The following is a 110,788-nucleotide window of genomic DNA, read 5'->3' as shown; positions in this document are numbered from 1 at the left end:
TTCTCACCCAACTGAAGGCACAGATACACAGGAGACTGCAAGAGAGAGTGAGATTTTCAAAGTTTGAGCTCAGTTGGCCTTTCTCTGGCTTTTATCGTTCGTGTGATAAAGACTGAGGTCTGGGGAGGAGTTAGGTTGGTGTAATCACTGTTGAGGATGGTGTGCAAATTTCAGTTGGCTCAGAGTCAAGAATCGTGGAAATTTCAACGAGGGTGAAATGGAGCATGTGTTAATGCTCCCGCGGCCATTTTACTCCCAGTTAGCCACTTGGTTATATTTACCCCCAATGCTAACATTTCAAATTAGTTTATGAAGTGAAGACAGCTCGTTTTCCCTTCCACTCCGTAAATCACGCAAATCTACAGATATTCTAGTAAGATGAATTTAGAGATTCTTTACCATAGCTACTGGCTGTGTTTTATTATGAAAATTCCTCCGTCACTTTAGTCAATAAATTGAGAAGCCATCTTTCAGACTTCACCTTTTCAGTGTACTAGAAGATTCATCGTCAACTGTTGTTTATGAGTTTGTTTGTCCCTTTTGCGTTTTCCTCTTTTTCTCCCAACTAAATTTGGAAATGTTTTTCAACGTTACCTTACTGTATATATATTGTCTAATTATTTTATTTATTTATTTTTCTTATTTGGTGACACAATCAACAATGGACGGTTGGGTCGTCGTAGTCGATCGTTCTAGATGACACATTGCCGCTGTGCAATAATGGCTTTCTCGACACGAAGAACTACCTCAATCCACCATGCCGTGCAAAATCGTTTGCGATTAGAAGACACCACTCGATGCCTTGATAGACTTTCTCTATGGTGATCATTCACATCCAAATCAAACAGAGCTTCAACAGCTTTGACCTACTAGTCAAACACCTGAGGTGGGCGAACTACTTCGGAGGAATAGAACTTGTGCATTTTATTTTCGTTAGGGATTCCACAATACGACAAAATTTTTACAACTTGCTTAAGGTAAATTTTGTAAAAAGAAAATGGCAATTACTAATTACTGTCCTACTTACGTGAGTTTTGTTAACACTTATTGTAGTTCTTGGCCGGACTACGATCTCGAATTCGGATTCACCGATCGTTTCGAAACAAGGAAAACTTCACATGGACGCGAATGTAACGAGCCGTTTATTAAATTTCCATGCCTCGTTTCATTAGGGACCGAGATTTTCAAACAGGACGAATGACATCTTTCCAAAATGGACTTCCAAAAACGATGTCGTCCGAGTGATAGTTCTCGGTAATTGTATATCCTTGCTAATTTTGTTCAGGTGATTTTCTGTTTGCATGGAAGTTATTTTCTTGTATCTTGCCTTTTTTTCTTTGCTATAGGTATGTCCTTACATCAAAATCATGCATCTGCAAGAAGACAGTTCCTCAATATTCAGAGTTTGAGAGAGGACTGACTGAGCTTTTGCCAATTCTCCAGCGTGTCGCTAAACATAACAAAGTTGTTTAGGGAAGCAGCAATACCGTCATCGACAATCTTTCTTTCATATCCAGCATCTTTTACAATCACATGAACAACTTGATTCAGATCAGGCCATCCATTTATCAGTTCAATTTATTGGTTACTCATCACAATTAAGGTATATGCTACACAGTATTTCTGTTGGCGTTGAACATCACGTGACCAAGAGGATTTCATTTTCGTTACTTAGGGACAGCGGGATCATCCTCTGGAACACAGGTGATTTGATCGTTGAAGGATAGATCCGTAGTTGTTTGTGTTCTGCCTCGTAACGATCTTGAATTTACCGGAAAGGCTTACTTCAGTTGTCCCGGATTTAGTTCATCCGGGTTTCGTGGCGCAGGTTTATGCGACGCATCTTTTCCTCAATGAGGCGTGTCATATTCTCCAATGGCGATGTCTGACTATAGCCGTAGCATTAAGTGGTAGACGTGTAATCTTTCATATAGAATTTATTGAGGCCCAAGTTTACGTTGTTATATAATACACTGACGATTTTTACCTGGTGAAATACGGCCTCACATTGTTGTGGCCTTGCACTGAAATATTCTGGAGATTTTAGAGTAGTCCAGGCTGTCATCTTATACGCTGTTGTTTGCATTCTAGTCTGGCCTTAATAGGACGATATGGGAATCCGACCATTTATGTGGTGCTGGAGAGACTGAGAAATTTCAAGCTGACGCTCGCAGAATAATTGGAGCCATTGTCAACTAACGCAGGCTAAAGGGAACGCTTGAAAGTTCATATTCAAATCATAGCACACTGCGAGACCTAGGAATCCTGTTTCTAAGTTAAAAAATCGATTTCATGATGACATTAAGCAATTGTTTTCCCCAATTTTATTTCAGTGTGTTACTGCAAAGAGATGAGATAAAATGCCTAGTAGATGCAGAAGAGGTGTATTCATCAAGTAACTACAATATAATAGTCTACCACATGCTTTCGTCTTAATTAGTCATTACCAGCCGAAATTGTTAGCCTATATAGAAGAAGTGTTCGTTGGTTATAAACAGGAGTGACGTCAAGTGATGGTATTGAATTAGCAAAGGGTGAAATCCCGATGGCGAGGCAAGACAGGGCACTTGCTGGAGCGATATTCGTTACAAATCCTGGAACTGGTTGAATAAGACACCGTATATGAAGTCAATGTTGATGTGACGATGGACCGATTTTTACGAAAGAAACCATCAACTGACGATTCGGTTTGTTTGTGGGGAGCAACATCAATGACATGAAGATCACTTTCAGTTTTGGAGGATGCGATTAAACGGGCTGGATCTACGTCCCTTTTTCCTCTCGGCAAGGCTCCAACTCACTATCCCATTCGCGCAAACACCGTAAGACAAGAATTAATCAAAGTATAACACAACAATTACAATAAAATTACTTTTCATCGCCGAGCGGTTCCTCTTGATCGTCATCTGTCGCCAATCAACACTCCGGAAATCATCAGCAGAGCATCTCGCTTTCTCCGGCAAGCTGTGGTCGCAGTGAACATCGGTCTTGGTAAAACGCGTGATCACTGTTCCAGCTGGTGATGGTGGACGTGGTGGTCGTGTATGTCGTGCTCGTGCTGGAGACTGTCAGCGAACTAAAGATAACGCTAACCAAGTAATTTAGGCCGAATGTTCTGGATTCCGCTTTTTCGGCTTCAGTCTTTCATAGAGATTAGATCGTTCAAGGGTCCGCTGTTCCATTCCATCCGGCGCTTGTCGACCGTAGTTCTATTTTTTTTTTTGCAATAATAAAAATAAAAGATTTTCCTGATTACTGCATTCACTAGCCAAGGTTCGTTGATCTAAGGTTAGAGGTAAAATATGTGACAAGATAACGATTTCAAGACGTTTGCCTAGCAATGAAATGTTGGCTTCAATTAAGCTGTGAAGATTAAAAGGCTCTGGGGTACATTTGGATATAGTTGATGTCCGGCAGGATCGAGGGCAGCCACAATGGGCAGATCGTCTTGAGCATTATGACTGAACATGGAATAATAAGGATCGCGTCTTCCTGGGAAGGACCAGAAGACGTTCTGTTGCAAAGTCAGGGGAGACGAAGCACGCAAAAGTACCAATGCAATCTTCATTCTGGCTATATAAATTTTTCTGAGGAAGAAAAAAAAAAAGGCAGAAACCTGGTGGCGTTAATTAAATTGAGTAGATTTATAATGTCGAATAGACTACTAGAAGATTTGGTACATACAATGCTGTAATCAAACGAGACTCGGTGTAGTCACAACTTACCAAAGGATGTTGTTGAGTGAAACTGCTGCGTGCCGCGTCTGACATTCACCGTGACTTTTGCGTCTTTTAGACAAATGCACCCGGAAGAACTGCTGGGCCTCTAGTGGTACGAAATGGTTATCTTGGGTGTAAGATCAAGGGAATGCGAAGGGTTTGCTGCCCCAGCTCGTGAATTTCAAAAAATTGATAACCAAAATGATTGTATTTTAAGGAAATACTAGACATTTCCCGATCACTATGTTTTCGTGAAATGAACCTTAACATTTACTGTACGGGAGACTGTCATAATTCATAAAATATGCGCTGAAATCAGTAGCAGTGAAATTCTAATCCTATATTCGAACGCTCTTTGGGGTAAAAATACATCCCGGAAATTGCTTTCCAATAGGATGGAACACCATGTGGCTTTAACACATTTTATAGCGAATGCGTCCGAATGTTGGATACGCCCTAGGAATGGTTCAACAACATTTTTGAGTTTTCACAGGCAAAATACGAAAATGTGAATCATTTGATACACTTGATCTATAAAGCGTCTGGTTTTAAAAATTCTTTTACAAGGCACGGTTGATGTAAAGAAATGGCGCGTTGACGAGACATTATTACTAAATATTTTCAATAACATTTTCCTCGTCTGTATTTAATGTGTTGGTATCAAAGTAATACGGTTAATAATGTCAATATAGTGAAATGAAAATAGGGGACAAAAACAAGTGATGTGATTAGCGCTCCGACAGGCCTACGGACGTTGGCAGTAGCCACAGCAGCAAAGGAGAACACGGTAAAATGGAGGTCCTTAATATGGTTGATTTGAAGCTTAAGATGTTGAGATTGAGTGCTGAGTTCTTGCGATATTTGCTCGGATCTTCGTGTACGACGACCGCAGGTAACGCATTCCGTTAATTGTCCCATTCATGGTCCAACATACTCTCAATGAAAATTTGCTTTTTTTTTTAAATTGCTTTTCAATGCTAATATTAAAGTGTCGAATAAGATGCCGATAGATGCAGGAAATGTTGTATTAATCAAGTAACTACAAGCAGAATAGCCTACCACATGTTTTCATATTAATTAAAAGGAATCATTATTCAGCCAAAATTCTTAGCCTAGAAGTGGTTTGTTGGTTGTATAAGTAACGTGTCGTCATGATGGTATTGAAACTAGCAAAGGGTAAATCCCGATGGCAGGCAAGACAGGGCACTTTCTGAAGCGACGATATTCGTTACAATCCTGGAACTGGTTGAATAAGACACCGCCTATGAAGTCAATGTTGATGTGACGATGGCTCGATTTTGACGAGAAATAGCCATCAACTGACGATTCAGGTTTGTTTGGGAGCAACATCATTGACATGAAGATCACTTTCAGTTTTGGAGGACGCGATTAAACGGGCTAGATCTACGTCCCTTTTTTCTCTCGGCAAAGGCTCCAACTCACCATCCCATTCGCTGAAAAACCGTAAGACAAAAGTTAATCAAAGAATAACACAACAATTACAATAAAATTACTTGTCGTATCGTCAAAGCGGGTTCTGTCTTGACCGGTCATAATCGCCAATCAACACCCCGGAAATCATCAGCAGAGCATCCGCTTTCTCCGGCAAGCTGTGGTCGCATTGAACATCGTCTTGGTAAAACACGTGATCACTGTTCCGGCTGTGATGGTGGACGTCGAATCGTTGTTATGTCGTGCACTACTGCTGGAGAGTGACAGCGAACTCAGAATAAGCTGGACTAAAGTGTTGAGGCCAAATGTTCTGGATTCCGCCTTTGGTTCTAGCGGTTGGTAGAGACCAGAATCTTCAAGCGTCCGCTCCGCCACTCCCACCTGCGCTACGGGCACCGTAGTTCTCTATTTATGTACAGAAATAATCTTTTGAAATGTTTGGTTACAATCCCAACAAGAAGAGGCTTCCAACTAATGTAGGATTCAAAAGCTACAATACGTTTGGATGGGCAGTTGGTGATGTCAAGCAGGATCGAGGGAAGCGAAGAATGAGCAGATCATCTGGAATATTATGGTTGTTCATGGAATAAGAAGGAACGCGTCTTCCTGGGTAGGACAAAAGACGTTCTCTTGCTGCAAAGTCAGGAGACGAAGTACACAAAAGTACCAATGCAATTTTGATTCTCTCTTTAATTTTCTGGAAAACCCAAAGAAGATGTGAATTTTGAAAAACAACTGCTACCTCAAGTAACTTACCAAAGGATGTTGTTGAATGAAATCACTGCTACGTCTGACATCCAATACGATTTTTCACGTCTTTTTATACTAAATGCAAGAAACAGCTGCTTGAGCTTCTAGTAGTGCCTAAATCGTTATCACAAATGCAACTCGATTGAATGCGAAGGCTTGACCAGTTGCAGTTCGTAAATTTACAAAATTCGATATGGAAATTTACCATAAATACTTGGCATTTTCCCAGGCAACGTTTGCCAAAGCCAAACGGATCGTAACATCAACTGGAAAGCAGACTGTCATAGATCCCCTATACGCTAAAGACGGGAGCAATGAAATTTATTTCAATTGGACATTCCCGCACTCATTGCGGTCAGACTATACATTCTCCAAATTTTTTCAGGCTATGGACAGATGCTTCAAAAAATACCTACAGGAAATACATCAATATTTGTTATATTTTGAATTGTTTTTCTTTTATAAGACACGGGTGATGTAAAGAAATGTCGATGCAATAAAGACAAATAATCAGACATAAATTTTATTGAAATCATGTATTCTGATAATCTCTAACTGATTATTACACACTACCATCGTAATCGGTTAATCATGTCGATATAAATTAAATGGAGCAAACAAATAATTACGGGGGAAAATCGCCTTGGTTTGGAAAGCAAAACGCAGCAAAAGTCGGTGGATCTTTATTCGAAAATTTTTTAGCAGACTAAAAATCCGGATGGAAGAGCATTGCAGCGCGCCATCAGCTGCGATACTGGCAGTGTTTTTCATAGTAGCGCCAACGAAAGAGAACACCGTAGTTACTGCGGTCACCGATATGGTTGTCGTGAGGCTCAGATTAAGCAAGCCCCTATCTTCTTTGTAGGATCATCTTGTACGACTTCAGGCGGTACAGATTCATCAATTGCGAAGATTCAATTTCAGGTTCGGTTGAAACTCGCTTCCTTCGCATCAGCCACCGGCAGCAGGTTCAACAGCAGACACTTCGAGGCTAACAAAATTTTAAGAAATCGTTTCAATTTTTACTTTTTTGAAAAAAACGAAATTTTCTAGAAAACACACGCGATTGGTTGAGCGGGTTCGATGGATGCCTTAGCTAAATCAGCGTCGGCTAAAAGATGTTCCAGATCACGACGACGACGGGCACAAGCTGACGTGGCGCGAACTTCAACCACTGGTGGATTCACACCCTGCATTAGCAGCAGTAGCAATCGAAAACTGGGTTGAAGGGATGCATTTGACGGTCGTTGGAGTTGACACAACGGAAAAGCGAAGTTGAGGTAAAAGTCTGAAAAAAACAAGAAGAAATACGCACGAGGTTCATCATCGATGAAATAATTATTGCGTCAACATCTTACGGTGGTCGTGGGTGAAGGGTCTAAAATTCAACACAGCGTTGCCTAAAAGACCTTCTCGTTGTCTTGCTGAATTTCGGGTTCGATTTTGGCTTGGTTATCGATTTCCTTGGTGCATAAAAATAAGGAAATAAATGAAAAGAGCGAATCACAAAACAAATGCTATTTCTGCTATGTGGACGAAGGAGAATTTAGAGATGAGTTATTCAGATCTTACCTTGATTTCAGGTAAGAATTTCAACGTCAGCTGCTGGTTGTCCGTCAGCGTAGAACAATGGCATCAAGTGAGCCCTTGGAGCGTAGGGCATTGGCCATACGTATCGCTGTTGGTACGACAGACTAACGAAGCAAGCAGTGAGGAAGATCAACGCCAATTTCATCTGAATTTACAATTACACGAAAAATAATCAAACTGATTGAACAATAACAAACAAAAGAATTAAAAGCGAATTAGTTTTTCATCCCCAAAATTTACCTTGTGCAGTTGTTGAGTGCTGGAGTGTTACTAAACTACCCTCTTTCAACCCTCTTGCTCTTTTATAGGCCTCAAAAGATATTCATTTTCTTTCCGTTCTTTAATGTGTTAATGTATGCTATACAGCCTTCCCGTGTTTCTCGAGAAACTTCTTATATGTTTGTTGATAGCATCAGACAAAGCAAGACGAAGAGATGCTTTCACCCTCTTTTTATTCAACCCCCAAACTGCTTTTCTGTCCAATGGTTACAGACCTGTTTTTTTTTGGTCTGTTGGACGTCCTTCACCCAAAGCTGGAAGTTCAAGTTCTTTAGTTCATTCCCTTCTTACGTTATAGGGCTGGGCTCCTATGGCTTATTTGACTGGATCGGTCGCTATTGACGATGGCTCTTAACAAAGTTTTAGAGATATAGCAACAACCACACGTGGCTGCATATATCAACTGGCTTTGTTTAGGTCACACGTGAAAAAAGCCTTTGTGGAAAGAGTCTAAAATGGTTTTTATGACAGCACAAAAGTCTGATTAAGATGACCAGCATGTTATTTTCCGAAAGAGTTTTTTTAATTTTTTAATGCACGACGAATTCATATCAGTTTTTCATATTTATGTATGGTCCTTATGATTGGATATTTGAAATTGCTATACAGTAAATTATTTAATGGCAATTCTTACAACGCTCTTAAAGGCTTATATTATCAGTTCATGTAAATTGAACGGCCTTTATCATATAGCGAATTGCTTTCTTATAGGAGACAAACATTTCATGGAGTAGATAACTTAAGCTTGTGTATTATTCATCATCACGGAATAAAAACAGGGAAAATGAAGTTGAAATGCATTTTGAGAAAAAGGCATAGAAAACTGGGAAGATTTCATATGCTTGTAAGAAAAGGTTTTAAATAAAATCGAAGAACATCCTGATCAGCAAACGGCGTATCCGGGTGGACGACAAAGCAGCCCCTCAGCTGCGGCCAATGTTGCAGTCGATGTAAGAGTTTTAGCGACGAATGTGAAACTTGTGGCGATAACAGTCACCAGTTTGGTGGCCGCGTTCGAATTGCTTCCTTGCCGGATCTCAGGATTTTCTACCAGTTCATCCGACTTGGATGATAACAGTTCCGTCTGGGCTGGCTGAATCTCTCTGCTTTCTGATGGGGTATCAATAACGGCACTGGTCTCAATCCTGAATTTGAATTTGCAACAAGAAATGTAATCAACCGCAAAGATGTTACGTATTTTATACCAGATAATACTACTCACGGTAGGGGTTCAGCAGGATGAATGTCGATTTCAGAATCGGCTTGTGCTAAAAATTCGGCAACATCTCGGCGACGGCGGGCGCAAGGTGCGGTGGAACGAACTTCAACGACGACCGGATCGGCATCTGGATCAGCAGCTGTCGCTATTTTGAACTGCGTGCTGGGTAGACAGTGGGTGTAGGTTGCCGTGGTTACCGTCGACACAAAAGTGTTAGTAATCGTAGATGTCCTCGTAATTAAATTAGAGATCGGATTCAGAATGTTGTTGAATAAACGACCCAAGGGCGTCTCGTTGATGTTGTTCCTAGGTAGAATTTCTTCAGCCTGTTGTATATAGTTAGAGCATGTAAGAATAATTAGCAAATGCAGCGAAATTGCTGGAAGATAATAGGGAAACAAAATGTGTATACCTTTTGTCGTCAATAAAGTCGTAGCCAGCTGGAACACCGTTAGCGTAAAAAAGAGGAACGTAACGAGCGCGGGATTGACGAGCGTATGGCACGGGAGGCCTAACGTTGTTTTCTTGATACGATACGCTCACGAAGCAAAAGAGGAGAATGGACAAGAAGAGTTTCATCTACGCAAAAATGTGTGGACATTTTTATTAAATTGATGTTTTATTATAACATTTGAGATTTGTTCAAATTAAATCAAGAATAGGGAAGAGCTTACCTTTGTTGTGCGCGTCAGAGGGATGAAGTTGAACTCTGTTTTCTTCGCCGTGTTACCCTATTTATACGTAACCTTCATCCCCGCTCAAGTTCTATTCTCCACCCCTTTTAGCCCCCCCGATTCTCCTCCTCCTTCCGCTCACCTGTTATGTTAAAGGGAAGTTTAAAGGGGGATGGCTGTAATTTTTTCTAATTGGGGTAAAAATTAAAGAAGAAAACAAAATGAGCTTTCTTCAAAACTAATTACAACATTATTTTTGAGTTTAACTATATACTTTCCGTCTTATAAGGGTTCTCGGTTTTCATTTAAAACTCCCGAATGAATTTTTTTGTTTTTGTTTTGAACCGAGTCAATGCCCTTGAAAAAGAAGTCGAGACCTTGTCCTCAGCCGGTTGCAGCTTTTAATGTAGAAGGGGAAACACGTGGGCCGTTACACAAAAACAAAGACTTCAAATAACAACAAAGGGATCGTGACATTTAAACCGACTCTGGTTTATCGGTGAATGAACTCGCTTGTCATCCATATCAACCCATATTAGGAAACTGCTATCAAATTCTTTGAAATTCGTATAAACAATGTCTCCGGTGGTCGAACGTCTTTCTTTTAGGAATCCATCGCAAAGCTATTTATAACTAAAAAGACAATTGTATTTCGGAATGGCTAAACGAAAGATGAGGTAGCAGTAAATAATATAGTAAAGCAAATTCAATTTTCGTGGGTTTTAAATTAAGCGCAAATGGTGAATCCTGATGGGAGGCAAAGTAAACCAGCGGAAATGCCCAGTGATGTGGTGGACGTGATGGACGTTGCCACAAATACGAACGTCGTTGTTAACGAAGTGACAGACACTGTCGTCGTGAACGCGGCTCGTTGTTGGTGATCTGCAAATTCACCTGTTTCCAATTCTCTCTGAGATGAAGCGATGTCAGGAAGCGCAACGGATGGCGCAGCTTCTGGAACATCATCAGACATGACGCTTGTTTCCAATCTAAAAATGCAAGTGCAAAGTGAGTTTCAATTCAACATTTTCCCTAATCAATTTTTTTTCCCGTACGGTTTAGGTGGATCAGGTTTAATGACGATATCATCGTTGCCAATCACCACTTTCTCTTCGGTGTCACGTCGACGTCGCGCGCAAGCGGTCGTAGCCGACAATTGAGTGGATGCTGATTTTAATTGCGTTAGCTGTAGGATAACAACATTGAAAAACACTGAACAAATTATAGTTACGGATGCATTTGACGACGGCTGCAGTTGTGGCTGTTGAGGTCACTGTTGATTTGATTGTCGTGGTCATTGTAAACAGATAAATGCTGTTTGCGTTAACGAAGAAACGATTCTGTTGGGGTAACAGCAACGCCCCAGGATTGCGAGGGATTACATCCTTATTCTGCAGTGTTCGTGAAAGATGTGTCAAGGTTAAACCTTTTTAAACAGACATTTAGATTTAAGAACCTGTTGGATTCCGTCGGATTTTTTGATGACGTCATAACCAGCTGGGAGGCCATCGCTGTAATACAAGGGTTTGTAAACGGCGTGATTGGGATCGATCGGGAATGGCCAAACGTAGCGTTCCTGTTTGGTAACGCAAACGAAACAACCCAAGACGAGCAATGCCAACTTCATCTAAATGTCCAAACGGACGATCAATGCAATAACAATTAAATTAAATAATACTTAGTTTCAGAGCGTGAATCAAAAGGGTCTTACCACGTTGTTGTCTGAGGTCATGGTATGCCCGTCTGCGAGTTTAAGGCCAGTTTTTATAATATTCGGTGGATTCAAGCCGAAAGAGGTAGTCAAATCTTATTGGCCCCTCTCCTAATCATTTATCATTTTGGAGGGGTGAGGGGGGAGGCTACTTTCTCTTTTCGGTTGTTGTTGTACTATACGTAAGAATGAACAAAGTTTGAATTGATGTTTTGAGGAAAACGATAAAGCCTTTATAAGAAAACAAGACAAAGAGAAAGTTCCCCCTTTTTTCCTACCCCTCAGACTTCTTTCGTTGCTACCCGGCAGGTCACGTGGACAAGGGATGTTTTTTTGTTTTTTTTAAAGGTCAACATGTTCCTCAAGGTCTGTATACAAACAAAGCGCCTACCTTTAAAAAGCTGGTCATACACGTGGATCTTTTTTTTTTCCCTCACCCCCAACTTCGTTCTACTCGGTATATACGTACCGTTTCAAGAGTTGAGACAAAACTGCCGTAAACTTCAACATTATCTTTTATTACGTTTGGCTTAAAGACGTTTGGCTATTGTTTACTTGCGTCATGGTCATGTTTAGAGAATAAAAGAAATGGAAACAAAAATAGCGAAATGCTGATTGAGAAATGTGTATCATGATTCAATAGGCCAATGCATATAACACTTAACTATGCTAAAACAGCTACAAATAGTTATTGCACGTTTGTTAAAATGAAACCCATAGTTCACATTTCTCCCTATTCTACGGATATATAATAAATACAACGCGAATCGGTTAGAACATTGTCTAACAGAGTTTGATACCTGAAGGTAAACACAACAAACTAGTTCCGAGGGTTACAGTTTTCCTAGATTCGGTAACACTGATTGTAGCGGTCGTCAACGTCGAAGTGGTGGTTAAAGTGAGGAGGGCATTCAAACCGATGAAACGAGCACCAGCAGCTCGGCTGTTATTCCCATCGTCTAACGAAGAAACAATAGTCACAGAATCCTGAGCTGCTTTGGCAGTGTTCACACCGCTGAGAGATTCAAGCTGAAGAACGGCCGATGGCTCCACTCTACACCAAAAAAAGAAAATGAAACGATGTAATAAAAATAATTCGAAAGATCGAACATGGGAATCTACCTTTCAACTGTGGATGGCGAGAGAACTTCATGTTCGTTCAAAAGTTCTCTCATGACAGACACGTCACGTCTGCGGCGACAGTCTGTGGTGGAAGAGAACGATGCTGAGGGAATGCATGAAATAACAGATGTGGAAATAATCGTTGTAGTTGCGATGCTGTATTTCGTGCTGGTTGCAACACTTCCGAAAAGCAAATTGGATAACAGGGCGTTGTCAAACAGTCGGCCTTCTGGAGCAACGCCTTTGGGATTGGCTATCCTTGCCTCGATCGATTCCTCTTCGTTATTGTGACGGACGAGAGGTTCATCATTTTCATCATCGCGGCGCTGTAACTAGATGGCCGTTTAGAAGCGAGAACATAACTGGATTATTGAAAATGAGACTCACCGATTGCGGGAAGGATTTGAGTAAGACCACACCTGGATTCTGTTTAGCCAGGAAGGGGAAATATTTCACGTACTGTGGCTGAGAGTATTGAGTCGGATAATAAGGATAAGATCCAGCGTAAACATTAGCCCATTGTCTTAGATTTTGAGTCGCAGGTGATGAATAATGATATTGAAAAGGTGTTTGTTGGTGGTATTGAGGCATCGACCACAACTTATTTTGCTGGCGTGAAACAGCGATGAGACAACTCAATACAAATAAGGCGATCTTCATTCTTTATCTAAGTTAACGTTTAAAATCAAAGAGTTAAGCTACAAGTCAAGCTACAAGAGGAACTCGTACTGTACCTGAATGTAGCGTCTAACGTTGTGATGACTTGTTGATCCTCTGACTAGCCTTTTATATTTGGCAAGATTTCAAAAGCCACACGACTGTACAACAGCAAAAAATGGTATTCGGACTATTGGCGTCACGGAAACGCTTTAGTTTTTTGTTTGTTTTCTTTTAGAACGACATAACTGAGATGGCCTTATGACATTCTCGATACGTTCAATTCAATGTGAAGTATTCCCATTTCTTTTTTTGGCCATGGCAGTTGAACAGTTCCCCGTTATATCACGAACTCTATGAAGAGTCTTCACTTGAAAAAGGTCGTGAACGCGGTGGAATTCGTTGATTCAAAAGGAAAAGGTCACATATCTGATCAATCAAAATGTCAAAGTGTCTTGCTCTTTAATTGACAATCGTTTTGAGAAATCAGATTTCTAGATCGAGAAACCGTTATACTCGAGCTATGCTGGCGGATTGAAATCCCGTTGAAATCCTAATGAAGGTAAAATGCCCACAACATATTGACAGGTTTCACCGCGATAAAAAAAAATGTTAGTGAACAGCGTCAGGTTTTTTGCTTTTTTTCTTGTTCATGTTGGAAAAACAAGTGTCAAACTTATCGCACTGGTTTAATCGAACAAAAAAAAAGAATCGGATTTCGGGAAACATGAATATTTTTCTCAGACAGGTTGTTTTTTTTTTTGTGGAGAAATGTAGGTATTACCTTTGGTTTAAATCTTTCCGCGTTCATCAAAAGTCGAATCGAAATTCCCTGTCGATGCGTTTTGAAGGAAATCAAGAAAACGATGCGCTTGAATAAATGCGATGGGAACGGACGATATAGCTTTACGATCAGGAATTTCACGTCGCAAATGGTTTTCTACAAGACATGCGGACCTATATAAGGAAATTGAATGCATTTTTAACAGGAATTTAAGAAATTCTTTGGGTATTTACTGCATTTTAGTCATAGTTACATTGGACTACTAAAGATGCAGATCAGATGTCATTGAAAAAAGACGCGATAGAAATTCCTATTAGTTTAAATCGCCCATGAACTGTGAATCAAAATCGTACATTTTTTAAATTTCCCGCCAGGAAATAATGGAATAATTTTGGTTGAGTTGTGCTCTATGCAACGTTCTTGACACTATATATAAGCGTCAACAATCGCATCGAGAAACTTGTAGATCCACAAGCGCTCGATCAATCGAAGCTATAGCGATTTTCTGTTGTCTCGTCTTAGTAAATTAACAAAAGCAAAATGAAATTGGCTCTTTTTTCCCTGATGTGTTTCTTTTCGGTTGCTTGGCAACAAAACGTCCAATGGGCATTGCCTACCTGGCGCCCACCGTTTTACAACCAACTGCCTATATATGGACCGATATTTGCATCCCAATCGAACCATTTGATGCGTTACCCAAATTTAATAGCGGTAACTATATACACAACACTTATAGAATAAATAAATAATATAAATAACACACATAGTATTAATCGATTTAATTGTTTTAAATTTTTGTTTGTTTGTCTAGAAGCATCACGAGGAGTCGCATCACATCAAGACAAGAACTAATGCGAATCAAAGAGCGTTTGGCCTAAGCGGCATCAATTATTTGGCCAGTCTCATCCTCAATTCACTGTCTTTAACTGCCACCAGCACGGCCTTTACGACTTCTACGTCGACCATTACCGGTGCAACTGTAGTCACCTGTTTGACCAGCACAATGTTCTCAGCGACTGCGGCTTGCCGACGCAAAAGAGCCGCCGTTTTCGATATGTTGACTGGTGATCACTACGATCAGCACAACGAGCCCTTTAGCAAGGAAAAGTATAGTAAAAGCAATTCAATTGAATGTCTTCTTCTATATTTAAAATTGTCTATATCATTTGTGTGCTAGTGCGTTCGATGATCTACCTAGAGAAGGCAGAGACATCAACCCAGCTGACATCTTAGCATCATCTTGGATCGAACGAGACCTCGATGTTTTTGGAACCGAGTCATCCATCAATGCCCGAAAACTAACATCGACGGTCACATCAACCTCGATGTTAACCGCATTTTCTGTGTCTGTGAAAACAAGTACAAGTACTGTTACAAATTTGGCTTCTAGTGCAGCTCTTAGCTGTCTGCCATCAGGATTTACCCTTTGCTAAACTTATTTTGAAGATAAGCTTTCGTCAGCACTTTTGATTCGACGAATTTCTATATTATAATATAATTAAAAGTGGTTTATTTATCTCTGTTGCGTTGCTTCAATTAATACACATAAATTCAATACATTCTAATTTTCTATTTCGGGTGATGGAGTTTAACGTATTATACATTTAGAGAAAACATACAATCACCTGGGTAAGAACAGACAGTTTGAGTAACGTTTTTGACACTATAGGTCTTTAAGGGAAACTGACTCTGTTAAGAGGCTGATATGTGTCGTATGCAAACATGACACCCTTCTTGAAAACGAGCAAACAAAAATGCCCTTGCTCCATGATGGCCACACGTGACGAAAAAGGCCAACACGGGTATAATTGAAGTGACCCTTGTATCGGGTCTATATAAACCAGAAAAAAGCCAACTCGTTTGACACATGTGAAGGAAACTCAACTATCCAAAGGTAACAACTTCACTGCTTTTGTATACTAGACGTCTACATGTAATTCATTTTTGCTTCATTTACAGATGAAATTGTCCCTGATGTTCATAGTGGGCTGCATTACTGCATCTCTCTCGTACGGACAGCCTCCATTTCAATGGCAGCAGATGCGTCCGGCATCCAGAAATCGCCAATTTATGACGCTGATCGATTTTCGGAACAGCGATGCTGATAATGTTATTGCCGATAACGACCGCTGGGACAGCGCGGATGAGCCTTTATGGCGTCAAGAGGATGGTGGCGTTCCGCATTTGCGTCAGTATCACCACAACGAGAATGTCAATCAATTTTATTACCCAATGTCACCGTCATTTCTTCCGACGCCTGTTAGAGATCACGGACGAATCAGCTCACGCCAGAAAACTCGTCCCTTCATTCGTCCATCAACTCCATCAGACAGCACCGACATGATGGCTAATAATGCTCGTTTTTTCGCATCGTTCCCTAACTTGTTCTTCCCGTCAATGTTCTACTCTTATTTGAGCAGTATTAGCACGTCTGCCTATTCAACGTCCACTTCGTATTTGATTTTGAATTCCACTTTGACGACGACGTTGATTACTTCGTGCATTCCAATCTCATCGTTCAGCGCTGCCACATTGGCTAATGTGGCCTGTCGTAGGAAAAGGCACCTGATGGACGAAGCTGTTGTGGCAGGTGATGATGAATTGGGCGTCTTACAAGGCCCTAATTATCTATCGAATGAAGAGGAACAGTAAGTTAACTTTCGTTTATTGCCGTCGTATAGTTGAGCTAATGTATCTTATTTAAATTGATTCCGCTCAGATGGATGGATTCATCACTGGTCAACAGTTTAGGAAGAACAGTGGACCCAGAGATTCTGTCATCGAAGGAGACGGAAGTAACCGGTACTCATTTACCGCAATATTTATTACGTCAGGCACGTTCAGCGCGTTATACCATTACGTCAACGTTTACTAGTTACTCTTTCTTTACGGTCAATTCAACTAAAACTGCTTTTCTGGGTTCTTCCCTTTTTTGCATGCCCGGTGGTTTCAAAACTTGCTAATAATTTTGACTCGTCCTATTTTAAAATCTTGGTTTATTCATCTTTAAATGTTTCTGTTGGAACGGCTTCCAGAAGAGCCACTAATAAATTTTTAAACTATTATTCATCAACCATTTTGTGGGGCCTGCACTGCCCTACTAAAGATTTAGTATACATGATATGGACAATAACGCAAATATTCCCAGTATATATAGGAGTCGTGTATGTCACAATGGCCATTGTGTCATTCGCAACCCCCATCGACCCGCATCCCAATCAGTCACGCAACTCACGCTTGGGTTTATAGAACCCCTAGAATGGTGTCAGACCACCAGGTTGGTATGTCCGACTTGCAAGCAGCCACTCACGTTCTTCTTGCATAACAGCCCATCTGCAGATGACAGCCACATATTTACATACGTTTTCCGTCCGCATTCCTTTCCGACCGTTAACTACACTCATTTTTTTTTTTTTTTACTGCAATGCTGGAAATTCCAAACGAAATTTTTATCTTTTTCAAGTATAAGTGCATGAATTCAATCGCTTCTTAGCATTCTTTTTAATAGGAACTAAACTTTTCAGACGTTTTTTTTTGCAAAATATTGGGTTAAGCGGAAGAACATTTAATTCAAAACAATCGAGCTAAAAATCACAAATATCGAATTTATCTTCCCATTAATTTATGACAGTTTTTGTTCTCAGAATTTTCAATCTATGTATGTTGAATTGAGTTTTGTCAATAAGGTAAAAAAAAAAAAAACAACACGCTGGGAACGGATGAAGTTCTTTCACACGTGTACAGTGATAGTCAATAAATAGAAGCTGGGAAATGTTATCTTTACATAAGTTACCTTGTATATCGCCCTGTCTTTTTCTCTCTCGTACGCTCCAAGTAGCTTCTTGAGTAAACAATGAACGGTGCACTGCCCTTTCGGTCAACCTGTTGGGGCGTTTTCCTCTGCTTTTTTCCGATGGCTTCTATTGACCGGAAGAGATAAATGTGAAGGTCAGAAGTACTGCGCAAACAGATTTAAACACGTTAACCTCTTTACTTATACTTAAATAGGCTACACTTTCATCATTTGGGAGACACTTTCATCATTTGGGAGACACTTGCAAGGAAAATGTTTAGTCTATTGTTTGGTTGTGTATGTAGGTCGGGATAAGCACGTCCGCTCGAGAAATCGGCGCATGATGAAAAACCGGATAGGGGAGTTTCTAGGATGTCATTGAGGAATTGCAACTTTCCTGTATGCGGAAGACATTCCTGGCTTATCGTAAAACCTGTTCTACAGCATGAGGTAATCAACATTAGCGGGTGAGTATATAAGGGCTGCTTATTCCATTGGATCTTCGTTAGTTCACCGCCAAGTTCAATCGTTTCAGGACGGAATTTGGCGTTGAATTGACACGAATGTACTCAAATATAAAACCCAGTAGAAGAATTGTCGGTTGTTAAATTCTTATGAAAAAATGGGTCAAAACCAAGAAACATTTAGACATGAATCGCCTAAACTATTTCAATATTGACATTTTTTCACGCCTTGCACGGATGAAAGGTCGTAAATGTATAGAAGTGGATTTAATACCCGATCAAACCTTTTAGCGTAGCTGAAAGTCGTCTGGGAGGGATGTACAGCCAGGTCAAAATTATCCATCAGAGACGACAGATAAATCATTTGGTTTTCATCATTTTATTTCATTTCCACTGAATGTAGCTGAATTTTGTCCGTTTCTTCACCCGGTTGATAGAGTACGACAATATTCCAAGGATGTGGACACGCCAGGCTATATTTGATTGCCCCTCGTCCGGATGAAAAATAGAAACTCGTAGACCTAACGTTACAATGCAAGAGGACCTGGGCCGTAGAGACCAAATAGGGAAGAGGCTTTTACAGCTATTATCACATGAACAAACAAACAAAATTCGACATCTGTTACAAGTATAACCGCCAGTCATACAGATGCTTATCAAATACGAGTTGATATTCAAACGTATAGGCTACCAAATATAAAGTATAATAAGTTCACTTTCAACTATAAAGGTGAAGCCAGAGGTGGGCAAAATAGTGGCATTTTAATTTCCCTCTTTTCAAAATAAATTGTATAGAGGAAATGTGTACATTGCAGGTTATACTGTCGACCAGGTGCAGGATCGCTGATCAGAATTTGAACTGCTGTCAAGGGACTTGATAATCATCGTGTTGTCCACCGTGGTGTACGCTTGATTTAAGGCGGGTGGATTTACGTGTAGAGTTTGAACGACACGGAACTAAACGTTAACAGTATGCTTCTAACAAAGTTAGCTACAGAGTACACCCGTCCCAGTATACGTAACATCCATCCATTGTCGAAGCAATTGCTATTGTTCTGCAAATACAGGAAGCAATAGGGACATTGCTTAAGCATACAGCATCTTCGGTGGAACTCTTTGACGACATAAAAATCGTACAGCATGCCTTGGCAGATCTCGTTGAGTTATTTGCTATCACTGTTGTTTTAAATTTGAAAATAACATAGGGCAACCAGCCGCACATAATATGCCTGCTTGAGTGCTCGCTGCTCGGTGGTTGGCGTTTCACAGCTTGATACTTCACAGTTGTTTCCTTTGATGTTTGCCTCATTGCTTAATCAGTTCCTCTTCAATCCTCAAAGTTAAAATCAATTTTAATTAAACCGATCAAAATTCAAAACTCAATTTTTTGTGCTTTTTTGTCTAGTATTCGGATATATTTGGCAATGGTGCATGTTTCCTACGTCAATGGCGACTTCCATACGAAACACAAAAATGTTATTGCGGCGAGCCTTTAGGTAATTTGAATGGGTTTGTGAGTTTAGAAATGCTTTTGTATGCCATGTAATTTTCCCATTCTGCAGCGTCAAAAGAAATGAAATACTAGCTAGGAATTTGTGCTTTACAAGAACACTGAACGCGAATGAAGACCAAGATAAGTCGAAAAAAGTCGTGGAAGAAAAAAAGAACAAAGCAGAATTGAAAGAAGCTAAACAAAAAGAGGCTAAAGCTAAATTAAACATGTTGCTGGAGTCGATGAGCAAGGTATTAGTTGAAATTATGTTTATGTGGTGGATTTCAGCTAATTCAAGTTACTCTTAGACTACACAAAAAGCATATCCTTCGAATCTAAATTGTCTTTAGCAACACCAAAAATTAGGGCTAAACCTGCCAAACCTGTTAAACAACCAGTCTTTAACACAAAAATAGGTATTCTTAATATTTGTAATTTATCTTATAATGATGCATGTTGTACACTAATCTAATTAATTTTCATAGAACCTGAAATGCTGCAGGCAGTGGAAGATGTTTCGAATATGTTAAGCAAAGAAAAGGAAGCATTGAAAAATAGTCTAATTGCAAAACTTGAGGATGTTGCAGATGAAAGTGAAAGGGCCAGATTAGAGCCATTCAAACCAAACAAACAGAAAACAGAAGACCTTAACAGTTTATTGAACACCTTAAAAGTAGATGGAAAGAAGCCTAAAAACAAATCTCCAGCACCCAAGTTAGCTCCAGTGTAAGTCTTCTTTGTTTTTAAAGGAAACCTTATTTTCACATAGACTAACACCAGCTTGGGGTTGCAGAAAAATTGAAGATATATATAGTGCCCAACCAAGTGGGATATTTAGTAAAGCGCATTTCATAGAAGAATCTTCTGCCGTTTCCGGGTTGGCGACTTGGGATATGCTATATGAGAAAGAACTTGAACTTGCTGTAACTCATCCGCCTGCCAATGGTTTCCAGCAAATGATCCAATGGACCAAGCAAGGAAAAGTGTGGCAGTTCCCTATTGATAACGAGCAAGGTATTCGATTTTGGCATACTATTGTTTAAAGACGTACTAACAGTTCATTGACGATCAGGTTTGGATGAAGAAGCTCAAGTCGGATTCCACGAGCATGTATTTTTGGAACCCCATTTGAAGCCTTGGTGTCCAAGGCGAGGACCAGTGCGCCATTTTATGGAACTTGTCGTCGTTGGTTTGAGTAAAAACCCTTACTTAACTGTGGAACAGAAAAAGGAACACATAAACTGGTTCCGAGACTTTTTCGAAGCCAAACGCAGCATCCTTATCGATACTGGAGCAATCCCTGATATAACGACGAAGTCCTCTCCTTCTTTATCAACCTAAGAGGATGTGGTTTCTTGGAATATATAGTCAACGTTTGTGTTACTTAAATGCTTTCCAACTTACCTTTTAGTGAAGCTGCGATAAAATGCGTGCGACTACTGCAGGGTGAAATTCAAGTTCTATTTCTCATTGGTTAAGTGCTATACTTGTTATGGCAAAATGGAAGTCTTAAGAAACAATTTGAAATGGAGCGACACCTCAGTTAAACTCAGCATCCTGTGCTGTTTTCTTTGAATTGGATTCGAGTCTTGGGTCAAGTTTGTGGTGAAAATTCTCATAATATTATAGCATTTAATATGCTAGTGGTAAAGTGCTATTTGTAGAGACTGAACTTTCATACCAGGTTAATTTCTAAACAAGTTCTAATGATTTGGAAATTGGTTTTAAATCGTGTGTGGTCCTTTACACACGAATAGACACATTTTCGGAAAGACTGCCGTTAATGAAAACCGGGGCCGTGGCGATGCTATAATACGTGGATATTTTTTCACACAACAAGTGATATCAGGATCCGAAATGTGCAACGCTTTCGCTTAAATTAAAAGGGAATATAAGACATTGCCCTCGATCGTATGGTAGGTACAGTAACAGTCCGAAGCTGATGCCGAGAAGTGCATGTGATCATGTATATCCGTTGAGGAAAATAGGAGAAGGAAACCTTGAAACATTTTATGGTGGTAATTGTGGCTATTGCCAGTAATCAATAGAGTGAACCCAAGGGTGCAGCGCTTTGCCGAAACTAATATTTACCACACTGCTTAATCGGATGTGCACCGAATTATCTCTCTTTAGTTGGAAGGCAGTCGGGGGAGGGAAACATGTTTAGTGAGATAAAGTCTTCAAAAGCCTGGGTTTCCTGATTCACTATTCGAGCGAGAATCGGTCTTTATATAAGATTATAATAATCGGAGACAAGTGTAAAGTGTTTTGCGAAAAATCTATATATACATTTTTCAAAGACAATTTGCAATTGCAAAGCATTTCCTCAAACAAAAATAGTTCTACTGCCACTGAACAGTGTTTTATAGTGCAGTAAACATAATAAAAATAGAAGAGCAGTCAGTTTTCCCCCATCCTGCTGTTTCAGTTAACCCCAGGCCACAGCAACCAAAAAGCTAAACCGAGAGAAGCGTCAGTCGGTCCTTTCTCCTTTCATCTCTAGTAGCGCTCTAGCTAAACCGGAAACAGAAGGAGAAGTGTCTTCATACACCCCGTATTCCAAAGAGGGGGCAGGGACATTTGGGATCGGCTGCTGGCTGGCCTGTTAGGGCGAGAAAACATTTTATTGCTATCCAGTTTTTGGTGAAGTACATATCTGAATTGTGATTGTGTGTGCCTGAGCTGATTAGGGGAAACTCGCAACATGAGCCGAGTTTAGTGCTTCGTTATCAAGCAGTTGATCGTTCTCCTCCTCAAGGTGTTTTTAAAGTCAGTAAAAAGGGGCCCTAACAAGGTAGACAATTTGATGTTCTCGCCTTCGCGTCTGGCCATCAGCCGAGAGCAAGTGTCGATTTGACACTTACTTCGCATAGGCTTTTGGATACACAGTGGCTTGGCTTTTTGCAAACTTCTCATCGTGCTTTAAAAATGAAGAAAAATTTTTTCCGCGTGAAGCAGCTGGTGGATCAGACTGTTTCCAGGTAAAAAGAAACCATAAGAAACAAAGAACATTTGTCTGCTTCTAAATTCGCTGTTGGTTAATGTTTGATCACTTTCTATGTCCCTCTACCATGTGTGTTTGAGTATGAATAAGCAATTCCGATAATCTTTCCCCTCTTTATTAAAGTCAATAACTTCTTAAAACTGTGCTACCTAACTTATGTTGCAACCAATTTTTATTCGTTGGTTTAAAAGCTTCTACTTAGTCAAACAACAGGAAATATCTTGTTGAAGACAATTTATTTAAAGGAAGTAGGGGACTATTAGCTAAGTTAAAATTGTTGTAGCAAAGAACCAAGTGTGCTCATAAAAATGATGAGTGTCTTTTGTGTCATAGAGCTGAGCAGTCAGAGGTCTTGACTGAAGATGTCCAATCAGCTGAGAAACATGTAGAACTGCTCAAACAAACATGTGGAACTATGTCAAGAAAAATCAATAGTGTACTTTCTAGTAAGTATGGGTTTAAATCAGACTACAATTGTCAATAGATTAATTTCTGGTTTTCTTAGAAAATGAAGGTACCCAAGTGGATAAAAGACTGAAGAAGATCCCTGAATCTGCAATTGGACACACAATGATTGAGTGTGGGGGGCTTTTAGGTATTCAGTTTTAAATTAAAAAGTGACTGATACAAAAATTTTATTTAAAAATTATCCATAGGTGAGAAGTCCATTCTTAGAGACCTGTTGACTGATTGTGGCCAAATAGGAAATAAGATTGGAACAGAGATGTTAGTCCATGAAGTTGATATTGAGAAAAATGTTGTGGAACCTCTGAGTCTAGTTGAGAATGAGGCTGCTAACATCGTCAAGGCGAGACGTAACCTAAATAAACTAATCTTAGATATGGATTCTGCAAGAACCAGGTTGATTACATCAGGGTATATAAAATGAATTACTGACAGTATGTTTAAATATGTTTTTTAAGGTACCGGAACGCACAAAAGCAAGCCATCAGTGGAGGAAGTGTTGCCAAGGTGGATGGAATTAAAGATGAACTAGAAGAGGCACAATTAAAAGTAGAAATGAATCGTGACGGATTGGCAGCAGATATTTACTCTCTTTTGGCCAAGGAATCTGACTTTGCTAAGGTTTCCATTTTCTTGTTTAATTTTACTTAATATAAATTTTGTAAAACCAGAAAAGTGTAATAATTATAATAATTTCAATCGCAGGTGATTCTGCACTTCGCCGAATCTCAACGTCAATACCATCTTGCTGCTTTGAAAGTATTAAATGAACACATTCCATTGCTAGAGAAGTAAGGAAGGAACATATTCAGAAACCAGTATTTGGATTTGACTTGGACGAACATCTACGCGTTTCCGGCCGTACGATTGCGCATCCCATAGAAATATGTGTTATCACATTATATGAAACCGGCGTTGATGAAGAGGGAATATTTCGCATTGCAGGAGGGGCGTCCAAAGTCAGAAAATTTAGGGTAAGCTAATGTATTTCAAAGTACTCGCACTTAGAAATTAGTTTAATGTTAAACGTGCAAATTTCTAGGCTGCCCTCGATGCTAATTTAGCAGATCTTGGGTTTGCGTTGGAACTTCACGATGTCCACATTGTTGCGGGTATTTTAAAATCCTACTTGCGCGAACTACCCGATCCATTATTTACCCTTGCATTGTATGATGATTGGGTCAATGCCGTCAAGAGCCCCGATCAAGAAACCCGTCTCAACGCTCTAGGCGAGGTTATAAACAAACCGTTTTTATTTTTATAGCTTTGAAATAAAGTACATATGTTTGTTTTTGTATTGTAGGTAGTTGATAAATTGCCGGAAAGTCGTTGGAACAACATTCGTTATTTGATCAAGTTCTTTCATGAACTTAGTCGTCGCCACGAGCATAATAAAATGACGTCGCAGAATTTAGCTATTGTTTTGGCCCCCAGTCTCCTCTGGTCACCGGTATTTGATTGTACATTTAATAATCTCTCATTCCTATGTTACTGTCCGTTGTTTGCAGAACAATAGCAGTGATACCCTAAGCTTAAACATGTCTTTGGCTAATACGCACGCGTCGGTGATTGAACATCTTATCATGTTCGCTGATCGTTTCTTTCCTGGAGAGGTAAATGTGCTATAAAAAAGTACAAATATCATTCTTTGCAACGATGCTTTTATTCTTTGCAGATTGACTTTTACATGACCTATTCGAAAGCCCTGTACTCTGGATTGCTTCAACCGCCTTCGCCCTCAAATGGAGGTTTCCTCGAGCGAGGTAACTTTCTAACTCAAGAAAATTGAAGCTATGTCATAGCCTTGGGCTTCTTTTTTCTTCACGACAGACGAGCACGATTCGAAGGAAGTGAGAAGAACTCATCAGCGTACGGGAAGCACTGAAGGATTAGTTGAAATGCGGCACCCTGCGCCCAGCAACTACGCGTATGATAAGTAAGATTATGGAATTCTAAAGCAAAACCATATTATGTTTACCTGTTACATCATACTATTGATTTCTAGCTTGGCGAAAGCTGAAAGTCCGAGACCCATTTCCCGGAGGAAGAAAATACCTGCACCAGAGCCGCCTAATCAGGCTAACTCGCCCCACACGAAAACTTTACCGCATGCAAAGACACCAGAAAAGGAAGAGAAAAAAAATATTAGTGACAGTACTCCAGTTCTGCCCGAACGTTCTGTGGCTTCAGATAAGCCCATGCTTCCGCCTACGGGGCCTGATACAAAACGTCTTTCCGCGTTGCCAGTATCTGAGAAGAAACCCGTTCTTGCACCACGACCATCGTTGAATCCGTCGGTTGAGCGCGTTAGTTTGTCTAGTCAATCCCAATCCAATGTACTTGCACCGATCGGATTCGAAGCAATTGAAAACGACTTGAAACGTCAGGGTTCCGTAAGACAAATACCTGCTTACGCTGGACCTGCCAAAAGCGATGAAGAGACCGTTGAACTGCGGAAGCCTTATGTCCCCTCGCATAAGAGACTTTCTTCCTTCGACAATGTCATCAATATAAACCCTACCCCACATCCGAATGCAGTTTCTATGTTCGGAGGATTCCAACCACCTATGCCACTGGATCGGACAAAATTTGATGTCGATAAACCCAGGCCTAGTATACCAGAACGACCGTCGATCATAAAATTACAAGGTAAACCATTTGCCGTATTTTACGAGTAAAAAAAAAGAAAGGCTTTGCAACTTAGTGGTACCATAAAACAGGCTCAGCTGGGAGTACTTCAGCTTCAGCCAATTTATCCCCGGAAGCTTGTAACCCGAACGAAATTAGAAGTCATGGGCCTGCAGTATTGGAGCGTGTTCATTCGTTTTCTGTTAACAAACAGCAAGTTTCGATTGTAGAAGTTACTAATAGCAACCCGGGTTTGACGCTCAATTCTTCCGACCATCCGGATATACAGTATGCGGACTCGGACGATGTAGCTCCTTCTGTACCCCATGGTAGACATGCATTTCCTCAATCTACCCTATCGCATCTAATTTTTTTAAATACGTCTAGGTGAAGTGATTAAACCAGAACGTCCCCCTAAACCGGAAAGGTTATCGCACCCTTCCGGAAACGGAAATGTGGAAAGTAACAATAATAATAATACATCGTCCTCCAAATCTGAAACATTAACTGGAGACGAGGAAGTTGTCGCTCAACCAGTCAACGTTGGAGGAACACTGCCCCGTCCGGCCCCACGCCCTCAGCCACCTGTCCCCCCTATCAAACCCCGGAGCAACGTTTCTGCAACATCTATAGGAGCGACGGGGGATAGTACCGATCTTTGAGAATGAACTCAAAACTCCATTATCCACATAAAGTATAATCTGCCTTTTTAATTTAAGGCCGAGCTTTTTTCCGATTTTCAAAATGTACGTTTTTTTTTTTTTTGTGATTACGGGCGGTATTTATAATGAAATCAAAGTTGATAGATAAAAGAGATGCGTTGGCAGATTGTGATGGATGCGTTGGTTGTGTTTCAATTTTATGGACGACGTCCGACGTAAATCAGTTATTTGTTTTCGACAGTGCATTTGAAAGACTGATTATTAAGGATTGTTGCTTGTCTTTTTTTGTTTGTGTATTTACTGTTGTCAAAATGTGGTTTGACCCAAACTGTTTACGAATCGAGAGTCGGTGATTGGCGTCCTTGCTTCGTCATCGAATGTGCCCGCTTCTCCCTTAGACGCTCCCGAGCTGCCCTTTCACGCCTAAAACATTCGATGCATTTTTAGCCGTTTCAATTGCGTTTGATAATACGATATAAATACAATAACATAAAATTTGAACTTAGATCTTATTCTATCTTCCTTCCACAGATGACTAAATGTGATTCTTAAAAGAAAAATTAGTTATGTTACATTGTGAGTACTACTTACAGCCTGCGTTGCTTTTCCAGTGTTTCCTGAGAGACTTCAGGGACTACAAGGCTTTGTGCTACAGAGTGGATCAAGTTTCTGAGCTTGTCAAGGGTGTCAGCCAAATTCAACTGCTGAGATCTGGTTCTTTCAGATTTTATAATGAAATAACCTTCTTTGGAAATTTGATTCTTCACTCTTTCTGCTAGCTTGACACGAATAGGCTCTGGAATCCAATCAGCACTGGCTAGATGAAAACGTATCTCAGTTTTGGTTGAGACACAATTGACATTTTGTCCACCAGGTCCACCACTGCGGACATAATTTACCTGAATTTTGTCTGTGAGAACAAAAAGACCAAGCTCAAAAATAATAATGTGAAAGTCAATGTATATAGTTATATAGCTACACATAACTAAATGCAGGATGGAGGGGAGAAAAATAAACCATATCTGAACAACAACTGGATCTGAAAGTGATATTAATACCGCAAGTAGTGAAAAAGAACAACACCCTATCTATCAAAACTTACCCATAGGTATGTAACCACTAAATTTTCCATCTTTGCTTTCTGGTGCCTATGGTTTTTAAAAGGAAAATGAGGAAATCAGTTTTGGATATCCTTAATGAATAGTTACAACAAGGGAGATTTTACATTTTTCTATGATTTACCTTAGGAGTAGTGGTTATGTCCAGCCGACTAGTAGGGTACAATTTTTCAAGAGATAGATTACTTTTAAAACCAGAGAGATATGCTCGACTACATGAAGTGGAATTTATTAAAAGCCGTCGAAGGCAGCAAAAATTACTGAAAGAGACTGCCATGTTTTCGTATCGACTCACGTAGCAGACAGCTTTGGTCCTGTGCCGTTCGAAATGTGCGTAACAAACAGAAATGTCAAGTTTCCGATTTTTACCTTTAAATTAGTGAAATACATAAGCGAACAGCGAAGATTCCTTTCAGGCAAAAAATTTTTGCTGTAGAAATAATAGGTTCTTCATGAGATCATGACTGCTTCTGCTTCCCCTCAAGCCTCAACCAGGCTAGTTTGATCCAAATGTGGCTTTTGCTTTTTGCACTGTTTAAGTGACAGAAAAATAAAATGAAAGAAGGAGACAATATAAAATAATTAGAAAGAGTCTGTATAGCAAAACACTTTTACCGATTTGACCTTCCTTTTGCTCAGGTGATGGGAAAAAGAAAGGGGATATGAAAACACTTTAAGTGTTCCAATCGTGTTCGGTGAACATGAACGGCATACAGTTTCAAGGCTCGTCATGCTCTGGTTCAAGACTGAGGGAAAGTGATTCGTTTCACGGCTATAGATTTACTAGATGTACCCGTGATGGGTGTGGATGGCTAAATATTACCTACTCATTAAACTGTTACAAGGGGATCGTTCAATGCAGAGCATCGAAAGACTTGCGCATTCATTGCGTTCTTTTTGTTATGGTTTTTATGAGACTAATTGCTCTGTATATAAAGAAGGGGACATACTGATCGAAAGTCACCAGTCTTCTACCAGGCAACTTCACCTCAACTACCCAACATGCAGGCAAGTAATTTTTTAATATACAGTATGATGTTCCGTAATTAAGCTTTATTCTTTAATTTAATTCTCTGCTTCGTATTTATATAGCTTGGCGTTTTTCTTTTTGCTATTTTCGTCGTGGCTACCGCCGTTCCATCCAAGTCTAGTGATTACAAAGACAATTACGAATACGTATGTCGATATTCTTTCATTTTGCATGAGACTAGCGACTGTGGTCAAACATTTCAGCTAAGACGGACTCTAATTTCTCGCAGGCTCCGGCTCAGTATGATTTTGGCTATGGAGTAAAGGACGACTACGCTTACGTCGACTTTGGCCATAGCGAGAATCGTAACGGTGACAAAACTAAAGGACAATACTACGTCGTTCTTCCTGATGGTCGTCGCCAAGTTGTCAATTACTACGTTGATGGCTATTCCGGATACGTTGCTGATATCAAGTACGAGGGAAACTACAAATCGGCCTACTCCGCTGATTACAAACCTACTTATAAGCCGGTGCCTAATCCCACATACTCTCCTTCCTACAAGCCGACATATTAAGAAAATTAAGATTTTATCGTGAGCAGTTATGTATCAATGCAATTTTTTTTAAAAACGAACAATAACTTAAACTGGTCTTCTTCTCTGGATTTCAATTTATTTGGGTAATTTTATGAATATCCTGCACCGCCATCAGTTTCACATGAAAATGTACGTAACTACGTAACGCCAAATTACCCCATTTTTTTAGCATCTCGGGTAGGGCCATAAATTTTTTTTTTTTGCTGAAAATACTCAATGACATATTTCGTGGCAATACCCAAATTTGCCTATTGCCACGAAAGGTTTTCTGTTCACTTTTGTCATGGAAAACGTTTCAACTTGGTGAAGTTTGAATCCACATACAACCCACAACGATAGAGATCATCGCCATCTAGTGGGAATCTAGTCTAGCCATGTTTTAAAATAGGTCACGCCTATTTCCCTCCTAGCAGGGAGGCGCTCCGCTAACTCGAAATGCGCTATTTCCCCCCGGCTGCAGAGGCGTTAAAGTCAAAATTGTCTATTGACTACCGGGCACCGGCTGACAGGGACAAGGTGTAATCCCACGAAGCTTTCAGGATGTCTAGGTAAATCTAGGATTGTAGTTAAATAGATAAAATCACTTGAAACTGCAAATTCTTCTATTCGGCCTAGGCGTGCTGGATAAGATACAACTGGTCTTACCTTCTTGATTAACGTAGGCAGAAGTCGAGTCAAATAAAAACGACATTTAGTTCCATCCCGGACAAACCAAGGTGTATTTCTACATTTCATAGAAGAGGTATAGAATATAAGATAATTTTATTATCGTGTTTCTTTTTCCTCTTAATCTAAAACAGATGCCATCACTTTTGATAAAGCAAGAGAAACCATAAACAGTAACTCTACCACAGGGTCACCTGGCTGCCGGGGAGAAATCGATTATTACCAAGTTTAAAACTGAAGTAGCAAAAAATTATTTTATCCTTTTCTATTAGTAAATTGCAATACAGATTGATAGTTTTTTTTTTGTTTTTGGCACTAATTAATCTTGTTCTTTATGGTATGTTAGGTGGAACTGTGTTGCTGATGAAACATCCCTGACAATTACTAAACTTTGTAGTTTGGACTGATGAGAATTTGAAGCAAATCCAGAGTTAATAAGAAGAGGTCTATGTTAAACATTGAATATTTTTAATGAACTTATGTAACTCTTTGTTTATTTAGCCCATGGAATGGGGTCAGCCCACAACACACACAATTTAACTGATAATTATTGTTTGAAGGAGACAATACACCAGGGACAGCGGAGGTGTAGCTCTTGAAAGCAGTATTTATATAGATAATTCAACTTGTAATTTTTTTGTTTTTATGTTTGAGCCTGCATTCATAAAAAAACTGAAGGATTTCCTTTTTAGATTGGGCAGTAGCACATGTCCGTTATCATGTTGATACCAAGTATTTGTTTATCTTCATTCAATTCGTTTTTTAAAATTTAGGTCCTGCCTGCATTTATTCTGATGTGGATGAATAGCTTATGTTTTTCAATGGCTATAAATGGATAGAGAGTAAAGCTAAAGAAATTTGATAAGCTTTACATTTGCTTTAAAATTTGGTTTCATGGTTTTTTTTTTTATACTTATGTTTTGACTCAAGAGCAGTTCGCTAGCTTCTTGCCGACCTCCTCTTTCAAGTAACGCCTGTCGACGATTTCACAACTACGCGCATATAAAGAACGTACTGGCAAAAAGTAAGATATCTAAGGCAATGCACCAGTTCCTTTCCACAGCCCTACAGTGTGAAAAAATACAGAGGTAAAAATCTGATCATATTGATCTGCACAATGCCGGCTTCATGTAAGCAATCTTGAAATGACCTATCAACAGTAATTTTGGTTTATATTTGGCTTTCACTTGTAAATCTATGACAAATATTTATATTAGCTAAACTGTTATTGAACGTACGACTAAGGAGTATTAAAAGATTCTTTCCTTAAGAAAATGGGCAGCTGTGGACTTTCTTTGGATGACTCCTGTAAAGAGTAAATATTTCCTGCTTCTTGGCACAAGGAACATAGCAGATATCTTGATGCCAACTAAGTGTCATTTGAAAGATTGTAAAAAGATGTTTAAGGTATCTGACAAATCTGTGGTCATGTTAATAAAGTAATTTTTTTGAATTTTAAATTAGCAGGAAAAACCTGAAGTTGGAGGAAGATACATTTGTCTCTCGTTACTAGTTTTGTAAAACAAATGGTAATTTTGTAAATTGAAACAACACATGATCTATTACTTTAGATCAATTTTTTCACAAGAGGAGGTTAATTCCACAATCTTCAGCTTCACAGGCAGACACCCATCCACAAAGCCGTGGGTGATAGATGACGTAAAATTTTTATTAATTTAAAAAAATTATATTTTAGGTTATTGATTGGAGAGTTAGAGAACAATGTGAGAAAACTGATATTCTAGCCCTCGAAATCCCAGCTGCCTTTCTACTTCAACAATGGTATAAAGCAATTATAATTTCAGGAGATAACCATTGAAACCAAAAGCAAATCAGACATTTTTTAATTGGCTTTTTTGCTTAATGATATTTTTACACTTAACTTTAGAAAACATGGAAGTGTATATATATGTTAAGGGTCAAGTTAATTAAATGGTCACGAAAATGAATTTTACATTACTTTAGAACAGGTCCCAACTCAGATTACGCAGCTGATGCCCCACAATACAACCCAGAAATCTTTACTTGCGGTCTTCCAGTGCCGGGAATTTGTTATGCTCTTATTCATGCAATTACCCAATAAAAAATTAGGTAACGAATTCTGTTTTTTATAATATTTTTAATATTCAAATTATTTCACAGCAGTATTTAATATGTTAGAAACCTACTTAACGAGTAACATTTTGGCGATTTTTAGGGAAGCGGATTATTTGGCAAATAAAATATGACGGGATTCGGGTTGTCATAAGAAGCTAGCCCAGATGCCAATCTTCTTGATCCCTCTCACTTCGATTGCGATTCCAGTCAACGCATTCCATCATGCCAGTGATCAGTCGTTTTTCAACCATTCTTTTCACAGGATTTTATGACTGGACTTCCTGGAATTCCTGATTTTTACCTAATTGCTGCATTTGCCGCAAGAGGTAGGTAAAAAGTGGTACATTATTTAAACTGATCTTGCTGTAAACATGGATACCGGTACCGCTTATAAGGTTATAGACAAGAAGGCTGAAGCCGTCTTAACTGCTCCAGGAATTTCAAGGGCTTGTATGACCTGACGGTGAAACCACCCGGGACAACGGAGTGGGAATGATTTGATTTTCGAACGTTGCTTAGGCAAGTGATCTCCGCACTCTTTATTGGACATGGATGCGGAATTGTATCATTGACCAGATTTAGATGGGAGATATTATAATAGTGTATTCAGTATAGACTTTTGAAATTGAAAAATTAATCAGCTTTGTCGTCTCGTGAAAATCTCTTAAACTCGTTTTTTAAGAAAAGTTCACGTGATGACTTGTTGAGTATTCCTTAATAACCATGCACACTTGTCGGAAATAATGGGTGCATTTGGTTTTCGTGGAACAAATTAAACATTGTTAATGTGCAGCTAGGTGGGTTGTTGTTGCTCTCCGAAGGCTATTCGAGGTGTTATGCTATTTCCTGAGATTAAACATTCAGGAAATGTGGTATGTGTTCGCAAATTGTTAAGCTCTATTCAGAGTGGTACCATAAAGTATGACTGTAGAAAAGGGTACGTCGGCTTCTAAAAGTGAAGAACAGCTCTGACGTCTTTGGTAAGCGGAAAAGGTACTGCTAATTGAAGCGTCAGATGACGGCTTTAAGAGTGGACTCTTTGCTTTGCTTTGCCTTGCCCAAAGAATCTGTGTTTGGAACTGGCAGGTGGCGTTTAGCAGTGGCACCCAATCTTAGTTCTTAAAACCCAGAGGTGTTCTTCACTTTTCAGGGGGATTGATTAATGATACTTGTTGGTTAATCCATGAAGAATACCAATACATGGATAAGTGGGGGGTAATAAAAGTATAAAAATGTGATTCCTCAAGTGCATTTGTGCAAAGCGCGTGTTTTTCCTCAATGTGCATTTTCATTCAAGCATACGCGGCAGTTCGTGAGCAGACGAACCATTGAAAGGGCCTTGCGCAGTCTAGATGCATCCAGCCAAATATTAGTAGAACCCAAAACATTGTTTTGACAAGTACTATCATGTTTCGGTTGCAGGTTTTCACTAAATATCAAGTAACTAATCGTGTTGAATGTATGATTTTTCTATTCAAGTCTATTTAGGTGTCAGAACGGAAATTGTGCTGTTAGAACTTTAAAAACACCGCATAGCTATTATTACCAATAGTTAACTTTTACAGCTATCAAAATCTTGTTAACCATTTAAAGGAGAACAAAGTTCATTTTTTAAATTTCTGGAATTTCGACTTCCGGTTTTACTTCCGGTTAAAAAATACCCAATAACTCCTTATTTGTTGGTCTGTCAGAAAAAAGATTCACGTCATTAATCCTCGTCAAATTTGGGGTCGACTCCATGTATCAACTCAAAATACCCAAAAATCGCAAATTTTCCTGAAGCATGCTATCTTCATGAAAAATCACGATTTTGGTCAAATCCGACTTTTGGCTAAAAACAAGTCATTCCCGACCCAAATTTAATAAGGATCACGAAAATTCTACTCGTTTTATTATGGGATCCCTATTTCCGGAGATACTGGCTACTTCCGGTTACTTCCAGAAAATTTCCGTGACAATCTGAAAAAAGTAAAAAAATGAGCTGTATTGTTCTAACAATTTAAAATACTTTTCTCGCATGAGTTAGGGTGTGGTAGTTATTATTCCGTGTTTTTCTTTCTTTCAACACTACAGGCTGATCCTACGAGCTACGACAGTTTTACCTACAAATGTTAGCGTTTCGTGCTGCAACTAGTAGTTGATATTCTAGGATGTTATACCTAAAATTGGAATTCAGCTATTAGAGATTAGCAAAATTAAAGTACTTAAAAGCAAGTATTGTACTTATTTAAACATTCAAAGTAAAATAGAATTTTTGTGTTCTAGGCGGAAACTCTAGATGGCGTTGATGTGCGTCTATGATGAATATTATGGGTGACAAGTTAAATGGGTGTTAGTTACTTTACCCTGTTATGTGTTTTAAAGTTTTTTTCGTCAAAAAATTTACGGTATGTTGTTATCTATTCAGTATTGCTATCGTTGGGTATGTATTGAAAAAGAAACCCTTGAAATAGATTGCTTTTTGTACGTGGTGTTGTTTCGCCTTGTCAGCTATGCCAGCTGCTGAACCAGCAGCCTGCATTCCTGCTATCAATGTACCACAAGGGATCCTGACACTTTAAGAAGGCCACTATTCCTTACATGAACATCACCATCCAGTTCAAGTACTGTGGATGGACCTCAGGTCTTTTGTTTGAGCTTAGTGATGTATTCTCTCGTCAGTGTAAGGAACGGCCAGTAACAGAGTCTTCATCTACTTTGTGTTGCCAACCATCAGCCCTCAGCATCCCAGGTATCCAGATTTACAAGTTTCTCTGCTTAGCCAACCATCATCCATACCCTTCAGCTCTTCATTGTGGTATTTCAGAACATTTCTTATTTTCCACTACACACATCCGTAACAATTTTCTTTACACAGGCTTCTCTTCCTGTCTTCTTAGTCTACTGAATGCCAACATTGAATAAGGTTCATCATCATTGCCTTTCAATGGTATTTTAATTTGGTGGATTATCTGGATTTCTCATTTTTAATAAATCTTTTTGTATAAACCGAAAATCTTCATTGTCAATCCTGCTGTTCTTCTCACCATTACTTAGCCAACTCACATGGATAGGCTTTAACTACATCTCCATTTTTTGGTATTTTAAGTTTCTACGTTATGGAGCATTGCTGTGTTGTAACAAAAATGTCTGTGATAGGACTGCAAATATTCATCTTCCTTCGGTACAGTTTTGACAATTTCGGTAGTTTCGCCCCCAGTGGACCACACGCGTAAGTTCTTTGTCTTTTTCATCGTTTTATCAGACAAATGCCTTTTTCCGCTCAAAATCACTTACTTCTTTTTTGCCTTATTTAATCTATTTAGAACTACATTTTCTTCGTCTTCCGTCGACTTCACATCATTGCTGTCTTTGTTGACGTATTCGGCTTCATCTCCGTCTTGTCGTCTTGGTCGTCTTCGCCTTCATCTCTGTCTCGTCGTCTTGGCCGTCTTCGCCTTCATCTCCGTCTCGTCGTCTTGGCCGTCTTCGCCTTCATCTCCGTCTTGTCGTCTTCGCCGTCTTCGCCTTTTTTTCTTCGCCTTCTTGGCCATCTTTCTCTACGCCATCACTTCATCGCCGGTTTCTCCTTCGCCCTTTACGTAGAGAGTTCACCGTGGATCGTCATCCTGGTATTGTTTTATTTCGCATTGTTATGTTTAAGTTAACCCGTTGGCTGCCACCCCGTTTGCGTCCCATTTTTTTTTTAGCTTGTAGGGACCGGCCGCAATGGCCTTCGCCGCAAGGCGCCTTAGGCAATGCACCAGTAGGGACTTCTCTTTGTCGATGCGGTGGCGGATTCCTGAGGGTGTGCATTCCCTGTAACGGATTCCGTCACCGTGTCAGCCCGGACTTGTCTTCGGACAAGTCCCACCTTGTTCGCGATCCTTATGACGCGATGCTTAGATACTGTAGTTTGAGCAACCTACGGGTTGCATGGCCTGGCAGCCAACGGGTTAACTTAGTTAAGTGTGGTTATATATATATTTGTGCATATTTATATATAAATCTGTGAATATTTATTGCCATGTAAAATAGTGGTGGAATTGTTGGGAGGAGGTGGGACAATAAAAACTATGTCAATTTTAATTTATTCTTCATGTTTATTTCAATTCACCTAATTCGATTTTATCCAAAACAAAGATAAACTTAGATTATTTGTTTTCCCAACCTAATTCACTCTAAGTCTAGCCATCTCAACTGTACTTATTTCAATATATTTCATTGTCGGTGAAACACCAGCGAATAAATTGTTTTCTTTGTACATTTGACTGTCAAATGCAATCACTTGGCCAAAAAAAAAAGGGAAAAAATGATTTTTAAGTAATTTCACATGGTGGCGCCACAAAGAGAATTAACTATTACCTTCTTTAACTTCTTTGTTTCCGTTGAATGAGGTAATAATTCAACAAACACAAGAATAATACTGGATATGTTTTATTTACACTGATAACTTTACTTAAGTGCCATTCTCTTCTGTCACCGAGTGACTCCAACACCAGTGCAACATATCAGGTTCCTCCAGGATCTCTGCAAATTAAAACTGTAAACCACTATTTAAAAAACCAAGTCGTGGATTGAACCAAGTCATTCAATGAATTTGCGGTCACCACAGTACATCAGGAACATCCCAAAGACCTGAAAGCACAATTTAAAAAACTTAAACTATTAACAATAAATTCTAACATCACCTTAAGACACCTGACAGATTTAGATAGAGAAAAAGATTATAATGAACTACTTTTTTTACATATCACCTTTGGTACAAAATGGGTATATTAGACTAACGGAGATGAAAAATATGATAGCAAAGCCAAGCCCTGTTAACCCTTTAAATTTAAAATATAAGTGGTATGATGTTTCTTTGACATGCATTTTTTTTATAATACCTTGAACAACTCTGCATTAATTGAATTCACAAGATGCAGCTCAAAACACAGGGAATCGATGGTAAAATTTCGAGAAGAGAGACGTTCGTTTTGGCATCCATCCTCAGTCCGAAACCACGCGAAATGGAGCAGCTGACGGAGCAGCTGACGTCCATAAAAATTCTGCGGGGTTAGTTATTTCTCCCCTAGATGTCTTGGAAATATACGGGAAATGTCGGCTGCCCATTTCCAGTGACACAATTGTGAACCTGCCCAATCTAAAAAAAAAAAAAAAAACATTCAGTTTTTTTAATGAATGCAGTCTCAAACCAAAATTATAAAAAAATACAAGTTGAATTATCTATAAAATATTGCTTTGAAGGGCTACACTTCTGTTGTCCCTGGTGTAGTGTCTCCTTCAAACAATAATTATCAGTTAAATAAATAAATTATTAATTTAAGTTAAGTTGTGGGCTGACCCTATTCCATGAGCTAAATAGACAAAGGGTTACATAAATTCATTCAAATATTCAATGTTAAACATAGACCTGCTCTTATTAACTCTGGATTTGCTTCAAATTCTCATCAGTCTTAACTACAAAGTTTAGTAATTGTCAGGGATGTTTCATCAGCAACACAGTTCCACCTAATGTAACATAAAGAACAAGATTAATTGGTGCCAAAAACCAAAAGAGCAATCAATTTGTATTGCAATTTACTAATAGAAAAGGATAAAATAATTTTGTGGTACTTCAGTTTTAAACTTTCAATACTGCCAGAAAATCCTATTTTTGTAAATCTATTAAAATTTTTGGTGAATTGATTTTGTAGTAGCCTCTTTCCATTTTACCTTAGTAACTTTTATGCAACAGTTTTTCTGTGTTTTCTCAGTCTCACGATATTTGAATCCTGTCAATTAGATTTCCTCCACAGATGAGTGCTCAACATTCTACAACACTAAAACCCAACAATGTGAGACTAGGACATCAATCAATTATATCGCTTTTAGATTAATAAAAAAATACCTTCCAGGCTTTGTGTTCACTTCCCGTCTAGGAGCAAGGGTTTTGGGTCGGGGACGGTCGGGGCACGGTCGGGCTGTACGAGTGATTTTCCGCCCGGTGGGAATGCCATCTGTCGACAAATGAGTTTCTGCGTGGAGTGAACAACAACAGGCGCTCCCACCGCGCGGATCTTTCGCCCCGACCCAAAACCCCCGCTTTTTTGTATAGCAATCCCCCCAAGAGAGTACTCCTTTTCTGAGAGGAAAAATAGCCATAGTGGACGAACCAGGGGTCTATGACTCTGCTTTTCCCTACATAGATTGATAGATAGAAGCAGAGTCATAACACGTTCTATGACTCTGATAGAAAACAGAATTAGCAAAAAGCAAAAGGCTGCAAATGATAAATTTCCATCATCAATTCCCATTACGTGGATTTGGATCAATTATATAAGCCATAATCCGCGGGGAAGAAATTCAGCCAACGCGTGACATTTGTCCCGGATAAAAAATGTGTAAGAAAACGCTTTAAATGGATGAATTCACGAAACGATCCCAAATGTTCGGTGACTCGAATACGCTCTTCATTTGTAAGTCAATACCTAAAGATTGTTAAAATGTTAGAAACTTGCAAACAAATTTCAAGAAAAAATAGTAACAGGCAACCCAAATTGTTTAATAAAGGTAAAAATAAAACTGAAAGATTTACCTTTTATCGTGACATAAGTTTCGGCATCGTACATTCGTACCTAACGTCCTTACGTATTTCGGAAAAATCACGGTTGTACAAATATTGTGCTACAATTTGAATATGGGCTAGTCATTGTATTTGCCGAGTCCTTGCTTACAGTTGTGTTAATCTATTACAAGAATTTAACATTTTATTGATGAGATGTAAAGCATGTCATCTAAAATTAACTAATAATATAGAAGGCTAATATAATACCAAATGCTGAGTTGCTGGAAATTCTGGCTGGAAAATCTTACACTGACATGTGATAGTTAGCTGTTCTGCTTTTGCCATTCAAAAGATCTGATAACTGTCAATCAATCCATGTTCACCAAGTTTTGTATAAATATTATTGTCCTTTGGTTGTTGCACAGGGATATGAAAACAAAGAAAATTCGATTTTGATTGTGGGTTTTGTCCTGTCTCTATAATGAAAGTCAAAATTATATGCACAAGTCTTACTTTTTGAGCCAAAGACGTCTTGCTAATTTTTACACTTCTTTGTAAAAAAAAAAGTCAGGCTTCTAGTAGCATCACTCGCTCCCACAGAATGACATCCTTGCCAACATACCATATTAGAAACTTCCCAAATGCCTGAAAAAAAAAATTAGCCAAATATACACATTTAATGGGAATGGTTGTAGTGCCTAATCATATTTGTAAAAGTTGCAAAAATTTCATTGTGGTAAATACTACAGGGAAGAACTGCCTTCTTTAGCTTAAATTTTTTAAGTGAAAACAAAGTGCAGGTTAGAAACCAAAATTAAATGTAACCTCCTAATCAAACCAAAAGCAACGCGATGCTCTCCATTAAATTATTTCCAAAGCGTGGTGCCTATCAGATTAGGTTTTTGCCAAGCTTCTTGCAAGACTTATGAAATATTTTAGGTAATAATGTAAACTTAGTATTGTATGAAGAAATTTACGGTGAATAACGAGGAAAGTTACTTCGAATACCAGGGAATCAGCTGTAAGAAATATCAATTTCTAAAGACCAAGACCCCCATTCTTAATCGCCGCCACGAAAAGTTGAAACAAAACAGCTGGTGAAACTGCTGGTTGCTGTCACGGTCTCACGGACGGCATAACCAAGGCATAACAATCGATTGACAAATACAATGTTTAGTAGGTTCCTCCTTCTTTGTGGGCGAGGTCAATTACAAATCCCTCCTACGCTCGTCAACTTTGACCGCTAGATGTCATTGTAAGCGATAAAATAGTTAACTTGCGAGCAAGTTATTGTTTAAGTCTATAACCAAACTGGGTCAAACGGTCTTCCGTATTTATCGCAAACAGTTTGCATCTGAATAACTCATAAACTATCAATCCTAAATCAGAACGAACTCAATTATCGACATCTTCTCTGAATTTCGAATCCAAAACATGTAGTCTTATAGCAATATGTAGGTTTTTGAATTTTTTTTTAGTTGAAAAAATCGGGCTTATTTTGTCGGGCTTAAAATTTTGACTTTCAATTAAAGTTAACCTGAGGCATCTGGTATTACAGTAACATGGTATCTTTTATTATTTGGTTGCGATAAATATGCCCGGTTAGCTCAGTTGGTAGAGCGCGGGACTTTTAATCCTGAGGTCAAGGGTTCAAGTCCCTTATCGGGCGTGCAATTTTTTTCATGTTATATACTAAAGGACATTAAATAAGATTACACATTTTGCAAAACCATCATGTTGTTTTTACTTCAGGCGTTTCTTCTAAACCTTCTACCGGTCTTAACATTCGCCACAGCATTCACTGTCTTCCACTCTTCCCGACCGAGTTTGAATCACACATTAAACTACCGAAATTCTTGAATAAAATAATGGTATTAAATCGCGGCGGGACACGAACCCGTAGTTTTCGGATGTCGTCATTATAGAAATCCGACGACCTATCCATTATGCCTCACAATGTTATTTAATTGTTAATGGTCAAACAATTTTCCCCAAAAATTTCTCCTGTAAATTATACCATTAACGACCTATACTGTATGCATTCTTGCCCATTCAGCTGAGAAGGAACAACTGGTTTAATATACTGTATTTATTTTTTTCGCAGCAAAAAATTTAAGGTAAGAAAATGGTCAAAAGAAGTTCATCCGTGTCAATATGTTTTAGGCAGCAGACAGTGTGTAGGTAAGGTCAATGCAGCCCAAGACGAGCTCGTTGGGTGCGCCAAGAGAGGAAACGATTTCCGTGCGAGTGGCATAGTCACCCTAGACGAACAAATGAAAAAAAACAAAACAAGGGCATTATTCAGAAGATACGCTCAACATTAGTATAATAGGTTTCGTATTTATTCGTTTCTTACAGCAACTCCTCCATCGATGGCGAGCCATGCGGCATCGAAGGTAACGAAAGCCTCGGGAGCGTAGTAGGTACCAGCATCGACAGGGCATGAGCATGGAACATCAGCTGGGAATATTGAGCACACGTATTCTGGGTAAGTTGCGATGGCGGTGCAGAAATCAAGGGTGCTTTAACATTTTTTTTAATAAGCAAAGAGAGTTAGAATGTTCATGATCTTATTCGCTAATTGTGTTGATTAGACCTACTTACCAAGTACCAGCGATGCCGTTCAAGCAGGGAACTTGGAAGTTGTCGGTTGTGCGTGTGGTGACTTTACGAAGCGTCAAACCATCGGCAGCAGTGGCTGCGACTGTGGTAACAGTCTGTGAAAAAATGTTGTGAACATGAACTTCGATTGTTATAAGGAGCAATGTTTTTCTTGAATCTAATTACCGTCAAATCCATATTCATAACGCCTGGGACGGAGACGGGATCAGTCAGGATTGCTCCAGAGAAAGTAATTGGTGCTCCAGCGCCTCCTGCATGATGTTAAGCCACGGTTTAAATTACCTCTTAATTTTCTACCTTTGACAAGTTCTCTAGTGTGAAATTGGGAAATAGACTTACCGCAGTTGTTGAGGCTGTTAATTCTTACGGATTTGGCCGAAACAGTGGCCACCAGTAGAGCTGCAACAATCAAGAATTTCATTTTTTCGGCGACGTTTGGAAAAACGAACTTAACAATAAGCTGTTGCAAAGTGAATAACTGACTGTAATATTCGTATTTTATACACCCAGAGCACTGACGTCAATATTATGCTAAAAAAACCCACTGTGTTTTCTTATCGCTTTATTGTTAGTTTGTTCTGATTTACCTGGAGGTTTGAAAAAGACGTTCGATTCAATGACATTGCTTCGGTAAACAAATGCCGAACGTCGAATTGTATAGACTACGTCTTGTTTACCAAAGCTTGTTAGCTTTTGTACTACTAGAATTACTTTATTTTATAGGATAACAAAATAAGAGACTACAGTATTTTTCTATAACAGTAATTCTTGAAGGCATAAAACTAGGTTCAAGATATCGAGTTGTACAGTTCGTTTTATGGTACGTGCATAGGTAAATGTGTACAAAGATAAGTCGCGTGAGTGGCATAGAGTTTGTTTTGAACAGTTCTATTTCCTCACGTCATTTTTTACTTTCACAAAGAGAAACGACGTCATAAAGATAAAATGATATCCACAAATCCTGGTTCTTGCTTTCAATCCATATAATTCTATAAGTATAGCGTACTCAGTGAACGCTTTGGGGAGTTGTAAAATTGCTTGTGATTTGTTGGATCTATATACGATTTCCGCGTGACACTATATGCACGCTGAACAGCGTATTTCAATGGGTCTGTCTATAGTACGGAAGAGATAAATTTTTGGATCGACAAACCAGTTCCGCACAACACACGTGCTTTTAGTGCTCCATACAGATTCGTTGGAAACAGAGAAAAAGAAGATGAACGGCTTAGGCTTGGTTTAAGTGTCACTTAGCTAAGTCTCAGCGTTAGGCATTAGAGGTAGCAACTGGGCGGTGAGACAACGTGACTGAAGAAAAAGATGCGGCAATCATGGATTCTTCTCCCCCCTTCTACCAGTTGGGATGCACTGACGGTCCCGAAAGTTCAACTGAAATTTAATCCATTGAAAATAGCAGATAACTTTGAACAGATAGAACAACTGTGTTATAATGATGGGGTTAGATTGTCTCGCTAAAATCTCTTTGAAAAATTGGTTGATTTGCAGCACACGTTCGGCTCATATGCAAAATACACTGAACAGGAAGAAAATAAACTGTTCTTTGCACGATTGAAATTTTAACTCTAATAGCGCAGAGTTCCAAAAGAAAAATGACCCGTTAGAGCCTGAGATAATGAGATCAGGATGGGTCAGAATCGGTTGGGTTTTACATTCAAAGAGGGGTTGAGTGATCTTATTGTTCCAATTTTCCGTTCCATGACTCTAAAATTCCACCTGCAGATATAACACAAGGACAGAGGTAGTCCAAGTGTGGAGGATAGGTGATCATTTTTTAGAATGGGTATAAGATTTAGAAAATCGCATACAACTAATATTTAAACTTTATTCATGAAAGAGATAGATTTTATGACTGAGGACTTGATGTAAACTGTGATCGTCGTATACGTGAACAACATAACGCTTCTCCAGCGTAACGCGCCTCATATTTTTCCCAATTTTAATGGCAATCTCGATGAGTGCAATGCATTTTTATGTATCCTTAACCAACAGGATGTAGTTGTTTTCGTTGTATACGATACAGCATGTTCTGTAAACGGTAGCCGGTGAAATAGGACCGAAATGAAATTGGACTGGAGAAATAGGACTGAAAATTTCCAGTCCTATTTCTCTAGTAAAAATAGGACTGGGAGAATTAGGACTGATTTTTAAATACATTTGAAACAGTCCTATTTCTCCTTTGACCAGTCCTATTTCTCCTTTGACCAGTCCTATTTCTCCTTAAGGTTAGGCCTATTTTTTTATTCCTACTCTTTCATATTTCAGGACAAAAAGCCTCCAAACCGGTAGGCAAGATGGGAGGGGAATTGTTGAAGACAAGCGGGTTGGCTTATATCCTTCAGTCCTTGAAAATTACCGTTGACAAAATTTCAGCGCTTAATTCACTTGCAGCTTAAGAACTCGTTATGATAAAATTTTTTTTTTCAGTACTTTAACCGAAATTTTTTACAATATATAGTTCATTTATCAAAAAATTAATCATTTCATAAATATGAGTGCAATTTTACTTTGGTTATTATTTATTCTTCTTACGACTTGCATCATAGAGGGGCTACGATGGGTGTGGTCCTCACCCTTCTAGGGAGGGGGATGATTCACCAAAGGGGCTGAGATTCCAAGGTACGAATATTCCCCCGCAACCCCCTCTGTGTTGCAAGATGTACAAAAAATTTACAATAGAAAAAGTTAAACAACATTTAGATTTATTTAATTTAATTATTTGTTAAATGAACTGTATTCAGTCAAAAATGACGATTAATATTCTGCAATAAAAGTTAAATAGGATAAGGAATTCTTAGCATGCAAGCGAAGTAAGCGTTGCCATTTTTTCAACGGTAATTTTCAAGGGCGTAGGCATATAAAGCCAACGCTCTTCTACTACAATTTCCCACCCCATTTCGCCTACCGGTTTGGAGGCTCATTGTCCCTTAAAGATGTAAGATAAAGGCAAGCGAAATAGCCTTATATCCAAGGAGAAATAGGACTGGTCAAAGGAGAAATAGGACTGTTCAAAATGTGTATAAAAAGCAGTCCTATTTCACCCAGTCCTATTCCTAGAGGAGAAATAGGACTGAAAATTTCCAGTCCTATTTCTCCAGTCCTATTTCGTTTCGGTCCTATTTCACCGCCAATCTCTGTAAACATTTGTTGGCGTTTGTTAGTCTCCGGTAAACCAAACAAACTTGCGTGAAATTTTGATAAGCTATATAATGCTGCACGCCGTATTCGTATCACCTTGGAAAAAAGACATGAATTGCCACAAGATAAAGGTGAATAGATGGCACTATATACTGGAACTTGAGCTGTACTCATTTATTTTCAGCTTTAAACTTTATTCACATGAAATTTAGTAACATTTCACAAAAAGTTAATATGTGGGACTATGGGCCCTGATTGCGCTTAGACAGCCGCCAAGGCGTACTCCAAAAGGAGACAACCCAAGATGGTTTCCTCGGGAGTGCCAATGTTGGAAACGATTTCAGTGCGAGTAATGTAGTCACCCTGTGCGAGAAAAAAAAATATGTTGGAAAGCAATATTAAAAAACGATATATGTTATGGAATTGATTTGTTTGAGCCTTACGTTAACGCCTCCTTCGATGGCGAGCCATTCGGAAGTGAAAGTGACGTAAGCGGAAGGATTGACGTAGACGTCGGCAAGGAAGGGGCACGAGCAGGGCACGTCAGCAGGGAAGAGGGTGCAGACGGAATCTGGGTAAGTGGTAAGGGCCGAGCAGAACTCAACAGTGCTACGTGATAATAGTAAACAATGAATGCATTAGAGTTAAATTCATGGTTGTCCATTTGACATGGTGGGCATTTTTGAGGCTCTGGCTCAAAATGACTTAAATTTCAATCTGTATTAACAGACTTACCAGGTGCCAGAAATGCCGTTCAGGCATGGAACTTGATAGTTGTCGGCAACTCGGGTAGTAACTTTGCGGATTTGCAAATTGTCTTCAACTGTGGCATTCAGTTGAGTAGTGGTCTAAATAAAAAACTGTTATGTTAGATAACTATAATGCCCTTTCGCCTGCATTATGGCTTACTGATTACATGGACATAAACAATTAAAAAACAAAGGGGTTATATTTTAATAATTACAGTTAAATCCATGAACATCCTGCCAACAACGGGAACCGTTTGAGTGAGCAGTACTCCTCCAAATCTAATGGGAGACCCACCAGCACCTATTTTTTTTATTACCAAAAGAAAAATATTTTTGATTACTTTCGTATTTAACAACTGTATAGTTAAAGTTTTGGTAAAAGTGTCGAAAAACTTACCACAGTCGCTAAGGCCCTGGGCCCTCAGGACGCTGGACGAAACGCCCGCCACCATAACAGCTGCGATAACAATCAAGAATTTCATTTTTTTAGTACTGGGTGTATGACGAGTTCAGAAGCAACAGTCGAATGAACACTGGAATTTTTTCTGCTTTTATACGGTTTCTTCGCCTTGATTTAATGCCAAGATTTGTTCCATAACTTAATCTCATGTTCACCGAGTACGTTTAATGCTTTTAGTTCACTCGGTATGATTGCGCCCATATCTTGTTGACTTTCCATATAGCTTTGTTTTCGTGTTTGTTTTACAACTCTTATGAGGCATAGAGGTATGGCGTTTAATAAGCCACCAACAAGTACTATTTACAAATCAATCAAGATGAATAGCCAACTGTTTGTTTAGCGTGCATTTGAACGTCATATGTTTGTGGTGCAAGATGTTGTTGATCTCGAACGATCTGTCTTAAGTGTCAAGCTTCCCTTACTTTGATTAGATATGGCGCTAGGCCTACCACAAGATACCGACATCCATTACTTCAATTATCGCTCGAAACAACCAACCCACAATCGACACTAAACAGAACACTTGAGCACCATCAATATTAATCTAGTCACGAGTTCACGACGATTCTTAACTGAATAATGAATTGAACTATATTAATATATCTTACCCAGTTTTATTGTCACATACTACAAGACCGATGCTTTAACTCGCAAATCTCACAGAGTGCATTGATAATTTTTAGATGTTTAGATCGGCTTTGCGGCCAAACTTCTACTGAACCTAATGGCAGGTATTTGTTTTCAGGGAAGGAAATTTTACTTAACCCTTCCCTTCCGAGTTCCTTCAGTTTCTGGCCTCTTTCTCTTTCCCATAAATTTGAATATTTTTGTTACCCATTCCAGTCCATATAGCTGCTGGCAGTGCAGTCAAATTATAGCAATGACATCTTGTAAGCACCATGGATATTAGATCAAGCAGAAACCTAAAATAGCCAGATTATTATGAAAATTCGGAAACAATTGAAAATATTCTTCTCTCCCTCACAGTATACTAAGTTTATAGAACCCTGTAAAGATTTACATTGTAACACGTTAAATTTGCATACGTAAAATTTGAAAAAATAATCGAATTTTCAACTTCGTTTAAATTAACTGCAAGAAAGTGGTGAATATTTCGGAATTAATATTCGCTAGATTTGAGACTTGGTCGGAGGCGACACGATGAATTTTCTGCATCAACAAGTCCAGAATCTTTTCCATTTGTCTTCCAAGTTCAGATTCCATGTTAGCCATCGTCTTTTTCTGGAAACGCTTAAATTCTCCAACTTCTATGTCTTTAGCTCTTGATGGATTGACATGATTTTCCAGGTCTAATAGAAATTCGCGAATACGTGTGACAAAGATGCGTATCAATCCCATTCGCACCTCGTAGTCTTTGAAAATCGGTTCCATCACGCGGATCCCTCTATCAGCTATTTCTTGTGTCAACGGAATTCCTGCCGCTCGTTGAAGGCTCTTATGAATCTCATTCAGTTTCAAATTCATGGCGACGACGATATCACAGACCCATCTTTCACCGTCTATTGTCCAATTAGAAATGAGTTGATTCACCTTCTCTCTGACGAAAGATTGGGGTATTTCGAGTCGGCGCCACTCGTTCAATTCGGTCAGCTTCTGTTGAATTTTTGTGGCGTATTTCTTTATTTTTCCAAGAAGAAAGATGCCCAAATCTTGTAGAAGATAATGTAGTTGGGCGTGAAAGTTAAACGCGGTCTGTTGGTTGCTCAATCCAATACGTTCAACAGTCTTAGCTACTTCACTTTCCCAATTTATTTGGACTCTGCCTTGTCGTTTCCACCTTTCCAAACCGACGGCCAATTTGATTGCCTCTCGGAACTCAGCGTTTTCAGATGAACTATATAATTTGAAAATAGCTTTAATCGTTTCAATTGGTTCCGTTTTTCCCATGGCACTCCTTAGCCTTTGACGAGTGTAATCAGACCACGTGAAGTTGCTGCGTGCCAGGATAATCGTGATGGCGTACAGAATGTCTGACACTCCTCCCATTAACAATAAGTCCTTGCAAAATCCACAGGATAGCATTTTTCCGTGAATCAGGAAAATTCCAACACCAATCGAAGCTAAACCAACAGCACCGACGAATGTTGCTCCCAAATATGACTTCCAGGACCTTTCTCGATCCTTAATGTCAATGACGTGATTGAATCCTACGAGGTCAAAGATGTGGAGCTCTGAGGAAATACTGTTAGTGTTTGGAATCCTTCGAATATCCATTTCGATCAGATCAAGATAAATGTCATATTTTTTCATCCGAGGAACATAAACAGGTTGGCGGCTTTTCAGAAACTTCAGAACACATTCGCGTTCGTCTTCGTCTTCAATTTCTTTAGTACTGTCTTCGATAAGTTTTGCATCCTCCGTCACTCGCGCACCAGAGATAACGTGGGCAGCCATCAAATCGCCAAGTAAATCTAGATAGGGTTTTAACGGCAATAAATTTATTGCTTTCAAGCAGTTGGGATCTTGTGCAGCCCTTAGCCATTGACGTTTAACTATTTCAGCGACGAAAATTCTACCAATGACACGCATGACAGGTTCCTCATAAGCAGGACACTCGGGATAGCTGAATTTTTGGAAATTGGACGAAAATTTGCCATTTGAATCAATGATTTGCTGATCAACTAGCGCATTCCAAACGCCATCCTGCTCGCCACTAGAATTTATGTTGATTCGCTCCAAATCATGCTTCCCCAACGGGTCAGAAAATTTCAAACTGACACTTTCAAGTTTGTCGAGGTTAAGCTGTGCAATTTGATTGGATTCAAATTTCTCCTTGCGGCATCGATACTCTTCTTTGCCAAGTTGTTCAATAACGTACTGTTTCCTGAACATGATTTTCTTTTGCTTTAACAAGTCCTTCATGTTGTCGTAAATTGGGTTGTACAGCACGTTTAGACAGTTGTGTTCGCGATCGAAGGAATCCAATCCAAACTGAAAGTCTTTTATTTTGATCCGCTTATCTCGATCAAGTTTTTTGCTATTTGGTTTACTTGGTTCGACATCGCACTCGGATTCCAACATGATGACGCATTTCATCTGAGAGCACAATCCACCTTTCACCGCTTCTAGTGCACCTTCATTCTTCAGTTTCGCCCAGAACGCCTTTCTCGTGCATGGGATCAAATTTTCGTTTTTGAGTTTTTTTTCAATCTCCTTCTCAGTCAAATTCTCCCCTAATGGAATGAACTCTAAATGTTTCATCAGGTTCTGGATTCCGTATTCGTTGGCTACCTGCTCAATGATAGCGTCCCTATTAGGGATTGCATCGATGTCATTGAGCCGACAGGAGATGCACTTTTTTTCTACCAATAATTGAAACAGTTTGTCCGCTCTTTCGGGAGAAATTTGAAGTTCTTGTTCAGGTTTACTCTCACGCCCAAAATCTTTTTTTTTAAAGAATATTTCAGCTTTTTTAAAAAAGTTTTTTTCTTTTTTTTCTTCTTTTCCAACTTCCTTTAGATTAGAAGCTGAGCAATAATGGTTGCCCAGTAGAGCTCGAACGGAACCGATGAAATATTCCAGAATTTTCACGATATTGTCTTTTTGTTGTTTGTAGACGTCGACGACGCAGAACGATGGGACTTGGTCAGGCCTTGCATTGCTGTTGACTTTGCGGTAAAAGGACAAGTGGATGTCTATGTCGTTGTTCAAAATAGTTTCGCATTTTCGTAAGGATTGAATGAATTTTGTTTTGTTTCCCTTGATATCTTCTTGAATTAAAATGAAAGCGAAGTAGTAATAAGCAGCCGGATAAAAATCGCCGTCCTTTGAATCAATGACTCGTTTCAGAATTTCACCTGCCTCCGAAAGCGATGATTTTTGCAGAGCCAGATGCTTTGCCATGGCGACAGATCGACCTGGAGTCATCCAACTAATGTTTGACGTGTTGATTTCTGGCAGGCCAATATCATCGTAAAAAGTGCGGAAGAAATCGACATTATAGGAATACAAAAATGATTTCAAATGGCTTTCGTCAAGCCATAAAACCCATTTGTCCAGTACACTGTCCCAGATTGTTTTCGTTTCCTGACCTCCACGTTTTTGGATTTTCAGTTCTTGCATCAGTTTAGTGTAATAATTCCACAGATTTTTAATTAACTTTTGTTCACGTTCCGTGGTCTCGAAATCTTCTTCCAAACAGGATATCCGTTGTTTCTCTTTCCACTGACGCTCCTCCTTCATGCTTAACCATTTTCCGACGCCCCATTTCTTTCCTGTTTTGGATTCTTCGTACAAGATGAAGATTCCGCTTCCTGGTGCTCCATTTCTAGCAGAACGTCCCATCGCCTGCTCTTCAACCCGCTCATTTTTCGGCAAAAAAGTCAGACAAATGTGTAGACCTCCGTTTACTTTCAATTGATCGCTTATTTTGATATCTGTGCCTCTGCCTGCCAAGTTAGTGGCGATGATCACGTGACCGACTTCAAGTGATTTACCTTCGAAAGCAAACTTTTCATAATCGCGTGTGTAGCAATGGATGTGGTTGTCATTGAGTTTCGATCCCAATGCTTTTTTCAGGTAACGATGAATAACATTCACATCTTTGATTGATTTACAAAAGATGACAAGAGAGCGAGCTTTAGATTCATCGTCAGGAAGAATAACGTGTTGTGTTTCTTTAACGATGGCCTGCAGCCATTGGTCTTCTGATTCAAGGATTTGCGTTAGCTTCAGGTAAAAACGTTTCTGGAAAGCTGTTGGTATGACAAACCGAAGACTATCGTATTCTTTATACATGAAATTTCCTTCTGATTTGGATCCCAACGTGCCCGAAACGCCTACCACCTTTTTATAAGCCATGATGTAAGCCGCATTAGAAACGAAAATGGCTTTTAGACTTTGTGACGTCAATTTGCAGCCTTCCTTTAGCTGAATGAATTGATGCAGTGCTCCGTCCCATTGCGAGGAGTTCTGGTCCATCCCCGTGTCTTGGTCGATGATTATCACCTGAGGATTAAGATCTGGGCTGGTGTTTGTTCGGTCTTGATCGACGACATAATCCTCGTCGCGTTTGAGTTCCAGTGCTTGCATGGCATTGTCCAACCACGTGTCAAGATTACGATCGACAAAGACCGTTAAATGTTCAGGTATTCGAATACTCCTCTCGCGGTTCGCCACACTATGGAGATAGAAGATAATTTTGGGATTCATTTCCGGTTCAAAGTCGATGTCTTTAACCTTGTCTTCCATCCACAGACGTCCTTGTGGGTCGATTACTTTTGTTTCAATTAAGTGATCCCAGAGCGCATTCTTTTCCGATGGTTGGTCCTTCAATGGGTTGTGAATCGATTCTAAATTGCCTTTGGTTATAGCACCGTAAAGGTCGTAGAGAACGGCTGATTTCACGGATTCCCTTATCGCCAATTTATCCAATCCGATGGAAGAACTGCGTATCTTTTCCCAAATGAAAACGTAAAGAGATTCGAGCATCTCCATGCCAGGGATATCGTGCGATAGGTAAAGCGTATCGTTACCGCGATCGAGCATCATGCAGTCGACTTCATCAATGACGACAACGTCCATGGTTCGGTCGCTTCGGATGTTCTGACCGTAGAATTTATCCAGCAAGTAATCTCGCTGGAAATTGGCCAATTGCCCATAAACAACAGCTGCATTGTAGGCTAGCGTTCGTTCGTCCATACATCGGCTGCAATTGTTGGCTACACTTACATTAAAATATTCGTAAAGATCCCGTAGTCCACCATCGGCCACCGATAGCGTAGAATCACGGTGAGCCAGCATGTCATTACTGGTAATAACATCGATTTTCTTCTTCTTGTTTTTTTCGTTTTGACAAAGGGCAAATGCGATTGCGACACCTGTGACGATGAGCGATTTGCCTTCACCAGTTGACACTTGTGCAAACGTGGTTTTATTTTCGGATATCAGCAATGTCATGATCGTTACTCTCTGGTTGTTGCGTAGTCGGAATGTTTGTTTGTCTCCTTCCTTCGTACACGTTTTCTGTACGGCGTAATCGTAGACAAAGACAAAATCGGCAGCTGACTTATTATCATTCAGATTCAAACCATTTTTCTGCCATTGCTTGATCAATTTGCGTATTCTTTCCTCGGCCAGCTTGTATTTTCGTTTGTCAGAATCTTTCATTTGGTCTGACATGGATTTAGATTCCTCCACCTTCTTTTTCACGTCGTTCAACATCCTAGGAAACCTCATTGTAACGAGTTTCTCGTCATACGTTTGTATATGTTCCGTCTTGTTTTTTATATGCAGTTTGTTTACTCCGTCATATTCTTGGTTAGGAATCGCCTCCGGATGCATAACATTTCGCAAAACAATAACGACCTCCTTTAAGTCCACAGTCTTTTTTAATAAATTGTCACAATAATTTTCGTCGTTTTCGAATTCGAGTTCCAGTAACATGTAAACGGCCTCATTCCTGAGTTTCTTATCTTCTTTTGGAGTACTCGAATCGCTGTTGGGCAGCCGATTGACTTTCTTTTCCCACACTTTGCTTCTTAAATGGTAATACCAATCGCTGAGAGGCAGTTCTTGAAGCTCCGGCCATTGTTGTCTTGTAATTGCATCACTTTGTCCGCAGTCTTTCGCTATCGTTTTTAAAAGCCGCAACAAATTCTGGGGCTGTAACGCGAAACAGCTGTCGGATGCGGCAACCAATTTTCGCAATATAGGCACTAGAGATGGCATTCCCTTTGCTATTTTATTTAACTTACCTCGTATTTTACCGATTGAATCAATGTTAAAAGACTCTTGAACGAATCGATCGAAAATTTCAAGCATTAAACATTCGCATTTCCATTCGACGGTTAAGTTCTTTTTGACGATATTCAAGTAGAAGATGGGACTGAGATTTCGATTGTTGTGTTCGACTATCCATTCAGCCAACCAGTCAAGATCGGTTGAATGTTTATCTATCAATTTTATGTTCAAATTTTTTTGTTTCAGATTTTTGTCGTTTACACAGAAACGTTCCAACAGCAATTGAAACAATTTATCCGGTGTATCACCGTTTTCAGGGTTCAGCTTCTTCATCGAAGTGATAACCTGTTGGTTAGCGCCGTGTTTTTCAAGAGGGTCCAAGAATTTGCGGAAGTAATTGCTTTGAATGGGTTGATATTCAAAAAGGTCCCCATCAATTTTCTCGCAGAAATTGTTCACCATTATATAGGGTTCGACTCGCTGCCATTCTCCGTTTCCGTAATCAAGAATATAGTGCTTGTTTTCAGTGTCAGGATTCAAGGTTTCCTTGTACTTGAAGGATGATAATTGATCGTTGTAAACGTGGATGGACATGCGATGGATGATTGCTAGCATTTCTAATTCAGCCGATTCCAGTGAGTTCGATGGTGTCTCAACAAACTTGGCGTATTCTTCAAATAATTTTGGACATTCTGATGGTGCATCGCTCTTTTGTACACGTAGTTTAAACTGCTTGACGAAAGCCGAGACTTTGACATGATTTTCCTTTTTTCGGATGAATTTTGCCAATTCGGATTGGTTTGATGTTTCCAGAGTTCCAGGGTCTGTTGCATTTTGCCTAATGAATGTGGCAACATGTTGGCGAAACATTTTCACGTTATTGCAAACATACAACCCGTTTGAATTCATTTCGCCAAAAATGCTGTGTACAGCGCTATCGACACCGCTCATTGTTGGCAGCATGTCGAGGCATCGAACGTCGACAGGAGGTTTCTGCCGGAAATCAACTGGACGACGTCCAACTGATCGTCCACTCACCAATGAACGAGAGGTGCCTGAAACGCTCTTCACGTCCAGTTTCTTTTTCAATGCCGGTTTAACAAATCTTGTTGATGCAACGTTCTCAAGGCCCCGACTGCACTGCGACGTTAACTGATTAAGCTGAGTTTCTTTGTCTTCCATTTGGCTGACTAAGAAGTCGACATTGTTTGTCATTCGTTCTTCCTCCCAGTTGGTGGATAATCTTGTCTGAAGGCATTGTGTCATCTGCCTCCGCTCGTCCACTTGAACAACATGCTGGGCGAGGCTTTGGCGTACGATGGCCTTTTTTTTCGTGGCATTTTCCACTGTCGAACGTATGGACTTGACTTGGTCGGATGGGGATAGGCTACGGTAAGCAATCGACGCATATTCTCCTTTTTTTAGTTTGACGTAATAATTATCAGCATTATTTGGCTGCCTTGCAGGTTTCGTACGGGTGAATTTCATTCGAAGGCTAACATCATTTTCGAAGCCAATGTAATGACCTGTCAGATTTTGGTTTGCAGATGGCTCAGATGTGTCTAGCCTGTGGATGAAACCAACATCACCAACAGGTGTTCCCATTACTCCATCAGAACCGATCGCTTCGTAGACACCCATCCGCACAGCCCTCGGTCGACGATTTTCCTTACCAATGACCGGAACGCCAGATTGTGTTGCAATCGAGTTTTTTCCTTCGGTCATGAATTCAAAAACGATGGTGCCTCCAGACCCACCTTGTTCGACGTTGCTTCCTAGTTATTCCAATATTTAATAAGCTATTGATGACATTGTTTAATTTACGGGTGTATATACCTTGGCAGAAGATGAGTGTGTGTCGTTTTGTCTTGGACTGATAGAACGACACGCTGATCGTACTACCGTCTTTCGCAGTGCCGTCGATGAAAAAATTACCTCGGTAGCCTGGTCGGATATCTTTGCCAGATTCTCGAGTTCCAACTGGCAACAAGTCGTTTAGCGTCGTCAAAACGATCTTAACTGCATCAGCTGGAAATTTGCCATCTGCCTGTTCTCCCGTTTCGAACATGGACATGGAAGGAAACAGTTGATTGAAATATTCTTTTGACCACTTGTTGGCCTTTTTGTCTGGTTTGCTTTTCCCATTACTGCCGTTCTGTCCGTCACCTCCTTTGCCTCCATCAGAGATTATCTGCCATCGTTCGGCGTCAATCATCTCGTTACAAATGATGGTCACGTTGCCGCCGCTCTTACCCGGATGACCTGGTTCTCCTGCGTAAAAATTGAAATAAGTGAATATCGAAATAATTTCAAAATTTCTAGTGCTGTTGGAAATATCACCGTTCTTGCCCGAGACATCCCAGCAGACGCAGAAATCGTCCACAAAATGATTAGCCTCCTTTGACTCGGTAGTTTCTTCTGCATTTTCCATTTAAAAGAAATCGAATTAGAATAAGAATAAACAACAACAGCAAATAGCCACCTTTCTCTTGTGCGTTATATGTCTGGGCAATTCGGCAAACTTTGTAGTCGACGAAAATTTTATCAGTAACGATTCCCACGTTCGTTCCGTGCCAGGTTTCGTTCTCCAGGTGCCAATCGACGTGAACGGATGACAGTCCGACAATCTGGATTTCTTGCACTTCCGGATAGTTGTCCTTCAATTGTTTCATTTCTGCAATCATTTTGCTGACAAATACAGAGACACCTTTAATCAAGATGACTTTTCTTCCATAATCCACTTCGATCGTCGTTTTAGGTAACAGGAAGGCCTTGCACGTCTCTTTGACCAAAACTTGCAATTTCCGTGTCCATTCTTTTTCGGATTTGAGCTTATTTACCCAATCTGATGATTCGTTTTTAGTTGCATCACTGCAGCTTGAAAATATCTCCACCAGTTTGTTGATCAACTCCTGCCCGCTTACGTCATCGAAGTTCTTGACGTCCTTTCCCGTGAAAATTTCCTCCAAAACATTTTGCATTGCTACGTCTTCAGTGGCGACTTGTAAAACTTCATTTAGTGCGACAATAAATTGCCAGTTTCTCTTGCCGTTCATGTGATCTTTAGCGACGTCATCCAGACACCTGGAAAAGACTTTGTCAATGCAAGACGCTTTAAACTGCTTGATATAACTGTCGACAAGAACCGAGAAACGGGGCGTGTTTTTGAAAAGATCCACCTGATCGAGGATTAGTTTCAAATATTGACATCCTGTGTCGCATAGGTTTGTCAACTGGCATGTCGTTTCGTTCAATTTGAGGCCAATATCTTCAAATGAATTGATGGAATTTAATTCTTTCAATAAAGTGGGCATTTCGACACTGATGTCGATCGTTTCATCATTGAGGTAATCGACAGTCTTTCCTAAACTCTTTCTCAGCCACATTTCCAGTACGACTTTAACGTATAGTCTCTCGACTACAGTATTTTCCAAAGAAGAAAGATGTCGTACCACAACCGACTCGATGAATTTGACAGCATCTTCGAGGAATTTCGATTTGACGTCCAACTGAATCCAACTTCTGATTTCCTCAATGACGTCATCGCTGTTGTTAAGCGACTTGGGTGTTGGGACATTGGAACTCTCAGTGGAATTTTTCTCGTCCGTCTTCATTGGAAACTGTATTTAAACAATATACAGAAATTGGATGTAAATAAAAAGAGTCAACATACTCGTATAGCCGTTGGCGAATGAACTGTGAATCGTCGTTAAACTCGCTGAACGCTTTTGGGTGTGTGAAGCAGACCACAGAACGCAAGTTTCACCATGAAAGTCAACCACGAGTTAATAAATAAAAAAAAACGGCTAACATTATGGCCAACACGGCGAAAATACTTTATGTCAACAACTTCAGACGATCGAGATCTAGAAATGAATTTGTTTGTTTTCGCCAGTTAGAATTGGTGGGTTCTTTCGTGGCAATGGCTTGTCTTTTAAACATTTTTAACAAACAGCAAAATATCGATTTAATGAAATTGACTGCAAACAGTTATCAAGGAAATGAAAATCAGAACTGTAAAAAAAAAAAACCCAACAATCAGTAAACGGGGATGCGGCAGAGCATCCGGCGATAACAAGATCTAACAGCTTACTATAGAGCCTAAATTAACAACGCAGAATTTTAAAATGGTGCTTACCAAGTAAGTGTTTTTTTGTTTTTTTATTGGTATCGAAGTGCACTGAGACTCAAGATGTTGAATTTTAGTACGTAAAAATGGGTCACGTTGAGCTTTGGGCTCCAACCACTACAGATGTTTGTTTTGCAATCATGAAAAAGGGTTGCGTCCAGACGAAGTTTTTGCTCCCGACTGCTGTTAAAACGTCACTGGCGGACTTGTTTTTCTAACCTTGAAGCCAAAGCGTAGAGATGTCACAGGAACTTGAGATCGATTGAATTTTCCCGAAATGGACACGATATCACTTCTTTTCTTTTTTCGCTACAAAGTCTACTTCTTAAATTATTCTCTTTTGCATGGCAACAGATAAACGACGTGGACATTGAAAAGAGTTGTTTTCGACCTGAGGCAAAATACAGGGTCATTCGAATCGTGGAATCAGCAAAATGTATTCTTGAAGGAAAGAGCTTTTACCTGCAGGCATATTTTGCTTTTGTCGATGCCTTTAGGAAGAAAAAACAAAACCAACAAGACGGAATCAATTTTATGTTCAGCGATAGCCTGAAGTTGCGTATCCAGTATTTCTCCAAGGTCACAGAGAAGAAAGGGTTGAAAAACGGTTGTAAAAGAAAAAAATAAACTAGTTTTTTCACGACTAAGCCAATAAGGACGACAGCTAGATTCGCAAAACGTAAACAATCATGGCCAACTGCTGTTGGCTTTTCGTCTGCTTATTACATACTGCAGCCATTTTTACGTATAGCGGTTTCTCGAAAAACTAAAGGAAAATAATTCGTTAAAAACATCGGTGGTCAGGCTTTATTTATTTATTTTTTACCATCTGTGGAATTTTAAAATCAAGCCATAAAAATAATTGCATTATATTGTTGCAATGTGTTCGGCCGGCGAGCGGATTCGGCCAAGCACTTGAACTTAATAAATAAATAAATAATAAAAAGAGGAAACACAACAGATAGGGGGGGTTACTCACATATATTTAAAACACTACGCGGAAGTGGCCAGGCAAACGCCGCAACCCTTCCTTAGACGACTCAAACGAACGTAAAGAGTCTTACAGTGTGTTACACACACACACATACGTACGCCTCCTACAGGCGACAGGACAAGTTACGACAAGAGAGACAAGTGACGACTAACACCTCTTTTCGTTCGCTGGCCAACTTACGAGACCGTCACGCCCTCACTCGGCAACTACAACACAGGCCCTCAGGGCACACACATACACATACACAGATGGAGTGAGGAGACGGACATCACAAAGGGTACTGAGACGGGCGGACCGTCTGCAACAATATCAAGCCAAGACGACTTGGATCGAAGCATATGTTATACTGACAGCGGAAGTGAATTCCCGACTGTGAATCATATATGGTTGGGTATATCCTTTTGAAACATTTGACTAAAGAAAGGAAAATGAGCCATGTAAAAGACTCAACCTCAAGTAAACAATCACATCTTTGCTGCTTTGTGAACCGCAAGTTTTCCTATTACAATTCCGAAATAGTTGGACGAGGGGATGAAGGCAGATAGTGTAATTACAATTTAATCGCATATACAATATTTCCATGAAAATTTCTACGATTGTCGAAGTGTCTTTAAACGCCACCAGTTGAGAGGATGATTGGTAAGGTGAAACAGCCAACAACTTCTTGCTCTATTTTTAGCTCATATCGCATGTTGTACGTGGCGTTCTGAAAAAAAAAAAAAAAATTAATGCAAATTTTCATTATACCCGAACTTTTAAGGTGAAAAGCAAATATCACATATACCTGTAGGTTTCCATTAACAGGCAGCCAAAGTTCGTTAAAAACCAGGTTGCTATTAAAAACGTAGCTGGCCGGAGGAATCGGACAACCGGCCACTGGAATCGAGATCAATTCTGGATAATTGATCATGAAATCACACAGATCAATTTGGCTGAAAGTTGATAGAAATCATTAGTTTTTTTTCCTGATATCACAGTATTTTTCAATCAAGTAAAAACAAAATAACTGTGAACGTATTATACCAGCTTCCTGAAAACCCATCGAGACACGGAACGATGACATCATCCGCCTCCCGTCTGATAAGTTTCGTGAGCACCACGCCCACAGGTAGGGGTTGTATGTTGATGGCCGTTATGGACAACAGAATCGATCCTCCAGGCACTTCCCACATAGCAACGGGTTATCTTTATGACATCCAAAGGATGTCCGGTTGTCTCGAGGGGGGATGTCCTAAGGATGTCTTTAAAATAATGTTTATGACTCCTTCGTTTCGTCCAAATGTCCGGGACTAGTACTATCTTTAAGACGTCTATCAAGACAGTTTGAGGACAACTTTAGATCGTCTTTTTGATTACTTAAAGATATTTTTTGGACATCTTAAAGATTTCCTAAAGACATTTCAATGATATCTTTCTGATTTCTTAAAGATATCCTGAAGCCATTACTGCCAAGTAAAGCCCGGACGGAACCGATGAAATATTCGAGGATCTTCACCATATTGTTTTTTTGCTGTTTTTAGGCGTCGACGACGCAGAACGACGGGGTTTGCTCAGGCGCTGCATGGGTGACTTTGCGATAAAAGGACAAGTGCATGTTTATGTGATTGTTCAAAATAGTTTCACACGCTTGCAAAATTTGAATGAATTTGTTTTGGTTATCCTCAAAATCCTCTTCAAACAAAATGAAAGTAAGGTAGTAATGAGCAGCTGGATACAAAGAACTATCCTTTGAAGCAATGACTCGATTCAGAATTTCAACTGCCGTCGACTGAGACTGAGATGACTTTTGTACAGCCAGATGTTTGGCCAAGGCGAGAGAACGAACTGGGGTCATCCAACTAGTGTCTGTCGTTTTGAGTTCTGGCAATCCAAGTGCAGCACGAACATTATCGAGAATATCCATACTAAAATAATATTCGGTATAGGATAACACTTGGTCGCCACTTTGGTCAAGCCACAAAGCCCATTTGTCTAGCACACTGTCGGAAATTGTTTTAATTTCCTGATCTTCACGTTTTTGGCTTTTTAATTCTCGTTTCAGTATAGTGTAATAATTCAACAATTCTTCAAATAAATTTTGTTCTTTTTCTATGCAAAAAAAATTGTCTTTTAAACAGGATATCCGCAGGCTTTCTTTCCAGTGACGCTCTTCTTTCATACTTAACCATTTTTCGGCACCCCATTTATTTTCCTGAAGACAATTCTTCGCACAAGAGGAAGACTCCGCTTCCAGGTGCTCCGTTCCTAGCTGAACGGCCCATCGCTTGTTTTTCAATCCGCTCGTTTCTCGGCAAAAAAGTCAGACAAATGTGTAGACCTCCGTTGTCTCTCAATTCGTCGCTTATTTTGATATCTGTACCTCTACCCGCTAAGTTGGTGGCAATGATCACGTGACCAACTTCAAGGGATTGGCCTTCGAAAGCAAATTTCTCATAATCACGTGTGTAGCAATGGATAAAGTTGTCTTTGAGCTCCGACTTCAGATTGTTTTCCAGATAACTGTGAACACTGTTTACATGTTTGATTGATTGACAAAAGATGACAATGGAACGAGATTTCTTCTGAGGGCCAGGAAGAATAATCTGTCGTGCTTCTTTGACGATGGCATGGAGCCAGTGGTCCTTTGATTTAAAGACTTGCGTCGGTTTAAGGTAGAAACGTTTCTTGAAAGCTGTCGGAATAACAAACTGACAGCTTTTGTATTTGCTTTGCATGAACAATTGTTTTGTTTCGGATCCCAGAGTACCTGAAACTCCTGCCACCTTTACGTAAGTTTGGGAATATTGTCGCGGTTATTTGAGGCCCCATGGACTAGTTGTCACGTCCGGCGCTTCTGTATCGGCTATTGACCGCAACTCTACCCGAGATGTCCGGCAGTCTTGTCAGCAGATATTTCTCCCGGTAGCTGCTGTCTACGTTAGTGCATAAATACTTGTGTGTGTCCCTTGCTGTGCCCCCAGTCTAGTTGTAACTGTTTGTTAGTACTGTGTGTGTGTGAGCGCATCGACAGTGAATACAATCTTAATCGCTACTTGAGTCTCAGCGTTATTCCTCCGTGCTACAATATGTCGCGTTAAAAACGAAAATGGCTTTTAGACTTTGTGACGTCAACTTGCAGCCTTCTTTTAGCTGAATAAACTGATGCAGGGCTCCATCCAATTGCGACGAGATCTGGTCGATCCCCGTGTCTTTGTCGATTATAATCACCTGAGGATTGAGATGTGGGCTGGTATCTGTTCGGTCTTGATCGACGACATAGTCCTCGTCACGTTGGAGTTCCAATACTTTCATGGCATTATTTATCCAAGTGTCAACATGAAGTTCGACAAATGACATCAAATGCGTAGGTATTTGAATATTCCGTTTGCGTTTAGCAACGCTACGAAGATAAAACTGAATCTTGGGATCCATTTGTGGTTCAAATTTGATGTTTTCAGTGTTGCTTTCCATCAACAAATGTCCCTGTGAGTCGATGACTCTTGTTTCAACTAAGTGGTCCCATAGTGCATTCTTTTCCGATGGCTTGTCTTTCAGGGAATCGGAAATGGAATCCAAATCGTCTTTAGTTATAGCACCATACAAGTCGTAGAGAACAGCAGATTTAACTGATTCTCGTACTGCTAGCTTATCCAAGCCGATTGAAGAGCTGCGTATCTTCTCCCAAATGAAAACGTACAGAGATTCGAGCATCTCCATGCCAGGGATTTCGTGCGACAGATAGAACGCATTGTCACCTACGGTGCTGCCCTCACGGGCAGGATTGTAGGTGGCAAGGGCCCTTTAAATTTATGTTAACGTTAAGAAGCCCTTGCCCCCTTTTTTAGTTCAGTTGTTTTTTCAGTATTGTCCCGTAACGGTGGTAAATGAGCATCTCTCGTTTACCTCCCCCGTAATCCAGTATAAACTTTAAGTTCTCAGTCTCTCTCTCTCTCTTTGTTCTCCCCCCTTTTCTCACAGAAATACAGTGTGTTTAAATTCCCCCCAAGTAAACTCTCTTATCTTTTCTCTGCAACGCGCCTGCAAGCACGTCAGGTGCGTTACAAATGGTGCCGAAACCCGGGATTTAACGAACACGTGCATTTCTCTTGTAATCCCTAGTAAAACTTGTTAGATTCAGTAAAATTGTCGGGTATTCCCCTTTGTAAGACTTTGACACACGTCCACGCCATCCTGAAGGCAAAACCCGGTCTACCACGCCTTTACGTATCTGACTGTATCGTCGCTGTATCTACGTGAATCATCGACATCCGTTTACGTGTGACTACTTCCTTGTCTTTGAACGTTTCTACGTCATGAGTGAAGCCGTAGCAAAAGCCGAGAGTATTGAGTCGGGCGGCAATATCTCTATAGAAGATGAAATGAAACCAGAAGCAATGAAGAATGAAGGCCCCCTCCTCCCAGACAACGATCTCAAGCAGAAACGTGGGAGAAGAAAGGCGGCCCACACGAAGTTAACGAATCAGCTCAGAAAAGCAGTGGTAGATCACAAGTTGGGAGCCATCAGACTCAAGAAGTTGCAAGTTGCAGCATGGCGAGACGAATTAATTCGTATCTACGAAGACGTCAAAGATCTCCACCACACGTATATGGGGAGCTTGCCCGATATTACGGATCCACAACGTCAAGCATGTGAAAAATGGGAGGTACAATTCGACACCGACCACGTGGAAATCCTCAACTTCGCCATTAGGTATGCCACGTCGTCACGTCACTCAGCCAGCTCTATTGGTACGACAGCTTCAGACGTCACAGTTAGTACCACGCTATCACAGAAGAGGTCTACCCGTTCGACATCAAATGTTTCCCTTGGTCAACCCAGCCAGCGTGATCTGTGCATCCAGAAACAGATATTGGAACTGGAAGTCAAGATGGAACGTGCAAGAATCCAGATGGAAGCGAGCACCACGTCGGCTACGGAAACGTTAAGCAAGGCGCTGAAAGGCATGGGTGAGCACCTGAGCAAACTCATTGACAGCGCGGAAAAGACGTCATCAGAAATCGCCGCTAACACCAACTTGGTGAAAGATTCACGTCAGAGTCTACGTGAAATGGATCAGAAGATCAAAGAGGTTAACTTGGACCTAAATGCTCAGATTGAAGGTCTAAAAACAACGATGGAAGTCAACAAGATCCATCTGAGAACGATACAAGAGCAAGTTCTGGACCAAGAGACACGCCTTCCAAAACGATCACAGTCACTCGCTGCTACACAAGACATCCCTGCCCGGGCGTCCTTAAAGTCAATCGAGGCCACAGTAATGCACCGTAGAGACTTGTCCAATCGTTACGTTCCAGCCGGTACCTCTGCACAGGATCCTACCCGAAGACCCTTGCCCATCATGCCTTCAACCTGCAATCCATGCCCACCCCCTGGGCACGATACGTCTTCGGAGAGTTCGGACACGACCCCTGAACCTCCACCTGCCGCTGGCCCTTCCAACCATCCTCATGGCGGCTGCTGTAGTCGTCCACGTACTCCGACCTTCACGATCCAGCCGTTTGATGGAAATCCGAAGAACTACGCCCGGTTTAAGGCTAAATTTCGAGCCTTATACGAACAAGAGTACAACGGTTCTCCTGCCCTACTATTCATGTTGGAAGAGCTGCTGTCGAAGGAGGTCCGGAATGAGATCGGCGAGTGCCTCGCTGATGAGGCTATGTACTCCGTGGTATGGGAACGACTCGATGCAGTTTACGGCCGCACCGAAGTCATGGATCAAACGTACCTCGACGACCTGCTGCAGATTCCACCTTTGAAGAGCCAAGATGCGGCGAGCCTCAAGACTTTTGCAAACCGGTTGCATGGAGCAGTGGTCACGCTGTCACAATCAAGATATGCCCACGAGCTTCATAGCCGTACTACTCTGATGGCCATGGAAGCAAAGCTGACGACGTACTTTAAAGAGAAGTGGAATGAAAAACGAAAGAGAAGGGGGCAGAGCTGAACGTTCTGGACCTGGACGACTGGGTAACAGTAAAATCCATGAGTAAGCAACATGGTAAAAACGTATTTGAGTCCTTGCCTACGTCGACGTCCAAAGTACGGTTTGATGAGAAGAAGCCTGTCAAGAAACAGAACGCTGCTCACACGTCGACCATTGGACACGTTTCGACAGAAGAAGGCTCTAAATCAACGGCGTCGTCACCTCCGGAGGCTGCTCCCAAGGGAAAACAACCGAAAACGGAGGAGAAAGCGGCCGAAAAGACTGACCAATGGAGGTGCCTAGCTTGTAACGGCAGGGCTCACAACTTGGCCAGCTGTAACCTGTTTATGTCTTTCACGCCCACGAAAAGGGCTGAAGTCGTATTTAAGTCCGGGAGGTGTCTACTATGCCTAACCGGCAAACATGAACGCAAGGAGTGTCCCAGGGACATCAAATGTACCATGGGTCGATGCACTGGATCAAGACACCATCCCTTGCTTCACGGGTCCGAGTTCATCCCACGGAGTAAACTATCGGATCAAATGTCTCCATCAGCGTCTACATCGACTGCATTCCTCGGGACACTAACCCAGAAGGAACCGGTAAAGCGACGTGTACGTTTCAAGATTGTACCCGTTCGTATTAGCGTCGGCACAAGATGGGTCGACACTTTCGGATTCCTGGATACCGGAAGTGACACCACACTGATCAGGAGAGATTTAGTAAAAAGGTTGGGACTCGTTGGTCAGCATAAACGTATCAACGTTGTCTCTTATGATGGAGCCACATCAAACGTCCAAGCTGCTGTTGTGGATTTCTCCCTCTCGTCCGTTGACGGAACAAGCCGGTTTGAAGTTAAACACGCCTACGCCGTCGACAATTTGAAGGTGACGCCAAATCCTCCAATCAACCCTCGTCAGATGGAGTCCTGGACACACCTACGCGGTCTTGATGTCCCGAACATACAACCCGAAGACGTTGGAGTATTAATTGGAATTGACGTAGCAGAAGCCCACGATCACGTAGATTCCGTCAAGCCGCCGGCTGGAACAATTGGGCCTATCGCCTTCAAAACACCGTTTGGTTGGTGCCTGGGTGGTCAAACGGGCCCGCCACAAGATGGGCGTCCGTTCATCGCCCACATAGTAGCAGAGGAACGTCCCGAAGACCTCAACGAGTTAGTCAAGAAATTCTGGCAGCTGGAGGCGAAAGACGTAGACATGGAGCAGCCTGTTCTCTCCGAAGAAGATCTACGTGGGCAACGTATCCTCGAGTCAACAGTAAAGAATGTTGGTAACCGGTATCAAGTCGGCCTTATGTGGAAAACCGACAACGTAAACCTTCCGGACAATCGGGCAACTGCATTGAAGAGACTTTATTCTCTGGAGAGGCGATTTCAACGAGATGTAGACTTCGCCCAGAAGTATGATGCAGTTGTTAAGGAGTACATCGGCCTGGATCACGCCAGACTCCTCACGACCGAAGAATTGCGGAAGGAGTCAAGTAGAACGTGGTATTTACCGCACCACGGAGTCGTAAGCCCATCCAACTCTACGACCAAAGTTCGAGTTGTATTCGACGGAGCTGCCGAGTATGGAGGAACGTCGATCAACCAGAACCTGTTACGTGGACCCAATCTTCTCGTTAGCCTACTCGGTGTCCTACTACGCTTCCGAAGGAACCTGGTACCAGTTGGCGCAGATATCGAGAAGATGTTTCACCAAGTGAAGGTCCCAGTAGAAGACCAGGCGGCCTACCGGTTTGTCTATCGAACGCCTGGCAGTAATCAAGTTCCGTTAACGTACCAAATGACTGTCCACGTCTTTGGATCGGTATCTTCCCCAACGACCTGTATTTTCGCCCTAAATCGGACTGCAGACGATCATCGCGACCAGTATCCGGAGGCAGCAGAGAGCGTTCGAAGAAACTTTTACGTTGACAACTACCTCGATTCCTTTGATTCCGAAGACGGGGCAGTAAAACGGGCCCGCCAGATGAAGAATCTCTTACAACTAGGCGGTTTCAATCTAACGAAGTGGACGTCCTCATCAAGGAAGGTTATATCGGCTCTACGTGAGTTCGGTTTGGCTTCACCAACACTGGACCTTGATTTGGAGAAGTTGCCCATCGAGCGAACACTTGGAGTGATGTGGAACGGAGAAACGGATATGCTGACGTTCAAGATACGGAAGCAGCAAAGCTATGACGTTCTCACCAAAAGGAATTTCCTCAGTATAATCTCCAGTGTCTACGACCCGTTGGGACTCGTCGCTCCTGTTGTTTTCTTAATGAAGTCACTTCTGCAAGATATATGGACGTACGAGAAAAGGATCGGCTGGGATGACCCTATCCCCGAAGAATTAGGCCAACGCTTCCACTACTGGTACGAGCATCTGGATAACCTGGAGTTGTTAACGGTACCAAGATGTTTCCGGCTTCAACGTGGTCGTTGGACGCAGCAGCACCTGCATGTATTTACGGATGCAAGCACAAAAGGATTTGGAGCTGTGGCGTACTTCCGTTTCATCTTCGAAGACCAGTCGATCAACGTATCCTTTGTCATGGCTAAAACCCACGTTACACCAGTAAAAGGACTCACGATCCCAAGATTAGAGTTGCAGGCTGCTGTAGAAGGCTTAAATATCGCCCTAGTAATCTGTCGGGAGCTTGAAATCGATTTACGTGAAGTTACCTTCCACATCGACTCTCAAACCGTCTTACGTTGGATCCATTCCCGCACTTGCCGATTTGAAACCTTCGTGAACAATCGGATTGGCAGAATCCTCCGGAACACGAAACGAAGACAATGGCGTCACGTTTCCGGAATTAACAATCCAGCGGACCTGTGCAGTCGTGGCATTGACCCGAAGAACGTCGACGAGTTGGTGAAATTCCACGAGGGCCCATCGTTCCTGAAACTCGATCCGTCGGAGTGGGATATTTGGGAAGAGATCACAGAGCCGGAAGAAAGGGACGTTAACGTAATTCGAGTCTTCGCAGTCAAAACGGAAGACGAAAATCACCCGATTGATGACTGTGTAAAGAAGTATTCCAGCTTGCTCAAGATCCAAAGAGTTATCGCTTGGTGCAGAAGGTTCGCGACCAACGCCAGAGCTAAGATGGGAATTTACAAGCCAACCGTGGGGGAGTTGACGGCCGAAGAAATGATGACGGCCCTCACGCTTTGTGTTAAACGCACCCAAGGACTGGCATTTGCGGAAGAAATCTACGCCTTGAAAAAGAGCTTGGAGTTGCCTCTGAAGTCAAAACTACGCACGTTTAGGCCTTTTCTGGATGAAACAGGTCAGCTACGTGTAGGCGGACGTATACTTCAGGCTCCAGTTGATTATTCCACAAAGCATCCCATCCTGCTTCCAGCCGATCAACTCCTGACGCAGCGGATTGTATGGGATCATCACACACGGAATCTCCACATTAAATCTGAAAGATTGTTGGCGGATTTACGTTCACGTTACTGGATAATCTCTGGACGTAACGTCATCAAATCGGTTGTCAACACCTGCTGGCCTTGCAAGCGGAGATCATCGAAACCCATTCCGCCACTCATGGCATCGTTACCAGTTCACAGGCTTACTCCCTATCTTCCACCTTTCGCATATACGGGAATTGATTACTTCGGCCCTCTAACGGTACGAGTCGGTGGAAGAGGATGTAGACACGAGAAACGTTGGGTATGCCTGTTTACGTGCCTAACAACTAGAGCCGTTCACCTAGAAGTCTCCGACGGCCTCAGTCTCGAAGAATTCATGCTATGTTTCACTCGGTTCGTGAGTTTACGTGGAAAGCCGAACGTTGTTTACAGTGACAACGGAACAAATCTCGTAGCTGGGGAACAAGAACTCCGACAAGCTCTAACGGAGTTAGTCAAACAACACCAGGAGTTGCAGTCGAAGATGGCATGCCAACAAATAGAGTGGCATTTCTCTCCTCCTCACGGACCCCATTTCGGTGGAGTTTGGGAAAGGCTCGTGCAATCGTGCAAGCGAGCCATGAAGGTCAGCGTTGGGAATCGTTTAGTCACCGATCGGGTCCTAAGAACGGTGATCGCAGAAGTAGCAGCCCTTTTGAACGCTCGGCCACTAACCCACCTCAGCATGGATCCCGAAGATCCCGATCCGTTAACGCCGAATCACTTTCTTCATGGAGGAGCCCGTCCCTACGTGCCGCTAAAGTTGGGAGATGCTGAGAACATGGACGTCACAGCAAAACAATTTCTCCAAAGCCAGGCCATCATACAACATTTTTGGAACAGATGGCTTCGTGAATACGTTCCACACCTGACGGAACGGAGAAAATGGTCGGAAAATCGGCCAAACGTTACCGTCGGAGACCTAGTACTCGTCATTGAGCCGAATACTCTACGTGGACAATGGCCGTTGGGAAAAGTGATAGAGGTTCTCCCCAGTGACTCTGATAACGTTGTACGAGTGGTAAAAGTGCAAATCAGCAACCACAAAAACCCTTGTATTCGTCCAGTGACTAAGCTCTGTGTTATGGCTACGGCCAAAGAGCAGGACGTTTACGTAGAAAGTGAAAAAATTGGGTCAACTGAGTAAAAATCGAGATCGTTAGGTCAAAATGTAATGTAAATAGTAAATTCTTGTATAAAAGTAAAAAAAGGGGTATAAATTGTAAAATGGTAAAATTGTAAAATTGTAAAATGTCTAATGTCAAAATGTAAAATGTAAAACTGGTATATATAGTTATATGTAACACTGTAAAAAGTGGGAACCCCAAAACCGCATTGTAAAATTTCCGACGGCAACGCCACCTATACTTAGTTCAAAGGGCAAAGGCGAAATTAGGTCGCCTACTGTTTAACCCTTGACCGCTTAGGGAAACTGTTTAGTCCCTTACGAACATCAGGCGACAGTTTACCCCTTGAATTGGTGTGTGCTACTTCATCATTGTGTGTGCTAATCATCTCTCGCCGTCAACGTTCACCATGGCCCAAAATCCAGCCGAATCCGCCGCATCCATCAAAAACAAGTTGAAGGAGTCCCGTGAAAAGGAAGAGGAGTGCGTGCGGAATTTAAAGGAAAATCAACTTCATTTGGTTCAAGCCCGAAAGGAAGCCGTGGACGTCATTTACGCCCATCAGCGCGTGGTCCTTCGCCTGAACGAAGAAATTGCTCAGGGAGCTGAAGATCTCGTCAACGTCCAGGTCCACTACCGAGCTGAGAGGGAGAAAATGTTGAGTGGATTTGTTGGAGACCTGCTGCGCAACATTCGGGAAAAGGAGGTAACCGAAAACGTCCACGTAACGGTTCCAATTCCCGACGCCCCGAAGTACGTTGTGCCCCGTCACACCCCGACCATCCGCTGTTTCTTGCCCGAGCATTTGGAGAAGCCGGGATCTTACCGCTGCACGTTGAAGATTGCGGAATGTGAGGAGTTTATGACTCTCACCAATCAAGATCGCCTGGAGCTTCTTTTCACGCAGCATCGTTGCTTCGGGTGTTTTTTGCCCACCTCTGTTGCTGGCCACACCACCCTGGCCGATTGCCCGCATCCTCGGTTCTGCAATCTCTGCAAGGTGGGAGACCATCACCAGATCCTCTGTGGCCCTCGGAGCTCCTACAAGAGGCTCCTGCCGAAAGAAAATTGAACGTCGACGTGCCTTTTTTGGGGGTGGTAATTTTGTCTTCCTAAAAACTGTTTTGTTCTTTTTTGTTTTGTTCCCTTTGTTTGTACCTGTGGACAGGTGGGCCCGCTGTCACCTACGGTGCTGCCCTCACGGGCAGGATTGTAGGTGGCAAGGGCCCTTTAAATTTATGTTAACGTTAAGAAGCCCTTGCCCCCTTTTTTAGTTCAGTTGTTTTTTCAGTATTGTCCCGTAACGGTGGTAAATGAGCATCTCTCGTTTACCTCCCCCGTAATCCAGTATAAACTTTAAGTTCTCAGTCTCTCTCTCTCTCTTTGTTCTCCCCCCTTTTCTCACAGAAATACAGTGTGTTTAAATTCCCCCCAAGTAAACTCTCTTATCTTTTCTCTGCAACGCGCCTGCAAGCACGTCAGGTGCGTTACACGCATTGTTGCCGCGATTGAGCAACATGCAATCGACTTCATCAATAAGAACGAGGTCCATTGTGCGGTCACCGCGGATGTTATAGCCGTAAAAGGTATCCAGTAAATAATCTCGCTGGAAATTTGCCAATTGTCCATAAACTACTGCTGCATTGTAGGCTAGGGTTCGTTCGTCCACCCATTGACTGCAATTGTTTGCTACGCTTACATTAAAATATTCATAAAGGTCCCGCAGCCCACCATCAGCCACCGACGTTGCGGAATCACGGTTAGCCAACACGTCATTGCTTGTAATAACGTCGATTTTCTTGTTTTTGTTTTCTTTGTTTCGACAAAGGGCAAACGCAATTGCGACACCAGTGACAATCAGTGATTTGCCTTCCCCAGTTGACACTTGCGTTAACGTGGTTTTTTCTTTGGATGTCAGCAATGTAATGATCGCCACTTTCTGGGTGTCACGTAGTTGAAATATTTGTTTGTCTCCTTCCTTCGTGCACGTCTTCTGTACGGCGTAATCGTAGACGTAGACAAAATCAACAACTGTTTCATCGTTTAGTTCTAAACCATTTTTCTGCCATTGCTTGATCAGTTTCTTAATTCTTTCCTCAGATATAGCTTGTATTCTTGTTCGTCAGATTTTTTCATTTGGTCTGACTTTGATTTAGATTCTTTCACGTTTATTTTCACTGTAGCCAAGCTCATGTGATATGACATGCTTAGCCCTGACTCATTATTCTGAGGCATATCTTTTTCCATCTCCTTTATGATATCATCAATGTTTCTTTCGTCATATACTTGACTAGGAGTCGCTTTCGAATGCAGGGCGTCTTGCAAAAGAATTACTGCAGCCTTCAATTCCTGAACTTCTTTTAATAACTTGTCACAATGATCTTCATCATTTTTGGATTCGAGGTCCAGTAACAAGTAAACGGCCTCTTTTTTTAGTTTTTTATTCTCTTTTTCAGTACTCAAATCGCTGATGGACAGCAGATTGATCCTTCTTTCCCACCTTTTACTTTTTAAATGGTAAAACCAATCGCTGAGAGGCAGCAGTTGGAGCTCTGGCAATTGCTGACTTGTAATTCCGTCACCTTGTTTGAGATCCTTTGCTATCAATTCCAGGAGCCGCAATAAATTCTGGGGCTGTAGTGCGGAACAGCTGTCGGATGTGGCAATCAATTTGCGTAATAGAGGCACCAGAGACGGCATTCCATTGACTATATCCTTCACACAATCTTTTATAGAGCGGATAGTACAAACATCAGAATCATCCTCCGTAAACCGATCGCAAATTTCAAGCATTAAAAAATCGCATCTCCAGTCGACGGGTAGTCCAGCTTTGACGATATTCAAGTAGAAGATGGGACTTAGATTTCGACTATTGTGTTCTTCTATCCATTCAGCCAACCAGCAAAGATCAATAGAATATAGGTTTACAAATAATTTCACATCGGAATCGTCTGGATTTTCGTCATTTCGCCGGCAATGTTTGAGAAGCAACCGAAACAACTTATCCGGTGTATCACCGTTTGCAAGACGCTTTGAATTGCTTGAAATAATTGGCAACAAGAACCGAGAAACGGGGAGTGTTTTTGAAAAGATCCACCTGATTGAGTATCAGTTGTAAATATTGACATCCTGTGTCGCATAGGTTTGTCAACTGGCATGTCGTTTCGTTCAATTTGAGGCCAATATCTTGAAATGAATTGATGGAATTTAATTCTTTCAATAAAATGGGCATTTTGACACTGATGTCGATCGTTTCATCATTGAGGTAATCGACAGTCTTTCGTAAACAGTTTTTCAGCCACATTTCCAGTACGACTTTAACGTATAGTCTCTCGACTAGAGTATTTTCCAACGATGAAAGATCTCGTACCACTACCGACTTGATGTATTTGACAGCATCTTCGTGGAATTTGGATTTGACGTCCGACTGAATCCAACTTCTGATTTTCCAACTTCTGATTTGGAACTCTCAGTTGAATTTTTCTCGTCCATCTTCGTTGGAAACTGTATTGAAACAAAATAGAGAAATTGGGTGTAAATAAATAGTGTCAACATACTCGTAGCCGTTGGCAAATGAACCATGAACCGTCGTTAAACTCGCTGAATGCTTTTTGGTGCATGAAGCCGTACACGAATTTCAGCACAAAAGTCAAAGCACAAGTTAAAAAAATATATATATATATATTGTAACGTTCTGTGAGCGTCTTCGACCTTTGGCCGTCTTTCCCTCTTCGTCGACGTGACGACTTCCTACTCCCTTTGTTCTTCCCCATCTTCTCCTTTGTAATTGGGCAGTCTTACCCTCGGTGTGAAACCAGCCGGACTCAACAGTCTCTGGTGACATGTATTTGTGTGGTAGTATTTGTGTCTACTTTGCTGGTGCTGGAATGCCAACAAGCATGGCCAGGTCCGGACGGTCGTGGTAATACGACCGTTCGTGGTGCACTGCGGTAATGCAGGCACCGGTGTGTTCGTGGTGCGCTGCGGTAATGCAGGCACCGGTGTAAACGCGGTAATGCGTGAGTAACATGTGTGTGTCTGCTAAATTCAGGAAATAGACCGAGAGGTTCTCAAAAGACACCCATCTAAGCTGATTCCTTACCCTCATTTCTTAACATGGTGTCAGAAGTGGGATTCGGGCCTCTGAATGGTTGGTTTAATCTGACCGCCCGAAACCCTGCCAGTTTTAATTTGTTTATTTCATGTTGCTTTCTCCGTTTCATTTTGTTTTGTTTTTCTTCTGAATTCTTAATTTCTAACCCGTTTTCTTAAATAACTTCTGAGATCCTCTTAACTCAAAAATGGCGGAAGATGTTTTTGCTTTTATTATGGAGATTGTTCGTGCCCAAAATGAGATGCTACAACAGTTGCTGGCCCAAAATCAGCAACGAGCCCTTGACGCTGGTCCATCACTCCCAACTTAGCGTAGACAACGCGAAGAAGACGTACTTGACTTCGCGGGGACAGTTAACCAAGACAAACGCGGGCAACCCGATAACTGTTATTACTTGAATTATTTTTTCGTTTTTTTTATTTTTCTGTTTATTTCGGTTTTTCAGGGAAAAACTCGAGTCAGGAGAGGCCGTGTAACGTTCTGTGAGCGTCTTCGACCTTTGGCCGTCTTTCCCTCTTCGTCGACGTGACGACTTCCTACTCCCTTTGTTCTTCCCCATCTTCTCCTTTGTAATTGGGCAGTCTTACCCTCGGTGTGAAACCAGCCGGACTCAACAGTCTCTGGTGACATGTATTTGTGTGGTAGTATTTGTGTCTACTTTGCTGGTGCTGGAATGCCAACAAGCATGGCCAGGTCCGGACGGTCGTGGTAATACGACCGTTCGTGGTGCACTGCGGTAATGCAGGCACCGGTGTGTTCGTGGTGCGCTGCGGTAATGCAGGCACCGGTGTAAACGCGGTAATGCGTGAGTAACATGTGTGTGTCTGCTAAATTCAGGAAATAGACCGAGAGGTTCTCAAAAGACACCCATCTAAGCTGATTCCTTACCCTCATTTCTTAACAATATTTATAAATAAAAAAAATAAATAAATAAAAACAGTCAGCGTTATCACTAACACAATGAAAATAATTTATGCCCACAAATTTAGACGATGACGTTACCATGGTATACGTGGTATAGAAACATGGCACGCATACTTCCCACTTCCCAGAGCCGTCGACTGCGAAAATGGGACGACAATTGGAATCGTCAACTATCGGCAACTCTGGCCGGGTGTGTAACTAGAGGGCCTACTTTAACGTAGGCTCTTATGGGACTACCCCTTTTCAACTGTTAAATTAAGGTTTAAAAAAAAAAAATTCCATTTGAATCGTGCGTAGAATTAATTTTTATGCAAACTTCATGTTTAGGATTTTAATTTAAAAATGCTTGTATAATTTAAAAAAAAATTTAAATCGTCCAAGAATTTCTGAAATTCTTGAACTTTCCACTACGCGTACTGTACGCGTACCATGTTCCTATACCATGACGTTACTAGAAATCTAGAAATTTATTTATTTTACTTTTTTTGCCAGTCAGAATTGACGTGTTCTTTCGTGATGATGGCTTGTCTTTTAAATATTTTTAACAAACAGCAGAATACCGATTTGAAATTGAATTGACTGCAAAGAGTTTTAAAGGAAATATAAATCAGAACTGTAAAAAACAAAACCCTAACAATCAGTAAAAGAGGATAGGGCAGAGCATCCGGTGATAACGAGTTACATGTACGGACTCGTGATGTTGTTGTGTCGATCTAACAGCTTACTTTAAAAACCAAATTAACAAGGCAAAATTCTAAAGTGTTGCTTACCAAGTGAGTGATTTTATTTTTGAAATTGGTATCCAAGTGCACTGAGATTTAAAATGTTGAATTTCAGTACTTAAAAATGGGTTGCGTTAAGCTTTGTGCTCCAACCACTACATGTTTGTTTTGCAATCATGAAAAATGGTTGCGTTATTCAGACGAAGCTTTTGCTCCCGACTGCCGTTGAAACGTCACTGGCAGATGGCAGTCTGGTCTTTCTAACCTTGAAGCCAAAGTGTGGAGATGTCATAGGGGCTTGAGATCGAGTCGTTGAATCAGCAAGATGTAGAAATTTTAGAAAGAAAGGATTTTCATCCGTAGGCAAATTTTGCTTTTGTCAATGCTTTTAGGAAAAAGAGGGAATTAATTTTGTGTTTAGCGATAGCCTTAGGTTACGTGTCAATTGGTTCTCCGAGGACGCAGTAAAGGAAGGGTTTTAAAGCATTTGAAAAATAAAAATAAAACTCACTTTCTCTTGACTAAGCCAATAAGGACGAAGGTTCGGTTAGATAAGCAAAACGAAAGAATCTTTGCCAACTGGTTTGTCAAGTTTTCTCAAAGCCCTTAAGATAATTCGAAACACACACGACTTTCTCGTGTGCCCTTTGGTGTAGGAGGGGAATATTTAATAATCATCTATTTAGGCTGTTGGCTTTTCGTTTGCTCATTACATACTGTAGTCATCGTTATGCAGAGCGGTTCCGAATTTCTCTAAAAAAGAAAGAGAAAATAATTCGCTAAAAACATCAGGTGGTCCGGCTGTTGTAAGTCCCTAAGAGTTTGGGGTGATAGGCTAAAGACATAAGTAATAACAGGAAGTTTTATTAATTTTTACCTTTCTTTTTTTCTGTTTACTTTTGGGAAATCCTGTCTTGTCTTAGTAAATAAAGAGAACAATGAGAAAATAAACCAGAATTGCTAACAATCGCATTATGATGAAAGCCTACTAGGTTCCCGTATGGTGTCGCATCAGTGATTGCAACATCCATCGGCGCTTCTTGTCAGCTACCGAGACCGCCATGGTGAGTGTCCGCTATTTTTTGTTTCTTTCATATTGTTGCCACGCATCACCGCTGGTAGTCAAGAACAAAAAAAAATAAAAAATGTGCATTGAACTCATGGAATGATTCTCAAGAAGACTCTGGGAAACATCAGTTTTGCGCTGTCCTTTAAATAGCAGCGCAGAGCTATTTGACTTCGTAAAATTTACAACGCGTCTATGTTCAGCAAGCGAAACTGACCCGCATGGTGCCCTTTATAACATCGCAACCTCTAACGTAGTCTAACTTCTCGCTCTCGCAAAACACCTAATCAGACGTATCTTTAATTTTTCCTGAATCTCTTCCAACCAACATACTATAATTCCAACTCCACATAAAATGTCTTTAAAACTACAACGGTATGCAAACAGAAACCCGACCTCAGAACGCTATTGCATCGCCCTTCCCCCAAACTATCGCAGCGCCATTCCCCTAAATTTTACTTTCTTTCCTAAATTGATTGACACACCGAACCTGTATAGTTCCTATTCACACGTTAAAACTCCAAAATGTAAAAGCTGTCCTTGTAAACTAGTTTTCTTTCTCTCTTTCTTTATGTAATGTAAACTTGTGAGTAGCCTACAGTAGAGCAAAGGCAACACTCAAGTTTGAGTAAAAGCCTAATAATAAAAAAAAAAATATAGAAAAATGCTTTGCCAGAAAGTCAATTCTACCATGGATTACCATTGAGAAACTATTACCCTTTTCCCTATCCATCATATACGTTCACGTTGAACCCAAGTTAATACTGAATGATGAACCCGACGATATACGATCGATGTCACCAATTTTGGACCTACCGTGCCATCCCACTTGATAGATCAGAATATCAGCGATAAAGAAGCAAAGAAGCAATTACAAGTTTTGAAATAAATTTACGCTCAAAGCAGCGGGAATGGAATTGTTCTTCCCAGCATAGTGCCGGCATCTCGCGGCTTCGTTGTGCTCAAAGCCAATGCTCTAATCAATTTTTTAAATAGCTTTTCATTGGCTACGACCATCAAAACAAAAACGAAACTTTTTGTTTATCCAACGCTCGGTTGAAATGTTTCTCTTGTAACCGAATTCATTCTCAACTTTTCAAACACATTTTAGATACAGCTTGTCTTGTCTACATACTCAGATTCCACTTACGATTGATTTATTTTTAACCTTAATAACCACAAGCGTGTGACTTTCTTGGGAATAACAATTGGTCCCCAAAAATATTATTTTTTCTTTTATCTATTATTAAACGAATGAATAGACTGATGACGGTTGTCGCGCTCTTTTCGACGCTTTCGACAAGGACCGCTCCGTCTCTGTTTGCATCAATAAATTTCTTAAAGCCATTCGGGTTCGCTGATTATATACCACTTTTTTCTTTTGCCAGTTTCTTTCAATACGTTTTAAAAAAAAATTGTCTTTGTCTTTATTCTCCAGCCTCCCATGTCGGATGGACGCAAAAGGGTTATTGCCGATGCGTTTAAAAAATTAGATCGAACTGGGGATGGTATTGTGTTATTATATTATATATTATTATTATATTAACTCTGGAAGACTTAAACGGTGTCTATAATGTAAAACACAATCCCAGATATTTAACGTCAGTTTTGAACAAAATCTGTTTGCTGTCATATCTTGTAATTAAATTAAATTCTTTTTCTCGTTTCTACAACACAGTGGAGAGGAAACAGAAGAGCAAATTCTCAAGAAGTTCCTGGCTAATTTTGAGTCAAACGGTTCTATTGATGGAATGGTAAATCGTTGATTTATCTATCACGCGTTTATTATGCAATCGGTTAAATTCTTATTTCACAAAATAGGTGACATACGATGAATTTCTAGATTATTACGCCGGAGTCAGTTCCTCAATCGATCATGATGCATATTTTGATTTGATGATGAGGCAGGCATGGAAAATGTAATATTTTCGTATACCGCTGGTATTCCAGCATCTTATCGAAGAATCAGCAAGGAATTCGATAAGAAAGGATCTTAATGGCTGCGGATGACTTATCCTATTTTTTGCGTCCGCCAGCTTTTTCATCGTATCCTTTTCCTTCTCCAAGTTTTTTGTCTAATTTGCAAATTGTCTCTTTTTTGTTTGTTTTTGACATCACAGATGCAGTACGCACACTTAGTTTTACGTTTTATTTTGTTCTGACTTCATCTTCCTTTTGACCCTTGCCCTGGATTTACCACTGCCTATTTTTCCTAATTGCCTGTTGTCCCGACGTTACGAGCTAAATCGAACAAAGTTGGCATTTCATCGGTCACTTGGTATACTAACGTGCACGATAACAAAAATCAACCGTATTCGGAATGAAAAATGTAATAGACCTACCACATACATTCTTGGACAACTATCTTATGCTAACTAAAAAAAAGTGGAATTTGAATATCGCTACGTTGTTACTATAATCTAAACAAATAAACTATCCACAGGGAACTTTTATGTTTCACTTACTAGAGCAACTACTTACCTACATAATAAACAGTATTTAATTTATCAACAAAAACATTTTAAAGGTAAAGAGGATTAACGATTGAGATTACCTGGCAGCTATAACACCGCCCAACAAATTCCGCTGTTGAAATTGTTTGTCCCCGGCCCATCGACAAATGGATTTGAACAAATTTTGTTAATCATGTCACAAATAGACTAAAAATTACAAATTAACATAAATTATCAATTTTAAATTTAAGGTGAAGCGTTTTCTTTTACCCTTTAAGACTTCAAACGGTAGAACCGTAAACCTTCGCCAATCTCGTTTGCGTCATCGTCAGTTCTGTGCCATGGAGTAAAAAAATTGAACTAAAATTTCTATGTATTCAACTCGATGGAGCATAATGAAATAACTCACTACGTGGTATATAAAAAGTAAAACAAATGAAGAAAAGAAAAGGAAAGTAGTTAACAAAAATCAGTTCAGTGTCCAAACAGGATTAAATGAAATGTAATATTTAATCCCTTAAAAAAAAAGCTCTATAAGGAATACTCCACGAATAAATCAAGTCAAAAGCTAAAATTGATGAAAATCCCAAAGTGTTTGAAAATATTTTTCGTCCTCTCACAGTGCGCAATTAGACAATTCGAAAAATTTTTGAATATCCAACTTCAGTTAAGTAAACTGCAAAAAAGTGGTGAATATTTCCGAATTAATTTTGGCTAAATTAGAGACTTGGTTAGAGGCGACTTGATGAATTTGTTGCCTCAAAGAGTCCAGAATCTTGTCCACCTGTCTTTCCAGCTCAGCGTCTATGTCAGCCAGCATCCTTTCCTGAAAACGCTTAAATGCTTCTTCAACGCCGATGTCTTCAGCTCTTGCAACTTCGGGGTTGTCATAATTCTTCAGGTCTGATAGAAATTTGCTAATGCAGGTGACAGTCACGCGTCTGATTCGCACCTCATAGTCATGGAAAATCGGTTCCATTTCGCGGATCCCTTTATCAGCTATTTCTTGTGTCAACGGAATTTCTTCCGTTTGTTGATGGACCATATGAATCTCGTCCAGTTTTGAAGTCATGGCAGTGGTGATTTCACTGACCCACTTGTGTCCTTCTGTAGCCCAATCAGAAATAAATTTATTCATCTTCTCTCTAACGAAATGCTGGGATGTTTCGAGTCCGTGAAGATCGTTGAATTGGGTCAGTCTTTTTCGGATTTCGTTCAAGTTTTTATCGAGGCATTTCTTTATTTTTCCATGTACAAAGATGCCAAAATCTTGTAAAAGATAATGGAGTTGGCTGTGGAAGTAAAACTCGGTTTTGTGTTTCTTCAATCCAATCCGCTCTAGAGTTCCGCCTGATGCAACTTCACTATCTCTGTCTGTTTGACTTCTGCTTTGTGGTTTCCATCTTTCCTCGCCAACGGCCAATTGAATTGCCTCTCTGAAATCAGCGTTTTCAGTTGAACTGTACAATTTGAAAATTGTTTTGATCATGTCCATGGGTTCTGCTTTTCCTATGGCACTCATTAGCCTTTGACGAGTGTAATCGGCCCACGAGAAGTTGCTGCGCGTCAGGATGGCCGTTATGGCGTACAAAATGTCTGATGCTCCTCCCATGAACAATACATTCTTGCTCAGTCCAAAAGATAGTAGGTTTGCGTGAATCAAGAAAACTCCAACACCAATCGAAGCGATACCAACAGCACCGGTCCCAATTGCACTCAGCTTTGTTTTCCATGACATTTCTCGATCCTTAATGTCAATGACGTGATTGAACCCTACGAGATCGAAACTATAAAGTTCCGTAGAAATGTTCTCGGTGTTTGGAATCTTTCGAATATCCATTTCGATCAAGTCAAGATAAAAGTCATATTTTTTCATCTTGGGAGCATAAACAGCTTGGCGGCTTTTCAGAAACTTGCAAACACATGCACCCTCGTCTTTGTCTTCAAGTGCATCAGTTTTCTCCTCGATGAGTTTTGTATTTTCCGTCACTCGAGCACCAGATATGACGTGGGCAGCCATCAAATCGCCAAGCATATCTCGATAGGGTTTCAATGGTAGCAAATTTATGGCTTTCAAACAATTGGGATCTTTGTCAGTCTTAAGCCTTAGCCATTGACTTTTGACTATTTCAGCCACAAAAGTTCTCCCAATCATACGCATGACAGGTTTCTCATAAGCTGGACATTCTGGATAACTGAATTTTTGGAAGTTGGGCAATAATTTTCCATTTAAGTCAATGATATCCTGTTTAACTAGCGCATTCCAAACGCCATTCTGCTCGCCACTACAATTTATGTCGATTCGCTCCAAATCATGCTTCCCCAACGGGTCAGAAAATTTCAAACTGACTTTTTTTTCAAGTTCGTTGAGGTTAAGCTGTGCAATTTGATTGGATTCAAATTTCTCCTTGCGGCGTCGATACTCTTCTTCGCCGAGTTGTTTAATAACGTACTGTTTTCTGAACATGATTTTCTTCTGCTTCAATAAGTCACTCATGCTGTCGTAAATTGGGTTGTACAGCACGTTTAGACAGTTGTGCTCGCGATCGAAAGAATCCAATCCAAACTGAAAGTCTTCAATTTTGATCCGCTTATCTCGATCAAGTTTTTTGCTATTTGGTTTACTTGGTTCGACATCGCACTCGGATTCCAACATGATGACGCATTTCATCTGAGAGCACAATCCACCTTTCACCGCTTGTAGTGCACTTGCCTTCTTCAGCGTCTCCCAAAACGCCTTTCTCGTGCACGGGATCAAATTTTTTTCTTTGAGTTTTTTCTCGATCTGGTCCTCACTTAAGTTCTCCCCAAAGACGGACTTTAAATTTTTTAACAAATTCTTGATTCCGTATACGTCGGCTACTTCCTGAATGATGTCGTTCAAATTAGGGACTGTATGAATGTCGTTGAGCTGACAGGTGATGCACTCTTCTTTGACCAGCGATAGAAAGAGTTTGTCCGCTTTTTCGGGATGAATTTTGTGGCATTTAGGTTCATCATTCCTTTTTTTCTGAAAACGCGGGAAATGGGAAGCATTTTGTTTCTGTATAGATGTTAGATTTTTTTTCATTTTCTTTTCGACGACTCCAGGTATTTTGGGTGGATCTCGCCCAGCTTCCTTGAGATTAGAGGCTGAGCAATAATGACTGCCAAGTAAAGCCCGGACGGAACCGATGAAATATTCGAGGATCTTCACCATATTGTTTTTTTGCTGTTTATAGGCGTCGACGACGCAGAACGACGGGGTTTGCTCAGGCGCTGCATGGGCGACTTTGCGATAAAAGGACAAGTGCATGTTTATGTGATTGTTCAAAATAGTTTCACACGTTTGCAAAATTTGAATGAATTTGTTTTTGTTATCCTCAAAATCCTCTTGAAACAAAATGAAAGCAAAGTAGTAATAAGCAGCCGGATAAAAATCGCCGTCCTTTGAATCAATGACTCGTTTCAGAATTTCACCTGCCTCCGAAAGCGATGATTTTTGCAGAGCCAGATGTTTTGCCATGGCGACAGATCGACCTGGAGTCATCCAACTAAAGTTTGACGTGTTGTTTTCTGGCAGGCCAATATCACCGTGAAAAGCGCGGAAGAAATCGAAATTATAGGAATACAAAAATGATTTCAAATGGGTTTCGTCAAGCCATAAAACCCATTTGTCCAGTACACTGTCCCAGATTGTTTTCGTTTCCTGACCTTCACGTTTTTGGTTTTTCAGTTCTTGCATCAGTTCAGTGTAATAAGTCCGCAGATTTTTAATTAACTTTTGTTCACATTCCGTGGTCTCGAAATCTTCTTCCAAACAGGATATCCGTTGTTTCTCTTTCCACTGACGCTCCTCCTTCATGCTTAACCATTTTCCGACGCCCCATTTCTTTCCTGTTTTGGATTCTTCGTACAAGATGAAGATTCCGCTTCCTGGTGCTCCATTTCTAGCAGAACGTCCCATCGCCTGCTCTTCAACCCGCTCATTTTTCGGCAAGAAAGTCAGACAAATGTGTAGACCTCCGTTTGCTCTCAATTGATCGCTTATTTTGATATCTGTGCCTCTGCCTGCCAAGTTAGTGGCGATGATCACGTGACCGACTTCAAGTGATTTACCTTCGAAAGCAAACTTTTCATAATCGCGTGTATAGCAATGGATGTGGTTGTCATTGAGTTTCGATCCCAATTCTTTTTTCAGGTAACGATGAATAACATTCACATCTTTGATTGATTTACAAAAGATGACAAGAGAGCGAGCTTTAGATTCATCGTCAGGAAGAATAACGTGTTGTGTTTCTTTAACGATGGCCTGCAGCCATTGGTCTTCTGATTCAAGGATTTGCGTTAGCTTCAGGTAAAAACGTTTCTGGAAAGCTGTTGGGATGATACACCGAATACTATCGTATTCTTTATACATGATAATTCCTTCTGTATTGGATCCCAACGTGCCCGAAACGCCTACCACCTTTTTATAAGCCTTGATGTAAACCGCATTAGAAACGAAAATGGCTTTTAGACTTTGTGACGTCAATTTGCAGCCTTCCTTCAGCTGAATGAATTGATGCAGTGCTCCGTCCCATTGCGAGGAGTTCTGGTCCATCCCCGTGTCTTGGTCGATGATTATCACCTGAGGATTAAGATCTGGGCTGGTGTTTGTTCGGTCTTGATCGACGACATAATCCTCGTCACGTTTGAGTTCCAGTGCTTGCATGGCATTGTCCAGCCACGTGTCAAGATTACGATCGACAAAGGACGTTAAATGTTCAGGTATTCGAATACTCCTCTCGCGGTTCGCCACACTATGGAGATAGAAGATAATTTTGGGATTCATTTCCGGTTCAAAGTTGATGTCTTTAATCTTGTCTTCCATCCACAGACGTCCTTGTGGGTCGATGACTTTTGTTTCAATCAAGTGATTCCAGAGCGTATTCTTTTTTGACGGTTTGTCCTTCAATGGACCGTGAATCAATTTCAAATCGTCTTTAGTTATAGCACCGTAAAGGTCGTAGAGAACGGCTGATTTCACGGATTCCCTTATCGTCAATTTATCCAATCCGATGGAAGAACTGCGTATCTTTTCCCAAATGAAAACGTAAAGAGATTCGAGCATCTCCATGCCAGAGATATCGTGCGATAGGTGGAGCGTATCGTTACCGCGATCGAGCAACAAGGAGTCGACTTCATCAATGACGACAACGTCCATGGTTCGGTCGCTTCGGATGTTCTGACCGTAGAATTTATCCAGCAAGTAATCTCGCTGGAAATTGGCCAATTGCCCATAAACAACAGCTGCATTGTAGGCTTGAGTTAGTTCGTCCATCCATCGGCTGCAATTGTTGGCTACACTTACATTAAAATATTCGTAAAGATCCCGTAGTCCACCATCGGCCACCGATAGCGTAGAATCACGGCGAGCCAGCACGTCATTACTGGTAATAACATCGATTTTCTTCGTCTTGTTTTTTTCGTTTTGACAAAGGGCAAATGCGATTGCGACACCCGTGACGATGAGCGATTTGCCTTCACCAGTTGACACTTGTAACAACGTGTTTTTATTTTCGGATATCAGCATTGTCATGATCGTCACTCTCTGGTTGTCGCGTAGTCGGAATGTTTGTTTGTCTCCTTCCTTCGTACACTTTTTCTGTACGGCGTAATCGTAGACAAAGACGAAATCGGCAGCTGACTTATTATCATTGAGATTCAAACCATTTTTCTGCCATTGCTTGATCAATTTGCGTATTCTTTCCTCGGCCAGCTTGTATTTTCGTTTGTCAGAATCTTTCATTTGGTCTGACATGGATTTAGATTCCTCCACCTTCTTTTTCACGTCGTTCAACATCGTAGGAAACCTCATTGTAACGAGTCGCTCGTCATACGTTTGTATATGTTCCGTCTTGTTTTTTATATGCAGTTTGTTTACTCCGTCATATTCTTGGTTAGGAATCGCCTCCGGATGCATAACATTTCGCAAAACAATAACGGCCTTCTTTAAGTCCACAGTCTTTTTTAATAACTTGTCACAATAATTTTCGTCGTTTTCGAATTCGAGTTCCAGTAACATATAAACGGCCTCATTCCTGAGTTTCTTATCTTCTTTTGGAGTACTCGAATCGCTGTTGGGCAGCCGATTGACTTTCTTTTCCCACACTTTGCTTCTTAAATGGTAATACCAATCGCTGAGAGGCAGTTGTTGAAGCTCCGGCCATTGTTGTCTTGTAATTCCATCACTTTGTCCGCAGTCTTTCGCTATCGTTTTTAAAAGCCGCAACAAATTCTGGGGCTGTAACGCGAAACAGCTGTCGGATGCGGCAACCAATTTTCGCAATATAGGCACTAGAGATGGCATTCCCTTTGCTATTTTATTTAACTTACCTCGTATTTTACCGATTGAATCAATGTTAAAAGACTCTTGAACGAATAGATCGAAAATTTCAAGCATTAAACATTCGCATTTCCATTCGACGGTTAAGTTCTTTTTGACGATATTCAAGTAGAAGATGGGACTGAGATTTCGATTGTTGTGTTCGACTATCCATTCAGCCAACCAGTCAAGATCGGTTGAATGTTTATCTATCAATTTTATGTTCAAATTTTTTTGTTTCAGATTTTCGTCGTTTACACAGAAACGTTCCAAAAGCAATTGAAACAATTTATCCGGTGTATCACCGTTTTCAGGGTTCAGCTTCTTCATCGAAGTGATAACCTGTTGGTTAGCGCCGTGTTTTTCAAGAGGGTCCAAGAATTTGCGGAAGTAATTGCTTTGAATGGGTTGATATTCAAAAAGGTCCCCATCAATTTTCTCGCAGAAATTGTTCACCATTATATAGGGTTCGACTCGCTGCCATTCTCCGTTTCCGTAATCAAGAATATAGTGCTTGTTTTCAGTGTCAGGATTCAAGGTTTCCTTGTACTTGAAGGATGATAATTGATCGTTGTAAACGTGGATGGACATGCGATGGATGATTGCTAGCATTTCTAATTCAGCCGATTCCAGTGAGTTCGATGGTGTCTCAACAAACTTGGCGTATTCTTCAAATAATTTTGGACATTCTGATGGTGCATCGCTCTTTTGTACACGTAGTATAAACTGCTTGACGAAAGCCGAGACTTTGACATGATTTTCCTTTTTTCGGATGAATTCTGCCAATTCGGATTGGTTTGATGTTTCCAGAGTTCCAGGGTCTGTTGCATTTTGCCTAATGAATGTGGCAACATGTTGGCGAAACATTTTCACGTTATTGCAAACATACGACCCGTTTGAATTCATTTCGCCAAAAATGCTGTGTACAGCGCTATCGACACCGCTCATTGTTGGCAGCATGTCGAGGCATCGAACGTCGACAGGAGGTTTCTGCCGGAAATCAACTGGACGACGTCCAACTGATCGTCCACCCACCAATGAACGAGAGGTGTCTGAAACGCTCTTCACGTCCAGTTTCTTTTTTAATGCCGGTTTAACAAATCTTGTTGATGCAACGTTCTCAAGGCCCCGACTGCACTGCGACGTTAACTGATTAAGCTGAGTTTCTTTGTCTTCCATTTGGCTGACTAAGAAGTCGACATTGTTTGTCATTCGTTCTTCCTCCCAGTTGGTGGATAATCTTGTCTGAAGGCATTGTGTCATCTGCCTCCGCTCGTCCACTCGAACAACATGCTGGGCGAGGCTTTGGCGTACGATGGCCTTCTTTTTCGTGGCATTTTCCACTGTCGAACGTATGGACTTGACTTGGTCGGATGGGGATAGGCTACGGTAATCAATCGACGCATATTCTCCTTTTTTTAGTTTGACGTAATAATTATCAGCATTATTTGGCTGCCTTGCAGGTTTCGTACGGGTGAATTTCATTCGAAGGCTGACATCATTTTCGAAGCCAATGTAATGACCTGTCAGATTTTGGTTTGCAGATGGCTCAGATGTGTCTAGCCTGTGGATGAAACCAACATCACCAACAGGTGTTCCCATTACTCCATCAGAACCGATCGCTTCGTAGACACCCATCCGCACAGCCCTCGGTTGACGATTTTCCTTACCAATGACCGGAACGCCAGATTGTGTTGCAATCGAGTTTTTTCCTTCGGTCATGAATTCAAAAACGATGGTGCCTCCAGACCCACCTTGTTCGACGTTGCTTCCTAGTTATTCCAATATTTAATAAGCTATTGATGACATTGTTTAATTTACGGGTGTATATACCTTGGCAGAAGATGAGTGTGTGTCGTTTTGTCTTGGACTGATAGAACGATACGCTGATCGTACTACCGTCTTTCGCAGTGCCTTCGATGAAAAAATTACCTCGGTAGCCTGGCCGGATGTCTTTTCCAGATTCTCGAGTTCCAACGGGCAACAAGCCGTTTAGCGTCGTCAAAACGATCTTAACTGCATCAGCTGGAAATTTGCCATCTGCCTGTTCTCCCGTTTCGAACATGGACATGGAAGGAAACAGTTGATTGAAATATTCTTTTGACCACTTGTTGGCCTTTTTGTCTGGTTTGCTTTTCCCATTAGTGCCGTTCTGTCCGTCACCTCCTTTGCCTCCATCAGAGATTATCTGCCATCGTTCGGCGTCAATCATCTCGTTACAAATGATGGTCACGTTGCCGCCGCTCTTACCCGGATGACCTGGTTCTCCTGCGTAAAATTGAAATAAGTGAATATCGAAAAAATGTCAAAATTTCTAGTGCTGTTGGAAATATCACCGTTCTTGCCCGAGACATCCCAGCAGACGCAGAAATCGTCCACAAAATGATTAGCCTCCTTTGACTCGGTAGTTTCTTCTGCATTTTCCATTTAAAAGCAATCGAATTAGAATAAGAATAAACAACAACAGCAAATAGCCACCTTTCTCTTGTGCGTTATATGTCTGGGCAATTCGGCAAACTTCGTAGTCTACGAAAATTTTATCAGTAACGATTCCCACGTTCGTTCCGTGCCAGGTTTCGTTCTCCAGGTGCCAATCGACGTGAACGGATGACAGTCCGACAATCTGGATTTCTTGCACTTCCGGATAGTTGTCCTTCAATCGTTTCATTTCTGCAATCATTTTGCTGACAAATACAGAGACACCTTCAATGAAGATGACTTTTCTTCCATTTTCGTCTTTGACTTCGATCGTCGTTTTAGGTAACAGGAAGGCCTTGCACGTCTCTTTGACCAAAACTTGCAATTTCCGTGTCCATTCTTTTTCGGATTTGAGCTTATTTACCCATTCTGATGATTCGTTTTTAGTTGCATCACTGCAGCTTGAAAATATATCCACCAGTTTGTTGATCAACTCCTGCCCGCTTACGTCATCGAAGTTCTTGATGTCCTTTCCCGTGAAAATTTCCTCCAAAACATTTTGCATTGCTACGTCTTCAGTGGCGACTTGTAAAACTTCATTTAGTGCGACAATAAATTGCCAGTTTCTCTTGCCGTTCACGTGATCTTTAGCGACGTCATCCAGACACCTGGAAAAGACTTTGTCAATGCAAGACGCTTTAAACTGCTTGATATAACTGTCGACAAGAACCGAGAAACGGGGCGTGTTTTTGAAAAGATCCACCTGATCGAGGATTAGTTTCAAATATTGACATCCTGTGTCGCATAGGTTTGTCAACTGGCATGTCGTTTCGTTCAATTTGAGGCCAATATCTTCAAATGAATTGATGGAATTTAATTCTTTCAATAAAGTGGGCATTTCGACACTGATGTCGATCGTTTCATCATTGAGGTAATCGACAGTCTTTCCTAAACTCTTTCTCAGCCACATTTCCAGTACGACTTTAACGTATAGTCTCTCGATTAAAGTATTTTCCAAAGAAGAAAGATGTCGTACCACAACCGACTCGATGAATTTGACAGCATCTTCGAGGAATTTCGATTTGACGTCCAACTGAATCCAACTTCTGATTTCCTCAATGACGTCATCGCTGTTGTTAAGCGACTTGGGTGTTGGGACATTGGAACTCTCAGTGGAATTTTTCTCGTCCGTCTTCATTGGAAACTGTATTTAAACAATATACAGAAATTGGATGTAAATAAAAAGAGTCAACATACTCGTATAGCCGTTGGCGAATGAACTGTGAATCGTCGTTAAACTCGCTGAACGCTTTTGGGTGTGTGAAGCAGACCACAGAACGCAAGTTTCACCATGAAAGTCAACCACGAGTTAATAAATAAAAAAAAAAACGGCTAACATTATGGCCAACACGGCGAAAATACTTTATGTCAACAACTTCAGACGATCGAGATCTAGAAATGAATTTGTTTGTTTTCGCCAGTTAGAATTGGTGGGTTCTTTCGTGGCAATGGCTTGTCTTTTAAACATTTTTAACAAACAGCAAAATATCGATTTAATGAAATTGACTGCAAACAGTTATCAAGGAAATGAAAATCAGAACTGTAAAAAAAAAAAACCCAACAATCAGTAAACGGGGATGCGGCAGAGCATCCGGCGATAACAAGATCTAACAGCTTACTATAGAGCCTAAATTAACAACGCAGAATTTTAAAATGGTGCTTACCAAGTAAGTGTTTTTTTGGTTTTTTTTATTGGTATCGAAGTGCACTGAGACTCAAGATGTTGAATTTTAGTACGTAAAAATGGGTCACGTTGAGCTTTGGGCTCCAACCACTACAGATGTTTGTTTTGCAATCATGAAAAAGGGTTGCGTCCAGACGAAGTTTTTGCTCCCGACTGCTGTTAAAACGTCACTGGCGGACTTGTTTTTCTAACCTTGAAGCCAAAGCGTAGAGATGTCACAGGAACTTGAGATCGATTGAATTTTCCCGAAATGGACACGATATCACTTCTTTTCTTTTTTCGCTACAAAGTCTACTTCTTAAATTATTCTCTTTTGCATGGCAACAGATAAACGACGTGGACATTGAAAAGAGTTGTTTTCGACCTGAGGCAAAATACAAGGTCATTCGAATCGTAGAATCAGCAAAATGTGTTCTTGAAAGAAAGAGCTTTTACCTGCATGCATATTTTGCTTTTGTCGATACCTTTAGGAAGAAAAAACAAAACCAACAAGACGGAATAAATTTTATGTTCAGCGATAGCCTGAAGTTGCGTATCCAGTATTTCTCCAAGGTCACAGAGAAGAAAGAGTTGAAAAACGGTTGTAAAAGAAAAAAATAAACTAATTTTTTCACGACTAAGCCAATAAGGACGACAGCTAGATTCGCAAAACGTAAACAATCATGGCCAACTGCTGTTGGCTTTTCGTCTGCTTATTACATACTGCAGCCATTTTTACGTATAGCGGTTTCTCGAAAAACTAAAGGAAAATAATTCGTTAAAAACATCGGTGGTCAGGCTTTATTTATTTTTTTTTTACTATCTGTGGAATTTTAAAATCAAGCCATAAAAATAATTGCATTATATTGTTGCAATGTGTTCGGCCGGCGAGCGGATTCGGCCAAGCACTTGAACTTAATAAATAAATAAATAATAAAAAGAGGAAACACAACAGATAGGGGGGGGTTACTCACATATATTTAAAACACTACGCGGAAGTGGCCAGGCAAACGCCGCAACCCTTCCTTAGACGACTCAAACGAACGTAAGAGTCTTACAGTGTGTTACACACACACACATACGTACGCCTCCGACAGGGGACAGGAAAAGTGACGACAAGAGAGACAAGTGACGACTGACACCTCTTTTCGTTCGCTGGCCAGCCTACGAGACCGTCACGCCCTCACTCGGCAACTACAACACAGGCCCTCAGGGCACACACATACACAAACACAGATGGAGTGAGGAGACGGACATCACAAAGGGTACTGAGACGGGCGGACCGTCTGCAACAATATCAAGCCAAGACGACTTGGATCGAAGCATGTTATACTGACAGCGGAAGTGAATTCCCGGCTGTGAATCATATATGGTTGGGTATATCCTTTTGAAACATCTGACTAAAGAAAGGAAAATGAGCCATGTAAAAGACTCAACCTCAAGTAAACAATCACATCTTTGCTGCTTTGCGAACCGCAAGTTTTCCTATTACAATTCCGAAATAGTTGGACGAGGGGATGAAGGCAGATAGTGTAATTACAATTTAATCGCATATACAATATTTCCATGAAAATTTCTACGATTGTCGAAGTGTCTTTAAACGCCACCAGTTGAGAGGATGATTGGTAAGGTGAAACAGCCGACAACTTCTTGCTCTACTTTTAGCTCATATCGCATGTTGTACGTGGCGTTCTGAAAAAAAAATTTATGCAAATTTTCATTATACCCGAACTTTTAAGGCGAAAAGCAAATATCACATATACCTGTAGGTTTCCATTAACAGGCAGCCAAAGTTCGTTAAAAACCAGGTTGCTATTAAAAACGTAGCTGGCCGGAGGAATTGGGCAACCGGCCACTGGAATCGAGATCAATTCTGGATAATTGATCATGAAATCACACAGATCAATTTGGCTGAAAGTTGATAGAAATCATTAGTTTTTTTCAATCAAGTAAAAACAAAAAAACTGTGAACGTATACCAGCTTCCTGAAAACCCATCGAGACACGGAACGATGACATCATCCGCCTCCCGTCTGATAAGTTTCGTAAGCACCACGCCCACAGGTAAGGGTTGTATGTTGATGGCCGTTATGGACAACAGAATCGATCCTCCAGGCACTTGTGTTATATCAATACTGTTGTTTGATTGTCCACTGAATGAAACGTAAGATCCACCTTTTAATGGAAATAAAAGAACACATGCATTTTAGATGTGGTAGATACTGTTCTGTCTTCCAAAAACATTTGGCAGGGGACAAAATAATAATTTAAAAAATGATTTAGTTTATGACTTTATTTCTATCTTACCACAGTCAGTTATGATATGGGAGCACAATGACGGAGAGGTAGTCAGCACAGCAAAAACGGCTAACAAAAAAGGCCATTTCATGTTCGAGATCGATGAATTTCTCGCAGCAACAGAATCAAACGCACACAAACTGAGACTAATAGATTATGGGCATCATTCAAGTCGTTGCAGGTACACAAAGATGTGACGGCTATGTTTACACAGCCAACAGAAAGATAATCGTATCGGCTGAGTAGACGTCACATCAGGGGGAACTGGATATCGGAGCTTTTAACACAGCGTTATACTCGTGCGCGCATTATGCCTTTATTTTAAAAGCAATGTCCTAGATCCAAGTGACTGACAACAGTCTTTGCAGTTTAATAGCAAATAAGATCAATGGGTTTCTTATCTTACTTGATGCAGGACGATTACGTCAAGGTACGTACAAACGAAACGGGAAAACTGGTAGGTTTCACGCCACCAGATGGCGTCAACAATGAGATTGCACTCTTTCACGCTGTGTACTTTGCCCTATCCATTTGGTTGTTGTCTTAAGCATCATGTCAGATGATTTCCGTAATTTTTCCAAATCAAATATTATTTGTGAACTAATTAGCATTCTGATTTTGAAGTTTGTGGAAAGGCAGAATGAAACGTGATTACGTTTGATTGAAATTTTGAAAATAAAACAAAATGTACCATATTTCAAACAATCAATTGGCGATTCTTAGTCGATTTCCATATCAATAAACGAAAAACCGGGAAAAATCAAAGAATTTTCTACAAGTCTAAAAAGTCTAACAGAAAACTATTCACAATGAAGTCGTTTTCTGACATTGTTTCCTGGATGGCGTTGTTAATAGGTATTGAAACTATTGACGATGAACAACCCTCTTTGGAAATTGCAGACTTGGTTACAAATGCAGTGGAACCGGAGTCCAATTGCATGCGACCGTCTGTACCGTACGATCCAAACTTTCGGTTCATGCCGATACCCCTGACACCAGATCGCCCACAATCTAAGGAAAACAGTCATACGGTCTGCCATATGCCCGACGAACCAGACTCCTATGTCCGTTACGACTCTTCGTCGGGACGAGCCGATACTTCAGGCATCGAGGCATATTGGAACCGCCCGCCCCCAGAAAATTTCATACCGCCACCACCGTATTGGCCGCCCGTTTCGTACGTGCCACCCCCTCCGCCAGAGCATGTAGAGGCTGTCAGGTACGAACCTCCAGTGAAAACACCTGCGGCCCAAACAGGGGACGAGGATCTCATAGACCTGTTCACTGAACAACCTGGGAATTATGGGAGTTATGGAACTACCAGCCTCGGGGTTCAGCACGAGTTAGACTGGATGCGGGAAAAGGTTATGGAATTGTCGCAATTACTCCAGCAAGAACAAATGAAAAACTTTGATCTACAGCAACGTATCACCAAGCTGGAAGCTGAAAAAGACGAAATAAGCCGAGCAAACCAGACTGCTCCAAGTGCTTACCAGAATGACGAAGTACGGGCCAGTCAACACTAGGCTTGGGGACGAGAACCACCTCAAAATTTGGCTGAACATGGTAGCCCAGCGGACGATGACATACCGCCTTCGAGACCTGTCTGGCGCGGCCCCATGCCGTCACTGAAAAAGCAAGAAAATTCTCGAATGCATCTTTACCGTAGATGCAGTGCTGCGAATGAAACGTCACCAACAGCTGTCGTGGAGGCTACTCCATTTAAAGAAATGGTTTGTTTCAACCAATTGTTGAAGTCAACTAAACCAAAAGTTGAACATCAGAACTATCCCCCGCAGCTGTTCCGAAATTGAGGCTTGACGCCGAATAACGAAGGGAATTTGACCAATACAAATAATTCGCTTCGTTATTCGGCGTCAAGTCTCGATTTGCGACCGGCGCAGGTGACCAATACAAATAGGTACAATATAATAGTCTACCACATGCTTAACTACAAAAATGTGTCAATATTTTTTCGTTTTAATTATTTTTATGTGAACAAGAGGTTTGTGAAGTTAGCCTATACCTATATGTTCAGAGTTATCAAGAATTATAGCGGTAATATTCTATAATTCTCAAGTATCTTTGACACCAACTAATTTACGGAGACACTGATTATATAGGTAGAATGATACTTTGTGAGGATAAAAACGGCTACCAAGCTGTTATATGTTTATAGCCATCCGTGGAGAATTCTAATTGAGTTTCAAATGCTCAAACGATATTCTTATCACCTTAAGGCGATTTTAGTTAAACGTTGCGCTGCACTTTCCGTTACCAAAGACATTTTATTTCACCTTGAAAGCTTTCCAATACGTTCATCAATAAGTTCATCAAAATTTTCACCAATAGTTTGTAAGAAAAACGGTAGGTCTGCTAGCGTTTAAACGGCCACCAAAGCGTACTCCAAAAGCAGGCACCCTAAAATGGCTTCCTCGGGAGTTCCGAGGTTGGAAACGATTTCAGTGCGAGTAATGTAGTCACCCTGTGCGAGAAAAAAAAAACATGTTGGAAAACAATATTAAAAAACGAACTTATGTCATCGAATTGATTTGTTAGAGCTTTACGTTAACGCCTCCTTCGATAGCGAGCCATTCGGAAGTGAAAGTGACGTAAGCGGAGGGATTGACGTAGACGTCGGCAAGGAAGGGGCACGAGCAGGGCACGTCAGCAGGGAAGAGGGTGCAGACGGCATCTGGGTAAGTGGTAAGGGCCGAGCAAAACTCAACAGTGCTATGTTATAAAAGTAAAAAATGAATGCATTAGAGTTAAAGTCATGGTCGTCCATTTTACATAGTGGGCATTTTTGAGGCCCTTGCTCAAAATGGCTTAAATTTCAATCTGTAAGAGACTTACCAGGTGCCAGAAATGCCGTTCAGGCATGGAACTTGATAGTTGTCGGCAACTCGGGTGGTTACTTTGCGGACTTGCAAATTGTCTTCAACTGTGGCATTCAGTTGAGTAGTGGTCTAAAAAAACAAACACTTTCGTTAGATAAATAATGACTTTTTGGCTACATTTCGGCTTCCTGATTACGTGGACATCAACAATAAAAAAACAAATGTGTATATAGTTTAATAATTACAGTCAAATCCATGAACATCCTGCCAACAACCGGGACCGTTTGGGTAAGAATTTCTCCCTGGAAAGAAATGGGGGAGCCGCCAGCACCTTGAAAAAGTAAATTTAAAGCAAAATTGTACGATTATTTGTAAATTGTTTGTTGAAATCTAGGAATTGTTTATTTCGTGTTTTTGATATACTAAAATGCTAGAACATTACCACAGTCGCTGAGGCCCTTGGCCCTCAAGACGCTGGACGAAACGCTCGCCACAAAAAGAGTTGCTACGACAATCAAGAATTTCATTTTTAATGTCGATGGTGAGACGGAATCAGAATGACAGGTACCATGTAGAGAGAGCTACGCTTGTTTATATACGGAGGTTTGCTCCGTACAATTAGGTGCTAAGATTCCACATTCCACAATCTAATCAACCGTTCACCGGGTACACCTTATACGTTACAGGCCACGCAGTATAGTAGCATCCTTATCATGTTGACTTTGTTTTTATTGTTGGTTTTACAGTCTCGTGAGGCAGAGAGCTAAAGCCTCCATAAATCAGTAATATTCTCTGTTTACAAATCAATCAAACCAATATGAACGTACGGTCTAAAAAGCACTTGGACATGTTTATGTGGGAATGTGGCAGGAGATTTCCCTTCCCGTTGTCCATACTCGACCTGTATAAAATTTTCAACTTCTCTCTCTCTGACCAGATAAATTCTTGTATTGTATTTCGGCGCTGCTGGAGCATAAAGTCTAACGATAACTGTTATTTCTTTTCTACTTTGCGTCAGCTAAAGATTGTGTGATTCCGAATAATGTGAAGCTCTCACTATACACTTTGCTATAATGATTTTATTTCGTTGTTAAGATTTTATCAACACACTAAACTCATCGATATTTCACGAACAGTTTCTAAGAAGAACTTATGTCTGCTTGCTCTTAAACGGCCACCAAAGCGTACTCCAAAAGAAGGCAGCCCAAGATGGTTTCCTCGGGAGTTCCGAGGTTGGAAACGATTTCAGTGCGAGTGATGTAGTCACCCTGTGCCAGGTAAAATCATGTGGGCAAACCAATCATTAAAAATGGGCTCTTTGTATTGGGACTGATTTTGTTTTAAGTCTTACGTTAACTCCTCCTTCAATAGCGAGCCATTCGGAAGTGAAAGTGATGTAAGCGGATGGATTGGCGTAGACGGCGGCAGCCAGAGGGCATGAGCAGGGCACGTCAGCTGGGAAGAGGGTGCAGACGGCATCTGGGTAAGTGGTAAGAGCTGAGCAGAACTCAACAGTGCTAAAAAGAAAAAAAAAATTTAATTAAACTTCAGTCCCTCTCTCTTCCCTTGAAATTAGTGCTATTTTGGATTCTGATCATTAATTTGCAATGAGCTATATAAGAGACTTACCAGGTGCCAGAGATGCCGTTCAGGCACGGAACTTCATAGTTGTCGGCAACTCGGGTGGTGACTTTGCGGACTTGCAAATTGGCTTCAACGGTGGCATCAACTAAGGTGGTAGTCTAGGATTTTTATTACAAAAGTGCCTTGAAGTTATCACGTAATTTACTTTCATTTAATTATTTCGTGGATTTAGAAAATGTATATAAAGAAAAAAGGGACACATTGACGGTTGCGATAACTTACAGTCAAATCCATGAACATCCTGCCAACAACGGGGGCCGTTTGGGTAATAAGTTCACCCTCAAAAGAAATGGGCGCGCCACCAGGACCTTTAAAAAATGAATAAAAAATGAATTGATATTTATTATTAATTAATAAAAAAGGATTGCTAGTTCAGGTACAAAAATGCCATAGAACATTACCGCAGTCGGAGAGGCCTTTGGCCCTCAAGACGCTGGCCGAAGCGCTCGCCACCAAAAGAGTTGCTGCAACAATCAAGAATTTCATTTTCAAGAACAGAGGGTTAGACGGAATCAGAAAGACTGGTAAAATGTCTAGAACATCTCTCTGTTTATATGTAGTTTCGCACTGCACACCGCGATGCGAAAAATTGGGGACCGCAATCTAATCAATTGTTCACCGGGTACGGCTTAAACCATATAGGTCAGGTGGTATGGTGACATCCATAACATGTTGACTTTGTTTTTTATTGTTCGTTAACAGCCTCGTGATGCAGAGAGGTGGAGTCTCATTGGTAATGCTTTTTATTTACGAATCAATCAAACCAATATGATCGTGTCGGATTAGCTGATTAGATTTTGTGTGTTACGCACCAATAAATGTCTATCGATTACTTATCTTATACTTTGCGCCATCTAATACACGTTGATACAAGTTTTTTACCGTTGCAACAAAATGCGCATCAAACTTTTATTGCAATCCCTGTCTCAGCATTTGTTGAAAAAGAAGGGGAAAGGTAATGAAACGAACAAAATTGGTATTCTAACGAAGGTAGATTTTTAGTCCCTTTCCCTCCGACAGCTATTTTGTTTTCGACCATCATCCGCCCACTTCCAATTGGAGCGCAGGTAGAGTGCAAAAACTAAAAACTCTTCTGTTTGGGAATTTTCACCACGTCATAGTAGTTTGCCTTAGTGAACGTTTTATTGTGCTGTGTGGATTGTTTACATACTTCGCCTTTATCAGGTTCATTTTTATGTGGTTTTTATTACTAACTCCAAAACTACATCATCCCCACTTCTTTTCGTCGCGTATGGTGGGACAAACGCAACGTTAAAATGCTAATGCAAAAAACCGAAGAGCTTACGCGATGTACCCGCACGACCCGAATGCGGTGCCCCAAAGATTTCTCATAAAATTTTGAAAGCGTGGAGTATGATTAACTCAATTGCTATTATTATAGCAACTGAGCTATAATACATAGGTGGGCATTGGGGTTACCTATATCCCTTATTCCAGTACACTTTTGGATGTGGATCAACACAGTCATATAAATAAGATAACCATGTGGTTGGGGAAAATCCTCATTCTCGTTCATCCATTTGATTAGTTTTTATTTACTCTTTGGGTTTTTTTTTTGTTTTATCGACATTAAAGCGTCAGGTGAGGGTGAGATTGTGAAAAAGTCAAGAGTGGTACGTGACACGTGTCGAAACTCTGTAGTGATTGAAACGAAAACTAAGGCAGGTTGAACGGCAAATGATTCGATGGGATTTTTCGTTATAGTAACGTCATATTGAGGCTAGCAAATGCTACTGAATCTGCAGTGTTTGCATTGCCCATCGGTTATCACCTTCCTGTATTTATTTAAACATCTCGTTAGGTCTTTTATCTGCAACTAGATTCACGCGGTTCAAGACGTGCTGAAATGCTTCGGCGTGACTACATCAGAACCTTCTCGTGCCATTTTATAGAATTGATTTTCACACTAACGCAACATGTCTAGATTTTATGCATTTGTCTTGGCGCTATTTACTCTAATTTTCCCAAGAAGTAAAGAAAATAAAAATCGAGCGTAATAACATCTGTAGTTGTACGATGTAAAATGAATTATGTTTTATTATCGAGATGAAAACGGTCTAACGATTTTGATACACGTGCAATTGGATATTTATCACTGGTCGATTAAGGAAGTTAAGAACTGAATTTTCCCGTTACATTTCGGTAAATAGCAAATGAGATTCCTGGGAAGAACTTCATTCATCCTCCTCTGAGCTATCAATTCCATCTTCGGTGTCTCTGCTTTTTTCGTTTTGAGCCTCGTTTTTAGATTTGTCCACAGGCCTTTCGGCTATTTCAGCAATTCCAGTTACTCCAGTCACTTCAGTTTCTCCAGCTCCTTCATCTCCTCCAGCTCCTTCATCTCCTCCAGCTCCTTCATCTCCTCCAGCTCCTTCATCTCCTTCAGCTACTCCGGTTCCAGCAAGTCCAGACTGAGACACATATGATTCCGAGTCTAAATTCACCTGGACGTTGCCCGACGTAACATCTACAGTAGAAATCCTTTCGTCTACAGAAATATCTGAAATTGCAGTCGCAACAGCAACAGTTTGAGCCCCCACTGCAGTAGCTTCACCTGTACCGGCCGCAGCACTGCTTGAAGCGGAAACATCTACGCCGGATGCGATTTCAGCCGGTTTGACGTCCACCGCAACGGTTTCAGGTACTGGTTTGATGTGAGCTGGATCTATCTCCACCTTAATCACTTGCAACGTGACGTGAAAATCAGGTGTGTTATCTTCGTACAGAATGTGGTGCTTGGGACTCGCCACGATTTTAATGGAACCTTTTTTCTCAACAGATTGCGGGGTGGTAGCCACGAAAATGCTGGAAGCACTTTCTCCGGTCGACTCAACAATGGCGTCTTGTGCGACTGTTTCGACAACTTCAACGGGGACTGCCTCGACTGGAGTGACATCAGCTACAGCCTCAACGACTTCGACAGGATCGGTTCCAGTGGACCTTCTGGCAGTATTAACGTCACCGTGGAATGATAACTTGATGACATCTCTTGGCTTGGTTTTGACAGATTTTTTGGGGTTATTCAGTTGCCACCAGCTCCACGTAGAAGGTTCGGTGGTAGATGAGGATCTATTCCCGAATTAAGGTTTGCTACATCACATTTAATTCTTTTACTTGATGGCATTTCAATGACTCACCTGGGACTCGTAGAAATGACGGCCAGTTTTTCGCTATCGTTTTCAATTAGATTTTTAGTTTCTTTGGTTTCAGAAACTTCTCCAATTCTCGGGTGTTCAGCCTTTACTTCAATTCGTATAGACTCTGCTGCAACGATAGGCGTCTCGAGAGTCACGCTTGCTCTTTTAGTTGCGCCAAGAGTTTGAACATCGTCATTTCTCTCTGCATTCACCGCTTTGGCTCGTTTGTTTAGAATGAATTTCGTAAGGAAGCTTAGTGGTTCTGACACTACGAGCGTTTTTCTACAAGAGAATGAATGGAATTAGCAGACTTTTCACGTAAGAATGTATTCCAGTGAATGATGTGGATCTCACCTGGATATTGATGCTGCATGGATGGCCAGACCGCACACACTTACGGCAATCAATAGCAAAGATATAGATGGCTTCATCTTATCCACTAGTTGTCAACCAAATGTCTCGATTGTTCACTTCACTCTGATCTTTTTAAAGAGGAGAAGTTCACTGGCTAAGTATAGCTGATTTCATTCGGTGAAATGCCAAAGACTCTGGCGACACATGACACTATACTGGTCGTGTTGAGTCAACTTTCAGGTGTCTGAAAGTGCAAAGAGAGCTAAGTTTGTTTTTGTTTTTTTAATTGTGTACCGGTTCACGTCAGGAGCAGCACCATGGAAGTGTACCGACTAGTTGGAAAGAGTCTCGTTTTTGAATGGCTATCCTGAAAGTGAAAGGAGAAAAAGTGCGGTAGTTTTGTGACTCGATTTTAAGAGAAAGTCGTTTATCCACAAACAGTCGGCAACTACGTACCTTGTTTCTTTTTTCTCACTTTTGAATGCAGATTAGAACGGCATCCTTTCTAGTGCTGCTGCTTCAAAATTTTAAACAATACACTAAACAGGTTGCTATTTTTTTTTTAACAGTTTATAGTAGTGGCCTATCAATGAATTGGAATTAATCTACGGAGCTATATTAGTGAAATGGAAATCTCATCTTAGATGGGACTGTGTCAACTTAGAAAGCATTTTACCATAATACTTTAGTTGATTGCACACTGTGTAAAAAGGGTCAGTTAAATGCCTACTAATGTATGTCCGTAAAAAGTCTTTATCGGCAAGAAAAATTCAAACGAACCTAAAACATTTTCATTTGCTAAATAAACACACTCAAGAAAGGACTATTACGAAGAATGAATTCTGATTTAGGAATAAGTGGTAGTAAAACTTTTACTTTTAACTGTGAAAACATTTTATTTGCAGCACATTATTTTGTGTGTGTGCTTTCTTTCTTGGAACTGTCCAACATTTGCTACGCTTTTTCAACCTGCCTTCCCTGATTGATGTCATTTTCTCGCTATCACACGTCCATCTGATACTTTTCCAGACCCAAACCTTTTCTGTTGGGAGGGAATTGAATTGGAAGAAAATTTCTCTTTAAAAAGAATGCTACACGTTTTTCTTCTCTGTTGTACAAATTTCACGCGTGTGTCAATTTTGGGGTTTCCAGTTTTAACGCGGATAGCAACGGCTTTCCGAAATACAGGAATATCCTGCTATAGATCGTAGGCTATTATACGTTATGGTTATTGGTCGTATTTCGAGAGAAAAGACGTCGCTAAATATCATGATGTTTCATGATAACAGTAATTGATACTACTCTTTTTGTGAAACTCAGGCGTGAGCGAAAACTTCATTTCAAAAAGCATTTGATAGACGGATAACCTCCGGTCCAAAAATTATTTCGCAACATGTTGGGAACAGCTCAGACTTAAGAAAGGTTATCGCAATCGACTTAACCAAACAACCCGTGCAATTCTACGCTGGTGGTCGAAAAAAGGATCTCAGCATTGCTGCGAAATAAAATTTTAAAAAACCAGTTTGTCTGATCGATCGACATTGTTCTTACTACAGATGTCATTGCGACATGCACTTTCGCAGCCTTCCGGTTAATAAAACAAAGCTTTCAATCCGGGGTTGGACTCGACTGGCTTTGCAGTATTCAAAACTTTCTAGATGTCGGTTTGTTTGTTTTTATTCTCAAACAGAGTGTCACGTCTTCAATGTTGGCAGTAATTATTCTGTGTCTCGGGCTAATAGCCCCATCCTCACCAGAAATTAACTTCAAATCAGAGCAAGTTCTAACTGTATGCGATGCTTTTAACGTTTGGCACACGCAGAAAGGAGACCCAATTCCGGAATGTCCACAACTCCCTTCGGCGGCAGATTTTTTCGAGAATTTGAGGGAAAAATTGTACGAGAAACAATGTGAAACCAACGCTACCGTCTCTCAATCTGAAATAAGTTTACTCGAACATGGCATTTTGATCGTCAAGCAATTCGTGGATAGTATCAAAGACGGTTTGGAGGAATTAGGAATGGCATTGATTTATGCAGCAGAGGATGTTAGTGGTTTGGAATCTGCGAGAAAACGATGGAATCATCGAGTGTATTCGATCTTAGCAGGATCGTGTTTTTTGTTATTTTATTTGCATTGCCGGAAGATGAGTGCTACATTTTCAATGCCATTCTGGCATTGATCACGTCCGGTGTTTTCTATTTTGTTAATTTATACTATCACAGCTGGTTCACTATTTGGCTTTTAATTGCGGTAGCTATTTTTGTTGGCAGCCCTTTGTACGTTCGGACATGGTTACCAGGTCTTGGTGCTATGACTTTCATCCATTTAGCTATCCCACTTCTAAATTTAGTTCTGCGATTGATTATAGAAACTCAGCTTTTTTTGGGACCGATGCTCACTTTAATCATCAATAGTTTTTCTATCCTTATCCACGTTTTCTGTTTGATTGGCCTCTATATTGATGAGAAATTAATGGTCGTCAAAGTTATACTGCTCCCATTTTACCAAACATTTCTCAGTCTCTTTGATTTTAACGGGCGACACTCTGAGCTCATTAATTCCATTAGACTTTCAGTAGATGACATGACGACAGGCTTTTTCTCGTCAACGGATTTTAAAGGGAAAAGTATTGAGCAGCTGGATGAGATGTTAGCTAGCCGATTGCGACAATTATGTGTGAACGTGACCACTTCTTGGTATTCAACTTGCCCAGTTTTTTTTGCTCGTTCGTGCACTGCTTACATCGACCAGACAGAATTAGCCAAGTTAGATCAAGGCTTCGATATAGCTGGCCAATGGTTAACTAGTTTAATTCTTCCATCCTCCAAAAGCACAGGATCAGTTCAACGAACTCTATCCAAACAACTTTGCCAGCAGATCTCTCATTCCGCTTGTCGAGCTATTGACATAGCCGCCTATTGTTCACCGGATGATACTTTCTACGGTCAAGCTTACCATACTTTCTTAACAGCAGTGGAAAAGCTTAAAGCGTCAATGGTTATTGAGCCTTGGCTTCATTTTAACTTCACGCTTTTTGATTCTGGAATGACAGCTCATGTTTCGTTCGATACTGTTTGGATCTTCTTCGTGCGCAGGATTGCCAGCCTTTGCTTGGTCGCTTTTTTTCTATTCGTACTCTTCCGCGCTCTCATTCAATCCATTTTTTTCTTGCGTCGGTACAGGACAGACTTCCTCTTTTGCAGTGAAGCAACCGGTTTGTCATGGCAATCTGTATCCAACACTAAATTGATGGTGAAAGTGTTGCTTTTCTTTCTGAGTGAAAAAGCAATGAAATGGATGCACGAGCAACTCCAAAAAATCCAGTTTATCGAGCCTGAAAGAGGTGAAGCTCGATTGGCCTTTAATGTCCAAGGCAATGGAACGATTGCCAACGTTATGCGCTCCCTTTTTGGTGGGTTTAGTCTGCAAAGTAAGTATTGTACCAAAGCTGATAGTTCGGTTTGCATCACTCCTTTCTTTCCGGTAGGTTGGTCCACTTGGATTTTTCTTTTCATTCTTGCCGGATTCTATGTTCTTATTGGGATGTACGCAAAGAAAACAGACTCTCTAATGTGTCGTATCTGTGGTCGTTTAATCGAACATGTACGACGTGAGAGGAAGCGAGTACAGCAGGAGAATTCAAGAAGGGAACGGATAAGAAAACGGTTGGTTGTACAGACCCTAGCTGAGGAAGCACTTTCCAGGTGTGAGCCGGAAGATAGTCAAGTAGTACTCCGTTTCTATCACCCTCCGCGTCGTTGGTATCACAATCGATTCACACCAAATATAGTCCAGTCCATAATTGCTTATTTCAAGTTTGGAGCCGAGAACATTGGATGTCAAATTTGCCTTAACGAAACAGCAACGACTCGCTTTAAATGTAGAACTCTTCTTTTTGCAACGGTTGCAGTATTTACCTGAAACGATGCCCTTGTGGCTGTCGAAGTTTTCAAAAATCTCAATTTCGTTAGAAAATATTTATTTAAAAAATTTAAACTTCTGAGTAAGCTATAAGAATAAAAACTTGCAGGATCGGATACTTCAGATAGCTTTTTCAAGCCACTTTTGATGTTCCTCGATTTTAATAAATTTATGTATCGAAGTACTCGTGTAAAAGCATGAAGCATTGAAATATCTTATTATTTACTTCAAATTTTGTCTGATTTTATTTATTTTTTGTTGCGAATCGAAAACCAAAGCAGGTAGGGCTTTTTGAATTTGTACTCGTTTTTATAGAGCCATCTAGCGATGGCGGGACGATCCAAGCGTCACAAAACACGTGCGTTTTTGTAGCAGAAGAAAAGTAGGAAAAGATGAGATGAGAGAAGATTTGACTGGTTTAGTTTATATTACATTTTTTTCTACTCTCTAATTAACGATATTTCCCATACGGATATATTTTAGAATACCTCTGACATTTAGACCCAAAGATCCACTAGAAAATGGACAGTGGTAGTTTCACTTTGAACCTCACTGATGGTAGCAAACAAACCCAAGATGCGCCAAAGGTTGGTAACTCTTACATGCATTTTTTTTTTATTTTCGTTCACGATCATATTGTTTCAACTGTTTTCATGTTCGAAAATTAACTGATACATTTATGTACCAGGCCAAACCTATGTCACATCAAGAGTATGTTTCTAACCAGAAGCCCCTCGTGAGCTTTGCACCTAAGCCTCGACAGACAGTGAAAGCAGATGGTGTGAAGAAACCAGCATTTGTAGTTGTTCGGAAAAAAGCGACACACGTTAAAAAGAAAAGTTTGTCTGAATTGAAGAGTTTTTCAGCAAATTTACAGCCACTCTCCTCTAAGAAAAATAATCAATCAAATAGTGACAGTAAACCACAGAAACCATCACATGCAGAAAATGTACAAGTGGATACTACTGTCATACCTACCAGCCAAAAAAAAGAAACTAGAAAAACTGTATCAAATAACAAGAAAAACAACTGGGCTGTTTCACAACAAGGGGGATCATCAGGTGGTTATAACAACACAGGCATCATATCATCACTTTTCTTTAAAAATCCTGAGATTCCTACCGTCACTAAAGAAAACGTAGAAAGTACAGAAGAAAATTTATTTTCGTCCCGAAGCTTTTCGGCTTTGAACATACACAAGTATTTAGTAAGAAATTGTCTACTACATTTGGAATTTAAATGGAACCTTAAATAATATTTGTTTCACAGGTAGCAACATTAGAGAAAGATTTGAATTTGAAACATATGACGGAAGCCCAGTCCAGAACGATTCCAATTCTTCTCGACAAAAAGATGCAATTGTTAAATCTCAGACAGGAAGTGGTAAAACTCTGGCATATGCCATTCCTATTGTAGAGGTACGTTAAAACACTGTCTAGTTTAAGATGTTTTAAACACTTTCTTACTGAGGCTGGTTTAAGTAGAAATTACAGAGTATCACACCCAAGATTGATAGAAGCTCTGGTGTGTTTGCGCTCGTCGTTGTTCCCACAAGAGAGTTGGTTCTGCAAACCTACTCTTGGTTCGTAAAAATCCTAAAGGTATTAACTTGAAATAATTTTTAAGCTCCATTGTCTCGTCTTATTCTAATGCTAATAGACATTTTTTCAATATAGCCCTTTACATGGGTTGTACCGGGATACTTGATTGGCGGGGAGAAGAAAAATCTGAAAAAGCGCGCATACGAAAAGGAATGAACATTTTAATTTCTACTCCTGGTCGTCTTCTAGACCATTTAACGTCTACACGTAATCTTAATCTTGGTCGGCTTCACTGGCTCATCATGGACGAAGCTGATCGACTTCTGGATATGGGCTACGAGAAAGACGTGGGCAGGTATTAAACGTGACGATTAATCTCAATTTGTATCGGATAAAACTAATTCGTTCCTTATTTCCGTTTTGATATTTTCTTTGCCTGCAGGATTGTAAGCATAGTAGAAGAACATTTCGTTAAAGAAGGCAGTTTAGGACGACGACAAACTGTGCTGCTCTCGGCTACGTTGAGCAAAGGTGTTGAAAAACTAGCCGGATTGGCACTGACAGACCCTGAGCATATTAAGTTGTCGGAAGACGCAAGCATAAATCAAGACCAGTTAGTGACGCCAACAAATTTGAAACAGTGGTATATTATAGTACCCCCAAAACTACGACTGGCGACGCTGGCGGCTTTCATTCTTTGGAAATGCACGGTTAGTTAAGTCATTATATCTGAAAATCTCTGTTTCTCATAAAAGGGAATTTCTCATGCATTTTTCTTTTTATTGACAGATTTCCACGGAAAAGAAAGTCCTGGTTTTCATGACTACGCAAGATTCCGTTGATTACCACGCTGAGCTTTTCAACCGGGTGAGTTTTTTTTTTTAATTAAACCATTTTGAAGCATGCAAAGGTGTCGTTGCAAAGTCTGAGTGAGATTCTGATGATTTTTTTCTCTTATTCATTACCTTTTCTCTTCCTTTTTCTTATAGGTGTTGGCTAAACGGGAAGGCCGGACTCCAATCAGCTTTTGTAAACTACACGGCAATATGCCCCAGAAGGTACGCTATTCACGTTCGTTATTTAGAAGACAGTTTTCTTTCTCGAATAGATGGCGTGCATGCTGTGTTCGTTAGAATTACAAAGTACCAAAATTTAACAAGAGAACCCACGAATATTCTCGCATTTTTATACGTAATAAGTCAGGGGCAGAGTCTTTGGGGTTCTCGACAGTAGCCGCTGGCCACCGGTTACCGTTTTCGGTGCCGATTACGGCCAGTTTGGTGTAGTTTCCCCTGCCTTTGATGGCCCCAAAGCCACGGGGCTGGGCGTTTTGCCATTGCTAATATCCGTGAAGAAATTACTTTTATATTGTCAATTATAAGTTTCCTTATCTCTTGATCTGTTTCGCATTCCCAGGATCGGACGGCAATCTTCAAGGAATTTCGAGACACTGAAAGTGGCGTCCTCCTGTGCACGGTAAGTGGTCATTAATGTTTCATTCTGTAAAATAATTATATTTTCGCCTGCAATGCAATTCCGCCATTGGCTACCGAGACAATCTACAAAAAATGAAATTAGATAAGTTTTTCCCTTTTTTTTTGGGTGGGGGGGTTGGAGGTGGGATAAGGGGACGGAATAGGAGGATTTCAACTCCCGGACGGGTTGGGTTGGAGCGGGTAGACTAACCGACTAACGGTATTTTTTTTGTGTGTCGTAATTGTTCATTCCACCATAGACTTTTTGTATCTCAATTTGGTTTTGACAATCTGATCACATGTGCTTTTGTAGTTACATGGTATAACGGGGCTTATGGATGCTTGTTTACTTCGCATCGCACATCGTTCGCAGAAGGTCGACCAGTCGTTTGTTTTTGTTAACGAAACCCGAAATAATTGCTTTTTGACTTGACCATTCGTTAATTTGGAGGAATTATCATGCAGGTTACGTCGGCTTGACAGGTTACTTAATTGTAAAATGTGATAACAATCTTTTTTTTTTTTGCGAGTAAGAAGATTCAGTGAGTTGTTGGAAAAGCTGTGCCATTAGCGAAATCCTTTTAAAACCTAAATAGATACACGTTTTCGATCTAGTTATCCTAATTGAATTCACGTTGAGAACTTGGGGGGAGCTTGATCAATTATGCTCTTCTGGAGACATAACTTGTTTTGGCTGAAACAAAGGGTCTCATCCATCGAACAAACGCAAAAAAAAATCTGATCTGTTGATCTTTCTTTTGCTAATGTCTTTATAAGGTTTTTGCATTTGAACTCCCGATGGGGTAGTGAAAAGATGGTGATTGATAGCATTGATTCATCGTTTTATTTTTGCGGACGAATGATTCGTGTTCCTTAATGGGAAATGCGAGCAGTGTAATAGCAAATTCTCCATCCTTATCTGTTGCATCTAATTTCTACGTAAAACATGCGATTTATATCGGCTCAGCGACTGCTCACGGAAGTTTGTTGAGCGAGTTTTTGTTTTTCTCTAGACTACTTTGAATTTTGATCCCATCTTTTTCGTGGGAAAGGGAAAGCCAGTGGAAGATGTATAGTTTGCGGCTAGCCAATGAAGAAAGTTTACGATAGTTCTTTTTCTTTGTACGGATAAGAAATGGGAATCGAGGAAAATGGGCGGATTTGTCTAAATCTTATTCGTGTTTTTGATTCTTGTTAGTGCGATTGAACTAGCGTGTTTTACAGAAGAGGCCCAGAGCGAATGTTTATCGAATAATAGCCAATTTAAAGCGCAGACGCAATGACTAACGCACTTAATTTGTTATAGTTTTAATCACTGGAACCCATTCATTCATTCATTTAATCATTGCGTATTTGACTTGGCATCAAACACCTGACAAAAAATACAGGATGTAGCTGCCCGTGGCTTGGATTTGTCATCGGTCGATTGGATCGTCCAATACAATCCTCCCGTGACGGCCGAAGAATACGTTCACAGGGTGGGTCGAACGGCCCGTGTTGGCAAGTGCGGCCAAGCGATCATCTTCCTAGCGCCACCTGAAACGGACTTCGTTCATCACCTGGCCAAAAGGGGACTCAGGTAAGCTGATGATAGTAATACTTAAGTTTTAATTTTTTTTTAAATTCCGATTTATTAGACGTCTTCCATGCATGTACTGGTATATTTCTACTATGCAATTCTTTACTGGTTTTTAATTTTTATTCATCTCTTGTTTTGTATTGTACAAACATTAAATGCGTTCATTTTTCTTTATGTGCCCGCTTTCTTCTCCATGGGGTCGGACGTCCAGTGTTGTCGAAAAGAATCCTGATGTCATCTTAAAGACGTTAGCCAGCTCATGGGCCAGGGTAAATATTGATAATTTTTGATCGATGTAGTCTTTTTTCATTTGTCACGAAATCTGTTGCTGTAACACCATATTAAGAAAAATATTCAACGAAGTGCGTCTAATCGAAATCTGATCTCGTTCTCCTTTTGGATTTCACGCCAATGAGTAGACGTCACAAACGATGGAGCAGGCCGCCACTTCTCTGCAGCTGAGCTTCGAGGAAAGCGTTATCGAGAGCTACAATCTTTATGAAATGGCCACCAAAGGTATACAGATGTTGTTTTCTTTACTCTTTCTTCCTGTCTTTTTCCGTTTTTGTCCTTTGTTTTCTTTTTTCAGTTTTTATTTTATTATTTTTAGTAAAAATTAGGTCAGAAAGGACTAAGACTAATTTTGTACTTGTGACAGGTTACGTGTCATTCGTCAGGTCATATGCGGCTCTACCCAAGGACGTCCGTGAAGTCTTTAATTTCCAATCGCTCCATTTGGGTCATTACGCAAAATCGTTCGCTCTTCGTGACCCACCGGCCCAGATCAACACCGCAGGTCGAATGGGTCAGCGTAACGATCGCGTTCAGCCGTTCAACACGGCCCGCCAACGCAATCCGTCTATGCTCAAGAGAGCAGCAGCACTGGGGTAAGAAAGAAAAAAACCAAATTTGAACTATGGGAAAGACATTGGGCGTATACGCTTTCGATTCAGATGTTCCAAACTTCTTTGTCCAATTCTGTACGAATAGTTGAGAATAACCTTTTTCTTTGACTGGCAGATCGGATGGAACACAGCACCAGCCGAGTCATTACGAACTCCAAGCCATGCTGTCGGAATTCTCCAGCGGATTAGATCCGGCACCCGCAAAGAAGATAAAAGTTCGCCATACTACAGCAGAGGCCTTAGAAAAGCGGAATCCATGCTGAATGAAGTGCGCTTTTCAACATTTATTGCCGTTGTTATCTTTTTTCTGCGGCAAATCAAAGCGTATTCAAAACAAAATTCTTTCAATCTCCTCTTTTGTTTTCGTGTCTTTCCAGGGATGACGTCAAAATCAGGTAAAATGAATAATTATGAAATTAGAAAATTAGGTAGTAGGATCTGAACGCCTTTCGTGTATAAGTTTGGTAAGACGATAAAGAAAATTGGGAGTTGGGAGCTACGCAATTACATGCAAAAGCGAATCCATTATACATTTTTCTTTATTTGTAACATGCCTGCAACTTTTACAATAGGTCAATAATAAATAATGGTAGTCGCTTTTCATAAACTAAAACGTCATCTCTTGCAGCAACAATCGGAAACTACTAGGAATGTAGGTTAACTTCGTTTGAACGTTAACCTTCATCCCTAAATGTTTTTATGTTGCTTGCTCGCAAATCATTTTACGTATAAGCGATCCGGAATTTCACCATTCCATCATAGAAAAGCGATTTGATGTCAAGTCGATACTTTTGACTTTTTCTTTTTCGTGTTTTAACAATTATACAAATGAACCCTTTACCCGTGATAATTCTTTCTCGATAGATGTAAACACACAGGCGATGCCGAAGTGGACGTCAATATTAACATTGTTCAATTTAAACGGTTAGTGTTCAATTCCATTTCGGATACTGTGATGCACATCCTTCTCCACTAGAAAATGATTCGTTACTTCTTCAGAATGGTCAACCAGACGGTTGCTGTTGTTTTTCCAAATGTAGTTCACTAGCCTCTTCACCGTCTACTGTATCCGAAGATTCATTTTCTTCATCTTCATCGAGCTCCATTTCGTTTGAATCTCCACGTGATGAGCGGAACAGGTTGTAAAGTGAAATGGGACAGTCTGAGAACTCTCTAGCACAAGTCATGTTAGACGATTGGCCTATCTGTTCAGCATCGATGTATTCGTGTAAAAATCATTGATTCCTCGTTTTGGACTGAATTTTAACTAGAAATTAGGATCAAATGTCTTCTTTTTTAAAGCATTTAATTATTTTTACCTTAATAGAATAGTTATGATCTCCCCACAACGGTAAACTCCCCAATTGGGTTTGTTTGCATTTCGCATATCGTGCAGAAGTAAACAGGCTTTTCCATCTATTCCTGTTGATTGTAATATGCCTTCCACCGACTTGTAGACTTGATACTTTTCATTGCCGAATGACCTGTGACAGAACAATTGAATCATTAATCTAAGTAATCAAAATTGACTTTCCTTTAACAATTCCACGTTGCTAGGTGGACTGGGATTTTAGTTGACTTGACTTCACTGGTGACTAGTTCATTTTTACCTTGCAGTGTAACCAGCTTTATCACTGAAAATTGTATCAATGAATATGGTAATCGGAATGATCAACTGCATGAGTCCACGAATCGCTGTTCTACCGTTGTTATCAACCGCCACTAATGGCAGAGTCAACTGGTTGTTGATAGTCCAGTGAGGACGAAGCAATATAGGAGTGCGAGTACCCATCTATTAATTTTTTTAAAAGAAAATTATAATAGTTATTTTGAATTTTATGAAAAAGGTGTCACGTACAATAATGCATTACCTTCTTTAATAGACCACAGCGAAGACAGGAAAGAAAAGTGATGGACTTTTAGCCTGCGTTCAAACGTGATCCTGCAGTGAAGCTAGCGGCCGACTGTGAGGAGAAGGAAGTAAGAACGGCCTTATAACTGTTCGGTTGGCGTCTGCCTTATGCACAGAATTCCACACATGTCTTGACCCTAAAAAATTTCTGGACTTCATCAACAACAGTATCTTCCGTAATTGAATTGCGGGCCTGCCGTTCTAGGGGATTCGAAGATAGGTAAAAATTAAAAAAAATATTAATCGCAATTTGTTAACTAATAAAATATGTAGCATTCGTTATTTTCGTAAGGTGATAGGTGGCAAATTTTTAAACGAAGGAGAGGGCTACGTCATTCTAAAGCAAAACTACTTCCTGATGCTAACTAGCTTGGAAATTGCTTATACACGGAAGAACATGACCTAGAGTTGAGGTTTAGGGATGCGTCCGGCCATCTTGGGACCAAGTGTTGTTACCGTGCTACGAATACTAATCAAATCAATCCGAATTCAGGGAGCAGGATGTTTAACATTGCGAGATCATATGAGGATAAAACTATCTTGAAAACGGTAAATCTTAAAAGTATTAAATACGCTATACTCGATCTTCGTACACTCCGTGTATAGAAATCGCATAATTGTCTATTGATTGTTTATCTTACATATCCGCATAACAAGAAAGATGGCAATTGATCAGATTGCGTATGCAGATTAATTTATATTTTCGGCTTGGTTTTTTGTGATTTAGGATTGGATGTAATTCTCAATGATGCCAATAGATCGATGATCGGAAGGGCGAACAAGACAGCCAGTCAATCACGATCATATCCAAGCAGCGACACATATTGGTGCGGGGTTCGTGATTGCCGGTTACTGATTGTGTGGCTTTCTGCATTTAATTGGATACTCATGTCATGAAGACAAGAAATGTTTTTACAAGCATCACATCACACTATTTCGATTCAGGTTTGTATTTTACATGTGTGGATTTTTTTGAATAAACCCAAAATGGGTACATCATAGTAATAAATAAATCATCGTTTAAATGTAGCGTTTCCACTTTGTTGATACAGGCAGTTCGTCTCTTCTTGACAGCAATCTTCAGCTTTATCGAAATCTAGGAACATCGCTCCTAATCACGTTTGTTTTCATTCCAAACAGAAATTGCATTATACATTAAATAAATAAAAACTGTGGCGATTAAATTTCATTTCCCACTCCAAAGGGATGCTTCTTCCGGACGGATGTTGCGTCGTTTTCCATTTCATTTGGTGGTCAGCTCCCGTTATCGTCTCTCGTTGCAGATGAGCTGTGCTTTAACGGCTCAATCTCTTCGGGAATGGAACTCGGCTCAAGAATCTCATCGTGGTTAGCTGCATCATTGGCCGCACTGCTGGTCCCATGTACGAACGGAAGTATTCAAAAAGTGACAGTGGGCAACGTGGAAACGAATCACTGCAGGACTGATTGAGCGATCTGCCAACCTTCTCGGCCATTAAATAGTCATGAAGGAACCCGGTAAATCCCGTTCTCCTTTTTTGGGACTGGTTAGACAATAAATATTAGAACAGCCGATTGTTTGCATGTTTTGTGCGTGAGATAATGACTTAGGAAATTGAAAGTACGTTAAAGTAAGGTAGCAAATTCGCCTGCCAATGTGTACTGTCCTATCTGGTTT

At 40.6% G+C, this 110,788-nt stretch overlaps 21 protein-coding genes, 5 long non-coding RNA genes, 1 other non-coding gene and 2 pseudogenes across 57 annotated transcripts; 11 read left to right on the top strand and 18 right to left on the bottom strand.

Moving 5' to 3' along the window:
* Positions 1 to 6,440: 6,440 nt before the first annotated feature.
* Positions 6,441 to 7,208, bottom strand: LOC123467757. The gene is made up of 2 exons (XR_006641873.1): positions 6,984 to 7,208; positions 6,441 to 6,912 (listed from the first exon to the last, which is right to left on the bottom strand). It is a non-coding gene; the product is annotated as an uncharacterized LOC123467757 (long non-coding RNA).
* A 65-nt stretch (positions 7,209 to 7,273) lies between these two features.
* LOC123467758 lies at positions 7,274 to 7,941 on the bottom strand. Its single transcript, XR_006641874.1, has 3 exons — positions 7,752 to 7,941; positions 7,494 to 7,656; positions 7,274 to 7,384 (listed from the first exon to the last, which is right to left on the bottom strand). It is a non-coding gene; the product is annotated as an uncharacterized LOC123467758 (long non-coding RNA).
* A 580-nt stretch (positions 7,942 to 8,521) lies between these two features.
* On the bottom strand, positions 8,522 to 9,548 carry LOC123467760 (the record flags this gene model as incomplete). The annotated part of the gene is made up of 2 exons (XM_045167551.1): positions 8,522 to 8,935; positions 9,013 to 9,548. Coding segments are annotated over 2 exons (798 nt in total), but the record flags the coding sequence as incomplete, so codon positions are not given.
* A 761-nt stretch (positions 9,549 to 10,309) lies between these two features.
* LOC123467753 lies at positions 10,310 to 11,575 on the bottom strand. The gene is made up of 5 exons (XM_045167548.1): positions 11,395 to 11,575; positions 11,140 to 11,310; positions 10,915 to 11,074; positions 10,739 to 10,850; positions 10,310 to 10,672 (listed from the first exon to the last, which is right to left on the bottom strand). The coding sequence occupies exons 1-5, from the start codon at positions 11,413 to 11,415 to the stop codon at positions 10,411 to 10,413; spliced, it is 726 nt and encodes a 241-aa protein (XP_045023483.1). The 5' UTR covers positions 11,416 to 11,575; the 3' UTR covers positions 10,310 to 10,410.
* Positions 11,576 to 12,003: 428 nt separating this feature from the next.
* Positions 12,004 to 13,374, bottom strand: LOC116927868. 2 transcript variants are annotated; one of them, XM_032934910.2, is made up of 4 exons: positions 13,251 to 13,374; positions 12,904 to 13,183; positions 12,517 to 12,848; positions 12,004 to 12,448 (listed from the first exon to the last, which is right to left on the bottom strand). In XM_032934910.2, exons 2-4 carry the CDS (start codon positions 13,174 to 13,176, stop codon positions 12,178 to 12,180), a joined length of 876 nt encoding a protein of 291 aa, XP_032790801.2. In that variant the 5' UTR covers positions 13,177 to 13,183; positions 13,251 to 13,374; the 3' UTR covers positions 12,004 to 12,177. The 2 variants fall into 2 exon arrangements, with proteins under 2 accessions (XP_032790801.2, XP_032790802.2); XM_032934911.2 differs by having other exon boundaries at positions 12,517 to 12,842.
* Positions 13,375 to 14,416: 1,042 nt separating this feature from the next.
* Positions 14,417 to 15,522, top strand: LOC116927875. 2 transcript variants are annotated; one of them, XM_032934918.2, is made up of 3 exons: positions 14,417 to 14,668; positions 14,772 to 15,064; positions 15,135 to 15,522. In XM_032934918.2, exons 1-3 carry the CDS (start codon positions 14,498 to 14,500, stop codon positions 15,388 to 15,390), a joined length of 720 nt encoding a protein of 239 aa, XP_032790809.2. In that variant the 5' UTR covers positions 14,417 to 14,497; the 3' UTR covers positions 15,391 to 15,522. The 2 variants fall into 2 exon arrangements, with proteins under 2 accessions (XP_032790809.2, XP_032790808.2); XM_032934917.2 differs by having other exon boundaries at positions 14,419 to 14,668; positions 14,769 to 15,064.
* A 260-nt stretch (positions 15,523 to 15,782) lies between these two features.
* Positions 15,783 to 17,022, top strand: LOC116927867. Its single transcript, XM_032934909.2, has 3 exons — positions 15,783 to 15,851; positions 15,917 to 16,605; positions 16,677 to 17,022. The coding sequence occupies exons 2-3, from the start codon at positions 15,917 to 15,919 to the stop codon at positions 16,918 to 16,920; spliced, it is 933 nt and encodes a 310-aa protein (XP_032790800.2). The 5' UTR covers positions 15,783 to 15,851; the 3' UTR covers positions 16,921 to 17,022.
* Positions 17,023 to 19,580: 2,558 nt separating this feature from the next.
* Positions 19,581 to 21,095, top strand: LOC123467765 (28S ribosomal protein S31, mitochondrial-like). The gene is given in 7 exon segments (XM_045167560.1): positions 19,581 to 19,710; positions 19,777 to 19,957; positions 20,015 to 20,033; positions 20,036 to 20,122; positions 20,192 to 20,432; positions 20,500 to 20,720; positions 20,779 to 21,095. Coding segments are annotated over 7 exon segments (1,083 nt in total). The 5' UTR covers positions 19,581 to 19,645; the 3' UTR covers positions 21,048 to 21,095.
* Positions 21,096 to 22,381: 1,286 nt separating this feature from the next.
* On the top strand, positions 22,382 to 24,803 carry LOC123467764 (rho GTPase-activating protein 44-like). The gene is given in 10 exon segments (XM_045167559.1): positions 22,382 to 22,687; positions 23,044 to 23,156; positions 23,216 to 23,305; positions 23,367 to 23,571; positions 23,634 to 23,796; positions 23,881 to 23,965; positions 23,968 to 24,149; positions 24,218 to 24,409; positions 24,479 to 24,625; positions 24,684 to 24,803. Coding segments are annotated over 10 exon segments (1,350 nt in total). The 5' UTR covers positions 22,382 to 22,634.
* Positions 24,804 to 26,740: 1,937 nt separating this feature from the next.
* Positions 26,741 to 28,305, bottom strand: LOC116927876 (peptidyl-tRNA hydrolase ICT1, mitochondrial). Its single transcript, XM_032934919.2, has 6 exons — positions 28,199 to 28,305; positions 27,879 to 28,114; positions 27,708 to 27,795; positions 27,568 to 27,613; positions 27,057 to 27,375; positions 26,741 to 26,888 (listed from the first exon to the last, which is right to left on the bottom strand). The coding sequence occupies exons 2-6, from the start codon at positions 27,971 to 27,973 to the stop codon at positions 26,798 to 26,800; spliced, it is 639 nt and encodes a 212-aa protein (XP_032790810.2). The 5' UTR covers positions 27,974 to 28,114; positions 28,199 to 28,305; the 3' UTR covers positions 26,741 to 26,797.
* Positions 28,306 to 28,469: 164 nt separating this feature from the next.
* Positions 28,470 to 29,206, top strand: LOC116927877 (pro-resilin). Its single transcript, XM_032934920.2, has 3 exons — positions 28,470 to 28,591; positions 28,676 to 28,759; positions 28,843 to 29,206. Exons 1-3 carry the CDS (start codon positions 28,586 to 28,588, stop codon positions 29,128 to 29,130), a joined length of 378 nt encoding a protein of 125 aa, XP_032790811.2. The 5' UTR covers positions 28,470 to 28,585; the 3' UTR covers positions 29,131 to 29,206.
* Positions 29,207 to 34,180: 4,974 nt separating this feature from the next.
* Positions 34,181 to 35,322, top strand: LOC116927879. The gene is made up of 6 exons (XR_004396841.2): positions 34,181 to 34,301; positions 34,368 to 34,711; positions 34,772 to 34,843; positions 34,951 to 34,992; positions 35,053 to 35,125; positions 35,220 to 35,322. It is a non-coding gene; the product is annotated as an uncharacterized LOC116927879 (long non-coding RNA).
* A 769-nt stretch (positions 35,323 to 36,091) lies between these two features.
* LOC116927881 lies at positions 36,092 to 39,602 on the bottom strand. Of its 26 annotated transcripts, none has more exons than XR_006641897.1 (11): positions 39,421 to 39,597; positions 38,957 to 39,088; positions 38,711 to 38,851; positions 38,474 to 38,624; positions 37,787 to 38,366; positions 37,481 to 37,718; positions 37,310 to 37,407; positions 37,241 to 37,253; positions 37,111 to 37,177; positions 36,783 to 37,039; positions 36,315 to 36,531 (listed from the first exon to the last, which is right to left on the bottom strand). It is a non-coding gene; the product is annotated as an uncharacterized LOC116927881 (long non-coding RNA). The 26 variants fall into 26 exon arrangements; XR_006641899.1 differs by having other exon boundaries at positions 37,612 to 37,718; positions 39,421 to 39,596; XR_006641892.1 differs by having other exon boundaries at positions 37,111 to 37,253.
* Positions 39,603 to 40,039: 437 nt separating this feature from the next.
* On the top strand, positions 40,040 to 40,112 carry Trnak-uuu. The gene has a single exon. It is a non-coding gene; the product is annotated as a tRNA-Lys (tRNA).
* A 402-nt stretch (positions 40,113 to 40,514) lies between these two features.
* LOC116934463 lies at positions 40,515 to 41,562 on the bottom strand. Its single transcript, XM_032941987.2, has 5 exons — positions 41,405 to 41,562; positions 41,231 to 41,316; positions 41,048 to 41,160; positions 40,800 to 40,965; positions 40,515 to 40,704 (listed from the first exon to the last, which is right to left on the bottom strand). Exons 1-5 carry the CDS (start codon positions 41,484 to 41,486, stop codon positions 40,603 to 40,605), a joined length of 549 nt encoding a protein of 182 aa, XP_032797878.2. The 5' UTR covers positions 41,487 to 41,562; the 3' UTR covers positions 40,515 to 40,602.
* A 2,818-nt stretch (positions 41,563 to 44,380) lies between these two features.
* LOC123466443 lies at positions 44,381 to 46,509 on the bottom strand. Of its 2 annotated transcripts, none has more exons than XM_045167555.1 (6): positions 46,265 to 46,509; positions 45,368 to 45,427; positions 45,186 to 45,271; positions 44,957 to 45,069; positions 44,665 to 44,830; positions 44,381 to 44,584 (listed from the first exon to the last, which is right to left on the bottom strand). In XM_045167555.1, exons 1-6 carry the CDS (start codon positions 46,329 to 46,331, stop codon positions 44,483 to 44,485), a joined length of 594 nt encoding a protein of 197 aa, XP_045023490.1. In that variant the 5' UTR covers positions 46,332 to 46,509; the 3' UTR covers positions 44,381 to 44,482. The 2 variants fall into 2 exon arrangements, with proteins under 2 accessions (XP_045023490.1, XP_045023491.1); XM_045167556.1 differs by lacking the exon at positions 46,265 to 46,509 and adding an exon at positions 46,039 to 46,250.
* Positions 46,412 to 55,746, bottom strand: LOC116927884. The gene is made up of 4 exons (XM_045167554.1): positions 54,615 to 55,746; positions 54,473 to 54,550; positions 53,969 to 54,403; positions 46,412 to 53,907 (listed from the first exon to the last, which is right to left on the bottom strand). The coding sequence occupies exons 1-4, from the start codon at positions 55,744 to 55,746 to the stop codon at positions 46,514 to 46,516; spliced, it is 9,039 nt and encodes a 3,012-aa protein (XP_045023489.1). The 3' UTR covers positions 46,412 to 46,513.
* Positions 55,747 to 57,865: 2,119 nt separating this feature from the next.
* Positions 57,866 to 58,427, bottom strand: LOC116927892. The gene is made up of 3 exons (XM_032934933.2): positions 58,279 to 58,427; positions 58,040 to 58,187; positions 57,866 to 57,961 (listed from the first exon to the last, which is right to left on the bottom strand). Exons 1-3 carry the CDS (start codon positions 58,425 to 58,427, stop codon positions 57,866 to 57,868), a joined length of 393 nt encoding a protein of 130 aa, XP_032790824.1.
* Positions 58,428 to 58,622: 195 nt separating this feature from the next.
* LOC116926810 (protein translocase subunit SecA-like) lies at positions 58,623 to 69,348 on the bottom strand. The gene is given in 4 exon segments (XM_032933740.2): positions 58,623 to 59,447; positions 59,449 to 60,039; positions 60,323 to 60,986; positions 69,237 to 69,348. Coding segments are annotated over 4 exon segments (1,983 nt in total). The 5' UTR covers positions 69,289 to 69,348; the 3' UTR covers positions 58,623 to 58,771.
* Positions 69,349 to 72,037: 2,689 nt separating this feature from the next.
* On the top strand, positions 72,038 to 76,861 carry LOC123467752 (annotated as a pseudogene).
* A 509-nt stretch (positions 76,862 to 77,370) lies between these two features.
* On the bottom strand, positions 77,371 to 86,977 carry LOC116934461. The gene is made up of 4 exons (XM_045167553.1): positions 85,840 to 86,977; positions 85,698 to 85,775; positions 85,195 to 85,629; positions 77,371 to 85,133 (listed from the first exon to the last, which is right to left on the bottom strand). The coding sequence occupies exons 1-4, from the start codon at positions 86,975 to 86,977 to the stop codon at positions 77,683 to 77,685; spliced, it is 9,102 nt and encodes a 3,033-aa protein (XP_045023488.1). The 3' UTR covers positions 77,371 to 77,682.
* Positions 86,978 to 89,020: 2,043 nt separating this feature from the next.
* LOC123467763 lies at positions 89,021 to 89,968 on the bottom strand. The gene is made up of 4 exons (XM_045167558.1): positions 89,809 to 89,968; positions 89,481 to 89,676; positions 89,266 to 89,413; positions 89,021 to 89,194 (listed from the first exon to the last, which is right to left on the bottom strand). The coding sequence occupies exons 1-4, from the start codon at positions 89,888 to 89,890 to the stop codon at positions 89,099 to 89,101; spliced, it is 522 nt and encodes a 173-aa protein (XP_045023493.1). The 5' UTR covers positions 89,891 to 89,968; the 3' UTR covers positions 89,021 to 89,098.
* A 2,099-nt stretch (positions 89,969 to 92,067) lies between these two features.
* Positions 92,068 to 93,239, bottom strand: LOC123467762. Its single transcript, XM_045167557.1, has 5 exons — positions 93,082 to 93,239; positions 92,885 to 92,970; positions 92,656 to 92,768; positions 92,367 to 92,532; positions 92,068 to 92,284 (listed from the first exon to the last, which is right to left on the bottom strand). The coding sequence occupies exons 1-5, from the start codon at positions 93,164 to 93,166 to the stop codon at positions 92,183 to 92,185; spliced, it is 552 nt and encodes a 183-aa protein (XP_045023492.1). The 5' UTR covers positions 93,167 to 93,239; the 3' UTR covers positions 92,068 to 92,182.
* Positions 93,240 to 93,700: 461 nt separating this feature from the next.
* Positions 93,701 to 94,840, bottom strand: LOC116927764. The gene is made up of 5 exons (XM_032934819.2): positions 94,685 to 94,840; positions 94,506 to 94,591; positions 94,269 to 94,381; positions 93,991 to 94,156; positions 93,701 to 93,907 (listed from the first exon to the last, which is right to left on the bottom strand). The coding sequence occupies exons 1-5, from the start codon at positions 94,767 to 94,769 to the stop codon at positions 93,806 to 93,808; spliced, it is 552 nt and encodes a 183-aa protein (XP_032790710.2). The 5' UTR covers positions 94,770 to 94,840; the 3' UTR covers positions 93,701 to 93,805.
* Positions 94,841 to 96,323: 1,483 nt separating this feature from the next.
* On the bottom strand, positions 96,324 to 98,129 carry LOC123467759. The gene is made up of 3 exons (XM_045167550.1): positions 97,796 to 98,129; positions 97,442 to 97,723; positions 96,324 to 97,373 (listed from the first exon to the last, which is right to left on the bottom strand). The coding sequence occupies exons 1-3, from the start codon at positions 97,870 to 97,872 to the stop codon at positions 96,479 to 96,481; spliced, it is 1,254 nt and encodes a 417-aa protein (XP_045023485.1). The 5' UTR covers positions 97,873 to 98,129; the 3' UTR covers positions 96,324 to 96,478.
* A 1,201-nt stretch (positions 98,130 to 99,330) lies between these two features.
* Positions 99,331 to 101,719, top strand: LOC123467761. Its single transcript, XM_045167552.1, is given in 2 exon segments — positions 99,331 to 99,945; positions 99,948 to 101,719. Coding segments are annotated over 2 exon segments (2,217 nt in total). The 5' UTR covers positions 99,331 to 99,500.
* A 352-nt stretch (positions 101,720 to 102,071) lies between these two features.
* On the top strand, positions 102,072 to 107,558 carry LOC123467754 (probable ATP-dependent RNA helicase DDX31). The gene is given in 16 exon segments (XM_045167549.1): positions 102,072 to 102,306; positions 102,408 to 102,926; positions 102,989 to 103,064; positions 103,067 to 103,137; positions 103,204 to 103,320; positions 103,396 to 103,435; positions 103,438 to 103,615; positions 103,703 to 103,970; positions 104,050 to 104,127; positions 104,250 to 104,318; positions 104,677 to 104,736; positions 106,124 to 106,314; positions 106,526 to 106,583; positions 106,734 to 106,830; positions 106,973 to 107,201; positions 107,335 to 107,558. Coding segments are annotated over 16 exon segments (2,265 nt in total). The 5' UTR covers positions 102,072 to 102,240; the 3' UTR covers positions 107,483 to 107,558.
* A 182-nt stretch (positions 107,559 to 107,740) lies between these two features.
* LOC123467755 lies at positions 107,741 to 109,251 on the bottom strand (annotated as a pseudogene).
* On the top strand, positions 109,210 to 110,334 carry LOC123467756. Of its 3 annotated transcripts, none has more exons than XR_006641871.1 (4): positions 109,210 to 109,351; positions 109,424 to 109,680; positions 109,859 to 110,076; positions 110,184 to 110,334. It is a non-coding gene; the product is annotated as an uncharacterized LOC123467756 (long non-coding RNA). The 3 variants fall into 3 exon arrangements; XR_006641870.1 differs by having other exon boundaries at positions 109,211 to 109,351; positions 109,405 to 109,680; XR_006641872.1 differs by lacking the exon at positions 110,184 to 110,334 and having other exon boundaries at positions 109,211 to 109,351; positions 109,405 to 109,680; positions 109,859 to 110,144.
* Positions 110,335 to 110,788: the final 454 nt, after the last annotated feature.

Source organism: Daphnia magna, unplaced genomic scaffold (assembly GCF_020631705.1).
Source record: "Daphnia magna isolate NIES unplaced genomic scaffold, ASM2063170v1.1 Dm_contigs225, whole genome shotgun sequence".
Classification (NCBI taxonomy): domain Eukaryota; kingdom Metazoa; phylum Arthropoda; class Branchiopoda; order Diplostraca; family Daphniidae; genus Daphnia; species Daphnia magna.
The sequence above is the reverse complement of the archived record's forward strand: the minus strand, read 5'-3'. Positions and strand labels throughout refer to the sequence as shown.

Bases quoted from the DNA above. Each gene is read 5' to 3' on its own strand.
- LOC123467753 (XM_045167548.1), bottom strand. From the start codon at position 11,415: ATGACCTCAGACAACAACGTG. The intron at 11,311-11,394 runs GTAAGACCCTTT...TTGGACATTTAG, and splicing joins TGACCTCAGACAACAACGTG to ATGAAGTTGGCATTGCTCGT. The intron at 10,673-10,738 runs GTACGGGAAAAA...TTGCATTTTTAG, and splicing joins AAACCTGATCCACCTAAACC to ATTGGAAACAAGCGTCATGT.
- LOC116927868 (XM_032934910.2), bottom strand. From the start codon at position 13,176: ATGAAGATCGCCTTATTTGTATTGAGTTGTCTCATCGCTGTTTCACGC. The intron at 12,849-12,903 runs GTGAGTCTCATT...ACGGCCATCTAG, and splicing joins TCAAATCCTTCCCGCAATCG to TTACAGCGCCGCGATGATGA. The intron at 12,449-12,516 runs GTAGATTCCCAT...TTTTTGGTGTAG, and splicing joins TCGCCATCCACAGTTGAAAG to AGTGGAGCCATCGGCCGTTC.
- LOC116927875 (XM_032934917.2), top strand. From the start codon at position 14,498: ATGAAATTGGCTCTTTTTTCCCTGATGTGTTTCTTTTCGGTTGCTTGG. The intron at 14,669-14,768 runs GTAACTATATAC...TTGTTTGTCTAG, and splicing joins GTTACCCAAATTTAATAGCG to AAGCATCACGAGGAGTCGCA. The intron at 15,065-15,134 runs GTATAGTAAAAG...TTTGTGTGCTAG, and splicing joins GAGCCCTTTAGCAAGGAAAA to TGCGTTCGATGATCTACCTA.
- LOC116927867 (XM_032934909.2), top strand. From the start codon at position 15,917: ATGAAATTGTCCCTGATGTTCATAGTGGGCTGCATTACTGCATCTCTC. The intron at 16,606-16,676 runs GTAAGTTAACTT...GATTCCGCTCAG, and splicing joins CTATCGAATGAAGAGGAACA to ATGGATGGATTCATCACTGG.
- LOC116927876 (XM_032934919.2), bottom strand. From the start codon at position 27,973: ATGTATTTCACTAATTTAAAGGTAAAAATCGGAAACTTGACATTTCTG. The intron at 27,796-27,878 runs GTGAGTCGATAC...CACTTCATGTAG, and splicing joins GGACCAAAGCTGTCTGCTAC to TCGAGCATATCTCTCTGGTT. The intron at 27,614-27,707 runs GTAAATCATAGA...TAAAAACCATAG, and splicing joins ACATAACCACTACTCCTAAG to GCACCAGAAAGCAAAGATGG.
- LOC116927877 (XM_032934920.2), top strand. The intron at 28,760-28,842 runs GTATGTCGATAT...AATTTCTCGCAG, and splicing joins ACAAAGACAATTACGAATAC to GCTCCGGCTCAGTATGATTT.
- LOC116934463 (XM_032941987.2), bottom strand. From the start codon at position 41,486: ATGAAATTCTTGATTGTTGCAGCTCTACTGGTGGCCACTGTTTCGGCC. The intron at 41,317-41,404 runs GTAAGTCTATTT...AACATCATGCAG, and splicing joins TAACAGCCTCAACAACTGCG to GAGGCGCTGGAGCACCAATT. The intron at 41,161-41,230 runs GTAATTAGATTC...ATTTTTTCACAG, and splicing joins TTATGAATATGGATTTGACG to ACTGTTACCACAGTCGCAGC.
- LOC123466443 (XM_045167555.1), bottom strand. From the start codon at position 46,331: ATGGTGCTTACAAGATGTCATTGCTATAATTTGACTGCACTGCCAGCA. The intron at 45,070-45,185 runs GTAATTATTAAA...TTTTTTATTTAG, and splicing joins GGATGTTCATGGATTTAACT to ACCACTACTCAACTGAATGC. The intron at 44,831-44,956 runs GTAAGTCTGTTA...ATTATCACGTAG, and splicing joins AACGGCATTTCTGGCACCTG to CACTGTTGAGTTCTGCTCGG.
- LOC116927884 (XM_045167554.1), bottom strand. From the start codon at position 55,746: ATGAAGACGGACGAGAAAAATTCCACTGAGAGTTCCAATGTCCCAACA. The intron at 54,551-54,614 runs GTGGCTATTTGC...TGGAAAATGCAG, and splicing joins ATATAACGCACAAGAGAAAG to AAGAAACTACCGAGTCAAAG. The intron at 54,404-54,472 runs GTGATATTTCCA...ATTTTTACGCAG, and splicing joins GGATGTCTCGGGCAAGAACG to GAGAACCAGGTCATCCGGGT.
- LOC116927892 (XM_032934933.2), bottom strand. From the start codon at position 58,427: ATGTGGGAAGTGCCTGGAGGATCGATTCTGTTGTCCATAACGGCCATC. The intron at 58,188-58,278 runs GTATAATACGTT...ATCAACTTTCAG, and splicing joins GATGGGTTTTCAGGAAGCTG to CCAAATTGATCTGTGTGATT. The intron at 57,962-58,039 runs GTATATGTGATA...TTTTTTTTTCAG, and splicing joins CTGTTAATGGAAACCTACAG to AACGCCACGTACAACATGCG.
- LOC116934461 (XM_045167553.1), bottom strand. From the start codon at position 86,977: ATGAAGACGGACGAGAAAAATTCCACTGAGAGTTCCAATGTCCCAACA. The intron at 85,630-85,697 runs GTGATATTTCCA...AATTTTACGCAG, and splicing joins GGATGTCTCGGGCAAGAACG to GAGAACCAGGTCATCCGGGT. The intron at 85,134-85,194 runs GTATATACACCC...TGGAATAACTAG, and splicing joins CACACTCATCTTCTGCCAAG to GAAGCAACGTCGAACAAGGT.
- LOC123467763 (XM_045167558.1), bottom strand. From the start codon at position 89,890: ATGAAATGGCCTTTTTTGTTAGCCGTTTTTGCTGTGCTGACTACCTCT. The intron at 89,677-89,808 runs GTAAGATAGAAA...TTCCATTAAAAG, and splicing joins CCATATCATAACTGACTGTG to GTGGATCTTACGTTTCATTC. The intron at 89,414-89,480 runs GTATACGTTCAC...ATCAACTTTCAG, and splicing joins GATGGGTTTTCAGGAAGCTG to CCAAATTGATCTGTGTGATT.
- LOC123467762 (XM_045167557.1), bottom strand. From the start codon at position 93,166: ATGAAATTCTTGATTGTCGTAGCAACTCTTTTTGTGGCGAGCGTTTCG. The intron at 92,971-93,081 runs GTAATGTTCTAG...TACTTTTTCAAG, and splicing joins CAAGGGCCTCAGCGACTGTG to GTGCTGGCGGCTCCCCCATT. The intron at 92,533-92,655 runs GTAAGTCTCTTA...TTTATAACATAG, and splicing joins AACGGCATTTCTGGCACCTG to CACTGTTGAGTTTTGCTCGG.
- LOC116927764 (XM_032934819.2), bottom strand. From the start codon at position 94,769: ATGAAATTCTTGATTGTTGCAGCAACTCTTTTGGTGGCGAGCGCTTCG. The intron at 94,592-94,684 runs GTAATGTTCTAT...CATTTTTTAAAG, and splicing joins CAAAGGCCTCTCCGACTGCG to GTCCTGGTGGCGCGCCCATT. The intron at 94,157-94,268 runs GTAAGTCTCTTA...TTTTCTTTTTAG, and splicing joins AACGGCATCTCTGGCACCTG to CACTGTTGAGTTCTGCTCAG.
- LOC123467759 (XM_045167550.1), bottom strand. From the start codon at position 97,872: ATGAAGCCATCTATATCTTTGCTATTGATTGCCGTAAGTGTGTGCGGT. The intron at 97,724-97,795 runs GTGAGATCCACA...ATTCTCTTGTAG, and splicing joins CATGCAGCATCAATATCCAG to AAAAACGCTCGTAGTGTCAG. The intron at 97,374-97,441 runs GTGAGTCATTGA...ATTCGGGAATAG, and splicing joins GTCATTTCTACGAGTCCCAG to ATCCTCATCTACCACCGAAC.